Raw genomic sequence first — 128,223 nt, forward strand, 5'->3', positions numbered from 1 at the left:
ATGAAACGGAGCTCAGACGCGAAGATGGTGCCTTTGGTGGTGTTTCGGGCGTGGTGGAGAGACACTTTTACATGCTTGCCACATAATTTCGTTGTTTTGAGAAGAGCCCTGGTCTGTGCGTCCGTCATGAAACGGAGCTCAGACGCGAAGATGGTGCCTTTGGTAGTGTTTTGGGTGTAGTGGAGAGACACTTTTACATGCTTGCAACAGAATTTCTTTGTTCTGAGAAGAACCCTGGTCTGTGCGCGAATGGCTGTTTTCATCACGAGTGATCCGTTTACCGGTGCTTCAATTTTCAGGTCACATGGGCCACAGATAACCTGAATTTGCCTTGATGACCAGAAAACGTTGATCTTTCGAAACGACACATTTTCATCACAAGGTTGAACGACAACGCATGAGCCGAGAGGATCCAGAATTGACTCAGAGGACAGACGAGCGCTGGTCGTTGTCTAGCGGGGGTCAGCATCAGGGCGAGCAGGCACCGGAGTGGTCAAAGACGAACGAGGGTCGGAACCGGGGGCGTTGGACGTTAACCCTGACGAACGTTAATCCTGCAGCAGGGCGGTGACCCCCAGTTGCTGTCATTTCCTGGGTACGAACCGATTGAGAAAAGTCTTATGATTATTCTCTCACGTCCCGTTTGGTCAAACTGCACAGTCGTTTAGGGAAGATAATCCCAGACTAATTGAGCTGCACGTTTGAAAGTCTAGCATGCGGCTTATTTTACGAGCGTCTAATTGCAGATCCTTCACATGGAACGTCTGCCAATCCTGCTGCCATCTGTCAACGAATTTTCAAATTACCTCAGGATTGCAGCGTGAAACAATATACCTCTAACTGCATGGCTGCTGCCATCAGGATGATAAGATTATCATGTATTCATCGGGAATTGGTTTACAAACATAAATTGATGTTTCAACCGAGGCAATGGGCTGTATGCTATGCGATGGATACGATGATACAGTCATGATGGAAACGCGCCAAGAATTAAGAAAAGTGCACAGGGGTAAACTATTTCCGACGTCTGACGCCCACCCGAGGAAGCCAGTGTTGGGATAATAGCCTTCTTGTTCTGACCTTTGCGACCACCTGACTTCCAAAGACCCTTATAGCTGGCTGCCTCTACTATGGCGTCAGGGTATTTACACCAAATCCACTCAGGTGTTTCAAATGCCAACTGTTTGGAGTACTGGTAGCAAGCACAGAAAACAAGTGACAGACACTTTTCAGTACAGGTGGGAAGGGGGGGGGGGCTGTATATCAAAAATGAAACCACACATTGCACCTTTTTCCATCACACCTCTCCCAACTGTTTCATGTTCTGTGCGACTTCATGTCCGCAACCAGAGATGAATAAGTGCCTTTTGTGTCACCAAAGAAATTTGGGCATCCTCCATTGTCACCTGGAGCGAAATCTATCGAAAAACTTTGCAGTATTCTTTCAGACGTGCTAGGCCCCACAAAATGGACTGAAGTGAACTTAATGCGTTATACACGCCATGAACATTAAAAGTAAGTGTTCGTTTCAAGAGTTTCACTTTCCGGCCATGCCAATCCCGTGGTTAGGACGTAGGTATCAATGCACGAATGGCCGGTGCAGCAGGCAAGTAAAAGCCGACGAGCACGCTGGTTCGATTCAGACGCCTAAAATGTCGCATGTACGGAAAAGACGAGAACAGGTATTTTGGCCAGCACAGGGGTTTAATTTTCAAAAAAAGGGTAATGCACCTTTTCAAGTGAAAAGACTTTCACACCACATTCATCCAGTGGCAGGTTATCCAGGTGCGGGTCATCTTGCGCTACCCTTGCATTTCTGATACAATTAGTAGTTCGCTTTCAAATGCTAGATGACTTCGAATGACACCCTTTGTCTAATGAGAGAGGGAGCTTCCGTGCGCCCGCCCGGTCGTCGCTGGTTTGGTAAATGGGACACTGCAAAACGAAATCTCGTTTTTCCGTACATACGCTCCTCATCACGCCATTATTTGATTGCGTCATGAATAGTTTTGTAAATCAACACCCACTTGTAGTTTCGTTAGTTGCTCGTGCTCTGGCCCTTTCTCGTGGTATTCTTGCATGTTTATCCATGAGTTTAGGTCTTTACTAAAAATTACACGCTTGTAGCATTTTTCTTAAATCGTTCGATGGCAAGTCTATTTTCATAACAACATTTCCGTAACAGCTTCATCGTAAGGAAGAATGTATTCCTCCTTGTATCATGTATCACAAAATGTAATTCTTGTTAAATCTTGCATAGCCTGCCCAAAATTGGCTGAGAGCCAATTCATGAACGACACGAGTTATATTTTACTTGCCGCACGGCCAAAATTTGAAGGACGTTATGGCGTCATAGATGCCTGGGTGACCTTGAAATAGTCTGTGCTAAGTAGTCCGCACATCCTTTGCGAGCGTATAGCTCAGAAATTAAAAGGGCTTAGGTCTTAAAAGTTATGAACTGCACCGAATGGTCTTCAAAATAGCCATATCAGTTAAACAAACCTTACAATTGTGAAACACTCACTTCAAACAGCGTTCGTGGTAGTGAAAACCCTCATTTGATTGACATTCTATTTAACTTTCTCAAATTTACGCTCTTGCTTCGATCAATTTAAAAACCAATAACGAACGCGCTGGTTTTCTTCACTTTGTATTTATTATTTGAAATAGATGCAGAAGTTATTTTTCATTCTCACCGTTTATTTAAAACAATCTTTTCCAAGCCTGAAATGTTCCGGCCGGGCCGAAACACCTCAATCAAATACAACACAATCAGGTTTGAATCATGCCTGAATGCGTAATATTAGCTGTCAGCCACCTGAAGTCCGTTGGTTCCCGAAATCGAGCGCACGCACGCCAGATGGGAATGTCTTGACGATTAGATTTGTGTCAGCCTTGAACGATGCGCGACCAATGAGGTGGCAGAATTTCAGATATTTTTTCCTCGTCATGCATGCATGGATGGTCTTGAAAAGACTCGAGAAGTCTGCCTTTCAAGGACGTCATATTTTTTAACGCTGAAAAATTGGTCTTCTTTCGCACCACAATACATTGGTTTTGGTAGCTTCTCAGTATGACTGTGCCAAATTTCTCATTTAAAGGGGTGCTCCACATTTGAAGTTATTACAGCAAGCATCAGATGTGATGAAGCAAGCCCGTGATAACTATTGGCATAATTTAAGTAGAAAAGAGTGCTCTAGACAAAGCAGTTTCTCTGATTGGTAAAAATACTCCTCAATGCGTCATTCTTTGATTCAGTCATCGCACCATGCGTAACATTGATTGAGAGCCCGTTGACGCTCACTGTACCTGAAAATCGCGCTCGTGAAGGCGAAATATAAACGACTCTAAAATTACACTTCTTGGCCTTGATCGCCGCATGTCCAATGTAACGGCAGAATTTGAACGACTTTATTATGGAGTTGTGAATGTCTGGGTGATCTTTAAGAAGTCTCCAAAATAAACTGGACCTCTTCGTGGGCATGGTGGTCAGAAACTACCAGGGCTTAGGTTCTAAAAAGAGCAGGTCTGTGAACTGCACCGAATGAGCTTTAATATAGCTTTTTCGGTACAAAACGCCATTCAGGTATGAGCCGCTACCTTGAAGAAATCTAGATCTTTTGTAATGCTAATACCCGTGATCATACAATATTTTATCAAAGTTGCACCCGTGCACATACCCGTGTCCAGGTTGTTTCAAAAGGTGCCCCAATGTGGTCATTTATCCGTTGAGTCTGTGTGTTGGCAACCTTACCGAGGTCGTGACGATCTCCTATTCATTCTCGCATTTACGCCCAATCGCACGCGCAAGATCAATACATCCATCACGTATTACCTACCTACCTACCTCGGAACATATCTGAAACACACACCATCATGCATACACCCCGCAGACCCACAGCGTCGTTACCCGCCTCAAAATAGCCCCACATGACCCTTTTCACTATCATTCCGACCGAGACGTGACCCTGATGTCCTAAGGTCAACTTCAAAGTGCTCGCGGCTATGACATCAGCGCACCTGGTGGCGCTGTCGGAAACACGTGCCTGCCGCCGCCTATCCGTCGAGACGGCGAATAGGGCACGGCGCCCGCCACTCGCGGCTCAGTCGGTGTCAGGAGACGCCGCGGTGAGGTAGGCATGGTGTCCAGTCGGTGTCAGCAATCGCCGAGGTGAGGCGGGGATGACGCCGCTGTGTCGCATCCCCGCACAGCGGCGGCTGCAATTGGCCGCAGCCGCGCTGCTCGTGCTGCTCTCCACGCTGCTGCTGATGCAGGCGCCGCCCAGCCCGGTGGTGTCGGCGTCGGGCCTGCGTCAGTCGGTCCGCCTGGTACCCGAGCAGACGGCGCCGATGTTGGCGCCGCACCACCTAAGCGCGTCTTTGACGCGAGCACCGCTGGCATCGGCGCTGACGCGGGTTCCGCTGCCGACGGCGGCGTGGTCCTTAGGAGACTCACGCGCCCGGGCCGTCGAGCGGCACGGCCGAGTCGACCGCGGAAGGCGGGTTGCATGACGTGTGCGCGCGCCTGCGACGCCACGCGGTGGGCCTGGTGCCAGAAGTGCGGGTCGTGATGCGCTGGGTTTGCCGAAAGATCGGCGCCGACGTGCCCCCCGAGTTGGGTGGCGCCGGCTGCAACAAGTCGCTCGTGTACACGCCGATCGGTCGGCTCGGCAATCTAATGGGGCTGTACGCCATCGTGTACAGCTACGGCAGGATGTTCGGCGCTACCGGGTACGTGGAGGACGGCATGCGGGGCACGCTACAGAAGTACTTCCCTAGCATCTCGCTACCGCCGATGTCGAAAGTGCCGGACGCCGCCTGGGAGCTCATCACCTACCAGCAGGCTGAGGAGAAGCTCGCCTGTCCACCCGAGGATGACGGTGCCAAGCCGCGCTTCTTTCGCATTAGCAACTACCCAGACCGCAACGGCATCGACGTGTTTCACCCGTACCACGAGGAAATTGTAAAGGAGTTCACGTTTACGACCGCCATGCAGAAACAGGCACAGGAGTTCCTGCGGTATGCCAAGGGAAACCGCAGCTCTGTGACGTACATCGGATTTCACGTCCGGCGGACTGACTACGAGCAGTACATTCAGAAGCAGTATCGTGGATCGCTGCCGGACGAGGTCTACTTCAACAAGACTCTTTCCTACTACCGCGCCCGCTTTGCCGACGCGCTCTTCATCGTCTGCTCCGACGACCTGACGCACGTTGCCAAGGTGCTGAAGGGGCATGGTGACGACATCGTCATCGCAGGCAACCGCAACATCGGCGACCCGGGTCGTGACATGGCGCTGCTGTCCGCCTGCAACCACTCGATCGTGACGGTGGGCACGTACGGCTTCTGGGGCGCTTACTTGGCCGGCGGCACGGTGCTGGTGCCGGAGGCGCAGACGCACCTGTCGCGCGGCGACCGGCACACGCCGCTATTGGAAATCCAGCTGGCCGGCGCCACCAACTGGATTGCAGTAAGATGATGTCGGACGGCGGCTGACCGGCCGTTGTGAGCCCTCTGAGCGGTCCTGCCCGATGGATCCTGGCGCCCGGCCGTGGCTGCAGCTCCGGCCGTGGCCTCGGGCTTGGCAGACCGCTCCGTTACCGGCAGCTCGGCCGGGCAGCTATGTAGCAACCAGGGGACGCTGCCGCCCGCCGCGTTGAGGTCGTTGCTCTGGCGTCCGTTGGGATGACCTCACCAAATCAGCATTCCGACCGGCGCCACTGACTAGATTGCAGTCAGGTGATGCTGGACGGTGGCTGACCGGCCGCTCTGGTGACCACCTTATTGTTGTGCGAACGTGTTGGTGGACGGGGTGTGCGGGGACGTTTTTGCCTGTTTTGCTGTGCCCGCCGGTGCCTCACCATGTGGTGTCGCATGGCGGAGGGAACCAGGACGGCCGCATGCGAAAGCACATTTGTCACTCGCTGGTTGCGTGCAAATGCCCAATTACAGATAAGCTGGCCGGAGCGACCAGCAGTGATGTCCTACTACGAGCTCCTCACCAAAGTCATACGCGTGTAGTGAGTGATGCGCAACAGCAGCAGGTCTTGGAGGAGCAGCTCGGATACTATCATAATTTTGTTTTGGAGGCGTTTAGCGTTGAGGCATACGCAAAACTACGCAAACATTGGCTTTGATTTGATGGCATGCCTAGTGGGTGTTATTTGTTATCCGCTTCCAACTGTTTGTATTTATGCACTCATGCGCACATCAATATATATATATATATATATATATATATATATATATATATATATATATTAATCAATAGAATGTTACATGATATGTCCGAATTTTTAGTTCTAAAAGCTTCTCAATTGACCAAAAGACCACACATATAAAAATAGAAAAACATGCCTGACTTGAACTAGATTAACATACACGGGGAGCGGGAGGGGGGGGGGGGGAGACTACTTGCCTCCGCTGTCGGCTGGCAGAGGGAGGACAGACAAGAATATATCGGCCCCCCCCAAAAAAAAGTGGAGAGACCCCCTTTTTCGTAACACATGCCCGGCCGAGGGAAACTGACTCCCCCTACGGTTTTTCGAGCATAGGTCAAAACGCACGCATTCAGCATTACGAAATTTTCATTACCCCTTCATCTACCAATATGGCATCCTTTGTGGAAATTCGAAGCTTCGAACCACGTATATCAGTGAACTAGGTCAGATCAAAGAAGTCGACCTTTAAAAAGCTTTGACAACATATAACGTGTTTGTGGGTTAGTTATCAATATTCAAACTTGCTGTAGTAACACAAAATACAAGTACCTACGGCTCGCATTCTCAGATTTTCGAAGAATTCTGGGTCAGTGGTCTGAAGTCAGGTTAGAATCTGCTATTTTTCGTAACTAATGCAAATTTGTACGCGTTTTTGTGTAGTTTTGGTGTTTGTTTGTGAAGAAAAGAGTATAAATACACATGCACAACCATCATATTGTCATAGGACACATGACCTTGACCCAGGTCATGACCTAGCTCTACGGATACCAATTGCAAGCCACATGGTGAGCTCAAAATAGGCAGTTTTGTTCGGTATGTTTGGACGCGAAATTTGAATACTCAACTGAAAGCATATCGTGATATTAGTTTGATGCATACGAAGGTAATAATAAGTCAAGTGAGGACATGCAAGGTCGTATGAGGTTATCCAAGGTCAATGACCTATGTTGTCAGCAATGGAGAGGCCAGCTAAACGAATGCGGTGTGTGTCACCACCACCTTGTCGTGTTTGTGAGGCTGATGGCGTATAATTTTATGTACCGAGGTGCCTATTTTCAGTTTGCTACAGATACCTTGCCAAGCATCGAAAGGACTTTGTATGATGTAGACTACAGGTATGCGATCCTGAATGCCTGTAGATGTACATCGTACTAGTTTTGACCCCAGGAAAGCATGGTACTGGTTACATAGTCCCGGCTAGCACTTCATTTTCTCTTTTGAAAGGTTTAACTTTTACATGAGTTGACCTCAGATGACCTCTAAGGCAGCCAAGTATGGCATGTTCGCGTCTGGAATACTTTTGTCCCACAGCTATAAATTAAAAATAAAGTTGAAAGCACATTGGGAAAATAATTGCCCCTTGCAGGCTACTGGTAGACTAATTTTGAACGGTGACGTGATCTGACCTGACCCTTAGGGGGAACAGAAATGGTCAAAATGGATTCCCCACAATCTTAGCACTTGTTTCCGTGCCTTCAGTATCCGTCCTGAGGCGTTAACGTATTTTTAACTGCATCTACCAGAGGGGGCGTTTAACTGCATGTATCATGTATGGTATTCGGGTCAAATATAGTCAAATAAGGCCGAAGTCCACATTGGTGTCCAAAGCGCCCCCAGACATTCTCATGCAACAGCCGTAAAACTGGATGCCTGTTCTAAGCAAAATATCACTGGTGCTCATTTAAGGTCGGTGACCTTGTGTGACCTTTCAAAGGTCATGGTAACCAAAATAATACAGGTCTTCTTCGATTTTTGCATTTGAATAAGCGTCAAGCATAAGACTAGGCAGTATGATAAAGAATTGTCTACCTAGCTCGTTTTAGGCCAGTGATCTATTCTGACCTCTAATAGATCCATGGAAGATGTAAAGTGCATTTCCTGTTATCTCAAGAAATTGAAAATGAGCACCAGAAACTGCCAAAGACATCAAGTTCTAAAGCATCAAATGAGTTAGTTTTGACCTTAGTCTGACCTTCTCGCCTAACTCTAGGCCAATAGAACCTATCATCCAATTGTTGTGTTAGCTGGCAAACTTCCACAAATATATATGGTCTCGTCCAACACTCCGTTACTGCGTCAAATTGAACGATTCCCTAGAAATTGGTTTCGCTGAATCCATGGCCCGATTTTGACCTTCCCGAGGTCAGTGACGTTACAAGGTACATCTCATTTCACGATACCGAACGATCTGCTATTCAGCTGCCTACAGATTTGCAAGATTTGGCGATGCTACACCGCGCCATTCGGCAATCATTCCGGAAAACCATTCTCGGGGTCGAACTGCTCCCCGCCCGGGCACGTGTCAACCGGAGGAGACGAAAGCATCTCGACCGGCCAATGCTAGCAGGCGTAATACCAAGATGTTTATCTGTGCTGGACTTCTATGCGCATGGCCTCTGCTAGCATTGGTAACTGTGTGGTAACCAAAGACGGAACACAGTGTACTTCAGAAACGAGATAATCACTTAGAGGGACCGATCTGAATAGGGAGGGGACTGCTAGTCAAAGAGGCTATCATAAACACGAACGGTAGCCACAATGCTTCACGGAAGCTGCGACTCTGGAAAGTCGTCACAAGGTGCCCGTAAAAACTTTTACGAAATATGTCGTGCTTGGCGAAGCCGGGAAATCAATGGGCAGTGGGAAGGCAGGTCCTCGGTAGCGGCAAGAACGGCAGGATGTTAGGTAGCAGTACTCCACTCTGATCCCGTGTGCCAATGGAGGGAACGAGGGGGTGAAATTGTGAGGCTGAAGTTTCTCAGGAATATGAGGAGTGCATGTACCGTATTGTGAGAAAAGAAAGCGAATGTATGGACTAGAATGAAGGTCGATAAATTATTAAGATCAGTGGGTGCAGGCTCAGCCGCTCGAGATAGGGGAAGGAAGAACAAAGTAAAATTAGAAGTCCAACCAGTTAATGCTTGAAGTGTAAGACATAGCGACGGAAATGATGACGAGATGCTCAGCAGGCCACGTCATCACCCAACTCACGCCTGATGAATGTAACACGGGAGGAACCCTTCCCCCTCACACGAACTCCTCCAGATGTCGTTGCGGCCTTATCTTAACCTCAGTTCGACTCCTGAGCAGCAAGGTTACCTATTTGTCTCACTAGGAATGAGTCACTCTGACAACTGTACGTAGTGCTGAAAGTAGTATGGGGGTGCAGCACAAAACTGAGTGAAGTATTCCTTGCAACCCGGCCAGTGTGAATGAAAAATTAGGCACTGCTATCGTGAAATGTCACAACGGGCATCAAAGAGGAAAATGAACGTCATCACCGATATTGCAAGATTCTAAAAAAGTGTTGCAAATGTTGCAGTACTCATTTCCAGCTAAACGAAGCGCTGTAGAGCCCTAGGACCACTCACCATAGTACAAGAGCACCTAAAAGCAAAGTACAAGAGCACCTAAAAGAAGGGTTTAAAAAATGCCGAAACGTTGCGCATCATCAATCATAATCTAATGTGCGCACCCCGCTGCAATGCTACAGGTGCGCAAAGGGCGCTGACCACGATCCTAAGGCCGCACGACCAAAGGCGGGGACGCCGCTCGGAGCCAGTGTCGACACGGCCGACGGCCGGCTGGGGGCCATTATCTCTGGTCGATAGTCGCTAGTCCGTTTGCTCCGTGGACCCGACCGAACCGTGGCGGCGATCGATGAGCCACCAGACGTCACGCCGCTTCGTGATGGTCACAGATGCACAGGACACCTTCACGGACGCCGTCGCGTGCTCTGCGTGGCGCTGTGACGCGCCAAGTGTGTTCCGTGCATCGGTAAATGCAAGCCTAATCTGCTGGTCTCGCAACAACCTCAAGCGTCCTGTCATAGTTTGTATGAGTATGTACATTTTTAGAAAAAGTATGCATAAATTGGCCAATTAGAGGTGCTAATCAAAAGCATTCAAACAATAGCGTTGGTGGCCACAGAATGCACAGAACACCACATATAGTGATAGCAAATTTCAACAAGAATAGTGACGACGAACCCCAGAGGCACTTATCAGACCGCTGGCTTAGTACTCGGGCATAACGCGACCTTTGGACCGGCCCTTGATCAGCAAGAAGCAAATAACATTCATGAGATCTAATGGGGTGAGCAAGGATTCAATGCTGAACATCAATTCAGATGGACCCAGTCCACCCAGGCCGGTCACATCACCGGTCCAGGTGCTGGAGGTACTCCATGACTTCAGTCATGCCACGGGCCCCTGTCACCTGGCCTTACCCGGCGTCCGAGCGGTGCCCTCTCCGCACCCAACTCCAGGGTGGCACAATCCTAGGGCAACCACCGATTCAAGATATCCTTAGGGTGAACAAAGGGTGGCTGAGAGACGCCTTCAGCTTAATGCCCGACGCTGTGGCTGCTTTCTCTCAATTCTGCGTCGATGACTGGTACCCGGTCGTCCAGGATGGCAAAGGGAACGATAATGTTGATAGACGAAGGAACTTGCCACGGGCAAGATCTATTCACCACTCGTTGCCGACCATGACATGGGAGGGCGGGAGCAGGATTTAGAACAACTGGTGAAAACTTCTGGTGGCTTTATTCTTGCGTGCTGTCGTTACGCAGATGACCTGCCTACATTGTTGGTCACCAGTGACAAGATTTTATCGACCTGGGTCAACGCGTTGAACGCAAAAATAAATTCCTGCGAATATACTTTAAAATAAGGGCTAATCGTAAGTTACCACACCTGGATATGCTGATCCTATGACACAGAGAAGGCTTCCAGACTAGCGTGCACCGGAAAGCCTGTGCCACCAACTAAGTCGCCGCCTGCAGCTCTTACACCGGGATCCGATCCGTCGTGTCTGCCACCATGTCAGATGTCCTTTTTGTCTGCCTGCCACCTGGTCCAAATAGCTTATTCCCACTACCACAACCTTAGTGAGAGGAGCAAGCGACATCCCCAAAGGATCCTGTAGCTGGAAAACACGAGAACTATGTCCTATGCTGGATCCGTGAGCGGTGTCTCCGACGCGAAGAGGGCGTCCTGCTGGTGTTCTTGAAGCATATGTTTCTTTTAGCTTATTTTGTGGACTAGCGTTTGTACACTTGCTGGCACCATGTTGAGAGAAGAACCAAGGTTTCTCCGCGACCCTGTCACATTCGCGCCGTCTGCCGCAGCGCGAGGAGCGCATCCGTAACCAGGCCGTGGTGGGTCATACATAGCATTAGCATAACCACAGGCTGTGCTGGGTCACACCATAAGCATCATCCTATTTGTTTTCAAGAACTTCGTCGAATCTGTCACCACATGAATTTCTGAGGTGAGATAAGGCTAACTCGCACTTAATGTGTGAATGCACGGCTACACTACCCAACCGTACAATTTCAGTTCAACGGAAAGTTGGATGGCGAAAACTTAACGTGCCGCAATGCTCGGTACAACCAACGCCGCCTTCTGACCTCAATACGATCTTGAACGGAAATACGGGGACCAGCGGGGAGCACATACTTTTGGTGGATATAGGCTTTTTCGTGACATTTAGGGCTGGTGTATCAGGTTCGTGACAATAATCTCATACGCCTTTCATACATGCCACGACAGTTAAGGTCGAGTTCTACGTTAGGTGTGTCACATAATCAGGGGTGTCATATATTCTGCGGAGTTGGGACTCAGTACCGTGAACAATTCGTTTTTTCCATCCATCGCCAGAGTTTCGGGTAGAAAAAGAAACAATTGAAGTTTATGTCGCGCCACTATCTATGCCCGAATAGCTGAACGCTCATACACAAGATGTCGCGCCGTTGCATGAATACATGCACCCATGTGAAGCCGGATGATGCATCTATCATGTGATAGTAGTGAAACATCATAAATAGCAGGTGCGTAGTGGTGTGATATTCGATGCCGAAGCTGGGACGCAGCGTCTGCTAGGTTTCTAGTCAGACTCCTTTGCCATGCAGCGTACGGGCCTAACCTAGATCGACTGGTTAAGCTTATTGGCTAGACAGGTGTCTTATCCAGCCTATGGCATGTGACTGTGGAGTCATTCCACGACAAATCGACCGGAAGATAACACTGCACCTAATTTTGATTTCACAAAGATATTTATGCAGGGTGATCGTGCGGCCAAAAAACGATGCCGCAAACTTGAGAGACATGCAGCGTACAGGTAAGGAGCTAAGGGCTGATGGAAGTACGCGGTGATGGCACGAACCCCATTTTTCAGCTTGCTCTTGCGACAACAGTCCGCGGCATGACTTGTTTGAGCAGCAGGTATCAGGTGCATCAGGTAGCCAAAGACATTGTTTTTGAAGCTGGCTCCGTCTAATATTCAATGCCAGATAGGTGTGCGCAATGACCTACTTTGGCCTTTAACATCCATTTCTGAGAAACGTGGTTTCTTTTTTAAGCTGCTGTGCAATTAAACACATATTTATTGGCGTTTAGGTTAGTTAAATTAAAAAATCGTTGGGATCTCTTTCACATCGGTTCTAAGTATAATTTGAACATTGGCGGATCACGCAAGGCGGCTCGTATCGGCTGACCGGGCGCGGTCTAATCACTCCGTCGGGAACGGATGCTGCGGCCTTGAAATCATTTCTTTCAATCTGAAAACCAGTCACTTTGATGTGCTTCCAACCGGTCTTTTTTCGGAGAACAGTTGTATTTCTTTGTCCACGTAAATGCTTAACAGGCGTGATGCGCGTTTTCGCTGAGGGTCTTCCACTTGCTTGTGTGTTCATCGGGTACTATCATGATGTTGATTGCATTTGCCTGCAGTGATTCAAGTGGAAGAAATGTGCATAATTCCTTAGCACATTTTCACTCTATTTGCCGGGTTGGCAACGGAACCACCGTCGTAAATATATCGTCCACAGCTGCAGGGGACTGTTGCAAACGCAAAGGCCCAAGAAGGGACGAAGGAAACTTACAAGATGCACCCATTTGTGTCATAATTCAAAACGGCTGATGACCTCGTCGGCAGAATTACATGCACCATCAGTGGCAGTTAAGCCTATTCAACAACCGCAGTATACATTCGCCAGGGACAGGAACAGATCAACTCTTCTGAAAGTTTCCACAAAGCTGCAAAAGTAGTGCATTGCTTTACCTATTGCTGCCTCACCTAATATGAAACAGATGTGACCTCCTCAATATGTGTGACCATCCGGAGGATTTGGGCCTTAAATGTGTGTTGGACATTTTAGCAACCTTTCGTGGAAAAGGCCCATGCATCGAATGCATCGTTACACGCCTGACAGGACATTAATTCTGTAATGCCCAGAACAGGATCAAATCCCAGCATCACGTGATGCGCCGCACAACTGCACCAATCACATCGCTCATTGCTTGCCAGTTTATGAGACGATCTGCGGAGCAAAGCACGGAAGAGCACAAATGTATGCGTTCCAGTCTTGCCTTATCTGTCATGGATGAGCGGAGGAGCGTACCTACTTGTTTTACTTTTTTAATTCGTAGCATCTGACAAGAACAGGGCCATCAAGAACAACAAGTAATGAACGACGAATTAAAAACTAACGATATATGACTGCACACCATGCCGTTGAAGTGTAAATAAGATTTCACCCTTCTGGGAATACAGCCACCCTGCCGGAGCCGCGCACCGGGATGGGTCAAACGCCCCGGCCGCCCACCGTCAGCACAACAGCCACGACGCCGGACGGGGAGCACACGACCAAGCATGGACGAGAGAAATATCGCGTTTGGACGGAGGGAGGAGGGCTTTGAGGGCTCGAGTCCACCTCCCAACAATGCAGATCATTTAGCACTAAGCTTGCATCAGTAAATGAAAAGGAACACATCAAATGCCTGTGAGCCCCGTCCTATTGTTAACTTCTCTCGCTCTTGCGACCAATAAGGGGTACGGGTTGGGATCAGCGATGGAAGAAGTGACGGTTAACTCCGGCGTCTTCAGCCACAGCGGGGCACTATGGATGGATGGGAGAGTCAGGACAGGTGTACTGCCGACGTCGCCCGTATCGGCCAGCGGCTCCGTCCGTCGTTCCCATGGGCCTCCAACCTAAGGCCCCGAGGCCCTTAACGTCCTTAAGAATCCAGGGTGCCAGGGTACCTTGCACTCTCAAGTATCCCCTAAATTATTAGCCAAGCGGGATCCCACGCTCAGTAACATGTAAACGTAAAGCATTGTCACTCAGACGCGCATTAGTATGCAAGCTAACTCACGGCGATATATACCAGGTGAAAGCGTCCCGACAGCGCACTTTTCAGCAAAGATCCCTATTTGACATCGCCGGGGCCACACCTTTAACGCTGAGACGGCCACATGCTTGATAACGGCCCTAAGAGATCGCACGTATTGGAACGTTTGGTGTGTGCAATGATCCGTAACGTCAAAGTATATATGAATGAATGAAAAAATTGACAGTTATGCTTGATTTTGAAGGCATTTCAAGAAGCGAGGCGGTAATGTAGGACCCAGGAAGGGAGCTTTTCGAGGATGACCCGCCGCGTTTTGCGCCAAAGAAGCGCTTAACGTAAGGACTTATCTATGACTTCGGAAGCACTAGATGGACTCAAAACTGCGCCCTCGGGTAACCAGTTTATTTCGTGCAACACAGCTGCCGCCCTGCGGGGTACCTACTTCAAGCGAATTCATGGAACTTCTGAGCCCCAGTTGGCATTTGGATTGGGCTTCGGTTTGGCAGATCATCGGACAGAACAAAATGGTCGCATCGATGTAGCTTATGACGGTGTACCGGAGCGAGTGCGGGCATATCTCCCACCTTTCTGAATGAAATATATTTGAGGAGCAGTCAGGTATAGCAGCGCAAGAAAAGCTTGTAAGGTGCCCCAAGGTCCTCGGCAGGGGCTCCCGACCCCGAGCTGGCCAGGCACATTCACGCGGCTCCATCTAATGGGGACAGTCAAGTTAATGCACACTGGAGCCTTGTCATTCACCAGAGCTTGGCCCTGACGGGTGCTAGTTTCATAGTGCAAAAGGTTCCGCTGGCTTGCTCCACCTTCGCCTGGCAACTACCGGATAAGACTTGCTCGAGCATTAACGAAATGCAGCTTAAAAGCGCATCACATCCCACATCCATGGCCTTTTGGCTTTCAAAATGAATGCAGTGGATCAATTAACAACGATATTCCTCGTCTGACAGCAGGCTCAAGTTATAAGACTGTCGGCCGTGCAATACTATCTCGCCAACGCAGAGGAAGGATCAGATGCACTACAGCGGGTCCATGGTCTCCACCGGCGGCTTCAGCACCCGCAGTGCCGCATGGATGGTGCCAGCATCGAGCTGGAGCTTGAGGCGTCGCTAGTGGAGTGGTTAACGTGCCTACGTTAACCACTGCGAGTCTGGGAAGCCAGAGGTACGGGGTTTGATTCCCCGCGTTGCCCATCCTTCCTGCCAGGGTGAGAGGCAGGCGACGCCATACAGGCTTAGCAGCTGAGCGCGTCGTAAAGCCCCAATGACACACCACACACACGCACACGCACACGCACACGCACACGCACACGCACGCGCACGCGCACGCACACGCGCACGCACACACACACACACACACACACACACACACACACACACACACACACACACACACACACACACACACACACACACACACACACACACGCGCGCGCATATATATATATATATATATATATATATATATATATATATATATATGCAGATCATCAGTATATATATATATATATATATATATATACATGTATTTATACATCTATTATTTCCTAGCATGCACGCCTGCAATCTCAAGTGTAAAAACATCGGCGCGTGGCGTTGCAGTCTTCGTAAGCCGCGCGTTGACATCTGCAGGCATGCGGGCAATAACGACCACATATCGAAACGTCCTTTCGAAGACTTTATGAAAGGAATTCGAACCGTTCAATGCTACCTTTCGCTGTAGATTTCTTAAGAGCAGTTTTTCAGGTCGATGGTTCAGGTGAACGGACCAGCAGTTTCAACACCGCATGCGGTAAGGTCTAGATAGGCCCCGCGCCATCGACGAGAAATGTTCAACCCAACATCGTTTTCGGCATTGTATGATCAGCTTGCTACAAAACCGCACAGCCAGATAGCCTCGAAATCTTAAATGAGGATCCAAGCAGTCCTCATGACTGACCGCGGTTATTAATCCTAGCCCCGATTCACCTTTAATAATGCGGACTGGGAGGGATGTCGGTACAAACCCCCTCTGCTGACTGCAACTAAAGGAAGGTAGCCTCACACGGAAAACACCAGTGGATTTGTCTCAACGAAACCTCACGACTTGTAATAAGTTTATGCTGCTGGGTCAATAGTTGACTCCACTAGGCCAGTTCTAAGGTCAAATCTTCCTGAAAATCGAACAACCTCAGCTTTAAACCGCTTAGAAACTGTTTAACTGTGTTCCTTGTTTAAATATGAGTACAGTATTATGTAGCTGTATGTGTTTTGAGCAGCCATTTATGACGTAACAGATTGCCGGCCGCGAGCGATCCTCGGACTCGTCGGTCGCGGCCCACCGCCCTCGTCGGCCGTGAAGCGCCGTGCAGTGCTCCTAAAACACAATCGCTTTTCAAAAGCCAGAAGGGCTAGAAACACGTTTGTGGTGTTGGTGCCATTGCACAAAATACCAGAGAAACACCCTCAGAAACCCTTTGGGGGAGAAGCAGTTACCCCCCCCCCCCCCTCTATCAGGGCAGCGGGTTGGATTGGGTCTTCCACCCTTGGAACATATTGTAAAAACATAATCTGGCCAATTATCGGGTCCTGTCATTTAAATTCATAGCACTTGGGAGAGGAATAGCATCACCAGCATGATGTCATGAGCAAATTAATGTTTTTTGTATTTTCTATTATAGATTACGCGGTCAACATTTCAGATCAGCACTAGACTTACTTCGTCTTTTAGCATCCCCATATGACATACCTTGCATATACGATGCGTATTTCTAGGGTCTTCGACGATCCTAAAGCACGCAGGACGGCAATCATCATTTTAAAGTTCATGGTACTCGCGGCTGATTGTTAGGCTTTGCACACCGTATGCAAACTGCAAAGGAAGCCTTTCAAAATGTTAAAACAGCCCTGTTCCACACGTAAGTAAAATCGCTTGTATTATTAAGATATTGCATAATAGTATTAGGATCAAGACATTAATGCACCACTGTTAGCATCCTAGCCGTAAAAAATCGAATGCGTTGATTTTAACATTTATGTCTCATTGGCTCCAATAAAGCGTTCAAAGTTAATTATTCTACGCTGTGTTTTTGTGCAACTACCCCATGGAAAAACTGGAGAGGTGTAGTTTAAGTGACAAAAAACTAAAATTGTGAAACAGGAGCTTAGGAACTGAACGAATTATCATGCCAAGCTCTTCCCATGAAAGCAAACCAAAAATGGTTTGATGCATTGAGCTCTATGCATTGATGTGGCTATTTACTGTATCTTTTTTGTGAGCACAGAAGAGGCGAACATAGTTAAATGCACCAAAAAGTGCGCTGGCTGGTTGGTAATGCGCTTGAGGAAAGGAAGACTTAGACTGCAAATTGCGTAGGATGTTTACCATGATGTTTACAATGTTCCATTCAGCATGCAATGGCTGGTTTAAGAAAGCGTTTCATATTGATTACCGAACAACATCTGCACCATACGTTGAAACAGCTGATCAAAGACAGCAGTCGGGGGTTGTCATTCAACATCATCTTTTGATGGCCTCCAGGCAATGAATGAATGCAATACTGTACATTATATTCCTGTCTTATTGGTGCCAATAAAATATTTGACACCTTCTTCTACCATGCGTTTCTGTTCCACTCTGCAGTGAAAAACTGGAGAGGCTCATTTGAAATTCTTAAGACCATAAAACATTCTGCAACATGAGTATAAAAATTCGAAACAGCATTATGCTGTGCTCTTACCACGGGTGTCCATTTGTACTATTTTGTGAAGGACCTAGCCGCCCAATGTTGAGTTTGGCCCCACGTTTGCTTGGGTTCCCAATGTTTTTGGCTGAAATGCTACAAAAACACGTGGGTAAAAGATGGCCACAACGAAACAGACTACCTTATTTCATATTTCTGCGTTGTGGCGTTTCGTAGTACTCTCATGACGAAAGGTCATGAGTGCTCTCACCACCAGATACAAATTGTAACAGCTGAGCGAATAAACAATGCAATAAACTGCATATATCTAGGGCCATAAGACACGCAATGGTTTGTGAGGTCAAAATGACAAGCTCTGGAATATGGGGATGACCTAAGTCCTTCATAGCGAACACCGTCCCCGTTCCCCACAACGACAATGCGTGCCACCTCCTATGACCGCTAAAGAAGAGCGCCTTCGGCGCCCAAAGGTAGCCTTTAAAGAGCATCTTCAATTGCCAAGCGGAAGCGCTTCCAGTGTCTGCTGCGTGGATCATTTCTGCACGTCAACGGATTTTCAGTCAATGCCATGCAGGGTGTGGAAGATTCAAACACAAGTTGCGTTTTGCGCTACCTAATGCAAGAAGTTGGATATGGTTGCTTTGCATTACGGAAATAACATGCAATCAGATAACTTAAGAATAACCTCACAACTGAGTTCGTCACACAACATAAATGTGTGTGTGGAGAAAAGCAGACACTTTAAACTGACAGATAAATATGCAAAAACAGCACGAGAAACGGCCAGAATACGAGCATACAACTACAATTGGTTCAACAAATCCCTCCAGCACCGCCACGTCGCCAGTCACCTCTCGAGATATTTAAGTACTACAAGTAAGTGCTAAGGTGACAATTTCTCTCTGCTAGTTTGGCAGCCCCATAAAGTCATACAAACGTTCCATGACGCAATTAACACGCGCCCGGGTGGCCGGTTGAATACCCTTTGCTCGGGTGGGGGTCAATTTGAAACCCCGCCCTTGAGATCTCAGGAACTAAAAGGGCTGGTGACACCAAATTCACAGCGTGTTTACCTATGCGTGAACTCACTTAGGTCAAACTTTGGGGTTCGTAGGCATTTGGATCGGTCAAATAAGGCCGAACGAAGTCAAAAGCCACGCTGGTCCCCAACGGGTCCCTAGAATCTAGATAATCTATCTAGTTCTATATAAAATCTAGATCTAGTTCTAACTAAAAAGTCACTGGTGCTCATATAAGGCCATTTACCTTGTTTGACCATTTAAAGGTCATGCTGAACAAAATCATACAAGACTGTTTTGAGTTTTGCATTTGACTAAGCGATTGAGATTACACTGGGCAGTATGCTCTTAAAACAAAATGTTAACCTGAGTCATTTTAGGTCAGTGATCTATCCTGACCTTTAAGAAGCTCATGGAAGATGTACAATGCGGTTCCTGTTATCAATAAATTCGAAATAATCACCAGAAACTTCCCCATACAGCAAGCCCTAGAGTAGTAAAACACATTGGTTTTGACCTTGGTCTGACTTTCATACCTGACCCTAAGTCAATGTAAATTGTTCATTCAAATGCTGTGTTGCCTATGCAAGCATGTCGGAGATGTATGGCTTCGTCTAACACTCCGTTGTTGGGTCAGATTGAACGAATCCCTAGAAATTGCCTTCGCTGAAACCATTACCTGACTTTGGCCTGCAATAGATCAGCGACCCTACAAGGCACATCTGAATGTTTGATGCCAGACAATTTGTCATTCAATTGTCCACAGCTACGCCACGATTGGCGTGGCTAGTTCGCGTCGTTCGGAATTTATCCCGGAAAATATTTCGGGTCGACTTTATTTAACCCCCAACCAAATACATGTTAAACAATGACGCACTGAAGAACGTATTTGCTCAATAGACGGCTTGTACTATCAAGAGCAGTCTTTTCCGATTACAAATATACCAATAGCTATAAGAGAACTTATTTAGTCATATCTCATGTTTGCTTTAGTATCGTCAAATGCGAAGTATTTCCGTATACGCGCACGTACTTTTTCCAAGCATACTTTTGTCATAAAACCCTCGTTTCGGTGGCGGTTGATGGCAGGTTTCCAACATTACTATTGCCTCCCACGGCAGTATACGACTTGGCAATGAAACAATTGGCTAGTCATGCAATTGGCTAATTGATGCCGTTGTGCCTTATTTCGAAACTGCAACAGTTAACCCAGGCTGTTGTCATCCCAATGCCTCTATACGTGTTCGCACGACTCAACCGAATGATGTCACTGGAGGTGCACTTTCATGGTCTTTTACAACTTCCCTTTCGGTGAAAGTGAAGCGTTCTGTGGTTTTATGGACATTTTCAGTCTTTGTTTTATCAACTCCAGTGCCTTTTTAATTGTAAACTTATACCCTTCCATGCAGATTCCGCAGTGAATCAATGGGCCGCTATGGCGGATTGCACCACTTTTAAGCAGCTTTGCCGATAATTCAATCGATGGCTATGGGCAACGGCATGACGCTTTAACACAAAGCCTTGGCTTTAACGCAGAAGCAAGCAAGGCTTTCTAAAGCAAGGGTGGTTGACGGACCTAAGGGCGATTGAGGGCTGAATAGTGAGTGGAAATTGCATTACGCATTGAAAATATTGTTGGAAGTCCTTTTGCGAATCTTCAATCATTTCATCGCGGCGAAAGCTGGTATTTATTATGTAGTGTGTTGTAGGTGTAGTGCGGTCACTATCTCTGAAGCAGGTAAAAACGGTGGAATATTTTGAAGAGGATGTGGAGGGGGAAATGACTCGAGTTGTACCTGTGATTGTACGGTAAGGATTTGTACCTCGTTCCTCTCCATGCACCGTCAAAGAGCAGTTGCTTAATGCTCGGAAGTTCAATGCCCTGGGCACCAAAGTTGGAGGGGGAGGGTCTCCCCTCCGATCCGCCACCCACAGGAAGAACCACTGGTGCCCTGGCTCCCGGTTGGCGGTTTGTATTTAGGAAACAGCGGAGCATTGCTATTTGAATTTTAAACTCTGAATTTTCTACCATTTGTATGTGTAAAATGTCATGCCATGTATAAATTGAACCAAATACAGCGCCAGTGGCGCACGCAGAAAGAGAGAGGCTACAAGGGGCACAGGCCCTCCCCTCCTTAGGTTCCGGCCTCCGAGGGTCCAGGAGGGGCCACCGGCCGACGACCAAGGACCCTGTCGGAGGGCCTAAGGGCACGGCCAAACGGGATTTTCTTCAGGGGCCCGACCCGCGGGGACGAGCCCTCAGATGACAGTCAGCGGAGTCCTGGCACTGGCACTAGCGCTGGCACTGGCACTGGCACCTGAGTATGGCACCACCAGTGCCGTGCAGTTGTTGCCGTGCTGGTATGTGCATGAGGGCCCACTCTCAAAACGAACAGCGACCAAGCTGGGGCCCCTGCATCTATCAGCGGTCTACAGTGCTTGTCAGTCCTGTCTGAGAGTCCTGTGTTGGCAAGGGGTCCCGAGTCTACCAAGAGCAGCGTTCAATGAGGTCCGGAGACGGGCCCGCGGGCTCGCCGAAACCCACAATCAATAACCTGATCGGGGGCCACGAGGGCCCGAAGGGCTGGCTGTAGGTCACACAAAGGGTCACGGCCCGTAGAACTGCGACCTGAAACATTAGACATCGGGCTTCTCATACCGTTTGAGGATCCCTGAACATTGCAACACCAAACAGTTGGCTACGCGTCGGTCTGAACCCTGGTATCCCATTTCCCAAGGAAGTATAAGGCCGGGGCCCATGATTTGCATTGGTTTGGGTGCCTGAAACAATGATTGGGCCCCGGTGTCGGTCATAGGTCCACAGAGCGTAATAGTGGGCCATATGTCGGTAAGTGTCCCCGAGTCCGCCACGGGCTTTGTTTGAGGAGGCCGAAAAGGGGGCCAATGCCCCATCGGGACCAAAGATCAAGGGCCCGATTGGAAAGCCGAAGAGGTCATAGGGCCAGAAAGGTTCACCGTAGGTTGCAGTAAGAAAGCACCCCGCCCGTTGGGCCGTGACTTTCAAGGCCAGTCAAAGGGCCACTGCATCGGTTGGGGATCCGTGGGATCCTCTCATACTAGCGTTTGGGCGCTCAGCCCCAATTTGTGCCAGTCCAGTTCTAAAGTGATTGGAGTGGCCGGATGGGTCCATATTGAAATAGAGAGGGCTTGGGCACGCCTCTGGTGCATGTGCTGGGTATTTAACAACTAACAGATATGGCGATGGATAAAGCCGCGTGCTGTTCGGTTCTCTAACAGCCAGCCCTCCGCGTCGTGCGTTTTTCACTGTTGGAGCTTTTGTCATCCTCAGGCCTGGATTTATCACCGGGACGCTAGTATGCCCATCTGACTTTCGGCGTATGAGTCGCATGCCCAGCACCGAACTAACCGTCTGAACTGGTCTCGGGGATCGCTTGCCCACTGCACCAGGTGTGCCAGCTCCTACAGAATACGCGGGACCTGCAGCACGTCCAGACCGAGGGTGTCTTCGGCCGGCGACAACTGCGTCAATCAACTTAGCAACTCAGCCTGCATCGACTGGCCGAGGGTCGAAGGAGGGGTTTGATGTCGCCAGTACTGTCGCACTACGCTCCATCTCCCGGGAGACCTATGCCAGTCATGTCATGAACATGCCCTGTCTTCAAACAGCACGCTATCAAGGTGGATGCGTGGTTTCCAAGTTTCAGTTCGTGTGTGTGTGTGTGTGTGTGTGTGTGTGTGTGTGTGTGTGTGTGTGTGTGTGTGTGTGTGTGTGTGTGTGTGTGTTTGTGTGTGTGTATGTGTGTGTGTGTGTGTGTGTGTGTGTGTGTGTGTGTGTGTGTGTGTGTGTGTGTGTGTGTGTGTGTGTGTGTGTGTGTGTGTGTGTGTGTGTGTGTGTGTGTGCTTGTAAACCCTCCTAAGTGGGGACCGAAGTCCGCTACACTCACGCAATGTGAGGACCGTTTTCAAGGTGGGGACCAAAAATCGGTCCCTATTTTGCAAACCAATTGGAAAACGCTAATTTCGTCCAGATGTCAGTCTGGTATCAATCCCTTAGAGGTCCCGACATGGTAGGTTTTATCCCTCAAGTGTATGTTTTGTGGTCACGTGACTTAGATCGATTTACACAAATCCGCTGGAGAAGTTTCTCGCCTTTCGACTGAAATGTGTGACGGCATCGTTGAGTAGAGGTGTGCTGGTCATGTCGTGACCTTAAATAGTGCAACGTGTAGTGTTGATTCCACACGACAGAATCCATTGAATTAACTAAATGAATACATATGGTTATTTGTCTTTGCCTTAAGACGTTTAATAATGATACAACATTAACAATCATATAGTTTGGCAGGCATATATTTTTTCGTACCTGCGTTTCTAGGCAACCCATGTAAACAACGTGAGGAAAGTGTTGATCGATTCCGGCTGGTTCGTCACATTTCACCATATTTCCGGCGCACAAGTGACGTATTGAAAACGCGTTTCTATAACCTAGGTTGGACTTTGGTATCACAGCATTACTATGGGGCTTGGGGGATGTTTGCATTTTGCGTGGGTCTTTCTTTGGGTTCAGTCGTGCTGCTATTGACTGAGCATCTCTGCGTGGGGCAGGCCTTGCAGTCTGATCATGCTCACAGAGGTAAGTTTTGGGCGTAATCGGGCAGACTGGGTCTGGTTTTAAACAGTTCTTGTGTGTCATAACATTTGTATTGGCCATGTGTGCAACCGCCCAGAGTTATAAGTGCATACCCAGTAATTTTCCTTATAGTATATGGTACATTATGGTGTAATATACAGTAGTGTTCCTTTTTCTTGACACACTGCTGTTTTGATTGAAAATTGGCTATTTTGATTAATCTGCTCGTGAATTTAGCAAAGAAGTGTACAAATTGACACTGGTTTTGTTTTGTTTGATGCATAGGTTTTCCAACTGAAGCTATCATAACACAAAATGTCTACATCCAGTCAGAAAAAATAGTATGTTTCACTGGACACCTACAAGACATCCATGCTTTGATCTTCACATTGGAATGTAAAACTTGAGCCAGGCCAAATCACACTGAATCTTCAAATTATTGGCAGTGTTAAGAGATTTTTTGGCATTTGTCTACCTGAAACTGCCTTGGTGGTATCATGATTCCTGGAAACATTGGCTCTTTTACCACTGGAGTTGGTGGCACCTGTGTGCTTAACTATGAGATCTTGGATTTAGAGGGTATGTGCTGAAATTGTTTCCATGATCTCACTGCTTTGCTGTACATAATCTACCCTTACCCCAGACATCTCAAACATTATGTGTGTTTTGTGCAATCTGGGTTTATATTGCTGTCATCATCTGTTACATTTAAATTATTTTCTCTCAGAAATAACTAGTTGAACACATGTGCAATAAGATAGAACATAACAGAATTATTTTCCAACATCTATATTTTCAAAAAGCATAGTGCATTGAATGTTTGCTGATCATTTCAAATGAACACAAGCAGTGATGACATGTTTATTTTATAATTTTGACCTGTGTGCTTGAGTAATCAAATATTACTGATTGCTATGAAATAGTGTTCTGGCCTTGGTTAAAAAAAAACAACTCAAGTTTAACATGGCCATGGCTCCAGCATGCTTTTAACATGCTTTTAAAGGAATACTTGTGGTCTTGCATGCCCATTTACAACTTAGATGTAAGCATCGACTTGTAGACAGTAAAATAGGAAACTTTCCACAATCATTCCAGCTCCCACATTCTAGTGCCTGATGCCTTGCACTAAAGGTTATGGCTACAGGAGATAATGATGGCTAAGCCAAAGGATCTTGATAACCACAACCAAGCATGGGGCTAGAAATACATGTCCCAGGAGCATCAGAATATTAGTACATCTCACTACTGCATCCTAGCGCCAGATACTCCGTGCGTGGAAAGGGTTGCCCAAAGTATGATGACTAGGATGAAAGGTTTTGAAGTTCTGTGCAGAGTGTGAGGTTTCTAGGTGATTTGCTACAGGACATCAGCACTCTGGTCATTGTTCCACCGTCCGTGTGCCTCACATAAGCTGCACTACGTTTTGCGAGGAATGCTTGCGGCGGGCGTTTATGATAGGTCAAAACATGTTGAGAACCCGTGGGAGACTTAAACGTTTTTAGGGCATTGCAATTTAAAAAATGATATAGCTTACAAACAGGATCACGCTGAAATAGGTGGTCAGACACCAAGTCAGCCATGCTTAAAGTCAGTCGCCTGTGTAGATTGAATCAGCCTGCCTCCGTGGTCTAGGGGAAAGATGCTGGACTCGTAATCCAGCGGCACTGGGTACGAGTCCCGGAGTGGGCGCATTGTTTGACCCGACTGAAATGGAAAGGCCAGCTGGCAACTGGCCAACGAGGGTCAACCCAGGCCCGAGGCGGCCGTGTCGCAGCATTGTGCGGCACGTAAAACCCTCCGCATTCCTGTCTGGCAAAAGGGCGGAGGCAAAATTAGCTGCTGAACTGGACGGGACGCTTGGGTGGTGGGTTCGGGGTTCACGCAACAAGCTATGCTTAGCAGGTACTCTGAACCCGAAGTCACCCATGCAAACCATTCGGAATAAATTTAAAATATATATATATATATAATTTTGGGAGGACGCACAATACGTTCTCCCAATCACATCAGCCGATTTTCAAAGGATTGTTGGACTGTTCTTTCTTGGTAGGTCGATGTGATACACCATCTGGATGGTTTATCACCTTGAGGGCGGAGGCCAGCCCCGCCGTAGAGCCGACACCAGGACCGTCCAGGAAGGCCGCCGAGACGCCAGCCCTTCAGCCCTTCACGGAGAACCCAAGGGACCGAGTCGATGACGACAGCGATGGCGATGACTTTGCGGATATCCTGCCACGTCAGATCGTTTGACCTGTCTGCGCCCGTGGTGGTCCGCAGCGTCCCCCCCCCCCCATCCCCCACCACTTGTGGCTAACCCAACGGCCGGTGCGCACAACACCATATCGGATCTCCTAGGCAAGATGCAGAAGTCCATTCTTCAAGATCTGGACGATCACCCCAAGCATGACCCGACATGACCCAAGGCGCTGTCGGCATTCATGACTAACTGATGCGCCGCCACGCCCTCCGTCGCCCCCCCCCCCCCCCCCTGTCAGAGCCCAACTCTATGCGCAACGTCAACTAGGTTGGCGGAAAAGCGTGGCCGCCACATCCGTGTCCCCCGGCCGGAGAGGCGGGAAGCCTGTCCACTTCGTGGACGGTAGCGTGTGCTCGCTGGTCGTCCTCCGAAGACCGGAAGGAATAATCACTCGCACCAGCGGTATCTGGGACAGCGTCGTGCCGCAGCGCCGCACAGTCTGCAGGACTGCGTCGAAAGAAATTGAGTGCTGGATCGCAGAACACGTCATGTCAAGTTGAGGTCATGGAAGGGCGATTTGGGTAGTTAAGCAGTCAACGCACCATAGAAATGTTCTCATACAGGCTGTTTTCTCTCATTTCAGTGTAATGATCATTGCATGTTCATCAGATGCCTTGTCGTGGAAATATCCCGGCCTTTCAGTAAATGCCTATAGCTACAAGCTTAGGCTTAGTGGGGCCTTACTATCTGAGGCCTTTCTAGTCGTTCCAAATGCAGAGCCTGAGGCGATGGCACGCATTTAAGTGTAAATGTGCGTGGGTAAGTGTGCAAGATATCTGGTGTGTGCATGCATTGAAGAGTAGAGGTGGTGCACACAGGAACCTGCAATGTTTATCTTGGGGCGCCCAGCCGCTCCCTGCATGCCTGTACCGAGTACCGGCCGGCTCAGGCTGCTGCTGTGCTTAGGGCTGGGAAGGAGTATGATTCAACCTTGATTATTCTTCGTCTTCGTTGTGGCTATGGAAGCGGTGGTGGCTTGATGCGATGATGTGTGACGATGGTATGTGATGGTGTATTTGGTGGTTTTATGATGACGATGCGTTTGCCTGCGGACGGGAAGCTGTACGCTGTGCTAGGTGCAGTCTCCTTTTTGGCTGCATAAACCGCTTGGACAGCTTGTGAATGTTGTTTTACTGTGTTTGTGAGAAGTCCTTTGGACGGAATGTGTTATGTCTGGTTTAGGCGGAATGTGTCTAAACTTCCGTCGTTTCCTGTCCGCTAAGGTATGTTCTGTCGATCTGAATACACTTGCATGGCATGTTGAAGCTGATGATCTCGTTCATATCACCGTCCACGATTTGTAGGTCTTTGAGTGTTTAGCCGGGATTATTGTATGAGGACCACTCTACCATTGCCATAAGAAGTCAATGGCGTCCGGTACAGTGTACCATCTCATTTAAAGGCTATGTCATTAAAAGAGTACAGCCGACGGGGTTCCAAGAAATGATGGGAGATGTCAGTTGACGTAGCGCGAGACCTGTCCGCTCCAGTTCGGATCCCGTGCGTTGGGTGTTCTCGTGGGATCATCCGGGATTCCGGTTTTACGTCGTTCTTTATACAAGTTACGACATGGAATAGATTAGCAATCTAGGCACCTGTAAAATTAACATGGTTTAGGTCCCGTTGCTTTCATAACGGATATCCAGGAGCGTGTGCAATTACTAATAATGTTTAGTGGTCATAGATTTCCATCAGAGCTCTGGTTTTGCTGAATTTGTTGAGGAAAGCATTGGGCACAGGACTGACCGACCTGGGGTACGGTAAACATGAGGTTTGAATGTACTGAATGAATGCAATTGAGTCTAGGTCCGGGTCTAAATGTTCATTACCTCAATTGTTACACAACATGCCCATTCTCTCCTCATGTGGGTGCCTTAGGTACATTCATAAGAGTACATTAAGCTTCCTATGCCTTTATGCTTTCCTTTAGTATCTGAGGACTGAGTGGCAAAAGCGAGTCAGAAATTGGATATGAGATCGAAGATATTGCATCGTCCAAAATCCTTCAAGGAGGACTGCATTCCGCGGAATTTTCACCAGCATGGCGTGCTCTTTTGCAGCGATCCACGTCTTTACGGTAGAGTAAGGTGGAAGTGGGAGAAAGAGGAAGGACCGGGCATAAGATCGCTAGCTCAGCTGCGATTTGTCCGCGGCCCGAGAAGTCGAGGCCCCCAACGAAATGCGATTTTAAGGCCCTGGACCACCTGACGATCTCATGACATTGGACGGCTCTGTTGACGTCCAAACTACTTACAAAAAAGAATGCATAGAATTAATAGAAAGAAGCAAACGCAAAACATTTGTGGAAGTTTCGCTGCATTTCCATCGTTTTTATTCAATATGTGCTCGACAATGTAGGTTTTAGTGGCCTCAGCTTTCCTGCTCCAAACCTTGTTTCTCATTGTTCTTGAAAGCTAGTTGTTGAGCTACAGAAAATATAAACGTATATACAAAATAATATTATAAATATATTTCTCATCACCTCTGATATTTGGTAAGACAAAACATTTTTGCCAGAACACCAATAGCTGGGCCATTTCGATCATCACTATTTTTAACACCGCTGACAACGGTTGCTAGGATACGCATGTACGAAAAAATATATGCGTTTGGCAGGGCACATGTGTGGTACCCATCACTACTGATTGTTATGGTAGACCTTGGCCGCGAGTTGGAATGCTGTGGGAGTGTCGCGTCGCGCGGTTGCTGGATGAAACGGCGCCGGACATTGCTGCGTGTTGTTCCTGTTGGCTGTCACGATATGGTAGGTATTGATTACTGCATAATGTTGCATTGGAAGCTCTTTTTTAAGTGCATGAAGTTGCTCGTACTCAGGTGCGCAGCAGTATCAGGGATAATGCAAGTTTTTTCAACTCGATGTCGGTGCGGCAGTTTAGCGCTAAAACTTATGTAGATATGAAGGAGGAAGGGGGCAAGTGTGCTTGTTACCGTATCTGTTCTCACGCACCCCTGACTGGGAGTACACTTTTGTATTCTATCTGCTGTTTTTTTTTTTAGGTGCGTGAGGTTGCTTGTATTTAGGTGCGCAGCGTTACCAGATGCAATGCGAATCCTTCCAACTGGGTGGGCGCGTGGCAGTCGTAGCGTTGCAACCTCTGTAATTGTCGAGGGGAAGGGGGGGGGGGAGGTCAACATGCTTTTCACCTCATGTTCCCATTTACCCCTCAATGGGGGTGCACCATTCTCATCTTACCTGCATGCATTGAGTGGGGGCGTAGGCACACAAAATGAGTAGGGGTAGGCTGGGGGAGGGGGGGGGGGGGGTGCTAAAACTTGTGAACTGACGAAACCTAACCCAGAGTTCATCAACAAACAGGTTTCTCCCTGAATTTGGCACACCTTTCTTAGCTGGGGGCTGTGACCAGATTTCGGGGGGGGGGGGGCTAGAACCCCCTCCCTTCTCTAGCGGAGCAGGAAACGTGAACCCTGATATCGAGTAGTGATGGCAGGAAACCTTAAATCCTTTCAACCAGCAGATCAGCACACAGGAGGCGAACAGCCATGCTTTTTGGAAACTGCAATTACTGCGTGCTTGATCACTTCAGAATGAATGCAATTTTGAGCATCATGATCATGAAGGCATAGTGATCTGCAGGCTGATCTGCTTGTGGCCCTCCACGTCATGGAGAGCAAATGGCTTTTCCTGCCTGCTCACACTGCCTTATGTCAGAATGATTTATCTGTTAATATAACATCAAAGCTCAGCTTTTCAACCAATGCATTTCTTGCAGCCTTCCACAGCTGCCTGATGTAGTAATCTTTTGTGCCCTGGAGGTGCAATTTTTTATTTCTGTTTCCATGGGATAACACAGTGTATGCTAGGTACCTGGCCCAACTCATTAATCTATTAGAAATGTGCATATTGCATACGCTTTCCTCCCTCTATCTTCTCAATGTCAGGCAAGTCATAATTTAACCTACGCTCAGCTGGGGGCTGTAATGATTTGTGATAGTGCGATGAAAAACTGTACATTGTGTTAAATAAATTCCAAACCAAAAGCTTAAAGTGCACCTTTTGACCAATAGAGATGAGCAGGGGCGCAGCCAGAGTTTTCGTAAGGGGGGGGGGGCAGGGTCGACATGGGACACCCTGGTAATAAAATCCCCCCCCCAAAAAACGCCACATATGACCCATATGTTATTGAGGACATGTTTTGCTTTAAGAGCTCAGACCAACACGGAGCTGACTGTTCGCTGTTCTCGATCTCTGACCGAAATAGAGGGACGCGGTGTCTCAGGGGTCCCTATCGGTGCAAAAGATCATCTTACTGACGTTTGAGATCTCGGCCCTACGGGCGCGGTCCTGTCATCCCATCGGGCTCTTGATATTTGATCTCGAGAGACCTTTAGGCCCCTCTTCAGGCCCCCTCAAACATCCCTCTGACTCGGGGCCACTTGCCGCCACAGGAACCCTGTTCGACACTGGCCCCGAACCGACACAGAAGTCCCTCATTTTGCCAGGGACCCCAATCATTACAAATCGCAAGCCCCGGCCGTGTTTCTGCTTGGGAAATGGGTCTCAAGGGCTCGGACGGACATGGAGCCGACTTCGGTGTTCGTGGTCTCGGGCCGACTTAAGCACCCGCATTATCTAAGGGGGGGGGGGGGGGTCCTAAAACGGTGCAAGAGGGCCTCTGACTAGTATTTCAGGTCACGACCCTGCGGGCCGCGATTCTTTACGTGACCTACAATTAGTCTTTCGGACCCTTATGCCCTCCAAACGGGCCTTTGATCGTCGGTTCCGGTGTGCCGCTCTGGACCCTCTTCGGGCCTCATCGAAAACTTCCCTTGGTTGGCTCAGGGCCAGTGCGAGCACAGGACCCTCCGTTAGACGCTGTGGGCCCCTGACAGATACAAGGCCTTTGGGCAGTGTAAACCACTGGCCCCGACTTTGTAGCTAATTGGAAAGTGGGACTCAGGCCCATGCAGACACGGATCCGACTGTGCGGTACGAGTGGTACCTGACCGACACGTAGGCCTATATCGACTCAGGGGGTCCCCGATTGGCGCAAGGGCCTGCTGACCGTTGTTTGAGGGACCGCCTTTGCAGGTCTGAGCCACTGAATAAGACTCCGACCAGCCCTTCATGCCCTTAAACCATCCAATCGAGCCCTTGATCCTCCGACCCGGCGGGCCCTCTAGGCTCTTCGGGCCTCCTCAAACACTGCCTCTGGCTGGCACAAGTTCCTTGGCAACACAGGGCCCCTGGTAGGTCCTGTAGAGCCCTGATAAATGTAAATCGTTGGTCCCGGGTTTGTCCCTGCTTGGTAAATGGGCCTTCAGGTCCACGCCGCCGCGCAGTCGACTACGTTACTGGCGGTGTCTGACCGAAATATAGCCCCTTATCGACCCATTGGGCCCCTGATCAGTGCACAGAGCCCTCTGGCTGGCATTTGAGAGCCCGGCCCTGCAGGCCGGGGCCCCGGGATGAGACCTCTGGCTTGCTTTTCGGGCCCTTGATCGTTGGTTCCGTGGGGTCCAAAGGGCCTCTCGGAACCTAAGGGGGCACGTGCCCCTATGCCCGCTTGCCTGCGCCACTGTAGATGAGTCAGTATTGGCACTCACTGTCAAGAAGAAGAAAAACTTATAAAACTTAAGGTTACTTTGAACTGCAATTAAATCTGTACAGTGTGCGAAATTACAACATACAGATAATAGCACTGTCTACAGTAGGAAGCGGTCTACCATATGCAGTCAGGGAACAGTCTACTCTTGTCAATCAGGGGCATTCCACGCATTCATTTCATTCGTCCTTTCGGCTCTGTATGCTTTAGCCGGGGGCCCCATTTGTCATCCCGCCGTGATATTCTTGGTTGCTCAGGGGTCATTCACGATGCTTTTAGTTATCCTTCTGACACACTCGCGATGTGCATACGCTCATGGGCCCTCTAAAATGGTCTAGCGCACAGCCAAATCTCTATCACCTGCTCAGGGCTCTACGCTTTTGTCGGGGTCCCCATCTGTGAACCTGCCTTGGCACACACGGTCGTTTGGAGCCTTCCAGATTGGGTCCTAGGTACTTCCTAGTTGACTGGAGGGCCCCATGCACTTCTCGGGAGCCCGATCTTTTACCCTGCTCAGGCACACTGGATTGTTTGGGAACCCTCCGCATTGAATTTTGAATTTGCGACGTATATCACGCTTGTGCATCACATTCTTGATGCATTTCAAATGCTGGGACATGACATACTCCTTCGTAATACGTAAAACAAAAGGTCATCAGCCATCAGCAAATCACATCGACCAGCCAGCTAGCCGTAAATAAGCAAAGAATCAAGTTTGTGCTTGCTTTTAATGAAAACATTACCTGTATCATCTCGTCTGTCGCATAATTTGCTGGCGGCATATGACATATGACCACAGAATTACCCTAACGGTGGTTAACCTCTGGGTTGAATGTCTGTTCACCCCGCACCACAACTATGTCCCTATCTGCAATTTCGTTTGATAAAACAGAGATCAGACGCTGGTGGTTTTGACTGAATATGTGATGCGTTATGCGCTGTTTCAGGTGGGCTGTGGGCGGCTCTTCGATGTACCGTCCGGATAAATCTACCAGTTGCTCTAGTGCAGACACTCTACATCCTACGAACTGCTGGACAATACAGAGGACTGCTGCAGAAACAAACACGTGACACAGAGCCTTAAGTCCTTGGCACATGTGGAAACCGAGGATGACGTTCAAAGCGAAGGGACTGGCACCTCCGCCAGACAGCAGAATGGCAAACCAAGGGTGTCGTCACCTATCGTACTGCAAAAACTCATCAGCCCATTCTGACGTGTGACGAGCCATCCGTGCACGTCCACACGGCCGCCAGCGAGGCGGCGCAGATCATGGCCGCTCTACGTACGCACTAAGAACCAGATCCAGCTGACACTGTGAATACGACTGGGCAAACAACAGACTTGTCCCCGCATGCGGCACCGGTCCGGCATGATGGGGCGGAGGCAGGCGAAGAGAAATGTCCTTATGGTGGTGTGGTCTGCGCTGACCAGGATATGACCGCGGTATTGGGCGATGGCTATGGTACGTGACCATTGGTCATACATGGGTGATTGCCGTGGTACGAGCCTGGATGTGGTTGTAGCAGTTAAAAGCAGCCCTTCCACTCTTCCTGTGCCGGCGGTAGCGGTGTTTATTGATGAAAACATTTTGATAAATTGTCCACTATAAAAGTGCGGCGTACCAGCTAATGCTCTTGGTCTGTTTAGATGCTGTGCTCCAGGTTACGCGCTCGGCAGACTGCTTGCGTAGCACCATTGGCATATTCTTTGGCCCTGCTTGGCCCGCAGAGCGGTCTTGATTACAAAGAGGTGGTACCACAAGATTGTGCATGCATCCTCGCAACTTCTTCGTGTTTCGCAAGCGGGAGATGCGGAGGAAATTGAAATAAATTACCCATATATATGCATTTAACCGTATTTGTTTAATCTTGGCAAAGCTAGGGAGTCTTCTGGATCCTTACTGTTACTGACATGACTGATATCACCTACATGTTAAAATAAGTGATGCCACAGGAACGATTGCTTAGAATATCGCTCTCGTCCAGGGTGTTAGTAAGCGCAGAACGTTTCACAACATTCTGCTCGCTTAAGTCAATGGTGGATTACTGGTCTCGTAACATTAAGACCCCGGTTCGGGTCTCAGCAATGTCAATGAGGAAAGTCGAGATTTGACCCGTAGCCGTTGAGAGGCCAGCGCCGCACACACTGCGAGATATTTTCCGAAATACTCGGAGGCTTTCATCGCCAGCTACCGCATGCCCAAACGTGAGCTCTGCTTCACATCTTCTTTCACCAATGAAACCATATGTGATGAAATTAGCCGGTTCATGCATTGCGCTCGACGGCACGGGCCAACTGAATGTGCTGACCATACGCTGTCCATACTGCTGCAGAATAACAATGTATGCACACATCCTCTTGTGTCTTAGTCGCATCGCTGTTTTGTCCAGCATCGCCATGGTCCAGGATGCCGAATGGCCACATGCATGTCTAAATGTTTGCCGCGTTGGAGTGTGATATGTGCATAAGGCAATCCAACTATCCACTCAAAGATGTGAAACCAGCTGTACACGGAAAGAGATGTATGCCCTGGTGGAAATGTTTGCTCTTGTCTCCGCACAATCATTTTTGCGCTGGTCGACTAGTCTCGCGCCTGCCAAATGCCCATTGATGCGCCTGAATATCTTCTGCACGGAGGACCGCCGGCGGGAGCTCGTGTCTTCCAGGCCAGTGCGTACTCCACGGTATTCCGGCTGATGCCGGCAAGTGAACGAGGTAGATTTGCGCCGGTGACGATAGCGAGTTGTGCGTGAGGGATATTAAGAGCAACTGTGACCAGACTATGGCACAATGCGGAATATTTTGGGTGAATATAAGGTCACCTGTAACCGGGCTTTGCGCTAGTGGCATTTTCATGGCTCCAGGTCGCTGGCTTTATGCACCAGCGCGTTGCATTCGACATTAATTTCGAAAAACGCGACATGGGCCGCTTCCCGGTCGAGTGCTTGTGTCGCCATGGGTCTGACGGTGTTGGACTGACTGGGTGATTGATTGACAGTACACGTGGCTCCTTCACGCAAGAACAGATAATGCGCACCATGTACGTGCATAACCAACCAGGTTCCATTTGCCGCGAATTGTTAAAGCCAACGACAGCGAACCAATATCATCGCTCATCCTCCATATCAACCTCCATATTTTCATGCAGCTGGCCAAAAATGCAGATAAATGCGACGGCGCAAGGACCGGTCCCTAGTTCGATGAGTGTAACTGGTAATCTGGTTTTGCTGTGGGGGGAAGGCCGGGCCGAAACTCATCGGTCAGGCCCCTACAATAATGACCCCCTGTGTCGGTCGGAGACCCGCAGTGCCTAGCAGGGTGTCCTGTGTCGACAAGGGAGCCCGAGGCTGTCAGGGAAACCTGTGTTAAACATATGTGGAAACCTGTGTTGTTAACTGTCCTGTGTCAGTCACGGTCCCCAATCGCTAACGACGGGCCCTCCAGCCCAATTCTAGTCATGGGTCCGTTAAGCTGACCTTGAGTCTTGGTGCGAATTTTTAGACCACCTGAGGCGATCAAGGATCTTGTTGCGATATGGAGGGTTACTGCGTCGATTCAGGGTCGATTGCGCGGGTCAGAAGACATCCGCGTCAGATAGAGGGCCTTCGGATCGACCAGGGAACCTGTTGCTAGAATGACATCCGGAAGGCACCCTGCGCTGAGACGGAATGGACGTTAAATCGTTTTAATCGACCGGGAACGATAATGTATACCCTAGTGTTCTAGATATGGTGTCCCTCGCCCGAAAAGCAATGCGTTTCATGCGTGTTGAATTGCGTGGGACACGATGGAGTCAAAAGTGAAAAAGGTCATCCGATGTTTGCCTGAAAACGTTCATTCTTGTTCAGAATCCACGAATGAAACACAGTGCATCAACACACTTGGAGCTTTCGCACTTCCAATCTCGGGAGCAAGGACAACAGTGGCCGGGGCTGCATTTTTTGGAAAACCGACTCGCGTTGATCACTGTTTTTCCTCCTGCACTCTCGTAATCTCAGGAGCAAGAGCAGCGATGCCGCAGTTGTAGGTGTCGTAAAACTGAAGGAGTTGAACGTCGCACGTAGCACCAGGTGGCGGGCGCCGCGCACGCAACAACGACCGTCGTGAAGTGATGCTTCCAAAAGTTATTTTTTGCATTAATTCATATCGTTTCAAGACTGGACCTGACGCTGCTTTTTCTGCAATCTTGAGGCGGCCCTCTGAACGCATTAACAGTTGACGCATAACGCATTAACAGTAACAGTCTGAACGTCACCTTAACGACAACACATTGACCTGGAAGTCACGAGTTTCTGCTGGCGATCCTCCGCTCAGATGTTAAGGCGCATCAACGGACATTTGACAGACACGAGACAAGCTGAACAGGGCAAAAACAGTTCTGCCGGGAAACAGCGAACATTTTCGACAGGGCTTACATCTGTTTCTGTGTGCAGCTGCCTCAGTATATTTGAAAGGATGGTTGGATTGGCTAATGCACATATCACCTTTGTCACAACCGAGTGCGGCGATCATTTTGACATGCGAGTGGCCATTCGGCAGCCTGGACCATGGCGATGCGGGACAAAACAGCAATGTGACTTTGAAATAAGGGTATATGTGTGCACACGCTGTTCTGCAGCAGTCTCCCGACAGCGCATGGTGATCCCGTTCAGCTGGCCCGTTTTATCGAGCGCAATGCATGAACCGACTAATTTCATCACATGTGGTCTCATTGGTGAAAGACGGTGTGAGGCAGAACTCTTAAGTTGGGCACGCGGTAGCTGGTAATGAACGTCTCCGTAAAGCTTTGGCCAAAAACACGTCTACACAATTTTAAAAATAATATTAGGCAATGGGAACACCCAGAACTTTGGTTGGCATTGACCACCACATCTGGCATCGGCTACTTCATATTTCAGCTGAGCTCCTCTCCCATTCAGAGATGTTGGACTCAGAACTCAGTGGCACTGGGTGCAGAGCCCAAAGCGGGTGCATTTTTTGACTCAAATGGAATGAAAAGTTCCGATAACAACTGGCCAATGATGGTCAGTCTACGCCCAAAACGGCCGTGCCGCAGGTTGGAGAAACACGTAAAACACTCCACATTTCTCCGTATAGAAGGGCAGAGTCCAAATTATCCGTTGAACTGGACGACACGACTTTGTTGGTGGCAGCCTAAATGAAGCAATACGGGATCGTGATAATGGCCTTGCCGCAAAGCCGGTTTCACAGTGACTGATATCCACCCAAAATATTTTCGTATTTCGCAACGGTTTCATCGCATTTCTCCAAAACGTTCGACACTGCACACGCCGCCGTTATCGTCGGTGCAAATTGTCGCGCTCATTTACTGGCGCATCTACAACTACACAGTAGCAGTAAAGCACGAGTTTCTGCCGGCGGTCTTCCGCGCAAAGGTATTCAGGTGCAACAATGGACATGCCGCGGTCGTAGCTAAACGCAGCGAAAATAATTATGCTACAACAGGAAGCAGATGCAGTAGCACCAATATCCGTTGCTAAGGCAAATGGCTCTATACCTTCGAATGGCCTTCTTTGCTTAGCCTTTTTTAGATATCGCTCATGTGCAGCGAGTATTTGAGGGGCAATTCGGCAGCCCGGGCCATAGCAATACGGAACAAGAATAGCATGACTGAACCACAAGGGCGCGTGGGCACCCATTGGTGTTTTACAACAGCCTCGACAGCGATGACCAGATAATCGAAGATAGCTTGTTAGATATGAAGCCCTCTCTTGCTTGGGCTGCGGGTGATGATCTTGGTGTTTCTATTCAAGATGTATGTTGCCATCATTCTGCTTAAAGGGAGTGTTCCGCATCTATATGGGGTTCTGAACAGAAAAACCCATCTTGCAGACCTTACGGTGCTGTTCACAATCCTGCCCTTCTTAAGACCTAAGCCTCTGCAGTCTCTGAGATACATGTTCGCAAAAAGGAAAAAGCTATATGGGGGGGGAGTATTTCAAGTCACTTTGGCGTTCATGCCGTTATAAAAACGAAATTCAAATCCTGCCGTTTCATAAGCCACGCGGCGATCAAGTCCAAAAAATAAATTGTCGAGGCGTTCATATCAGGCGTTCGTGAGTGCGATTTCCAGATATTCCGGCCGCCAAATGGCGACTCTCAATCAATGTTGTGCAAATTACGACGGCGTAATCAAACCACGGCGCATTGAGCAGCGTAGCTACTTAACAGTGAATTGTGCTGTTAAGAGCAGTTCTTTCACTTCAGGTGTTCCGCAGGATTGCCAAGAGTGCCAATCATTGTAAGTGAACTTGCTTCATCTCATATCTGATGCTTGCCTCAATATTTTTAAAGATGAAACATCCCTTGAAGTGGTTGTAGTGTGACCAATGTAGGCACAACTTGGACAGTACGCTCAATCAACAGAAGTACATCTTTTTAGGAGAACACAATTAGTACAATGCTCTCCCCAGATTGCACAGGCCTGCTGGCCTGTTGTGAGGGTCGGTGCAAACATGGGTGTATGCAGGTTTCGCAGTTGCGAAGCACGAGTGAAAAGCCTTGTCGTAGAAATTCATTGTATTACGCCGTAAACGTGATGTATGGTTTTGCACGGCGTATGTTTTACATCGTCGCAAATTTTGAATCCACCTTTTCCGCGCACATCTATTTTTTTTTTACTTTGCAAAATGTAATCACCTGCATATTAATTACATACAGATTGCATGAGGAGAGGGGAACTTTCTCCCAGTGACCCCACCCTCCCCCTGGAAGACGCTCCTGGACGCGCCTTACGTCCACATAAGCGTGGTAGCAAGAAGCGTAGCCACAGCACGGCCACAGGAGGCACCGAATCATGGGTCATTAGCCATTGCCATGCCACTGGACCATGTTCAATACCAGGCGAATCCAACGCCGCCGAAGGCAGCCCACAGACTGGTTTGGGATTGCACTCAAGCCGTTTCGGCCAGAAATGACCACTGCCACGCTATGGGATTAGCTCGCAGCCACTTTGGAGTAGGATACACCTTGTGAGTTCCTGCCCCAAACGAGTTTTTTGGAATAACTTCCCAACCTTAGTGGGTCGGCAGATACGGCATTGACCGCGGTTGTAGCTCTGGATGCAGGGAACGCGTTATTTAAACGGAAATGAACATTAAAACGACGGCCCCTCGCGCACGTCGTTTGATGATCATACTAAGTAGCCCCAGGCGATGAGATACAGGAGCTGTGTCACCCGCTGGACGGCCAACACGCGTCGCCAGCGTGGGTCGATGGTCACGGTGGGCGCGCCGTGCGGGCCGCGCCAGGTATCTTGGTCATCGCCTGCGTATCGACCGGCCACGTACCCTGGTCACCGCCTGCGTATGACCGGCCAGTGACGGCATTGACGTCAACACCATTATCACCACCGCCACGCATGGCGCACCGATCAAATTTTACCCAGCTGTTTGTAAAGACTTTTAGTGAGATTGGCAGACCTCCAGAGTCTTAAATTCGATAGAGTGAAACTGATTACGGCTCTGAGTCGCACCAAAAAGTGTTGGTTCCGAAACCGACCCACTTGTGTGGCTGTTTGATATTTTGGGTCCGTTCTGTCTGTAATGCTGCCAGTTTGCACTTGTTTTGTTTGGTTGTCTGAAACTGTGTGAAAACGTGGAAACACAGAATTGGCTACAAAGAGCAACTTCAGGTTCTAGCGGTATAAAGGGTTGTTCCCCGGGGTCGTTACGAGGTCATTACTCGTTCACGGAGTCTAATGTCATTCCAGGCTAATTTAACCGATCGAATGTATACTAGCGGTTCAGATCTGTACAAAACTTGGTCTGTGAAGACATCGCAAGCATTGAGCACGATTCTGAATTTTTTACGCCCCTGCCCGCATAGGTTTCCGGTCAGAAATGGCGTCGGAAAATGTTGCAGTGACGGAGAAGCGCTAAGTAAAACGATGGTGGTATGCAGCCCCGGCACACTTTTTCAACCAGAAAGGTACATCACGTAAGTAATGCGTTGCCCAAAATAATAACATAACGAGATATTGAGTTATTGGCATCATCATTTGATTACTATGCTTTTCATCACAAAAGCCCGCTTTTCCAAGTTGGCGACAATCCGCATTCGTTTGAAACCTCGATTTTCGTAATCGCCGTTCATCGATATATCATGAAATCATGAATAAAATTAGATTAATCGCTACATACTGGCGTAGTGCGGACACGGTCATAGCATGGTGAACCGGCGCGGTCCTTGCGGCCGGCCATCCCGCGCGCTATCCAGCCCTCAACCGGCCGGCCAGGATCGCACCGATGCTATCTGCAGTTGTTGGTCCTCTCCCGTGCTGGTCCAGAAACCGACTCCAAGTTCCCACGGTCTCATTGTTTGAAAGATGATGACGTCACGGGTTTCAGCCTTTTCAAGTCCTCCACAAGGGACACTCAGCAGATACGTCAAACCTGTCCCAGTTTCGTCCGTTTTTCATCTCGTTTCGTTTTTGCCCCAGCGGCCACGCCCGACAATCAGATGAAGTACCGCTTTCGCTTAGTACTGGCTACCATTGTTAAGGAGGTACCGCGGGGCGGGATAAGAGTGGGAGAGCGCGTGCGTGCTGAAGCGTAGCATGAAGTGAGCCGTAGTCTCTAGCGATGTGCGGCACTCCTTTGCACGCGCCCCGGTAGCCGGTGAAATACCCTTTGCTCGGGTGGGTTGTTTCAATTAAACCCCTAATATTTAGAAAAACTGCAAAACCTAGGCACACTGCATAAAATTGTGTCAAAACTTGAGGTTCTTAGGCCACGAACTTGGGTCAAATGAGGTCAAATAAGGCTAAACTCAAGATTGGTGTCCCATCTTGAACCTAGATACCTGTTCTAAGCGGAAGATCACGGGCGTTCATTCAAGGTCCCTTGTTGTTCCAAGGTTCCAAGTTTGAATTTGTTTATGATTTGTAGACTAAAGGTACCAAAAATCTACAAAATGCTCTGAATTTTTACTCGAATTATCGCTAGGGACTACGCCAGACAGTACATTCCCCAAAACAAAGGTTTGGTCTGGGTCATTTTAGGTCAGTGACCTTCTCTGACTTTGAAGAAGTTTATTTAACATATCAGTTGCAGCCCCTGCTGTCAATAAATTCGAAATGACCATCAGAAACTACCGTATTAAATATCTCCCCAGTAAAAAAGTGGATTAGCTTTGACCTCGGTCCGACCTTCGCACCTCACTCGGGGTCAATGCAATTTTGTTGTTTTACTTAATCCAACCGTTTTATTGCCTGAGAAACTATCTCAGATGTATGGCTTTGTTTAACACTCCGTTGACACATCAGTTTCAGCGTATCCTCAGAAATTACCTTCGCCGACAGCCGCGGCCTACTTTGACCTGCCATAGGTCTGCGACCTTACAAGGTGTTCATTCTTGGTGTTCATTACATTTAATTGGTATACCAAAAGATCCTTTATTCATTGACCTACAGCCAAGGGTGTTTGAAACTAATGCGTCGCAACATTCGGATAGCGTCTATTTGTAATCCAAGTCGCTAGAGGGTTTTCGTCCAGAGGCTTCCACGAGTATTTAGTGGCATGTTGCTGCTTTGAAAATTTTCCTAGTATTATTGAGGCCCCGGCGAACAGGGCGTAATCGGGTGCTGTTTTTCATGGTCTTTGTCTCAAGTAAAAGGTGGTGGCAGGGGTGGTACTTGACGTTTTTTTTTTGGGGGGGGGGGTGTGCGACGAAACCATGAACCTTGTCCATCCTATAAACTACGCACAAATATTCACGAGTGTTGTCGAATATACTCTGCGGTCGTAATTTGGACTTGATATAAGGTTGGGTACCATGGCTGAGGGTGCATAGCCATGTACGGGGAGACAGCCGTTCATCGTGTCTCACCGAACCTACCATCCCGCCAAGGCCCCGGTCATCCGCTACATCCTAGCTCTGTGACTGGCATGTGTGTATTGATGTCGGGCGTACCGGGGCCACGCTATGGCCGGGGCGTAGCGAGTGGAACGCTAACATCATCGGGCTCGTATGCTGACCAATGCGCTTCTCAATATGAATGCATCGTTGTGGGGAGGCGTGACAGCGCCAGACGGCGGCGCACAAACATCCAGCGGCGACCCGGCAGCCGTGCTGCGCACGCACACCATCATGGAGCCCCCTCCCCCACACACACACCGCCAAATCATGCACAGGCGAACCAGTGCCTTGGGTCTCGCCTTCATCCGAATAAAAACGGTACATCTATATCTAGGGCAGATATTTTACAGAATCATCAATTCTGTCTACCTAGGGCAGATTTTCTAGTGGGCAAGTTATACACGGTGGAAAATCATGTCTGGAACGGCCCCTACAGTTTTCTTCAAAATTATCTCGTCGAACCATTGACCAATCCTCATCAATCTAACTAAAGGAACCCTATGGACCGTGAATATCTCAAGGTCAAACCCAATGGGAAAAATATATAACGGAATTTTTCATTTATTTACCAACAAATATATGCCGGCTTGCATGTCATGTAAAAGCATTTGTTAACCCAAATACAAGAATGCAAGCATAAATTGCTTTACTTGACTAGGCGAAAGCTATCGATGGATGCCTGCATGTGGGGCAGCCCATATGATTGCCTTTAAACTTGCCCCATCGAACCATAGGCCGAGTTCATCACTCTGGTGGAAGAAACCCAATAGACCATTAACGTCTGAGATGGTCAAAACGCTCTCTGGTCACAACTGCCTCTATATTTGATGCACAGGGCCTCCTTAACGCGCTGACTACGAAAAATCATGGATGTTGTGGTGGGGTTTTGCGTAACTTCCGAGTTACATGGCGTGGAACATGCCGGTTTGATATTGCTGGGCGTCTGGACTGCATCCAGATTTGGTATACGGTGCGCTCTCATTACGCTAATCGTCAAAGTCATAGACTTCGGAGTGAGATTTTACGTCAGTTTCGGCATACAAGACGAGTAAAATACCAGCTTGATGCTAGGGTATGTCGTTTTCCGGGCCTTTCCATGCTGGTTCCGAAAGATTCAAGTTTTTGGGGTGAAGTTTTACACAGCTTCCGACTTACAAGACAAGTAACATGCCAGTTTGGTGTTGCGGAGCGTCTCGATTGCTTTAAAAGTTGTTGTACAGGGCTTCTCAACACGCTGATTCTGAAAGTCATAAGCGTGGTAGTAAAAAATGAAACCAGGATAAGACGCATCAGTTGAGTTCTTTATCTTTAAATTCCCCCAAAAACTCATGGGCTTATGTTGGAAGTTTTAGTTTGGAAAAAAAAACGAGCAGGGCAAAACTTTTGGGTTGCTTTAGACAGCTTATGTTGCCACAAACTGGTATGCTTCTCGTCTTATTTGGTACCGTTCGTTTTCAAAATGATCTAATTCTGGAAAATAAACAAAGTGTTGATAGAGCACGCTAGAAAACACCATTTCCAGAAACATGGGAAATAAAGTTTTTGTTCTAAATGATTTGGACAGGATTGACAATAAGGTTGCCGTCTTCAGGAAAGTCTTAGATACTCATCGCTTACCATGTTACGATTCGTTGCCACTCAGCATCCGAGCAGACTGCCTGCTCGGACACCTTACCGCCTTCGGATACCTATTCCGTAGTGACAGTTAAACGTGCGGATATCACTGTGCATTGTTGACGTCTTTAGAGATAAGAGTTTAAATCTTTATAGCTCTGACTGCTTTCATCGCCCCTTTACCAACGTTGAGAATTTGGTGGAATGCAACCCTAAATCGAGGGCCATGGTGAATCGAGGGAAAGCAACAAGACAACTGTTTACAGCTCAGGGAGACGACACTCACTGGTATAGTTCAGTTCGCAGAAACTCTGATCCGATTAGTTTAAATCGCAGAAACAACAGTCGCTGCTATAGTTAAGAGCTCGGCGTGACGAAATTCAAGAGTGTAGTTTTGGGCTAAGAGTGGCGACGGTCAGTGGCGGGTGGCGAGTCAGCGGAGTCGGCATCATCTGAGGTGTACACTGTGCGACCGTCAGTGCTATGTTTTGGGCTCAGAGTGGCGACGGTCAGTGGCGGGTGGCGAGTCAGCGGAGTCGGCATCATCTGAGGTGTACACTGTGCGACCGTCAGTGCTATGTTTTGGGCTCAGAGTGGGCGACGGTGTGGCGAGTCAGCGGAGTCGGCATCATCTGAGGTGTACACTGTGCGACCGTCAGTGCTATGTTTTGGGCTAAGAGTGGCGACGGTCAGTGGCGGGTGGCGAGTCAGCGGAGTCGGCATCATCTGAGGTGTACACTGTGCGACCGTCAGTGCTATGTTTTGGGCTCAGAGTGGCGACGGTCAGTGGCGGGTGGCGAGTCAGCGGAGTCGGCATCATCTGAGGTGTACACTGTGCGACCGTCAGTGCTATGTTTTGGGCTAAGAGTGGCGACGGTCAGTGGCGGGTGGCGAGTCAGCGGAGTCGGCATCATCTGAGGTATACACTGTGCGACCGTCAGTGCCATGTTTGGAGCTCAGAGTGATGACAGTCGGAGGCATAGCTTACAGCGCAAAGTCGCGAAAGTCAGCGGTGTAGTTGAGGGCTCAGGGTGACGACAGCCAGCCAAGGTTATAGTTTAGAGCTCACGGTGACGACAGTCAGAGGAATACTTGAGAGCTCATAGGGACGTGTCAGGTCACGACAGTCAGCGGTATGGTGAAGAAAGCGGTATAGTGAAGAGCTCAGAGTGAAGAAAGTTAAGGGTATAGTTAGGGCTCAAAGTGGCGACGGTGAGTGGCGAGTGGCGAGTCAGAGGAGTCGGTGCCACCTGAGTTTTTAACTATACGGCAGTCGGAGGTGAATTCGTGAATTCGTCGGAATTCGTGACGTGAATGGGTGGAGCTGTCAGAGGAGCTGAAGGATTCATGAAGGTAAACAAACTCAAGTAAAGTCGAAAATGTTCCAGCTCACCCACTCCATAGACCACAGGGGCTCTATGTGGGTCGCTTAACGATCCGTCCAGTTGTTTGTGCCGCCGGTCAATCCGAGGTAGGGCCGCACGGTTGCCAGTAGCGCAGAGCTCGGTCGATGGCAGGCAAGCACCGTCCGAGGGCTCAGGGGCCCGCTCCGTCCAACGCCACCGGACCGCGCTCCGTCACCAGCCAGGTCACAGCACGTGTGGTGCCGCGCTAATCTGAGGAATCGGAGAATGAACTGGGTGATGCCAGGGGCAGCCACACGCACCCCCCCCCCTTCCCCCCTTCTTTAATGCATTAGGGTTAGGCGCACCTAGCACAGTACGCGCAGGCATCTTAGTAGATGTGGTATCGCGGCAGACGGACGAGCCGGGCGATGCCTTCCCCTCGCCTTCCGGTTCAACCTGGCCAACCTGAGACGAGGAGGGGGCGTGAGAGAGGATCATATGCTCACCAGCGCCCGCTTAGGGCGCCGCAGTCCCCTGACGTCAGCCGGTCAGTGCCTGCCCAGCGCCCCAGCTCACCAACACCAGCGCCTCGGGCCGTGGCCGTCGTCACGTGAGCTCGCCAGAGCCTGCAGCGGGTCTGCACTGAGCTCCGAAGCAGCGCACGGCCGCACAAGCAGCCCCGCTGGGCGCAGTGAGCGTGACCTGATCTGCAAGGCGGGTTGACCTCGATCGGGTCATCCGGGTCGTGCTAGGGAGGGTGGCGGGGGTAGGCATAGCGCCTCTCGTCCCCCATTGGGAACGCTCTGCTAAGAACACGATCGAACTGTGCAGCCAGGGAGTCGTTTCCCGGCGCTGCCACCAGGTGCACGGCTTTAGCGACGAACGTCGAGGTGGCGCCACCGTACACGGACAGCGCAGAGCTGCCGTTCAACTGGGGCAACGCAACACCACGTGGGCGGACCAACCAGCGCCCCAACCATGGGTACGCCGGACCGCAATAATACGCGGCCGGCGTCAAGCCGTCGGAGAGTCGGCGCTCTCCGCCCCTGAGTACACACAACAGGGGAGGACGCCTGGCCGCGTGCTTCACCACTTGAATCAAAATAATGCGCAACGTTATGATGCTTCGGTATGCTGGTTTGCAGCCCTCGGCTATCATGTCCATTGTGCGCCTGTGACAAGCTCGATTTATGGACAGACTATTCGTCTGTCGCGAAGGAGAATGCTCTAACAGAATGCGTCGAGCGTTCCATTCCCAACTTTGTGCCCGACATTAAAAACATATCACAAGAACATAGTTTGGTGAAAACTCAGGGCCAGTTACGTCCAATGACAGCATTGGGTAGTGCCAATGCAGCAGCATCAAGTTACAATAAGCAAAATGATTTTAATCTTTTCGAGTCCAAATCACTCTGTCAGCATTTTGGCACAGCTTTACACAACTTTCTTTTTGGTAGCCCCAGAGTGTAGCCTTAGTCCACGACTACTACAATGGACACGATTGGCGTCGTCATGGCGACGGCGGAATCTTCCGAGGGTCATCGTCAGTTGAGTAGAGGACCCACTTCTGAGCTGTTTTAACCCGCACATTGCAGGCCTGCTAGCTTGAAAATGATACTGCCACTGATATGAATGACGTCAGTATAAATGAACGTTTTAGACTAGTACAGCGGGCGGCGAAGCCATCTTACCGAGAAGCGCATTAATTGTAGTTGAAACCAGTGCTCCGCTATAGACCATGTGGTACTTTGTTCCTCAAAGCCCAAACGCACTTCGAAAAGAGTCACCGTGCTCAACCCCATAGATAAGAAATCAGTCATAGTCCGACCTTTCGTTGAATTCGCGCGACTGCGTGGCATTTTCACGCAAGTCTTGTGCTGCATCTCTATGGAGATACTTAAGCTAGGCAATGCTTCTTGCCTGGTGATTACTCTAGGAGCCTGTCACATTGCCTGGTTGATACTGTGGCCATAACAGATTAAGAGGGGTATGAGTCACGTGACTATTAGTCGTGATCCAAGGCTGAATATGTGTGGCGCCAGGAGGAGGGGATGCCACAAATTTCTTGCAAGGGACGACCAAATCCGGGGCCACTAGACAGATCCGGCAACCTATCGGAACCCTACCTAAGAATTTTCCACGGACTTAATCCACTTTCTTTAAAAAACCTTGTCGTTGGTATATGCAATTGACAAAAACGTCTTAGTCTGTTGGGCCCCCGGTGTTTTTAATCGGGGTCATTTCTAAGTCCGTTGGGATTCGCTGTTTTCGTGGGAAAAAGGCATTTTGTTTGGAGCATCTAAGGCTCCGTACCTATAACCTACCAACAGGGCCTAGTGTCAGCCATGCGGAGCCACCTGGAGCCAGATATTGTCTTCTTTGCGCCTTAAGGATTCTCCTTTGGGTTTGATGGAATGTTCTGTCTTGGTCATCCGGAACCGCCTGTCAGCATGATGAGGTCTCCCATAGTTCCAGGGGGGGGGGGGGGGGGGGTGGGAGCTGGGCAACAAAATGTATTTGATTCCGACGGTATATTACAGAGGGGGGGGGCTCTCTTCTTGCCCCCTGATGGCGACTCCCTGGCATAACGTAAACCATGATGCAATAATTTAATTGTCAAAATGCGAGCTGGAAGCCGATGCCCCTACTTCCCTCAGTGGCATTTACTGGCCCGTTGTGGTGGACTAAGCAATAATGCATGAACAAACAAACAAAAACAAATGCAGAGTGTGACGCATCGCTTAATGTCAGGGTCATGCAGAACAGTGCTCAAAATGACCTTCATTTCAGTTACGAGAACCGTCACTGATTATGCCACCAAACACCATGCAGGAGCCTGTGAGAGCCTGGTCCGTTGCGATACAGCCGGGCGTTTCAAAGAAAAAGCGTGGCCAATGCGTTAGCAATCTTGTCTACAGCACTCTGTGGACTCAAGTCACACAGCCAGAGTCCGCCAGCACAGCTGCAATCCGCTTTAACAAATTTGTGACACATATTTTTCCGTCATCCTGGGACTTCTTGGGCAGCCGACGTTTTGTGTTACGCTCTGCGCACGGACCCCTTACACTGGTGGACCCTGTACCCGCCCCCTCCCCACTCCGCCCACTGGCCTCCCAGCGCGCACGTGACATCACTCCCATCTCTGCCGAAGAAACAATGGCCCGGGCGTGTCCAGGGCGCGGCCGCGGGCGTAAGGCGACCCCGTATCAGCGGGGCCGTAAGGCGGCAGCCGGAGGAGTCGGCGGCGGTATATACGGCCCGGGGGCGGCGGCCGCGCCCCTCAGACGCACGCCGCGAGGCCTACGGAGGAGCGCCGACGAGCGAGAACGCTGCGAGGGGAGCTGCGGCCGGCTCCGGACCGTGGCTAGGCCGCCGACCGAAGCGAGCTGCGACCGGTTCCGAACCGACGCCAGGCCATCCGCCGAGGGGAGCTGCGACAGGCTCCGGACCGTGGCTAGGCCGCCGACCGAGGCGAGCTGCGACCGGCTCCGAACCGACGCCAGGCTATCCGCCGAGGGGAGCTGCGACAGGCTCCGAACCGACGTCAGGCCGCCGAACAAGGGAACAACTCTAGGGTGCATCGTTTCCCGTAGTCCGTCAGAAGAGCTGTCAACGCCTCATTGAGCTCGCCGGAGAAGCGTTGGGACGGCTGCCTCGTCCGGAGGAGTGGTGGCCACCTGTTCCACCAGAGGGGAGGGAGCTGCAGGACCGTAGCGGGACGGTGGAGCCGCCCCACTTGCCAAGAGCCGCAGCTGCAAACGGCGATTGGCTGATCAGTGCGGCTGGCTTGACGGCGGAGCGATGCGGCTGACTAGGCACACCGCTCTTTTTCTCGTGGCCACTGGGTGAGTTGCACGCCTAAGACCGTTTGCGTGTTGCAGGAAAGACAGCAATGGTCGCGTGAGATGCACTGCTGCTGGATAATCGAATTGCGAGGTACGCGGCTTTAGGACGCCAGCATGTGATTCATGACTATAATTAGCATAAGTCACTTGAAAGGGCACTGGTGTTTTCGCCGCAGCGTGCTTTAAGCGCGTTCATGGATGCATCGATATCAAAACATAGTGGGGCCATATAATGAACTGCCCGCGAGTCAACGATCGATAATGGCACATTTCGTGACGCGTCGGACAAACCCCAATGATCATTCGCTTTTGCCGACAATCATTTGAACCTACCAGGGTCGCGGCGGTGCTCGGCTCGGAGAGGGACACGGAGACACAACTGCAGGAGGCGTTCACTCGTCTCACCGACACCACTGTCTACGACCGCAATGTGCGGCCGTTCCCCGTTGAGGACCAGCCGGTGGACGTATACACGCGCATGTACGTCTACTTCCTCAGCAACATCGACGCGCAGTCCTCGGTGAGAGAACCTTGGTGGCGTGTCCAGTCCCGGGTGTCTTATGGGCTGTGTCCGGTCCTGACTTGGTGGCGTGTCCAGTCCTGGGTGTCTTATGGGCTGTGTCCGGTCCTGACTTGGTGGCGTGTCCAGTCCCGGGTGTCTTATTGGCTGTGTCCGGTCCTGACTTGGTGGCGTGTCCAGTCCCGGGTGTCTTATTGGCTGTGTCCGGTCCTGACTTGGTGGCGTGTCCAGTCCCGGGGGTCTTATTGGCTGTGTCCGGTCCTGACTTGGTGGCGTGTCCAGTCCCGGGTGTCTTATTCTGGGCTGCGTCCGGTCCTGAGTGTTAATTGCGCTGTGCCCAGCCTTGAGTGTCTTACTCTGTGTTGTGCCCAGGCTTGAGTGTCTTACTCTGTGTTGTGCCCAGGCTTGAGTGTCCTACTCTGTGTTGTACCCAGCCTGCAATGTCGTTTTCTGTGTAATGTCCAGTCCTGAATGTCTTATTCTACGTTGCGCCCAGGCCTGCTTGTTTTACCTCAGTCGGGTCCAGCCCTCCACTCCATGTGTAGTCCCCAGTGAGCGACACTTTGTTGTGTCAAGTTTTTTGCTGGCGATTCTGCCTGGTACCCAATCCCCTGTGGGGCATTTCTTGTCGTTCCCAGACCTTGATGGTTTGCTGTGAGTAGTGTCGCGAGGTGAACCAATCAGGGTCACAGGCGAGTTAGCCTGTGTCGCGACCTGAGTGATGTATCCCATGTTGTGCTCATCCCCGTGGTCTATCCTGTGCCGTGTTGAGGCCTCAGCTACCTAGCCTGTGTAGTGTCCGGTCTTCAGTGTGTGGTTGTGTCGCGTTCAGACTCCGGTGATGTCTTACGCTCCGTGTTGAGGCCTCAGCTATCTGACCTGTGTAGTGTCTGGTCTTCAGTGTGTGGTTGTGTCGCGTTCAGACTCCGGTGATGTCTTACGCTCCGTGTTGAGGCCTCAGCTATCTGACCTGTGTAGTGTCTGGTCTTCAGCGTGTGGTTGTGTCGCGTTCAACGCCGGTGATGTCTACGCTCCGTATTGAGGGCCTCAGCTATCTGACCTGTGTAGTGTCGGGTCTTCAGCGTGTGGTTGTGTCGCGTTCAGACTCCGGTGATGTCTTACGCTCCGTGTTGAGGCCTCGAGCTATCGACCTGTGTAGTGTCTGGTCTTCAGTGTGTGGTTGTGTCGCGTTCAGACTCCGGTGATGTCTTACGCTCCGTATTGAGGCCTCAGCTATCGACTGGTGTAGTGTCTGGTCTTCAGCGTGTGGTTGTGTCGCGTTCAGACTCCGGTGATGTCTTACGCTCCGTGTTGAGGCCTCAGCTATCTGACCTGTGTAGTGTCTGGTCTTCAGCGTGTGGTTGTGTCGCGTTCAGACTCCGGTGATGTCTTACGCTCCGTATTGAGGCCTCAGCTATCTGACCTGTGTAGTGTCTGGTCTCCAGCGTGTGGCTGTGTTGCGCTCAGACCCCGGTGGTGTCTTACGTTCCGTATTGAGGCCTCAGCTACCTGACCTGTATAGTGTCCGGTCTTCAGTGTGTGGCTGTGTTGCGTTCAGACTCCGGTGGTGTCTTACGTTCCGTATTGAGGCCTCAGCTATCTGACCTGTGTAGTGTCCGGTCTTCAGTGTGTGGCTGTGTCGCGTTCAGACTCCGGTGATGTCTTACGTTCCGTATTGAGGCCTCAGCTACCTGACCTGTATAGTGTCCGGTCTTCAGCGTGTGGCTGTGTTGCGCTCAGACCCCGGTGGCGTCTTGCGCTCCGTGTTGAGGCGTCGGCTCCCTGACCTGTGTCGTGTCAGGTCTTTAGTATGTGGCTGTGTCGCGTTCAGACCCCGGCGTCTTACGGTCCGTGTTCGGTATGCGTCGTTACTTCCCGTTCTCAGTGAGCTATTCTGTGCGCCGCCCGTTGAGTTGGCGTCGGTGACTCAGCCTGTGTCGTGTTGAGTCTTCCGTGATTTAGTATGCATCATGTTCAGTCGTCGGTGAGTCGTTATGTATCGTATTCAGTCGTCGGTGGGCCAGTCTGTGTCGTGTCCAGTTATTGGTGAGCCAGTCTCCGTCGTGCTCAGTCCTCGGTGAGTCAGTATGTATCATGTTCAATCCTCGGTGAGTCAGTCTTTGTCGTGTTCAGCTCTCGGTGAGCCAGTATGTATTATATGCTGTCCCCGGTGAGTCGGTCTGTACTATGTCCAGTCCTCAGCGTGTCAGTATGTGCCATGCCCAGTCCTCGCTGACTTAATCTGCGTCGTTTCCAATCTCGGTGAGTCAGTCTATGTCGTGTTCAGCTTTTGGTGAGTCAGTATGTGTCTTGTCCAGTCCTCGGTGAGTCAGTATGTATCATGCCCAGTTCTTGGTTATTCAGTCTGTATCGTAACCAATGCTCGATGAGTCGGTCTGCGCTGTGTTCAGTCCCCGATGTAGTGGGCTGGGTGTTCGGTTCAGATGCAACCATTTACTCAGGTTATGGAATTTGAGGGAGCAGATTTAGCCGCATGTTTAGATACGTATGTTCTACAAATAGCATATTGAAGCAACGAAGGTGATCGTCGTATACAAAACTTAGTTGCTTCCTGTATTTTCAAGTTTCCGGATAGCTTCTAATAAATTTTCGGTTTCCAGATATCTGGTGAATGTTGAATGAGTACGGCTATCGATATTACCACGCATCGTTCAATTCAATGACCACAACGCACCCCGTAAGGTACTGTTTATGCTCTGTTGTCGGCAGGAATTCTTTGTGCAGTTACTGGTGCGTCAGAGGTGGAACGACCCACGGCTGAAGTATAACGTGTCCAACCGCTGCCTCCACGGGGAGGAGTGGCACAAGGTGAGCGGCCGGGCGCCCAACCCACGGTCCCGGACTGCCGGTTCCATCACGTCCCTCGACCGGTGGGGAGGGCAGCGGAACGGCGCCCGAGATGCGAAGACACGTGACGTGCTTTTTAACAGTTGAGTCGCTGACAGTGAACGCCGCGCAACGTATAGGTTCCAAGGGAATCGCCCCAGGAGCGGATGTGTTCTGGACATCCGCACGGCTCGACACTACCGTGGGCGCTGACGCGGCGTGGCGGAACCGTTGTCATGTAACGATGCCAGATGCAATACAATACGCACGGCCGGTGTGCCGTAGTTGATCATAAATGGTCGAATCTCTTGGTCGGCTCACAAACGTAATGGTGGAAGCATGCCACGGTATCCAAGGCAACAGTCAACAGAGCACGAGAACCCTTTATTCAAGTTGTTTGTCTCAGCCCTTAAATCGTCTAATCAGCCTTTAGTCTAATAACAAAAATGAGTGGCGCCACTGCAGCAGCCATCAAGACATGACAAGGAGATGCATTTTACTCATTTTCGAGTCTAACTTACGCTGTCAACGCTTTGTAACAACACTACGCTTCTTCCCTGCAGTTGTCGCGAGCACCGTCGTCATGACGAGTGCAGAATCTGTTGAGGGCCGTTGTCAGCTGTTAGGTAGTTTTTTATTCGCACGGCGGGTGGCAAGGGCCAGTTATCGAAAAGCGCATTGGCTGAAGTTTGAAATGGGGCGTCAGTACAACAAATGTGATGCTTCGTTTCCCAAAGCTAAAGTGCGCTTCGAAACATCCACTGTAGAAAACGCCTTAGGGGATAAAGCAAAGCCATATCATATGCTTCGTTAAATTCGCGGCATAATAGCTTCATGTTCTTTATCTGTTTTTTTGTAAACAGTGTTTCAAGTTTTTGTAGCATTAATTACCGCAAACATTAAAAAATGCACGTTAAAAAGGCAATGCATACTCAATGTGTTATTTTCATAGTGGTAAGCAGGAAGTCCAATTATATTTGTTCTGCCTTACTCCAAATATAAATTATGAGCTATTCAGAGGATTTTAAGAATAGTGACAATGCTGATCCAATCATACGCATCTGATGTAACAAAATGAAAAATACAAACCGGTGGCATACTCCCTTAAAGCCGTAAAACTCAGAATCCCAATCTGAGAATTGTGCATTGCAGTAACATGTTTAGTTCCACTGGATTCTATGGAAAAGGGAATTCTCTCTGCGTCGTCTTTATGTTTATGCCTGTGTTTTATGTTTTATGTTTATGCCATGTTTGTGCCTGTGAAGTGCTTTCATCCATAGTTGGTTTGTCACCTGCACTACTCTCAGAATCGAACGTCTTTTTGACAAGTTGTATACTCATGGAGTGATTGTGCTATGTTTACTTACAGATAACCTCATGCCCCCCCCCCCCCCCCACCCACCTTCCACCACATCCATCACAAATACAAATAAACGCTAACGCCGGTCACTAGTAAGCGTAACGCATAGTAGAGCATGCTACAACACCCATTCGCAGAGGCTTAACATTAAGCCGTTGAATTTAACATTAAATGGTGATGCATGAAAATAATTTCTCTCAGAAACATTCGTGTCTACTACCTGTTTTGATATTCTTATCCTGGGCTTATTATGAGGCTGTGATGAAAGCATTTAGGACGAAATAGCTGCATTACAAGCCTCGTGAACAGCCAAGAACTGCTTAAAAACATTGATATAAGGTGCACGCAAAAGGGCTGGCAAGCATCGTACCTAAATGCCTTTCATTTATGGTGTGGAAGGAGGCTCTGTTTGGAAAAGAGCTTCTGCTCCTACGCCGAGTGGCGGCTGCTTTGTCTTCCACCATCACACACACCGATGCCTCTTGCCACCTTGCCACCTTGCCCTCGAGGCCGACACAGCAGAAGACGTGTCATCGCCTTCTATGTGGCCCCGCTCTCCACTAACGTCGTCCGCTGCCTGAAGCGTTCCAGCGCCAGCACGGTCCCAACGTGGCGGCGGCTTGGCCGTTCCGCCTCGTTTGGTCGGTCCACCGGACTCAATAGCGATCGGGATGTGGTGCGAAAACGCCGCCGTTTTGGCGCTCGCTGTGCGGAGGCGAAAAACTCAAGGAACCGTAGAGCTCTCAGCAGAGGTGCATCAACATCGAATCTGAGGAGGCAAGCTGCAAAGACCTGCTACGTTTGTTAGCTGAAGCCCCGACTTGATGAAGGCATTTTTTACTGTTCTGTGATGACGATGGGCCTGTTGAGTCTTCTCGCATCCACAGGTTCCCCCCCCCCCCCCCTCTCCACCCCGTGAGGTGGAATGCCGTTTTCTCCTGATTGCCAAGCGTTTTGAATATCTGCAAATGAAGACTAAGTTAAGTCAGAGCATATACTCATCCATATAAAAATATTTCCTTAAGGTCCTGCAAAGTTTGGATTGATACCAATTATCATTCGTACCACACATAAACGACTTCGGCCTGGTTTACCTCAAAATGCATGACGGGATCGTCTTGACCAAGTTACGGGGCTTGACCCACCGTTTATTTGATCTTGATTGTCCTTATACAGATGCATATCATGCATCATTCGATACCTGTTATTTAATGTCAGAGTAGCGCTAACCTATGTGAATGGACTTAACATTTGGTATGATCTAGTTTTCAGCCTAAAATGACCGTTGTAAACATAGCGGGCGTCAGTGATGTTTACGTCATCACGTGGGTAACCGCTCAGTACATTTAGAGCCACCGTGTACGAGGAAACTTGCTTCAAATACAGTTAAGGACGCATCCTGCGTAAAGAATGGCTAAGCACCGACTTTTCATATTTTTGCCAAGAAGACCCTGCAAAATCCGGTCTTGCACAGTTCAAACTGTGTGACCCGATGAACCAAGAAATTCTAAGCATCAGGTCAAGTGACGACGGTTATTTCTAGTTAAGTAGGGCGGTGCGAGAGGCACCGCGTCCCATCGAACAGCTCGGCAGATGGCCTTTGAAACGAATGCTGGTGACCGTTGCACGGTGCCCCGTATTGGGTAGGCGGCGGGCGAGGGCGTGTGACCCGGGCGGCGCGGCGCCAGCAGGGCCGGCCGCCGCCTGGTCACGGTCTCACGTCGGCCATACATGGGGCCGACTCGGAGCGTCCGGGGTGGGGCCGCCGGCGCCGCTCCACGCGCCCAGCGCCCCTGCGGCTGAGGCGCCCAACCATACGGCCTGCAGCAAGGCCGGGCAGGCACCATATCCGTCTCCCGTTCAAAGTGCAGTTTCGAAGTGGAGCATTGGAAGCTAGTAATGTCCCCATCAGAACGCATGCTATCTTTTTGGTCTGCCCGGCGAATCATAATTGCAAACACGTTAATCGCATAATTGCAAATCACAGGAATTGATAGCGTCGAAGGAGATGCATTTTCAGGCGTTGTTCGGTCACAGCACCTACATATGTTCATGTGCAATCATGAGGATGTCGTATTTGATCTCAAGTGATTTCGGGTCATTATGTATGACCTACTATTATGACTATGATGCCTTATTCTCGCAATACCCAAAATCACTCCTGTTTATTGCCAATTATGCACATTATGCCTGCATTTCGTATTTGGTTGGTTTTGGCTAGTGTTTTGTGGAACATTATGTCATAACTTACATTATATTGCATTTATAATATTATATATATATATATATATATATATATATATATATATATCTAAGCATATGTCATTACTTGCTTTTAGCATTGCGGACATTTCTAACGATCATGGTTGTAACCACCGGGGGGCCAAGGAGCCACTATCCCCCCATTTCCCCTAAAAGGTCTGTTGTCCCCTCCAACTTTGCCCGCAGAATGCAGGATTTTACGCTTTCCCATTTAGCATGTTATTTTCAGGGCAGGTTGTCCGTCCGATTCTAGTTGGGCCTCCAATCTTGATACGTCCTACCCGATCTTAGAGTCGTGGTTGCATCCATGGTGGCGAGTATAATTGTGTGCAACAATCAGTTACAGAGAAGAACAATGACACTTTGCAGCGATTGCCGGAGCCATAATCCGGTCCGTCAATACGTGATATACATGCTTTGCCATTGCCGTGGGTGGTGCAGTTAGCATATAAAAAACAATTCTGTGCAACGGTCCTATTTGGCCGCAGACGCGCATGTGGGTACCCACTACCTACTTGGTGAACCAGAAGGACGCCCAGATTATTGACGTCAGCACAACCAACACGTTCGTGTCCGTCTGTCCGGATGGCGGTGTCCACTTCAGCTTCAGGTACCCGGCAGACGTCTTCCCTGATGCTCGTGGCCAGTGTGTTGCCTTTGTTTGTCCAGATATTTGTGATGTCAGTCTGATACATATGCAGTTGCGATAAGCTTGTCACTGCGCTCTTCTGAGACGACTGGTCTGCCAAGCGCATACATGTCCCTGCAGGCATGTGCAGCTTTGTTTGCTAACATGCGGATGTATACGGATTTGTCTCGTTTGCTACGCGAACAGAGTAGTTCAGTGAATGTCAGTAAATTGCCTTGCGTTGCTTCCTTCAAGGCTTGCGATTTGCTCCATCTAATTTGCTGAGCGTTTTACAGAGTGAAAACAACTTTGTTCTGCGACATGTATTTGAAAAAGTTCCCGTTCGACAATCAAGTATGCCAGGTTCTGCTGGAGAGTTGTACGTATTTTTTTTCTCAACTTTAACAGATTACAACTTTAACAGATTTAACAGAACTTAAACTTATTATTCCATAACTAAGTCTTCGTCAGGACATGTTATGCCTGCTATATTTTTCCCTGGCCAGTGATGTCAGTGATATTTGATGTGTGTGATAGTGATGTCAGATTGTTGTTGCAAGTTTGTTTGTGCTGTGCACGCGCACCATTTGGTTCCGCCTATTTTGAGGTGTTATTTAGCATCTTGGAGGCATCATACATGGGCCAGTAAGGTACGAATGGATCGATGAATTTACACCTTGTTCGTGAGTAATGTTTCGCCGCCTCACCAAGTCTCCTGCGTTTTCAGGGCTGCACACCACCCAAGATCTCGTCATGACATGGGAGAGTGACACACCGATTTCAAGCAACCCCATCGCCCTGGCGGAGTACGAATTGACCTCCTACCGTGTCTCCAACTCATCCTTCCACTTCCCCAAGAGCTCCACCTTCAACGAGGTCCAATGGCGGACGGAACGAGATGGTGAGCGACAAATTTATGGTGGGGATGTAAGGCGTCGTAAACGTGTGTGCCCGCACGATCAACCCAACCAGTTGCCCAACCGATTATCTCAGCAATTCACTTCACTCCCACAGCGTGGGGTAGATAGCTCCCACAGGGTGTGGAAGTGTTTTATGTTTATGTCATGAAAATTGGCCCCATAACCCTGGTTACTATGACGCCATGCGGCATATGAGACGAATTATGCAGTTGCTGAGCGTGTACTCAACCTAATAACGCACGAGATACATTATACGTATTATACACATCACGTCCCCGACGCTTGCAGGAGAGAACACGAATTGCTCGACCCTTGCGTTTTGTCTGATCGACCCTCACGACCAAATTGCTTGCATCCCATCCCACCGTTATTCATTTCTTCTCTTTGGTATCTAAGTCATGAGCTAACCTTATCACTTGTAACAACCGTCACAAGAAGAGACCTTGCGGCAGATATGCTTGCAAGCCGAATGATAATAACTGTTAAGCGTCGCCACACTTATCCTTCCACAACGGCTTGTTTGGCCCGGCACCTTAGCTATAACGGCAACCAGACCACACCGCATTACTTACTGAGCTCTGGCACCGCAGCGGCACAACTCTCCTGATGTGATAAGGATAGGGATATGATATGATAGGATAGGATAGGATGGAATAGAATAGGATAAGAGTCTAACCCGTCCGTCTGCCGGCAGTGGCCACCTACAGTCGCCTGATCCTGAACTTCTACATGTCCAGGGAGCCCGGCTACTACCTCCTGGACTATTACATTCCCAGCGGCCTCCTCGTCATCGTCTCCTGGGTGTCGTTCTGGCTCAGTCCTGAAGCGGCACCCGCCAGGGTCACACTAGGTCAGCGCGCTGCCTCTCTTGTTCACACGCCACACACTCTGCATCCAGTGTCCTCGGAAAATGATGACGCTGCGTCCGAGCACTTTTATCGCCGTCCCGCAAGTCTCCGTCCGAGAGCATTGGTGAAGACGGAGTATAACGGGTGAAGCCAGTCGGTTGCTGACTACTAAGAATAAAGGAAGAAACGGCGCTTGCTTTGTTAGATGACGCAGCCTGCATACTGTGCACGACTATTGTAAAAGCACGATCAGATATTGCTGGGATAACTGGAAGTGATGCATTTGTGGATACACTGCGCTGTTTCATCACTACGTTACAGGCACCAGCACGATGCTAACGTTCATCACCCTGTCCAACTCCATCAAGAATTCGCTGCCGAAAGTGTCCTACACGAAGTTTGTCGACATCTGGCTGTTCATCTGTACCACTTTTATTTTCCTGTCGTTGGTGGAGTTTGCATTCGTAAACACCATTCACAGGCGCAGGTACAGTGCAGGCGCCTTCTGTCCGATTGGCGCGGCAGGCCACTGACGGCTCAGATCGGCTGCTCAAGCTGTTCTCTGCATTGTCTGTGCTTGATAACCTAAGAAGTATTAGTATTCACATGCAGTTGCATAAAATTAAACAGCATTAGCGTGCACGTTGCCACTGAGCATCGCCGCGCAGCTGTTACGCAGCTGTTACGCAGCTGTCGCAGTTACGCATGTTACGCAGCTGTCGCGCTTAACGCAGCCAGTCGACCCTGGATCTTTCATTAGGAAGACTTTAAAGATCAAACAGCGATGTACGGAACAAAAACATCCAGCATTAAGTATTTTATTTTTCCTCTCAAAACTCCGAGCTCAAACTAACCTCATGCATCAACGTCATGCATCCTCAACCTCAACGTCATGCATCCTCACAGGAAAAACGTCGCTCTAAAGAAGGTGACCACCAAGCACGTGCTGAAGTCGACCCTGAGTCCCAGCGCGTCACGAAACAACCTGAGCAAGTACGGCCCTGCGGCGCACCCCCGGCTCTCCAGCTCGTGCAGCACTCTGGACAAGCTCGGTCACACCAACATGGCCATGTCGCAGGGCTCGCTGCTCGTACCGCCGTCACCGAAGTCCCCGAACACTCCCAGCGTGTTCTTCGTCGGTGTGGAGGAGGTCAGCGGCGAGTTTGACGTCGGCTAGGTTTACAGACGTGGGGTTCGGAAAGGCGCTCGGGTACGCTCAAGGATACTAAAAACAATCTTCGGTGGTCGGTGAGGACGCTTGGTAGAGTCGGTCCACATAAGTGAGTGAGATGTTGCATCACTGAGAGAAGTGAGCAAGTAATTGTTGTCAAATATTCCTGACTGTGTGTAAGCAACATGAGACAAACGTGAGTTGGGCCTTAGCACCTACCTTTTACGTTCGCAAGACATAATTACAGCATGCAATGATAGAAGAGTCTATTTGTTTTCGATTACAGCCATGCTATGAAATTATGATACGTGACCAACATGACCATGAAATGGCTGGCATGCCGTACAAACTGACGCTTGCGTCCGGCGCAGTTGAACAACAACAAAAACATTAGACAATACACCAACCACCGTTCTTGTACGCCTCTTCAGGACATTAGCGAGTCAGGCCAGGCAGGAACGAATGAGAACAGCAACTACCTGACGGTGAGATCGTTGGACTCCTACATCGGCCCCGACAACGCCAACTCGACGGTCACCTCTGAGAGCGAGCTGGGCCAGACACTGGGGCCACAGGTAAGCCATAGTTATGAGCAAGGTAGCCGGTGTTGTACTACCCCGATCACACGTGGTCTATGCTGATCCCACCACACCCGGCGGTTTTCTTCAGTGGTATACAGTCATCGCTTGTTGGCTGGTTACAGTTGTAGGTCTCTTTAACTTGTTTTTGTGAATTCACGCCCGAAACTTCCAGCGCTAGTGCATAAGCCTGGTCCGCGTACCAAGGATCGCATCGTGGAATTTCGGCATGCATGTGATTATGATGATTGTCCTCCAAAAGAGCTGCTCACTTTTAGCTTTTTGCCTATTTTCTTCTCGCCTTCGATTTTTAAACATGAACAGTCATGTCCGTAGGTGCTGTAATGTACTTCAAACTTGAGCCGGGCACAGCTGTAACAGACAGGAGCCATTAATCACGCCGCGCACCTGTCCGGTGTGAGGCCTGCAGCGACATCACGCCCCATCCACCCTGTATCCACCCGCCGACGCGACCCAGACCCTGCGTGTCGTACGAGCGCGAGCCCACTCGACCGGCCCGCGGACGAGCGTCGCGTTTCAGGCAAGGAGCCTGGGCCAGAAGCCGATCCAACAAAGACGAGCGTCGTGTTCCAGGCACGGAGTCTGGGTCAGGAGCAGACCCATCACAGATGAGCGTGGTGTTCCAGGCACGGTGCCTGGGTTAGGAGCAGACCCATCACAGACGAGCGTCGTGTTCCAGGCGCGGAGCCTGGGTCAGGAGCCGATCCAACAAAGACGAGCGTCGGTGTTCCCGCGCCCCTTCATCGAGATGACGCCACCACAGATCGCCAAGTGGATCGACATCCGCAGCCGCTGGCTCTTCCCTCTCTGCTTTCTGGGCACTAACATCGTCTACTGGATCTTCATCGCATTCTAACTGAGATATAGCGGACGAAAAATGGCGTATGGTAGGTAGGAAAGAGGCGAGTCGTTCTGTCTGGCCAACGTGCAGAGTTGAAGAAGCAAGTTCGCACTCACGGCTAAGGGCAAATGATCATTTGCTTAAATTTCCAATCCCCTCCCACTCACGGCTTCTGCGAGAGAGGGACAATCGCTTAACATATCCACTAGTTTAAGGCGGTGGGCCAAACTTTTGCCTTATAGGTCATGGAGAGCGATATTTTAGAGCTGCTGTCTTTCATGAGATTGCCGACACGAGCGAGGTCGGCATGCCGGGCGTCAGCTGACGGTGACTCCTCTGTCTGTACTCTTGTCCTTCACGTCTGACGTACACCACTCGCTTTACGATCGCGGAATGATGAGGTGTGCCCCATATCGGTGTGGGCTGCAAGTGCCGCGGCAATCCGCCGGCGTCGGGAGGGAGTGGCGCCCATAAACCGGACGCGCGACCCGCAGCCTCGCACGATAACAGATTTATTGACAGCGCGGCGACGCCGTCGATGGCCAATTCGTCAGGCGGACAATAACTGTCGAAGTCGCCGACAGGCGGGTGGGAGTCCCGCGGCGCTATCGCCACGTGACAGGACGCCCGCGGGTCTGGCTCGACCGCACCCGCCGAGTGCTGACTCAATGTCAACGCCAGTCAGTGCCGATTGCGAGAGGTACGCTTGCGAGCAGTTGCAGCGAGCGTGGCCTTCCCATGGGTCGACTTCCGGAGAGGCTAAGTGCATGGAGGCGCTAAGTCGCCACACAGTATCGCACCGCAGCCCGGCGATGACTTGATGTTGGTGCAGAAGGAGCGTCGATGTAGATGAGTTGACCTCGTGGGGAAGGTCACGGCGCCCATGGGAGAGCATTGTTCAAATAAGATGTCGCCCCAGAGTTTATCATAGTTCTTGGGCAGGACATCTGAGCCCCTGGCGGAGCAAATCACATGTACGATGCACATCAGGTGGGTTCTATTAAGCCGCCATCCTTGCTGCAAGTGTTGTGTCGGGTTGCCAGGGTCGATATCAGCTTGTACGATGTGTTGTGATATCCTGTGCGCATTGACGCGACCGCGTAAGATTGCACGTTCCCGCATTCAGTTAAGAACAAGGCTAGTGCCAGTAGGCTGGCGCAGTTACGAGCTTGAAGGACAGACATCGCTGATTCCGAATCAATATGTTGGTATGTGCGCAGATTGGTGGGTAGGGATATGGTGGTAGCAAGGCGATCAGCAGCTGGCGCCACATTACGGTGTGTTATCCACTTATAACGTCCTCGCCCCCCTGGCCAAACGGCGACACGCGGCAGGTCAGAATAACCGGACCGTTTCTGCAAACGTGATTGATCAGTCAGCTCAGTATTGGACATCGAGCTGCGTCCGCCAGCCATAGTGGTGAGCAGATAACTGTGAGATCGCGTGCGGTTTCAGCTGCCCAGCGCCCCGTTGCATGTTGGCATCAAATACACATGCCTGACGTGGCTATCAGTCATATCTCCCTGTCCTGAACATGCGCGGATGCCACCATTCTCAGATCTCACGGCATCCAAACGTTGAAGTAGGCCACCAACAAGCACGCAGCTTTATACTTCGTCGTAGTGGTCAGAGTAGTGCCCGCCAACTTAAGCCCTCATTGCCAGGGTTTCATCGGTGATTTGCCCGACTCACAGTAGCTCAAGATGCATCGCTGCAAGGACAATTCAGTGGGCATGCGTGTGCCATATACGGTTGAAACCCAGAGAATAGAAGAATAATAAATTGAAAGTAATCACCCATAATGAGCTTATGACCGGTTTTGTCCCGACGATTGCCAAGTGACATAATTATGACGTACTTGGAAATATCGAGATGAAGCGTTTTATAATTTGGCGCTTAATGCTTTCATAGAATAATAAAAGAAGTGGGTACGTAGCCTCATGTATTGCATAGTTCCCTCAGCGACCGACAAGACAGCGCTACCGTCCTACAAGCGGCTAAAACAGTACCTGATTAGCCATTCCCGATGCAGCAGCTGTTCTGACCACGGCACTACTAAACGTGCCAACAGATCAAACCTACACGTTGGATGGGAGGCTTCCCATATCTGTTTGAGAGTTGCAGGCCAAATACAAGCTGCGAGGTTAAGAAGTGGCGGCACGAGTCTCAACGATAGTGGCAGCACAGGAGCGTCTACCAGTGAGCGCTGCCGGCCTGTAAGACAGATCACGTTCAGCCCGCACACAGTGAACACGCTCGCCAACGACAGCAGCTAGTCCGCGTCGTCAGATTTCAGGCGTGGTTACCACCGGACGGGTGACATTTCGCGGTTTGGGTGCAAGCCATTGTGAAAACAAAAGACTGGGACCGCAATGGCTTCCTGAGTGACGATAACCAAACCGACAAAGCTGACGATAACCAAACCACGATTGCAGCTGACCACGAGAATCAGCATAGAGCGAGATTGAAGGAGCAAAGCACGACGATCCACAGGGAAGGAAAGCATCACAATCCAATGAGAGCCAACTCCCAAGACGGACCATTTGTACTGCCACGCACATGCAAGGGGACAGGCGGGTCTCGCGCCCTGCATTTCGTCACGTCTGAGCCGCCAACCAACAATCCAGACCGAACGTAAGGGGCAGCAGCGAGGACGGCGACACCGCGGTCAACGCTGACACCCTGAACAGAACCGCGGACGGCAGGCCGCGCCATAAACTCGTCAGTGCCATAGTGCGGCTTCACAAGAGGGTGCGCCAGTCGGCGTCTGCCAAAAGCCGGGCCAATCACAACCGGGACTAGAAGCACAACCGGACTATGCGGTCGCTATCTAATCACACATCTAGGCAACGTATTCTGTACCAGTCTGTTTCTGATGACGTGGACATCGGACGCCGCTGACGCCAGTCCAGTAGCGACGTCGGTACGGCACGCTAGCAGGGCGGAGTCCACACAGACTAAGACGCAGTCGTCGGCACTGCCCGCCCGCCGTCCCGTCCCTAGGTAAAGACGGTCACGGGGACCTTGCAAACCATCGTTTTCGCAACGCAGAGTCAACCACCATAAAGTGGTGGTTCATTACGGCGAAAGCTACGTCAAGCCATTCCGTGAAGCGTCATATGTGCTGCTATGACGTAAGAGCAAACGAAGCCGACCACAATAAGTCCGCCTAATCCACCAACAGCCGGTACACGCCCCGGCGGCGGGAAGTGCACGATAGAATCGCGCAGATCTATCAGCCGCGGACATATCCAAGCAAAAGTTCTTCGAAAGGGACTGGTCGCACGTGTGCTCACACGCTACAGGAGGCCACATAGCTATCGACGACACAAAGACTGTGCTGTTTTCTACAATGGTGTTTTGCGGCGATGTCTATTGCAACAGCAAGTGCATAGACCTTCCGTTCGCAGAGCCCTTTAGACCGAATTACGAAGCCCTGGTTGCAACAAACGCCTGGCCGCGTTACCGCATTCCCGCGTCATACCATAGCTGCCCCGTCGCCACCTCAATTTCCCAGTTAATCCCGCAACAATCCACAATAACAAACCCGGCCTCCCGAGCCCGCCCCGCCCCAGCTACCAAGCCCGGCCTCCCGAACCCGTCCCGCCCTAGCAAACAAGCCCGGCCTCCCGAGCCCGCCCCGTCCCAGCCCAAAACAGCCCACGGACAGCACACAAAGGCGCCGATTGCATTAAGCTATTGCACTGCAGCGTGGCCGGCACGGCACGGGCCAGCTGGTCATGAGCAGCCCGTTTTCCTCTGGTGTCGCCCGGCGCGCGGGCTGAGATCAGGGCTCAGAGGGCGGCGCGGGCCCGCGCCAGCGACGCCGCCGCCTCCGCCATCTCGCGGATCGATTCGGAGGCCGCGATGGTCTGAGTGGACAGGTACTGCTCGCTGTTGTGCTGCGTCTGGTCCAGGAAGTATCTGACGGCGGAGGGCGGGGGAGTGTCGGAAACAGGGCGACGGGAACACCGAAACGGCGGGCACCTTTCCCAGAAACGCTAGAAGGGCTGGGCAGCCAAGTCGTTTATTAGGCAATGGACAAAGGCGTGGCATTCAGGGGAAACCGCGTGGCACTGAGCGAGATTTATGACCGTGAAACAGCACAGCGGACATGTGCATGCTTTGTGGACACGAATGGCCATTTACAGTCTCGTGATGATTATGATTTGGGGGCAATGGGTGCATCGACTGCACGAAGTCATCCAGCGCCTCACAGCGCACATGCAATCACATCTCGCGCACAGTCGTGACTTGCATGCAGCAGCAAACTCGATGAAAGGCAACAGCTCGAAAGGCTAAATCACACATTCACGCTCATATCAGTCACCAGACCAGCGACAACCAGCACCTGTCATGCACGGCGGTACGGAAAACTTCCAGCCAGCGTCGACTTACCTCCGACCAGCCAGGCCCCACCACAGCATCAACCGTTCCGGCAGCCAGCCACGTGTGACGCTGCCACCTCCCTCCCCTCCTGACCACCGCCGCAGCGGCACAGTCGGTGGGCTGCCTCGCCAGCTCCGGCCCGGCGCCGCCGGCTCACCTGTAGTTGACCATGATGCCGCAGGAGTTGGTGAGGCCGCGCGGCGTCAGGTCGGCCCGCCAGTTGAGCCGCCACATCACCGCCCCGTTCCGCAGGTGGAAGTTGGCTGCGGCGCGATGCGACGCCGTCAGCGACACGCGCTTGGCACGGCGACCGACCGGGAATGCGGACGACACGCCGAGCGAGTCGCGCCGCTCGAATGTGGTATATCAAGGCCAAGTGGGAAGCCCGTCATAATGTGCCGGCCAACGTCAGCACCTGGCAGTGATCAGCAAAACGACAACCGCACCGCAACGCTTTTGCTAGTGCAAACATTCTAACGCATTTCATTCGTCCATCACCACGCTACACAGCCCAGCACGCCTTCGCACCGTACTTCAACGCATCTCGCACAACCCGTCGTGCCCCGACAGCTCTACCAGGGGCTTCCCGTGAGCGCCGTCGGGGTCTCGCTCACCGACGCTGTCGAGCGCCGAGCCGCGTCGCTTCTCGCGGTACAGGTAACGCGCGCAGAGGCGCATCAACGGCGGCCGCAGTAGCTCGCATAGCTGACCGTCCTCCTCGAGCCAGCCGCACGAGCCGACCAGGCGCCGCAGCTGGCGCAGCGCGTCCGCCGGCCCGTCCGCCTCCGCCAGCTGAGCCAGCTCGGCCCACTCTTCCGGCTTCAGCAACTCGCATTGGCCTGACGGGGAGACAGGGTCAGTCGGCGGGCGTAGGAGGAGATGAGGTCAGTCGACGGACGTGGGAGGAGACAAGGTCAGTCGGCGGGCGTGGGAGGAGATGAGGTCAGTCGACGGACGTGGGAGGAGACAGGGTCAGTCGGCGAGCGTGCGGGGAGACGGGCTCAGTCAGCGGGCGTGGGAACAGACAGGGTCAGTCGACGGACGTGGGAGGAGACAAGGTCAGTCGGTGGGCGTGGGGGGGGGGGGACAGGCTCAGTCGGTGGGCGTGGGAGGACATGAGGCCAGTCGGCAGACATAGGAGGAGACAAGGTCAGTCGGCGGGCGTGGGCGGAGACAGGGTCAGTCAGCGGGCGTGGGAACACACAGGGTCAGTCGGCGGGCGTGGGAACAGACAGGGTCAGTCGGCGGGCATCGGAGGAGACAGGGTAAGCCGGCGGGCGTGGGAGGAGACAGGGTCAGTCAGCGGGTGTGGGAGGAGACAGGGTCAGTCAGCGGGTGTGGGAGGAGATGAGGTCAGTCGACGGACGTGGGAGGAGATGAGGTCAGTCGACGGACGTGGGAGGAGACAAGGTCAGTCGGCGAGCGTGGGAGGAGATGAAGTCAGTCGACGGACGTGGGAACAGACAAGGTCAGTCGGCGGGCGTGGGAGGAGATGAGGTCAGTCGACGGACGTGGGAGGAGACAAGGTCAGTCGGCGGGCGTGGGAGGAGATGAGGTCAGTCGACGGACGTGGGAGGAGACAAGGTCAGTCGGCGGGCGTGGGAGGAGATGAGGTCAGTCGACGGACGTGGGAGGAGACAGGGTCAGTCGACGGGCGTGGGAGGAGATGAGGTCAGTCGACGGACGTGGGAACAGACAAGGTCAGTCGGCGGGCGTGGGAGGAGATGAAGTCAGTCGACGGACGTGGGAGGAGACAAGGTGAGTCGGCGGGCGTGGGAGGAGATGAGGTCAGTCGACGGACGTGGGAGGAGACAGGGTCAGTCGGCGGGCGTGGGAGGAGATGAGGTCAGTCGACGGACGTGGGAGGAGACAGGGTTAGTCGGCGGGCGTGGGAGGAGATGAGGTCGGTCGACGGACGTGGGAGGAGACAAGGTCAGTCGGCGGGCGTGGGAGGAGATGAGGTCGGTCGACGGACGTGGGAGGAGACAGGGTTAGTCGGCGGGCGTAGGAGGAGATGACGTCAGTTGACGGACGTGGGGGGAGACAGGGTCAGTCGGCGGGCGTGGGAGGAGATGAGGTCAATCGACGGACGTGGGAGGAGACAGGGTCAGTCGGCGGGCGTGGGAGGAGATGAGGTCGGTCGACGGACGTGGGAGGAGACGAGGTCAGTCGATGGGCGTGGGAGGAGATGAGGTCAGTCGACGGACGTGGGAACAGACAAGGTCAGTCGGCGGGCGTGGGAGGAGATGAGGTCAGTCGACGGACGTGGGAGGAGACAAGGTCAGTCGGCGGGCGTGGGAGGAGATGAGGTCAGTCGACGGACGTGGGAGGAGACAGGGTCAGTCGGCGAGCGTGGGAGGAGACAGTGTCAGTCGACGGACGTGGGAGGAGATAGGGTTAGTCGGCGGGCGTGGGAGGAGATGAGGTCGGTCGACGGACGTGGGAGGAGACAAGGTCAGTCGGCGGTCGTGGGAGGAGATGAGGTCAGTCGACGGACGTGGGAGGAGACAGGGTCAGTCGACGGGCGTGGGAGGAGATGAGGTCAGTCGACGGACGTGGGAACAGACAAGGTCAGTCGGCGGGCGTGGGAGGAGATGAGGTCAGTCGGCGGACGTGGGAGCAGACAAGGTCAGTCGGCGGGCGTGGGAGGAGATGAGGTCAGTCGACGGACGTGGGAGGAGACAGGGTCAGTCGGCGGGCGTGGGAGGAGATGAGGTCAGTCGACGGACGTGGGAGGAGACAGGGTCAGTCGGCGGGCGTGGGAGGAGATGAGGTCAGTCGACGGACGTGGGAGGAGACAGGGTCAGTCGGCGGGAGTGGGTCAGACGCCAGCGAAGGCAGCAGGAGCACTGGATTGGTAATTCAAATCACCAAAACAGAGCATTCAGTTTCTAGGATATTTGGCCTCGAAGTCCTAAGTCTAGCGAGACTAACAGCACGACTGCATCCATCAAGCGTCGTTCAGACCTTCTGAAATGCACAATTACATGCCATTATGCATGTCAGCTATTGTCTTAACGGTCTGTAACCAATAAATATGTGCAAATATAAGCCAGGTGAATATAGTTATGCAATATTGGAGAGAGCATTTGGCCAGTTTTCCACATTTCAATGGCAGGCAAATATATACCTTACAAAGCTTGTCAGCAAACCAGCAAGACCCCTCATTCCTTCAACAATAGCACGCAATGACTTACCTATAAGCATGAGTATCCGGATCAAGTCCCTTTGGGGGGGGGGGGGGGTAGGGTAATGTTTAACAAACCCGTCGAAATATCCTTGGGCCTCAAATCCCACCACAAGTGGAATGCCAGCAGCCGACGGCCGTGCGGACGAGTGTGCCTGGACGGCAGTCTGTGGACCCACCCCGCTCGGCCTTGTTGATCTCGGTAGTGAGCCAGCTCTTGAACCCGGGGATCGGTGACAGGCTGGAGAACTGGCTCAGGTGCGGGTACTCGGCCAGCAGCTCGCGCACTACACGCTTGATCAGGTAGTTGCCCAGCTCGATGCCCTGAGGGGACGGGTGTGGGTCAGGCTGGCGTCGACCAGGACCAATTACCCGTTCAGCTCCGTTAATAACAAGACACACAAGAACAATTTACCCACCAGCATTCTGGAACGATCGAACATTAACAAAAGCGGAGCGTGTTTTTCTGTAGTGAAAAGTCGTCACTAGCGTATTGTTTGCGTAGGCGTACATTTTCATGCATCGTCGTTTTGCACGCCACCCGTCCGGGACCGGAGGGGCTTCGCGCGCAGAGCGTGTGAAAGTGAACCAGCCGGCCATGGTGGAGGCCTCCCCCCGCGAACAAACACGTCCATCAGGCCGAGAGATGACTGCAGCTCGGCTCGACGATCCGACCGATCAGCTCACGTCCCCAAAACAACGCCAGGCAAGGTGCCGCGCGGCTCGACGCTGAACCCGCGTGAAGCGATGGACTGGTGTGTCGCTGTGTGAGTGGTTGTTTCCTCGTTTTCTTTGTGTGTCAATACAGATCACGGTTTGCATTGTAATGGTTTAGCGATGAAGCGAGGCTGGATGAGGTTGGCTCGGGCGGCGAGGGGACACTCGGCCCGGTGTTGGGTCGGTGCTGTGTCCGGGGCCCTGGATGCATGCTTGGGCGCAGCGGCCCGCTCGTTGACCCGTCCCGTAGCTGTCTGGAATTGCCGGTGGAGGAGGCCATGTAGAGGCACTGCGGCTTGTCTGGGCACTCGCCTGGCCGCCGTCGCGGCCAGACGCGGCGCACGGGTTGCGCCGACATGTCTCCGGAGGTCTCCGCCGGCAATGGTGGTAGAATGTGGGTTGGGTGGACGGTTCACCTTATCTTGTTCCCTTAGTTTTTTATAGCTCGAGGTGGCTGGACCCTCACGGGTTCGACCCAGCGCGCATGCTTGGCTTCTCTCACGACCACGCCGCCTTCCCACCATTCGTTGTTGATCGCTTTGCCCTGGACCGACGGACTGCATAGTCTCGTGGGACTTTCGCACAGACCTAGGTTCGTTTTCCCGCCAACTGGGCGTTTGGTATTCCGTTCCCGTTGTCGCTGGTGTGGGTGCGTTTTTTGTTGTTGTTTTTATAAGACGCCGAATTCCTGCCGGGGCACGGCCAGCGCGCGTGCGCGACCCGCTCACAATCGCGCTGCCCTTTTGCCATCCGTTTTGATCGCCTTGCCGGGTCAATGGACGGGATGGTCTCACCGGACGTCCGCACATGCCTACACCCGCTTGCCGTTCAGTTGGTTGCTTGCATTCCGCCTCTCCCCTCGATCCGTCGCGGGACGCCGAGCTCTTACCAAGCTCCGCCCGGTGCGCCTGCTCACACTTCATGTGCATGCTGCCCCTTCCTTCGCTTTATCACTCGTCCGTCCCGACAAATCAGCTGGTTCAGTTAGGTATCCGCGCGTGGGTGACTTCGATTCCTCTTTTTGTGTTCTGCTTTGTTTCGTTTCCTTTGTCGTTGTCCTCCCCTTTATTCATGTTCTTCTCTTTTTTCCGCTCGCCTCGCTGTTAAATAGGTTAGCGCGGTCTAGCTCCGCTCAGCGCACGCGCTGGACGGATTCCCTCAGCGAGCGCGTATATTGCCCGTCTTCTACATTCCTCCCCCGTTTCGCTAGGTCTGGATCGCTCTCTGACCGAGCGATGCACGATGTTTGGTTGGCGAGGGCCCATCTCGTCTGAGAGGGATCCGATACGGGCGCCGGAAGCTCGGCGTAGGGGAGAACGGCGTCGAATTTTCCGAACCGGACATGATCCAGGATGACAGGATGCCAGCTAGAGGTCGAAGGGAGGCCGCCTGCCGGGCTGTTGAGGCATAGCGGTGAGGTACGCCGAGCCCGCTACATCTCGAGGGATCGCCCGCAGTTATGCGAGATCAGGGAAGGTTGCTCGCGGGGCGTCGTCCGGGACAGCGTTCGGAAGGAGACACATACGCCATCTGTCAGCCGACACGGGCAATCGCGGCAGAGGGCAGCACCCAGCGGTGCGCGATGGCGGCGCAGGCACCCGCGACCCTCCGGTAGATGGCGGTATCTTGCGGTGTGGATGGACGGAGCGGTCCACTGCTCGCGGCCCGCCGGCAAGTGAGCAGCCGGCGTGGCTACAAGGACGAGAAACCAGACGACCGTAGTCCTGCTTCTACGCAGATAGACGCTTGTGGGTAGCGCGGCTCAAGGCACAGCTTCGCTTTTTTCGGAGACGGCTGACTCGTTTTTGTTTCCCACTTGACCCCAGGCGTGACGGCATAAAGAGGCATTGGTCACGATGTGACCCAGAACCCGTGGAGACCGCCCGGGATGCTTGATTGTGCGTGGCGGTAGCGGAGTCTATCCGTGGTGTCTCCGCCTTGGAAGAGGACGGGATTCAGTCTGCTGTCTTCCGACGTGGTGTACGCCGGGCCTTATGAACGATTAGTGACGGGATATTATAGAGATCCCGCCACCGAAGCTCATAGGGAAGGCGACGAGGAATCAGGTCGCCGGACAGGCCGGTCAGGCCGAGTCTCCAGAGCGCACCGGCCGAGGAGACCGTAAGGCGTGGACGCAGGTCGCGCCGGGCGCTCGTCGTCTGCCGAGGGGCTCCACCGTCCCATAGTCTACCCCCAGGCCTCTGATGGGCGCGCCGTGGGGTGGTGCCTCGCAAAGCCTGTTCCGGTGGGCGGGAGGCGAGAGTGCAGAAGTGCCGGAAGCGACGCCTCCGTATTGGACGAGGCGCTGCCTAGGGCGCATGCGCGGCAGCGGGGAGCTGCAAGCGGTGGGTGTGGCCGTGGGAATGGTGGGCCGCCCATCATGGACGGAACGTGGGGAGCGTCGTCCAAACAGGGAGCCGTCACCCTGGAGGTCAGGCGGGGGAACGAGTCGCCGTCGAGCTTCGGACACCCGGTGTTGGCCCAGCAGCTACGTCGGTGCCAAGCTGACAAATTAACGTGATACACTTTAAACAGCGCTTAAACGTGTCTTTATGGCAAGATCGAAATGTGATAAATGAATTTAACTTAAAGAGGACCCACGCAGACGAGGCAATTATAATGCCAAGACGCAGGAAATAAGAAGGGGGTCCCACTCGTGTGCAAGCCAAGGGATGAATGGGATGATGTGGGCGGCAGAGGATGAGAATGCTTGGAGTGAGTGTGGTGTGGCGCCGAGTGCACGGAGTCTGCGTGGATTAGTTGAGGCCGGGAGGTCCCTGGGCCATTACCCAGAGGGCTCTTGTCAATATAATTCGCCAGTGCGTGGGACCCTTGCCAGTTGGGCGTATTCGAACGCATGCGGTTCCGTTCTCGCCCCGTTTAAATATTATCGCAAGATAAAGGGTGGAGGTGGGGTACCGTGGTTAAGGGCCGCATAGCCACGGGCGGGGAGACAGCCGTTCATGGTGCCTGACCGGACCCACCATCCCGCCAATGCCCCGGTCACCCGCTTCATCCTAGCTCTGTGGCTCACATGAGTGTGCGTTGATGTCGGGTGTACCGGAGCCACAACGTGCCGAGTCGTGCGCTAACATCATCGGGCTCGTATGCTGACCAATGGGCTCCTCATTACAAATTCGCACTTGTGGGGAGGCGCGACAGCGGCAGCCGGCGGCGCATATCCAGCGGCGGCCAGGCAGCTGCGCACGTCGCCCATCGCAGAACCCCCCCCCCCCCCCCCACACACACACACATTTGTTATTAACGACACCCTTAGCGGAGCAGTCGGTAACGTCACATGTGCCGATTCGATATAAACTCATACACGGTTATAAGCAGCTTGTCAAACACATGTGCAAAAGAAAATAACATTTACAGGCTATTTGTAGCCTCATATACCTTACAAGCAATTTTAAGTCACCGATTCGGCTAATCATGCGAATAGGGCATGGTCCATAACAGTATATGAGTATACTGAACAACATGTTGATATATCACAGTAATTACGTAAGCTGTCCAGTGCCTTAGCGAGGAACATTATTCACATAGATAAGACAGTAGTATTAGCCTCTGCTATTGTTAAGATAAGGCAGTAGAATTAACCTCTGCTCTTCTGCTATTGTTTCGATAAAGACATGCTACGGAAATATCAACCGAACTATATCTCCATTCTCCTGGTTTTTCCGAGGAATAATGCTAATACTACTGTCTCATCTATCAGACTACTATACTGGCATCGCCACACCATTTTCACACGCGACAGCGGGGCCATTGTTAGTTGCTGAACGCATAAACCTTATACTAATTCTCGAAATGAATTCGCCTCCACTACAAAACGCAACATCTGTTCTTGAAGCCACAGCCACGGGTTATCTCAATAGCATCGTAATCATAGCCTGACCTGCAGGCCCTTCTGCGTGGACGATATAGAGTAGAAGATGGCGGATGTGATCTGCGCAGGGTCCTCATCATTGAGCAGCATGTCCTCCGCTCCCCCCTGCAGGTACTCCGACACTGCGAGAGCGCGACGCCACAGAAAGCACGTCATCGCACACCAGGCGCGCCGGCGTACTCACGAGGCGCCGGACATGCACACTGACGCCATAAACCACGTCGAGCCCACAAAAAACCAATGGGTTAAAAACGCATTTCGCAACAAGCGCCACAAGCTGTCTGTTCGACGCACCGGCAAGGAACTGGCCAGGACACGTCGTCTCGTACGCATGTGCGCAGCGTCACAATTTCACTTTCTTGCGACCCGCCGTTTGCCCTAAGCATGGGTCCAAACGACAACAAATAGACAGACGCATCATTTTACTTAGTAGTTAACAGATACGAATGGAAGAAAAAGTAGAATATGTTAAAATGGCGTATTCTATGCTGTATCTTATCAAAATAACCGTTAAGCTCAGCCCTGTGTTGAATTTTAGAGTATCAATGGTTATCAGCGTGTAACAGATTGATAAATGACAAGCGACCGAAATATGTTCACTTCGTAGTTTCCCAGGGGTTTTACCTGAGCTTGAGGCTGGATAGTGGGGTTATCTAAACAAGTGCATGACGTACGTTTAGCAAGGACTACTTATTATATTTTTCAAACAAAAACGCAACATATTTCATGGCTATTACCACCCATCGTCAAAAAAGCGAAATGTCGCAGGATTTCAAAAGCAAGCACCACAAACGCCCACTAGCCCACACAAACACGCATACGGCGGGTCAACGCGCAGCTGGAGAAAGTGCAGAGGCCGAGAAATAGTAATAAAGTGCCTGAGAGCCACTCGGCGGGTGGTGTTTCAGAGCTGACTGAAAAGTCGGCGCAGGAAGTGGCGGCAGATCAGGCGGCAGCTCGTTATACTGGGCAGCCGCCCGCGACCAAGGGCACTGCTGCCCCATCTCGGCCGTGGACCGGGCGACATACAAGTCACCATCCAGTGGGGTGCTGTTCTGTTGAGTCCCTGCTGCGGTGTGGATGTCGATGGCCAGGGTCTCCGGTTCCCCTGTGCGACACACCCTGTGTAGCAGTGTGAGCGCCTGGTACCTCACCAAACACTCAACTGAAAGCCGTCCCAAATTCTGGGGCAGGCCAAATCGGTGATATATTTTTGTGTTAAAAAATAGCATGGACTGCGTAGCTCTAATTTGGAAGGGGGGATATTCTGGACATGCCATGCGTACTGGTACCGGATCGTTCATCATCAAAGATCATCGGATCTTTAAAAAATTAACCGCATCGCCCTGATCGGTGATAAGGCAGGGGGTGGGGGCAGAGTGCTTCAGATGCGATAAGCCGGCAGAATGTCGTCACGGCGTGCGATCGCAAACTAAACCAAGACGTCCTACTTTTAAGCAGGGAACGAGATGGTGATTTGCGAAGATAAACTGGGAGGTTTCACGCACCACTTGCTGACCGCCCAATGACGTGCGCTGAGTTCAAACCTCCGTGCATGTAATTGGGCGGTCACCAAGATTTGTCTTTTCAGACAAAACTTGTCTGCGCTGGCTTTAGGACCGTTAAGTCCAAACCAATCATCATGGGAAGCCAGAGCACATCATATCTATCTGAAGGTGCTCTTGAAGACAAATCTCAAGCCGCTGGCCAAAATGAGGACGTTGTTCGCGTACCAGTCCACCACCGCGTCATCTGTAAGGAAGCTAAGATCGCTCAAAGGACGCAGAAATAGGGGCTCCAGGGCGGAAGCCTGAAAGACCCCGATATGACTAGGAGGCTTCAGATATTGTTCTGGCTTCCATGCTTTCGGTTATGCCGACACTCTGGGTTCGGTTTTAAAGGTGGGCTGAAATCCAAGGAGTCTATGCCATGAGCACAAAGTTTCCTTTGGAGTGTTGGGAGTGGGCCCATCATACCAAAGCACTGACTGGGTTGAGGAGACACCGCAACCAAATATATTCGGTCACTGGCCGAAAGAAAATGGTCAAAAATGGAGGCATTCATAGATATAAGTCTTCGCGAAGTCCACGCGACATTAATTCCCAATCACCAACACCGCTGTCTCACCACACTGCATCTCTCCTGCCAGGGGCACATACCCTTCAGTAGCCACCCTCCCCCTTCGCCCGTGCTCCCCACTCACATGAGAAGCGGCGCGGTTTGCGCACGATATCCTGGATGGAGCTGGAGATGTCGGGCGTAAGAGCCGTGTGCAGCACCACCACCGGCTCCGACGGCATGGCGTTGTGCGTGAACACGAAGCAGCGCCGGTACGGGCCGACGCGCCGCTTCAGGTCGGTCCAGTTGCGCACCGGGTGCACGGCCTCGTACTCGGACACCTGTGGCCGGCGCGGCGTGTCACGGCCAGCCGCCACCGCGCGCCCCGGGCGCAGGAGAGCGGCCACGCACACCTCCCGGTCGACTCACGACGTTGGCCCCATGACTCGTGGTGCCAGATGAACAATGGGCACTCGCTCGACTTAACCCGTCCACGGCCATAACTCTCCACGCGTGCAGACGTTGCTTCAGATCAAGCCCAGCTCGAGAGCGCTGGCGGGAAAATTGACCTCAAGCTGGCCATTCACAACCGGGGTGGTGCCTCCCTTTCAACACCGACAACACACTTCACGAGTGCCCTGCTGGTTTGACCTGCACCGCACGAGCCGCCGCGGGCCGAGCCAGGGCGCACCTTCTCCAGCATACCGCAGGGCGACTGCCATGTGATACGCTCCAACTGGAGGAAGCCGACCGAGAACCAGAGCGCGATGAGCTCCTTCAGCGCCGAGCCGAGCGAACGCAGCAGGGCGGCGGCCGGGTCGGACGCGTCGGTGGCGCTGAGCACGCGCTGCGGCAGCCGGGGTGAGCGTGACCGGACGGCCACAGCAAAGCAGACACGTCACGCCCGGGTGAGGATGACGAGAAGGTCACGGCCAGGCAGACAGGTCGCGCCCGGGTGAGGATGACCAGAAGGCTACAGACTCATACTTCAAAGACAGGGCTACTAAAACAGAAAACAGATTACAAATAACTTGGAGAGTCTCGTGAGGGCGTTGACTACCATTACTTCTTCGAGCATGACGAGAATGACACGGGCTGATAGACCACAGGCAAGGCTACCGGAACAGCAAACGGATTACGAATAAGTTGGAGAGAGTCCCGTGAGGACATTATGATATGTTAAGGGACAAGCAGCGAGAAGGCACAAAGCAGAAGTGAATCATATGAAGAAACGTACAGTCATTTCTTCGATGCCAAACAATGTTTTCGTGCTCTTCGACATGTATAATTACAATGGCTTTATCGTATAATAGGCCAGGTTGCACCAAAGACCTAGGACCAGTCAGTTCTGAAAGCCTGTGACGAAACCAGGATCAGTCAGTTCGGAAAGCTTACGACGAAATCCGTGTTAGAGCATTTCATGACAAGTCATGCACACAACGACAGCAGAACGTTCCTAAGCAACGTAACGTTCAGAAGACGCTTGATGCGCGTGAGTAAAGCTATTATCCACCCACACCAGAGGCGTGAAACTGGTGGTTGACCTCACCAGCAGGTGTGCTCGCATGTCCACCAGAAACTTGACGCCACCCTCGGTGCGCCCGAGCTGCTTGAAGATCCACACGTAGTCGGGCTGAAGCAGAGCGGCCAGCGCTTCCTCCCTCTTCAACTGTTGAGCCCCCTCCTACGGCGCAGAGCGGCGCGCTGTCTACACCGGGACTGAGCTGCGCACGCCAACAGCGCATAACCTGGAGCGCCCAATCTCTGGCGTATCACCGCATTACAACCAATGCTACCAAATCTACCAGGGGACAAGCAGGACATGCTAGTGACCCGCCACAAAAGGCCTTGGCATGGCATGGTGACATGGGAAGCCCTATGGCGACGCTTGGATAACGTGCCGTCTCGCCTTTTCTTGTGAACTATCTCGCCTTTTCCTGCAATGTCCTAGGAAAACAATGTTAAGTAGCTGACATCATCGGAAAATCTATCTGTAGCAAGAGAACAGTACGACTACAGGCCAACTAATTAACACCAACACATACCTCTTACCACTGCACCTACTTCCGACAGGTGCAATACGCCATGTGGGCCCACTCCACGATACACACTAGCACTTCAGACTCCAGTGCTCTCTCCAACCTCCGCTCCACGCCTTTCCCCTTCCATACCCTCCCCCACACCTGCGTCGACCAGTGCAAGTCTCACCTGCATGCCGGACAGTTCGCTGGCGGCAGACGCCACCTTGGCGTGGTCGACGCCGTGCTCATCGGCCAGGATACGGAAGAAGTGCTGATGGTCTGCCGGCGCCGCCTCGCTGTATGCCACCACCACGTGCCGCGTCAGCACCTGGGGACGACCCCAGCCGGCTCAGACGGGGCGAGAGCGACGCGGCAGGGAGGGGAAAGGGACGAAATGGCGCGTACTAGGCTGGACACCAATGCAGGAAACCCCTTTCAGGGTTTATCCAGTCAGGAGATTAATAGCAATGGCGGTTCTACAGGTGTTTGGACGATAAAAAGCTCTCGGGCCTCACCATGATGTGTTACTTGTGGTTATGAGTGCCACACGTCAGTGTCACAATGTTGGGCCACTTGGGTGGCAAGAACGTCGATGTTTTGTCATGCTAACGCGCCAGCTTAAGTTCCCTGCCTGTCACTCCTCTTGCTCAAGATCGGCCAGTCGGCATCGGACCGAGCGGCGGTCAACCCGAATTTAGGCGCATTGGGCTTGGCACATCGGTCGGGCAGGTCAGATGTCAGGGCTCCGGGTCAAGGGCCCACGGATTAGCAGCCTATGAATTGTGGGAATATTCACAGGACACCAAGAATGTTCTATTCTGCGTGACGGCACGTAGAATCTTTGCCAGGCATGCTCACAACGCGACTCATTTTTGGTTGCACCTTCGTAGCTGTCGTGACAATATCTACACATGCCAATTCCCAAGAATTTCAGTTGCAGGTACTTCGAGTGTCCCTAAGAATGGAAACTACAAATCATGTTCATTGTAGCATACAACACAACTTTTCCATCACTTGTGGTCCTTCCTGGACACGCAAAGTTACGTCTTTATAGTTCAATATGTTGCACCCCTTCTGTCCCACTCCGATCGAGGTGCAGAAAAAGATTTTGCGCGTCCGGCGAAGATGATATGTGACGCCACGAAAATATTTCCCGTCCGAGTCACGGCGAACGCAGGCTGTGCGTGCGCCGTCCACCCGAGCCCGAATACGGAAGCACCAATTTATATTTACCTCCCGCACACCCCGCTGGATGAATTTTGGAATATGGCCACATCTGCATGAAGGGTGAATGTGCAGGAGATACTGAATGTGCCAGGGAACGAAAATATGCTTGACGTTCAGAGATATGTTAATTTGAGCTGGGGCCGCCTAACAGCTGTCCTTGAGATAGCTGACAAATTACGCTACGAGCACCCAAGAATTAAGACAAATACTCCATGAGTCACCCTAGAATTGTCAAAACAAACAATTGGCACGGACACATTTAAAGTATACCACTCTGCCTTCTGTGACACACCGACGCCAGTCACCACACCGCTACAGATGCCCGGTAAAGCTCGCGCTCACGCTGGCCGCCGCATACCTCGACTGTATGCGGTGCCTTAGCCTCGTTCCTAGCCTCCACCAGGTCGCGCAAGGCCTTGCGCAGGTACATCACCATGGCCGACTGCGGGGGCGCGGCCGCCTCAGACCGCTGTGGCGTCGCCTCGCGCTCCGGCTCAGCGGCGACCGGCACCTCGGCCGGCGTCAACACGATGGCCGGCGCGGCCGGTGGCTCGTCGGCGCCGGCGTTCGTAGCGATCCCGCGTCCCGACCACTGACGCATCGGCGACTCGCTGAAGAGCAGCAGGTTCTCGCTGGAGGGCGAGGCGAGGTGCTGGCAGTCGGTCGGCACGCCAGACGCCGCCGGCACAGCCATGTCAGGCGAGCGGCAGGCCGCCATGAAAAAATGGCGGCCAGGGGCGAGCCGAGGCGTCCCCAATAGCAGCTGGACAGCTCGTGAGCCAGGCACAATCATGCCAGGGAGGGCAAACTCTGAAACAAGCCAGGTTGGCTGTCTGATACTGTGATGGAAAAATGCATGCAGCAGGAGAGCTGCAGTTGGACACTTGGAGCCATATGCATTCTCGACACACTCCCTGAGTCTTGTTGTTGTTGTTGTTGATTTGGAGTTCTAGGGCTCACCAGCTACTGTGGTCATTTTGCACCCATATCTTCCTTGAGTGACCAGTGGTACTATTGTCTATATATTTGTCATGTTACCATCATGAAGGGTCAAGTCAACTGAGCCACACATGCTTGCCATTGCAAAACAGCAATGCCACTTATGAAAAATATTTATGGTATGAACTAAAATAGGCCATGCCGAGCAAAGCAAACAGCTTATTTCTGTTATCACAGCTCCCACAATAAGAATGAAACCAAAGGTATAGGTATGCAAAATAAACCACACTTTGTTGTTTCAGCAACTACTGGAACTATATCTTAAATTTAAACTGCACCCAACAAGGCTTATTGAACAAGACATGCGGGAAAACATAATGCTTTCTGATGGTTTTAGCTGATATAAGTAATAAATCCTCCTTTATTTTCATATATGTTATCTAACAGCAGAGGCTGCACCTTGTTCAAACATTATTATTCTTTGGTCATTCTTTACATGTATTCCTGTAAGTTATAATCTTGACTTATACCCTCTATCATGGGGCTAGGACCTCTAATGGCGCAAAATGACACTGACATGCCCAACCATGAGTTCTAAATGGATATCAAAACTATGAAAGTCCACAGCAAGTTACTTTCATCATGGCAACAGCCAAAGGCACAACTACAAAATGGGGACAACCATCTCCTTTAAGGACCCAGTTATTCACATGCATCTCTCTGAGGTTTTTAGGTAAGACCATGATCTCCATGTCAGCTCTCCATCCCAATTCCTGCCTCTACACAATGCAGCTATGCGTAGGGGCATGCAACAATGCTAGAAAAGCAATAAACATGCAAATATATCTATGAATATGCAATGGTTCTGAACTGTTTTCACTCCCCCTCTGCAACAGCACTTGTTGCTCAGCATCGTCGCTTTGGATGTCATCTATTTTTATCCCATTTTCTACGAAGTAATCAACACTGTCAGTGTTAGTGTTCTGCACCATTCATGACAAATAATACTTGCATCTAAAATGCTCAGTATTACTAACGGAATAACAATGTAAGATGATTACAAACCAAAGTCAAGATAAGAAATAAATGCGTACCTTCTCACCAAATAACTACCAACCCTACCAACAGATCAAAACAACCCAATTCCAGGAAGGAGCTATGTTCGGCAAGTAAGAACGATATCACACATTCACATTCGCGTGTCACATTCGATCTACTTACCGATTGTAATGAAATTTGGCTCACAGATGGAGCTAATTATACCACCGATGAATATACAACTACGAAGTACGACACCCAAAAGAAAGGAGTTATTTAATATCAAGAAGTTCAAGGTCGTCCAAGATCATTGCTTAGTGAACATTCCTGGACTCGGCAGATTTCGACCCAATTTGGCTTGTTGATAAAACAACGCATTCAAGTCAATAACTACACATTTCCCCGATGTGACATTTGAAACCACGCAGGTAAAAACCATAGAAGTTCAAGGTCACTCAAAATGGGACTATTTTGATTGCTTTAAAATTTGGTATAAGCAGTCACATCGTATCGCTCCACGTGGCCTCCTAATATTAGGTTGTGACATTCAAACGTTCGTCTTTCAGAGGCATTCAAATGTTGGAAAAGACGGCCTCGCACGCGTTAACATATATACATTGCACGTCAGTAAAATAGCAGAGAGACTCCTTCGATCACTTTGAATTTCTGCTAAAATGTGTACCATGTACGTATGCAGTTTTTCTCCAAGTGGCAGCTTGCGACATTTGAATTTACACATTCCATAGGCTCTCAAACAATAGGATATATGACATATCTCTAAAACGAGTCATACGGCATCGAAATATGCAACCAATACTAATGAATGCTGAACAATGCATCTCCTATGACGTAATTAGCCGCTTCTTCCCATATGATGCACTGTATGACGGCACGGCATGCAAAATGTGACGTATAAATCAAAAATGTCACATTCGATGTCGATCCTCACACATCCGCGTACTCCTCTGATTGCTTTGAAATTTGCAGCAAATAATCACCGTACATGTCCAGAGGTATTTAAATCTTGGAACTGACAGCTTTGCACGTGTTAACATATATACATTTCACGCCAGTCCAAATGGCAAAGAGACTCCTTCGATCACCTTGAAATTTGGCACAAATGTGTACCATGCACCTATACAGTTTTTCACCGGGTGGCAATTTGTGACATTCCCATGCACGCATTCCAGAGGCTCCCAAACAATGGGATATACGACATATCTCTAAAATGACACAAACAGCGTTGTGATATGCCACCAAGACCAAGGAATGCTGAACAATGCATCTCCTTTGAGGTAATTGGCCGTTGCCTCTCATGTGATGTGCCAGATGACGGTACGTCATGCCAAATGTGACATACAAATAAAAAATGACATTCGATGTCGGTTTTCACACGTTCGCGGACTCCTCCGATCGCTTTGAAATTCGCAACAAATAATCATCTTACGCGGTTCATATATAACATCATATTTGGTGGCTAGGTGTTGCCTAGCAGCGTTCTGAGGGTGCGCGGGAGGTGGTTTGCCAGCAGATGACTCCTGACAAAGGGGCGTCTGCGAACAAGAGCAGAAAATCCGCCCAATAAGTGTTATAAATGCACGTAATCTGGCCACAACAAGTTTTGCAGGCTGGTGGTGCAGAGATATTGGACAGGTGGCTGTGTATGAAACGTGCATTTCAATCACATTTCACATTTCAAGCGCACCAGGATCCGCTAAGCTCTGCTTGTCTTCCTGACATTACGTCGCCTATGGTTAGAATATGAGTTTGATTTCATGCATGTCGCTGGCATGCAAAATATCCCACTGATTCTACAAATGCGTCCGTCCAGGTGGCTCAGTTGGTTAGAGCGCCTGCCTTCCGACCCACCCACCCGTGGCGGGGTGGGTTCGAGTCGCTTTAGGGCGCTCGCTATTTGCCCTTGACAGGTATGGCCTGCGGCCGGTGGCAGCGGTCGCGCTAAAGGTCAGTTGACGTCAGATGGCAGGACGGACCGTGCCGAGCATTGCGGCACGTTAAGCTTTCGCCACCAAATTCTGCCGTTGACATGGAATTGCGCGATCGGATGGTAGGGGTCAGGGCTCGCACAACAAGCACTGCTTAGCGTGAGCTCTGATCCCGGAAATCCATCCATTCAAAGGGCTCGGATAAAATCTTAAAAAAGCCAAACGAACCGAACCTTAGATACAAAAGAGCATCTAGTGTCAGACACGGTGCCTGGGAGGAGAGCTCTGAAGAAAGACGCCTTGGTTTGTAAGGGCATCGGCGAAGACACTTCCCGCGATGCCACAATGCCCTGGTATCCATGGAAAAGACATGTTTTTCGGCAGGTAACGGGAGCAATGTTATGGATGTCATACACTCCGTGGTGAATGCCTCTTGAAGCCAAGCGTTTGAATGCCAGACTACAATATTTAGTGGCTAGCTGGAGCCATGTAATGATAATGTTTGTACCAAATTTCAAAGCAATCAGAGCATTCCACGAATGTGTGAAAACCGACATTCAGTGTGACATTTTTTATTTGTACGTCACATTTTGCATGTCGTACCGTCATGTGGCACATCATATGGGAAGAGGCATCTAATTACATAATAGAAAATGCATTGTTCAGCAGTCTTCGGTCTTGGTGGCATAATACGACGCTGGATGTCTCGCTTTAGAGATACGTCATATATCCTATTGTTTGAGAGATTCTGGAATACGTAAATTCAAACGTCACAAATTACCACTTGGTGAAAAACTGTATACGAACATGGTACACATTCTTTGCAGAATTTGAAGGTGATCACAGGAGTCTGTCGTGCATTTAGTTGACATACAATATGTATATGTTAACACGTACGAAGCTGTCATTTTCAAGGTTTGAATGCCTCTGGAAGGCGAACGCTTGAAGGTCATACTATACTATTTGGTTGCTAGGTGAAAACATGCAAAGTGATTATTTATGGCGAATTTCAAAGCAATCAGAGAAGTCCATGAGTGTGTAAAAACTGACATCGAATTTGACATTTTTGTTTTGTACGTCACATTTTGCATGCCATACCGTAATATGGCACTTGACATGAAAGGCAGCGGCTAATTACATCATAGGAAATGCATTGTTCAGCATTCCTTGGTCTTGATGGCATATTGCGACGTTGGATGTCTCGTTTTAGAGCTGTGTCATATACCCTATTGTTTGAGAGCTTCTCGAATGCCCAAATTTAAACATCACAAATTGCCACTGAGGAAAAAACTGTATACGTACATGGTGCATATCTTTGCCGAATTTCCAGGTGATCGAAGGAGTCTCTTATCCATTTAACTGCCACCAAATATGTATATGTTAATACGTGCAAAGCTGCCATTTCTAATATTTGAATGTCTCTGGAAGAGGAACGTTTGGATGTCATATTATAATGTTTGGTGGCTAGGTGGAACCTTGCAAGGTGATTATTTGTGGCAACTTTCAAAGCAATCAGAGGAGTCCGCGAATGTGTGAAAACCGACATTAAATGTGACATTTTTTCTTGTACGTTACATTTCGCATGGCGTACCGTCATATGACACATCCTGTGAGAGGCAACGGCTAATTACATCATATGAGACGCATTGTTCAGCATTCCTTGGTCTTGCTGGTATATTATGACGCTGGATGTCTCGTCTTAGAGATATGTCATATATCCTGCTGTTTGAGAGCCTCTCAAATGTGTAAATTTAAATGTCACAAATTGCCACTTGGTGAAAAACTGTATACGTACATGGTGCACATCTTTGCCTAATTTCAAGGTGATCGAAATAGCTTCTTGTGCAGTTAGTTGACATATAATGTGTATATGTTAACACGTGCTTCCTGTTCTTAAAAAGGGGGCGGGCGGGCTCAAGCCCCTTAAGTTGGGCTTCAGTCCATGAACTTTGAAAAGAGAATGATTAAGTCGGGGAGAGAGTCGCTCTTTGCTGTATTTTGCGGCACTTTTCCTCATTTCTACGGCTTAGCCCCTAACTTGCTCTGTGAAACTACACCACGTGAAATCAAACAAGAGAAACACTGAGGCAAGACGTCTGTAGAAACAAACATCTTCCAAATAAAATGCGCTGGTGAGAGTGAATTAACCGAGTTAGAAATAATCATTTTGACCTGACAACTCACAATTCATTACTTGAATGATAAATTGTTTCAAATATACACAAGCATGTACAAAGGCAGCTAATCTTTGTTATTTTGTTCGCCCCTTGCGTCTGAATTATAGACATTGACATCGTAAGTCGGCTGGACTGAAAATGGCATAAGATAAACCTGAAGATGACCCATGGTTAATTGATGCTGAACAGCAGGGCTCCGTTCTCCATAGGAAAATGGTTGCCAGGCGCTCCGCCACTTTGGATGCGTATTGAATTTTCCAGAACTCATAAAGACCAGTGGTCAACAAATCCATAATCGCCGCGTCCACCGTTCACAGCACCCAGAAACCGTCCAATATCCCTGGACAGAGGAGAATCATAAAGTCCAGGCTCGCAGCGTCCAGTGTTCGTAAAGTCCAGTGTTCATAAAGTCAAGTGTGCGTGAGACGGCGAGTGACGCCACGCGGTACAGTGCTGCCCAATTAAGCCCTGTGCATGGATATGGACAACGTTTTGTTTGAGCATACAAACTTCATCGCGTCAGAACGCCCTCCGCAGCAGGCGCATTCAAGAATTCAAAACTTTGATCACTGGTTCGTGGCGTCGGAAATAGCTGGTTACTCGGTAGTAGCTGCACGGTAATGGTGGAAAGCACTTGTCGGGGTGCCTGCTGTTTGGTACTGTGGCTGTGGATATCATTTTCCGCGGTATTTGTTTTCGTTATTTACTGTCTGTGTTGGGGATGTTTCGCAACTCATTTTTTGAAGGAACTGATGACTGATGTGTAAGGCTGACTGCTTTGGTATCTGCTCCAGGTAGGCGCGGATATAAATCTCCAGCTTCTGGCATGCTAAGCTATATTGTTAGTGATTTAATTTGGCTGTTTCAATCCCTCCCCCCAATTGCAAATTCTTTCACACGCTCCTGCAAGCGCATGCTTGCAAGCATCTAGTAGACCAAAGGCGTTTAACCAAAATAGGGCATATTAATCACAGGAGCATATAGGCATAAAGCCATCCAAATTTCCTACATCGCTAGACCATGTTCGGTAAGAATACATGGCGGCTATAGTCCCCAGGGGAGGTAGCAGTCGTCGATAACAACAACGGCCACTAAAGATGTGTCAACATCATAAATAGCAATCTTGACAGGGACACGCCGACGTCGTGGATATCAACGACAGCGGAGGGTAGAAGAACCGGAGTCGGAGTCAAAGGGAACAAGGGGAGAGGAGCCAACTACGTCGTGAATATCAACGAGAGCTGAGGGTAGAAGGACCGGAGTGGCAGTCAAAGGGAGCGGAGGGAAAGCAACCAGCTACGTCGTAAATACCAACGAGAGCCGGCTTATCTTCCCGGGCGCCGCCCGGACCACCACTGACCAACCGCCGATGCCGACCCCCGGCGTGACCTGCTCCCCGGCCTGTGATTGACCGGGTAACGTGACCACGAAGCTTCGAGAAGAGACGCGAGAATAAAAGGTCTCCTTACAATAGAAAGGCAGCCGCTGCTGAGATTCGAACCCATCACGAAATGCGTACATCCTCACGATGCAGGCGCACAAAACCCCTGTGTCACCAGGACGATGATCACGTCGGCAGGACAGAGGGCAAATAATCATGTACACAGCAGTATTGTCAAGATCAGTTCGATCGTCAAATACCACAGTGTCTAAATAAGGTGGCTGGCATTTTTATGAGCATAGGAATTTAGGCGGCAAGCAATGCTGAATAGTAAGATATACAATCAACTGATGGTATTGCTCGTCCCCAAATAAGATGAAGGGAGGCTGGGGGGGGGGGGGGGGGGGTTGTTCAGTTCCGGTGACGATTTGAATTGTGACAGCCTCCAGAAGATAAAGCTTCCTCCCCACTTATTAAACACGTCTGCGCCATTGTCTTAGAGAACACTGGCAAACGATATATATATATATATATATATATATATATATACACATTTATTCATTTGCATAATGTATATATATATATATATATATATATATGTCTATACATACACACACACTCATAGTATTTTTGCAGCTTTAGGTTGATGAATCAACCACAGATTACAAATCATACCCAAAGTTATAGCTCATAAGCTAAATTTATATCAATGACGCGTTTTTTAAACATAAAAAGTTTCCAAGAACACACTTTTGAAAATATAACAAAAAACATAATGATTCAGAATTTTGGCACTTCTGCTAGTGCTCAGAAATTGTGTTATATGGTGCAAAGAGGTCATAACCAAGGTATGGGTGCCTATGAATTATCGTCCGTCAATTAGGCCGGATCCACAATGTTGCAAAAGCTGCAGAAAGAAACCCCTTGCAAAATCTTATGCCTATGGGTTGGAAAAATATAACTCTCGGCTTTCGGGTGGATTTTAATTCCGCGACTCCTGAGATGCTGATGTCAGGATTAGCTTGCATATTCTAGCATCCACCTTTTTTCCTTCAGTCTCTGGACATGTTTCAATGTCGAGTGTGGTGTCGGAGTATGCTATAGAGTATGAGTATTACTATCGGAGTACGTGTATCACTGTCAGAATATGAGTGTCCATATCAGAGTATGAGTAACATTATCAGAGTGTAAACGTTACTATCAGACATGGTGAAACACCATCATGTGTAGTATATCGGACACGATTCTGCACCTATGTCCCCTGTACAGTGACGATGCAAACAAAGGAATGAGCTGCAAGCGTCAGATTGAAGAACATATTTTACGATGGCAGCGCCTTATGTTCTTGAGCTTGTATCCACAGCTGTGATCATTCGTTCCCATACCCTGTCATCTTCGTTCGTTCATTGCTAAGTTGGTTTGCGGTTGTGCGCTCGTTGATGCTTGCATTTAGTTGTCTAAGGCTCGGCTACGGCTGCGACTCTACGGCACGCTCAGGTGTCGATGGCATGCAGCGTCGCTTGCTTTTTTTTATCCCGGGAGGAAGGGCAGACACTGCGAGTAATCGAATCGAATCCCGTATCCCTGGACTTTTTAGACGTGTTCGGCTTATCCACTCCACTGTCGACACTCCCATGTATTCAGCTGTGATAGAGCCAACATACGTTTTATTGTCACATGTGCTGGACAGAACTACTGAGCAACACATATTGAGCACAACACACCATTTGGTGGTCCTCACTGTTCGAGCTGCAACAAGCAGAGTATCCGGGAAAGAAGACCAGCCCGCAGAGAGTTTTCTTTCCCTGCCCCGCCAGCAATTCACTGTTATCCGTGTAATACGTTCTTCGCCAGCCAAGCTCCCTCCAGAGACGCCCATCCGTTCCCTGCCAGCCTAACTCCGTCATAACCCCTATTGGCTTCTCCTTCAACCGAGCTCCCTGTAGGACCACCCTTCTGCTTTCTGCGAACCCAGCTTCCGCCACAAACACTCACCTGGCCGTCGCCAACGCAGCTTCCCCATACTAAACCCATCCCGCTCCCCGTCAGCCGTGCTCCCCCATAAAACACCCTAGGTCAGTCATTAGCCCACCTCCATCATGCCGCACCCGCCGGGTCCTCGCCAGCCCGGCTCCCTTGTTCGAAAACCACCTGTTCCCTGGAAGCCGAGGTCCCTCGACCGCACCCACCGCTGCGATGAGGACTTGTGCCGGTCGACCTGTGTGCGTCCCAACGCTGCATCAAGCATGCATTTTGTCGGCCAATTTTGTGTGTCATACATTTGCAGCTGATTCGGGTTACACCCAGAAGCGGATAGAAGTATTACAACATGGGGCTGAGTGGCAAAGCTGCAATTTACATCGCAACTCTGTTTGGTATGAAAAATGAGTGCATCGTATATGCTCAAGATCCTGCTTTCGCCACGAATTTGAGGTGTCTTGTAGCGGTGCAGTTCTGGCCGTCAGATATGTAATATGAAAATGCCAAATATGACGTCGGCTTAAATAGTCTATGAAGTTTAAGAAAGAAAGGAAGTTTGTCCCACTCTTGGGACTCCCCAAGGACGCCACCGAAGTTGCCTGGCCACTTGTAGAGGCTGTTCGGACCCTCAGTTTTCGATGGAGACCTGGCCCGTCAAAATCGGTACCCATATGGTCCGATTTGCCGGTAAAATAGTTCAAACTGAACGTGTAAATGTGATTTTTGCCACAGCGATCATCGCTGCAGTTTTTTTTCTTTCTTTTTACGTTCCGTCACTTACGTCACCGTACAATGACGCATATTCCACAAACCCGGTTCGCTCAAAAGTACATGAGGGGTACTTTTGGCTTTGGGTGAACATCGGCACTGATGTACAGTGCCCGACGTGATTCGACGACCGACATCCTCAGCGTGACATCGTGGTTGACCGCGAAACGCGCTCATGTTTACTCTCTGAAGCATATGTAAGAGGGTGCTCAGATTTCTTTGGGGTTTTGAACTGAAATAGCCATCCTAAAGATCATTCTGTGTAGTTAACAGCCCCGTCCATATTAAGGCCTAAGCCCCTCTAGTCTTTGAACTGCATGCCCGCAAATATAAGGAGCCTTTTTCGGGGAGAGTATTTCAATATCACCTTGGTATTCGTGACGTCAGAAAAAAAGTCACTCATCCCTGCCATTCCATAAACTTACATTACTTACTCTGTCAGATAATAATTTGAAATACAGCATCACCCGACCGATGCGTTTGTCGTGAGTGGATGTGAAGGGAACTGGAATGAAGGAGAACGAGAGTTGAAGAGACCAAAATAGTCCTCGTCGCCTGGTACACGAATACTTAGTGTTAAACTGTGGGCCTATTTTGAGGATCAGGTAGAACCGTGATGACGATGCGCTGCATGGCATGCAGAGTGAGAGCTGTGTACACCAGAAGTGAGGCTTCTATCGCAATGAGAGGACCCGTCGAGAGACTTGGTTTGATCAGGTGCGCTTGGCACGAACGCCTCAGACAAGCACAAACGATACATCTGTCTTTGTCTCGCACCTCCAGCTCAATAAGGGGTCAGACAGACGTTATCTCTTTGAGACGTCACGTTTAAGACAGAGTTACCAGGAGAGAAGGGAAGAGGTTGCCAAGGATCACAGTGCGTGACAGTGGGGGAGGGATGGCTGAAAGCGGCCGTGAATGCGTAACGTAAGTTGTGGACCGTCCGGGAACACCTGAAAACCATCTGAGCCGGAGAACACACCGTGGCCGACCTGGATGAATGAGCAAGAGTGTGGTGCTGGACGCTAGTGCTGTCGTCTGTGGGGCAGCTGTCAGACCGATTGGGGAAGGAACGCAAGACGGCGTATCGGTGACCATAAATCAATCATAGGGAGCCGGCTGGGCGGTGTATCGGCGACAATTAACCCTGCCACCGGCTAAGGTTGGCAGCGAGGAGTAGGCTAACTTGCGGTGTAGCGCACGAGCTGGGGAGCTGTTGGGAATCCATAGGTTTAACGGATGGAGGGTGTCTGATGGCTGCACTGAAACGCTGTCTGTTAACAGAGGGTGGTCACGCATCAGCTCACGAATGTAAACAATGTGTCGACGGGAGTGTTTCGGACAGATGCGAACTGAAGTTAGCATGTGTCGAACAAAATAGGCTGAGTTTGCGGAACTTTTAGGTATACATAATTAAATCCTCGCCCGGCATATTGGGTGCTCCGGTCTTTCTAGTCGGTGCCTTCTCTTGGGTTTGCGGGGGTTCCTGTGTTTGTAATAGGGCCAAGGGTGGATCATTTCAGGCCTGCTGTCGACCAATAGTGCGTGATGTTGACTGTCTTAAGCCTCTTACAGGTCAGATGTTTCCTCCTGCGTGCCTTAACCCTCGCCCTGGTAGGATGGGAGGATCATACAACCCCCCTATGGTCTTTGAGGATGCCTCTCCAACATGTTGAGCGATTACGTTCAAGTTTTCAGTAACCCGTGAGACATCCATTTGCATGTTTTAACATCAAAATCCTGTTCTCAGATTTCTGGTTTTGGAGCAGTTGCGGTTTTGGGCAGGGGCGGATCTAGCCTGGAGTTGTTGTTTCGTTTTGTTTTTTTCTGTTTTTTTTGGGGGGGGGGGGCAACCGTTCATCGCCAGCTGGCTGGTGTGGGATCCGAGGTCCAGTGCATGGTGTCTCTCGCGAGTACCTAGTACGGACACCTTTCAAGCGCCAAAATGCTTTTGAATCTTCTATATACAGTATGCATGTTTACAAAGCTCGTAACATAAAATATTACATTCAAGAGTCAGCAGAAATATTTGCTACCGCACCATCAAAGTCAAAACAGACGGTAAGTAGACGAAACTTTTATGAAGTTCTGGGAATTTTTTTTGGGGGGGGGCGCTAAAACATACTTTTAGAGTTTTTTGCGGGGGCCATGGTCCCATGCCCCCCCCCCCCTGGAAACGCCTATGGTTTTTGGGGAAAAGCTGCACGGCGATATACGGCCGACGCGTGCGACGGGCAGCAACCAACGACGCCGTGGAACGCGCGCGGCGGACCGACATTGTCACATTGACGTAGCGAGATGCCATAACTGTATGCTCAAAACACAAAAAGACACCATTGTGCTCAAAATGGAACAAGAAACAAAGTTTTGTGGCGCCGCAAATACCTTCATTGTATGTAGAATGCTGCTGCAGCGGAAAAAGTGTTATTCTCTGGAAAGGATGACCTTAGACCTGCCATAATAGGCTCAATTGTTAAACCAACAGCAACAGCTAGTTTAAAAAAAAAACTAGCACCAGTCGCGAGAAGCCTGTTGAGACTAAACCAATGGTGTTTCTGCCAATTCTGATAGCAAACGGAAGGAAGCTTGCATACCTCTCCCATCAGTCTACGTTAGAAAAACGGTGAATCAGGGCGAAGATTATGGACCATTCTTTCGATTTGATGAAAATGCATACAAGACTCGAGAGCAACGTGGACACGCGCATGGTCCGCCAATGACGTCGGCAACGATCCTCTCGTATTAAGCCCACTTGCCGAGGGCATATTTTCAGCAAAGTCGCTCCAGTACCCGGGGCCGTATTGCTAGCAGAACATATTACACACATGCCAGTTCAAGACCCTGAACAAACCGACTGTCCGAAGAAGCGTTAGTCGTGTAAAATATCTCGTCTCAGGAATTCATGGAAGCAACCGCAATACCAGCAGCTTTCTATTCCATAAACGTAGAATAACTGTGCGTTTATGGTGTCACTAGCAATAATACGCTTTCACGTTAACCAGTGCTGGATGCCACAGTTACAGCGGAGCGGCAGATGATCTCCCGTTAAGGAACCATCCTAGCCGATTGTAAGTATTGGTGGTAACCCATGGTAAGGTTTGAGGCTCAGACCTCGTAGAATTTAGTCCGGAGGAATTTCAAAGCATCTGACTCCCTCGCCAGATGATATGGGGTGGGTGATAACTTTCTTGTTTACAACTGCCCTCCCCAACCCTTCGCTGCGTCGGACGGGGAGGCCGTCCCCAACCCTTCGCTGCGCAGGCCGCCGTGCCCGGAACGGTCGCGTCGGTTTCCGTGCGTTGGCCAAGCGCTATGAACAGCAAGGACTGACCGCATGCACCAGGAATCTTTTTGGGGTTAACGTTTTGTTTGTTGCCCGGTCAGCTCCTGTTGAATCGGAGCACGAAGACCTAACATTCGACTCTTTTCTAAATTGGAGACCGATTCGCAACAAATGTTGAGTAAACGCGGTCATTGGGTCTTTAAAAATCGATTAATTTTGCTACCTTAAACATTTTGTGTGATGTTTAGCAACCCTGCGAGAAGATCAACACGTCTTATGTGTTCATAATGCAGTTGAGTACCAAACGTTTGAGAGGGTAAACACATTATGTGTTCATATTCGTCCCACTACATCACGGATATTTCCATTACATCTCAGCTTGTAGTGCTTCAATTTCATTTGGTGTCTGTTGTTTTTCTTTGACTGCAAATGAGTTGGGAATAAAAATTCCTGAGATTAGAAGTTTAGCAATGGTGTCATCTCAGAGAGCACATCAAGCAAAGGTAAAGAGTTTAATAACACTTTAATAACACTTTTAAGGAAAAGTTACGGAGCCATGTAAATCACGCTACCAGATTCGTGTGTTGGGTTGTGTTTTACCACAGAGCCAACGACTGCTATATTGCCGAGACGCCCTAATAAAAAAACACTTTATTAGTCGCAGTCCCATAGACTTAACATTGGCTTTGCTTTTGAAAGCATAATTGTCAGTGACGGCTCGCTGAACTTTGGAGCTAATACAAAGTTTTGACCATGGCTGTAACGGTCGGTGCAAGTTGCTTATTCCCTATGAGCTATCTGTGGGTGCCGAAAGTGCATTGGTAGACGCATCTGGTGAACTCCGGTGCTTCTGGGGAAACCAGAGATACGGGGTTCGAGTCGCTGCGGCGCCCGCCCTTTCTGCCAGGGTAAGAGGCATGTGACGCCGTATGGCCTCAGCAGCTAAGTGAGTCTTAAAGCAGCAGTGACTGACGACAACGACCTGTAACCTATATTAATGTACATACAAGTGTGATGATTTTGTTTCCAGTTGAAGCCATAACTGTACCATTTTTGATAACCTTTTACACAACTCTAACTTTACTATCCAACTTTAATCAACGGCTAACTTTGTCAGTCTATGGATCAACACGTTGAGAAAGAAACGGCAATTGGCAAACAGTGCTGAGCAGCGCGTCCAAATATGCGTTAAGTACATGTCGACGAGTGGCAAGCAAAGCAGATTTTAAAGTTGCTTGCTTTTTTGGTGAAGCTGCTTACAATGCTGCTTGTTAGTTAACTCGATTTTTAAACAAGATGACCACTTGTGGTTCATCGTACCTAAAAAGGTGCAAGCAATATCTACGTTATGTAAGAAACACAACAAAAAATTAAATCGGATCACATAGTAATGTCGAACTGAAGGTACGGAGATGATCCTGTCAGACATCATTTTCCTGAAATACGCGACTAAAAAATGGCATGCGTCGGAGTCCCATTGACTTATTTAGATGTTAAAAACTTAAGATGAAATATTTGGAATACGTGTTTCTGCAATCAACTGGTTGGTTTTAAAAGCATTTAAAACTTCCAAGAGTATAGAAAAGAAAACGAAAAAAGAAATTTCCTATCGTAATATAACAATTTTATCCAATTTTTGCTATGTTCATTTTCGCGCATGAATGTCTAAAATTGGCCCGTTTGTGGTACCGTGCTAGTTTGACCCAACCTAGCTTGAAACGTCGACGTACCAATTAAATTTCACAACCGGCTTCCTGCAGCCTGTCAAAATTTGTGGCAAATAATTTACGGAAATGGAAAATCAACGCATTTTTAAAGCTGCATGGTACATTTTGATATAAAATGATGAGGTGTTCTTAAGCTCATAACTCGGCTCCCTTACAAGATGGAATGACGCAAATGGTTTCGATCAAAGGACAATACAGAGCGCAATCGTGTGTAGGAAACATGACTAGAAGCGCTAGATGACTCGCCTTATAATATTCAAACAACCATAAAACACGTTAAAGATACCTCCAAGAGCTATGAGTAATGTTAGGTACGAAATCCATCACAACAAGGAATGTGAGTGTATTTTCGTGCTTAACGTCTTGTCACACAATGTCATGACCGTAACATGGTGGGTAAATTTCCGGAAATATAACTCTGATCGTCTAATTCGATCTCCAGCCACCGTTGGGATAATATTTGTTGCTTGACCAATAGGCCAATTTCCATCTCATTTTTCGGAGAGAGATTGTGCAAGAAACGGCACATCATTCCACACTGAGCGTGCATGAGTGACCGGGATCGTAAAATATTTTGTTTTAGAATAACCGCTGGCGATAACCATATTGTACGTGAGTGATGTGTTTTGAGGGGATTGTCGGTGTCTGATTTTAGAAGCCAACACAAAGGTGGTGAATTTATGTGAATCTGTCGGCGGTGAATTAATTCTCGCTCGGAAAGTCGACGCGGTAGATTCATCCTCAATTACAAAAGCCCCTTCATGTTACATCCGTTTAAGCCATGGTCATGAAATTTAAAAAAGGTACCAGTTCGATCCATTACGATTGCTACGTTTAGGGGACGGGAATCAGCAGGACGATTTTGTCTGATCTCCGTTCATGCGTGCATAGGTTACCGTTGGAGCGTAATGATGAACCTTAATTTAAGTTAGTGCGGGAAGAATGATGGTCAACGGATCTTCCCGTGGTAGAACATAGATAATGCAAGACTTTAAAAGCAGTGTGGAAATTTTAAAATTTTCAAATAATTCAATTTTGGACCGAGCTACAGCCAAAAGCCGACTATTATGTAGCGCTATTGGAAAACGTTTCCTTCATGCTTTACATAGGTATCAAAGCCTGGATGCTTATAACCGGCGCTCCGATATGCACATTATTGGTTGCAGTGTACTCGGCCCAGTGTGATGAAAACGGCGTTTGACGTTGATATCATAACATTGGAGGTGGGTGACCGATCCTTGATCTTTACAAGCGCCAGACATGCACTGTGATCTAATTTGACGCCGCAGACGCCGCAGACGCCGCAGCGTAATAACGTTGGCTTGCTTTGAACATAAGGAATCTTATAGATCCACATACGGACACAGACAGGGAGGGGTGGAACCAGGCATAAGGGGCACTTGGCCCCTTCGGTCCCTCGGGATCCAGATGTTCGCTCAGGACTGACAATCAACGGCCCGATTACAGAGCACACAGGGCCGAAGGGCTGACCGGAGATCTCCAGTCCGAAGGACCGGAGCCCTCTGATGTCAATCAAACTGTCTCTGGTGGTGAAAGGGGCCCATCTGAGAAAAGACCTTCACTTCCGTCGAGATCACCAACAATCGGCCCTTTGTCGGACTGAGACCCATTTTCCAGGCATGGACACTGTCTGGGCCCACGAATGGCATTCAAAGGACCTCGCAAGTTGCATTGGTTGCGGTTCTCTTGTCTGACACGATGTCCTCTGATCACAGTGCATACGTAAAAATAAATTTTGTGCTGCTCGAGTCGGCCAGAGGCCCATTTGGTATCCATCACGGCCCATCACGTGCCTTCTCCGTTGGTTCGGACCCTCTGAGAACGACAGAAGATTAAAAGCAGTGAAATGGTGCATCATGACTAACGAGACAGTTTAAGGGCTCCGATTCTCACAGGAGGCCTCAGTAATAACCGGGAGCTCTCTACTCCGCTTCGACCAGTGGCTCGTTGAGTGGAACTGGGTCCCCTGTGCAAATTATTTGACTCCCTACGACCGTATGTGATCTTCCTGCATCAGTGAGAGCCACTGCCTCTATCCGGGTGCAGCTGCCCCGCTGAGAAGACAGGCCGCGTCGGGGAGGGGACCGGTATACAATACATTCCCTGAGGGCCTCGGAATGGATCAAGGGGCCCCGATTCCCACGTCGCAAGATGGAAGCTGGTGAATACCTTGCGCTGGGATGGAAAGGTTCTTGAGCCACTAACCGGAAAAAGTAATACCCCTCCCCCTGGTGTACTACCATCTACTAGCGTAGTGCAGTGTGCTATGCACCAGTATATCTACCACCCCAGTGTTCTATCCACGTTCTCCTCCGTCCCGCATATCCGAGGGTCTGTTAAGTTTGTAAAATTCCTTGATGTCCTCTATGAGCGCGAAAGCCGGAGGAAGCGGATTATAAGATGAATGAAATTAGGTGAATTCCGGTAAACCTTTGAGGATTTTCATCAGGGGCCTTTATTGCGCTGTGTTCTCCCTTTTCGACTTACCAAGACTCTCCTCCTACACCACATTATTCTCCAACGCTTCTCTTGTTCTCCTAGACTTTTCCTGAAAACATTCCTTCTTCTTTATAGTTCCACACAGCCCCAAACTTCGTTGTGCTTTCTAAAAGGTCTCGAAAACTCCACATCTGTTTCCATTGTGTAGTTTCCGATGTCGCCTTCTTTCAGAAACAACGTAGATACACATCGAAGCACAATGCACCATGCGTCACAGCATTTATTAGTGACTCAATGGTTCATATAGAATGTCGCATAACCCATGCCTGCAACAAAGTACACTTTAACGAGCACACACAAGTTGCATCTCTGAGTTGACTGTACACGGTACACCACATTTTTCTGAACAGGAAACATACCAACAAACTTGACCTGGCGGAGGAGATCGCTATGCCATGCTAGAGCTCCCAGCATCGTACCTGAGACAAATAGGCGGTTACGTAGCACATATGCTCCGCGACGGTTTTTGATGCACAGCATCGGAGCCAGTGCAGTCACAATGACTTGGCTACAGAACATCAACGCTGGATACCCAGAGGTGTACCGCAGTTTAAGATCAGTTAGTTTTTCGAAGGAGGCGGACACCTGCTACATCTTCTCCCGCTGCGCGTGTGGGCTTCCCGAAACAGACATTGGAATTTGCAGACCGTAAGAATTCTAAGCTTTGTCAAGAAGTGATCTGGCAGTGTTTACGCAGCCCTTAATCGTGATACCACGAAGGTGACGCGCCGAAGACGGTGAAACTACGTCGAAGCTGGTGACACGGTGCTGTTATTGACGACATCAGCGCCGGATCTGTAAGCACGACGACGAAGCCGGCCACGACGGAGCCCGTGAACGGAGGAACCTGTTGACCTGAAAAACATTCAAATGCATATGAAATTCTAAGAGTGAAAACAGGGAGCCCTAACAGAACGGCACGCTCAGCAGACAAAGCCAAGGTAAACTTGAGTTCACTTTAGGTGAAACTGGGAAATTCCCTCCACTGTCTACACTACAAATCATTTCACACCTCCAAATGATTCCTAAACGGATGGCTTTGCCCGTCCATAACATACGGTAGAAAAGGTTTTGATTGCCCACATTTTTTCGCACTTTGCGAACCCTGGCAATATTGGAGTAAAAAAATGTTGCAGCTTGTACCGTCGTGACAAACACAAGATTCTCAACCATGGTCTGCCCTGTTCTACAGCAAGGCCGCTCACACCACACAAAACTCCCTACCCTAGGTTACCATTAGACGTCACGTGAGGCAAAATTCGTGTTGAAATAAAACGCCTTGGTACACCCGTTTGATATAAATAGGGCGGAAAATAGAAGTAATAAATACCTCAAACATACTCGTCCAAATCCATGACACGTGACCGGAGAAGCGGAACAATTGCATTAGATGAATTGACCTGACCTGACATGATCTTAGTCTGAACCGCTATGACCTTAGCATGAACTGACATGACCTTAGCCTGAAATGACATGACCTTATCCGGAACTGACATGACTTCAAAATTCAGTGCCGAAAAAGCATAAACAACAAATCACAAAATCTAGTTTTTAACTCTGTGATATGATCCTAACGGACAAGGATGCGTTCGTTCATTTCACCTAGTTACGCAGGTCTACGGTCAATATTGTTGGTGTAATTGTTCTGATATTTGTTTTAAAATGCTGGTTTCAGTTGATCTGAGGTCACTGAAGACTTCAATGATTTTTAAGGTGACCTGCACTGCCTGTAGCGTCGTCAAGCATGTTATATATGTCACATCAATGCCTGGGTGCAGTTGCACAGGATGACCACTGTTTGAATTTTTTAATTAAACGATTTGATTCTTAGATATCATAAACACAACGTACTGTTGGCGCTGGAATGTTAGGGGCTCCGTATTTCGGACATCAATTTAGAACGAACCACCTGGTATGACTGCACTTTTTGCTAGCGTGCGTTTCAGACCATGTGACATTTTTTCTTAGTTAAAACACAAAGTAATGGAGCGTTCCATTCACTCATCATGCTAGTAACAACGCTGAAAAAATTCATTGTAGGTAAAGGCCACCGTGATGCATGCTCTGACGTCAGATACATAGTCAGGACGTTCTCCTGGCGCAAAAGCTAGATATCAGAAGCGACGGGACAGGATGGGACAAACAAAAAAGCAGAACACACGGTAGTGCATGACAGATGACACGGCAGGACAGAAGACTTGGGCGGGGGGAGGGGAGGGTTAAAAGTCCAAGGATCGAGTACAGAGGGCGGAAAGCGGAGAACAAAAACAAGACGACCAGAATAAAACAACAGAAAACAGATGAACACGAAGCCCGCCCGCCTTGGCCAGCCCACACTTTTATGTTCTGTTCAAGACAAACAGGACAGGACAGGACAGGACAGACCCGGCCATGACAGGCTCGGCTTAATGGGAGTGTTTCACCTTCGCCCAATGATGGTGCCTCATGGCCTCCCCGAAAGATGTTGGAAACTGGCAGGCTATGGCTACGGCAGACACGGCATGGAAAAGGTCTAGTCAAGCTGCACTAAATGGGTGTGATTAAATGTGGATGAGCGTAATATTGGACAGATCAATCAGGTCATATCCATCTAATTAGAGTGCCTAGCTGTCTCCTCATATGTAATGAGCTAAAATTGCTAAAACAATGCAGAGGATGGCGTCATATGGGTTCGGAAAGCCTTACCAGAGGATTAAAAATAGTGAACACCGCCAGGTGTGACCTGGGACGTCGTTTTCGTCACTTGGCTTTTACAACGCACTCAGATGCTGAGGCTATGTGGCGTCCCCTGCCTCCCATCCTGGCAGGAAGAGTGGACACCGCGAAGAATCCAACCCCGTACCTCTGGCTTCCTAGATGAGCAGTCCTACACTGTCGGTACCCATACGATATGGCATGCCAGATCAAAGCAGGAAAAGCTGTTGTTGCATGGACCCACCCAGCGATATTAGGAAACTTTCATAGCTTTAACACCATTCAGTGTCACATCGGAACAGCTTCAAAAAGCAAAGCCGTTTACAAAAATCATAGTTCGACCTAGCTTGGCCTTGGTGAAGACACGTGACAAAAAAACTAGAACGATTTCGATGCACAACAGTGATATTGATATGCGATTCAAGGGTCAAAGGTCATCGCCATTGTCACTGGCTCGACATCCGCACCAGGACATAAACACTGCCATCTGGTTCATTGGCTATTCATCCACTCAAAAAAGTACCGTTTACATGGATGGTCGAAGGTGCTACCAACTTAGACTGGAAGGATAATCTGACCAAGGACCTCTCATTTGCGTGAACATAGGCAAAACCGACCCTACGTCTGTTTGAAAGCCGGTAGTCCAAGCTTAGATGTTTCAGATCGAGGTGCAATTGTGTGGACGAAGTGCGTTTTTGAGACAGATGGTCGCAGTGGTGCAGCTGCTTTGCGGGTGATAGCTGGAGAGCGTCAGGGCTTGTGCGGAGATCGTGGCCGGATAGATGTGTGAAAAGATGGACCTCGCCAGATTACCCACCAAACGGCGTCGAATGGTGCATATTTCTGTTAGTAGATGTTTTGTGCCTATCAGTCTCACAGGCTCGGAGCATGCAGTTGCCTGCAAACTTTGATTTTTGTTTCGGGCTTTTTTCCGGTTCCTGCTCTGACCCAAGGTCACCATCTTTTGGAAAGGATAGACCGTCAGTAAAACTTATCTGCACACAAATTTTTTGTAAGTTGGGGCACTTATGATGACCTCTGACCTGGCACAAGGACATTGCCTTCTGGACAGAATGGCTATCGACCATGGCGCATCGATTGGTAAGATGGAGGACTGGAGGACAGATGGAGCTTTGGCCACTGTTCCAACAAGACGGGTTGCGCGGTCAGATGACTGGTGTACGGTAGCTAAAGCTCCGGACACCACTTCGACAAGACAGGCCATGTCGTTCGGTCGCTTGTGGATAACTGGGGCTCCCAATACCCTAGCAAGCTTTGGACACCTCTGCATGTCCGCAGGTCTGGCTCCTTTACCTCCGGAAAACAAAGCAACATAATACCGCATCAGGCAACAACCAATTAAAAAAGTCTAGCCTGTCAGGGAACACAGAAAGTAAGCTACTGTAGCTGTAGGTTCCCCACAAAAAGGTATATCAAATAACATCGTGCCCAGAACGACCGCGGCAATACCAGCGATAACGACCCACAGAGTAAGACGAACCGAATGGATGTGGCCCTCAACCAACGTTCAACGTTAAAGAAAATGCGGTAAGTCTTGTCCTGGCGACCTTGACGTTGGAAGGGCTGTAACTTCTCTGATACAGCGTACCGGTCCAAGATTTGGTATCGATTGTAGTCAGGTCAATATCTACCCGTACGCGGAATTTGGAAAGAATTGAAGGAGTCGCCATCATTATTGGGATTTTTAATCTTGCTCTATCTCCGGTAATAGGGCGTACCGGTCGAAGATTTTATGCTAATTATGCTCAGAAAAATACGCCACAAGTATTAAGAAATTTTCAGTTCAATGTAAGGAGTCCGCTGAATATCGAATATGAAGCTGAGTCAAGGATGAAGAAAATGTTTTCCATGCCACATATATGGCATACCTTAGCAGCCTTTGCATTTAAAAAGCTATAACTTTTTTGATACAGCATATCGATCCAAAAGTTTGTGCGTATCGTAATCAGAAGGCTAATATGTATAAACACCGATTTTGGAAAGGATTGAAGGAGTCCGCACTGTTTATGGTGATCTTACATATTGTGATGTCTCCGGTAATAGGGCGAACCGGTCCGAGATTTTGTGCTCATTGTGGTCAGGAGATTAAGCTGCATCTGTATGCTAATTCATAGGCAAATTTAAAAAGTCTGCTGAATATCGAATATGAAACTGAGTCAAGCGTGATAAACAACACGCCCTCGAGCCTAGTTAATACGGATCTTTGCTAAGAGGGGAACGCAGTTTAGTACCGATTCGTACTAAAAGTGGCGGCGTTTAGTACGCGAAGACGCTAAACAGAGCAGCCCGGTAATCCAGGGCTGAACAGAGGAAATGAGGCTGTTTAGAGGCGAAGGTCGTGAATTTCTTTTCGTTCGATGGGAGTAGAAAACCTTCGCCATTTTGGGATCTCAATTCCCATTTGAATGCGAGTTGCTCCTAGGACGCGGCGAACTTGGTTGGTTGGTGGTCAGTGGGGGGCATTGTGGAAGCGGTTAGGGAACGTGCCTGGAAAAACTCTCACGCGTAATTTACAGAAGAGTGTTATCTACCGGCTGAGTATGATATTGATATATCCTGGACTACAGGGCCTTGGGAAAGATATCGTCATCCGGGTAGTGCAAAGAATGGGATACTAGTCTCGAGATGTCGTTAGCACCAGACTTGGGTTTGACCCGAATGCATTGAGTCAGCTCCGGACTCGCTCACAGATTATGGAATCCGACTTAGCTCGTGACTCAGTTGTTCCATTTTTCATTTGACTGAGTTCAGACTATAACATTGAAGTACTTAACTCATGACTCATGCAGGATGCAAAATGAATTATCGGATCTCTGGCTCATTTATATATGAATATATATATATATATATATATATATATGTATGTATATATATATACACATACGTTGTGTAGCTATATATATATATATATATATATATATATATATATATAAATGAATATCTACCTCTGGTGTCTGGCTGAAATTTAGCAGTCTTCAGAGCTTAGGATGAACAACATTGGCTTTTCTGTTAAGGAATTGTGATAATACTGCTTTGCTGATCGTGCAAGAAGTTTGCATGCTGCATGGTGTTAATTTTCACACCGAAATGAGATGTGAACTTGCCTAGGGCGCACCATTTTTCTTGTGCTGTCAATTTGACCCCAGCCATATGACTCACTGATGCAACGTTGTGGAAAATAATCAGTCCATGACTCAGTACATGAAAAGTTTGACAAACGTGATTCAGGTCATGTCCCATACCAGCACTTTCCTAGTGAACAGATGCAGCATATAAAAAATTTGATTAATTCTTGATTTGTTTTTCTAATTTAATTCCAAATTGATTAACTCATAAGCAGATTCACAACTCAGCTTGATTTAAACACAGGTCTGGCTAGCATGTTTATATGTGTGAAATCTTGCATTTTAGTAGTGGTTACCAGGTTACGGTGATCACGTCAGGCAACCTGGCATTATTTTGGAATGTTGATTGTGTTGTTGAAAAAGATTTGGTGTATCGCGTTTAACATTTCAACTAGATGTGATTTGAGTCATACGCTGACATCCTAGATGTGAACTAATCCTTAGAATGTGCATGTTAGTGGTGTATATATATATATATATATATATATATATATATAATATATACATATACATATATATCCCAGTTTCTGACTGATATTTTGAAAATGTAAGCTGTATTTCTGGATATTGCCACTTCTATTTCGGTCATCATTATCTTTGTGGGTATTGCCTCATCAATTTCAGCCACGAATACAACCTTGGTAGAAATTATCAGCTCATGATTAAGCTCATGACGTTTGTGAAGAATGTGATTAGCCCATGACTTAGAATACCATTTTTTTTTCCAGTGAAGTGACTCAGGTTACACATCCCCCTTAAATCCTTATAGAGTCAGGCAGGCAGAGTCAGGCAGACAGATAGGTTCTAGAGAGGGATATGTATATGTATATATATATATATATATATATATATATATATATATATATTCTCATTCCGGTCTGTGGTCAGTGCAACAACATAGCTTGCGTAATACTCCAGGAGCGGGAAAGAGGAAAAAGCCGCCAAAACGTGGTGAAAATCCCATCCTCCGAACTTATGCCACTGATCAATACGAAACCTTCAGAATTTGGAGCCGTTTAGTCAATAGCTTGTCCTTCCCAGGACATGGTGACTTTGGGATAGGTCAGAGGTCACCAAAAATTTCCGAAAGTGAACGAATCGACCTGAAAACGTCCTCATCGTTAAGCGTACGGAACAGGTTACTACAAAGCTTTCACTTGATGATGCGCCATTGTTGGAATCCTCTCCTTTTTTAAACATGGTGACAGTTGGTCAGGTCAAACGTCATCAAAAAACGTCCGATATCTCCAATATTGGCTGTGGACGCCTCCATGCTCCGAGCCTATGTGACCGATCGGCACGAACCCTGTACCAACCGATGCGCTATGGTCGATAGCCTATAGCCATAGCCATAGCCAGAGGTTAGCATCAGACTTGGGTTTGACCCAAATGTCTTGAGTCAGCTCCGGACTGGGTCACAGTCCTGAGTCCCCAATAACGCGATCGTTCCCTCGCCCATGCTTGGTCACATCGTCCCCGCTCCGAGGTTCTGGTTGTCGCGCTGGCGGCTGGTGGCCGGTGGTGGTTTGGCCCGTTCCGTTGCGAAGGTGTGCCCCCCCCCCCCTCCCCCGTGTCCTGACAAGTTGGCGCGTGGGGAGGACGGCTCCTGGAAGTGTTTTGGTTGGCGTGCTAGACGCACCAGTGAGTGCTCGTTGTGCAATATCATTTCCGTTCCATGCACTGTGCTGCCGCGTGGCAGGACTCTTTTTTATTGATTTGATGTTTTTGGTACGACCGGTACTCTCGCAGGGTCGTGCCTGTTGCATGGAGGGCGAAAATCCCTCCAATATCGTGCATCCTTCCCCATCCAGTCGCGTGGAAAGAGTCCCTCCTATAGAAGAATGAACCTCAATTACATAAAGTCGGTTCTCGTCATTGTGTAGAGCGTCATATAAGGCTTAGTTGTGTGTGGGTAAGAAATCTCCCTCCCCTTAATCAAAAAACGCTCTAGACGAGACCCTGGGCCCGTATGGCGTTTTTCTTGTGCAACAATACATTTGCGATATCTCATCGCCTTTGGCTTCTAATGTGTTGCTTGAAATATACGAACGATATGTTGTTTGTGTTTTCAGTTTGCGTCCCTTTTTGCGTATTTTTTTCCGGCAGGTAGGATAAATTTCGCTGTTGCGGATTTCGATGGGAGCGGGATGGGCATCACTTCAGCCCTTCGTTAGCTGGGAAGGTGCTCTGCTGTTGAACCGCTGAGCTGCTGCTGAGAACGCAGCTGCCCTGCTCTGGATGACTGCTTGAGGAGTGCTGCTGGCCGCCCGGAAGCATTATGTGTGCCAGCAAGCTAGCGCAATAATCAGGGGCTTCCGTCAAAGTCAACTGGTGCTTCTCCAGAATCATCATGTTTAGGGAAGTAGGCATTGTACCATATGGCTCAAAATGTTCAGTTCGTACTTCACGAGCAGTTCTGCCAAAATCTACGGCGATGAGTTCCTTGCCGCGGTTATTGGTAATTCCACAAGATAAACATGGCAGATACAAACTCCACTTTATTTCTCTGAGCACTTTCGCGGACAACAGGAGCAAACCAAGTTTTCAAATTGTGTTATAAAAAGGAAATGACAGCACTTTTCAAACTGGGCTGGCAGTGTGCCAGGAATCTGCTGTTTTATTCTTCATTGCAGACATTTTTATCAAGTGCAGCTATCAATCCTTCACTGCTTTCGTTACCATCAGCCACAATCTATCCATTGCGGGGGCAAATAGCGAATGTCTAAAGCGACCCAAACTCACCCTTTAATGAGCGAAGTGGATCGGAAACCAACCGCTCTAGGACAAGAAATTACTACCGAGATAATATCGTATTCTCATATAGACCGATGTCAGCTACCGTGCTCCGATATGTCTGATAATGACAATGATAAGCTTGTTAACATCGTCTTGGTGACATGAAATACAACACTTAACTTCTTTCTCATGAAATATAAGCAATTCCAGTGATTAACCTCATAAATGGCACCAATGATGTTTCGATGTCGTTATTGTGACCGCAGCAAGAGACAGGTCGGCAAGTAAGACAAGTAAGTCAAGACAAGTAAGACAAGTCGGCTTTCAGGCAAGCGCTCTATGCACATGGCCTCACGCAAACGTTTCCCATACAAGTACATCGAGAAAGTGCATGTGTAGTGCATTTCTGCGTCGCTGTTCGGCATAGCTGCTTTCGTTATTATCAACCTCGGGAAATGATCTAACATGAAATCAGTTCTTTCTAGTAGTAAACTGTGTACATGAAAAGTAATCCTCACTCAGACCGCGTAGCAATGATTTCAGGAACCAAATATCGCCATTTTCAGGGGCCATCCTGCGCAGCACACCGCGCTGCGGTGTCTCCCGCAACGAAACGATATAGGTATCTGGAAAATGGATTCCGCTGGAGAGGCTGCGACGACGGCACGGAACACCATGCTGGCGACTGCGACAACGGCAATGCATAGCATTTGTTGAATGGTTAAGTGATTACTGCATTGAGCATGATAACAGAAAAGTGTATGTTTTGTGCAATGGTCCTGTTGCCGAGGTAATTTCGGTGATAGCTTGCGAATAATCTCCTAAAAAGTAAAATAGTGCGGGACTCTGGGCATGGTGTCAACAATCTGCACTTGTGTGGCAGCCAGGTGGCGGCAACCGACAGGCACGTGATGCGCAGTCAGCGGGTCACAGCATCAACCGCGGGGCGGTCTGTCGCTAGCCAATGCTATGGCGGTGTGAAGCATGTGTGTCCTATGCGTTTCGGCATAGGGAAAGTTCCTCCCTCCCATTGTTGCGGAGGCACGAATGCCACAGTCCGATACGGGGTATCACTGACTTCAGCTTGTTGGCGCTCAGCGAGTCCCAGTGGTGCGCCGCCATCGCTCCTGCATAAGAGACGACGCTACGGCGTACGTGTCCTAAGTTGGTTGTGGTATTACAGGAATGCGTGTCCCAGTCGTAGCTCAATTTGTTGCCGCGTCAGCAAGACCTTTTCCTTACATCCCCGCGGACTTGGGATGCAACACAGAAGGCCGTTTTTCCTGATCCATCCAGCGGGGTAAGACACGTCTAAATGTCCTGGACCAGTAGATTCGACGTGGAGAAGCCACGAACAGTCAGGAGGCTGCTCATGGTGTCGGAAAGAGGCAAATGAAGATCGCTAGCGTCAACTTTTATAACAGAGTTGTGATGATGGCTTTAAGCTCGGAAGGCCGACCGACCGACGCGTGTGTAGCCCGCGTAAATGGCCGTGTTATATAGCCACATACAACAGTGCATCTTATATCTGCATCCGTCGTAACACAATTCGTATAAGTCGTCAAATATCCGTCAAAGAAGGCAATATGCTTTAAGGCTGCGTTTTCAAGTTCCACCGCGATTATGTGTTGTTTTCGTGTTTGGTAAGGAGACGTCCACTTTGGAGCAATCCACGGCTTTAGATCTGATGACACCTCGTAAGCTGAAGCCGTCACATTGTCGTGACCGTTGGAGTTGCCTTCGTAAGCCGCATAAAAATACTGGTTCGTAGATGGAATAATCTGGGAACTGCGCTAGCTTGCACGTGCAGCGCAGTTCCAGCATCTGCCTTCGCAATGCTAGTGGGGCCTATCATGACCAGAATCCACGACCAGAAGACTATCATGTGAATGCTCGTGACTATACCTGATATTCGCCTGCGGTTTCCGCAACACAGACAAACCTATTCCACGGGACCGGCGATTGATTGTGGGACGCGACCGGTGATTCCTGCGCCTTGCATCAATTGTCGCCTTTGAATAATGGTAGGACGCACCGCCGTTGTATTAAACAACATCGCATCGTTTCGAACAAAGAAAAACGATCGGTAGCGGCCAAATCAATTCTCCTGGCTCGCGCATACAGGACGCTACAACCTATACCACGTGATCTATTTCACATGACTGAATATGAAAGGTTTGGACGTTAGGGCATCCAGACCGTCTGTGCTGTATTCATGAGAATGCGTGAATACAGCAGAAGTTTCATGTGAATGCTTCACAATGCTAATGGGGGCTTGTGCGCTTCTACCAGGCAAGGACGATGTTACCATTTTCTACGATTACATGGACGATTTTAAACAATCGTCGCGGAGGTTTTTATGTGCACTCAGTATGCTACCCGTCGGTCACATCGTATACCTACTAATTTTCTTGGAGAGGGTACGTTGGTTGCAGGGCTGTTCGTTACAGGAGGATGCCCAGCGTCATTGCAGGTACTTGTTTCAAGTTTGACATTGCGAGACATCAGTGAACCCGAACGTCCCGATCTAAAGGTCTAAAATATTTTCACGAGCGAGTTCACATGAGGTCTTGCCTAACATATTGGTGTTGCTATGTTCACTAATTTTTAGTATCTCAGGGGGTTGATCGGCTACCAGAGGGCATCTTATTCAAGCTGCCACCAGAGCGTGTTTGAAAAAGATGTCAGCGAATTTTTTGTCTCGAAACGTATCACGACAAAGTGGAAAGTGTGACCGTTTATTGAACATGAATACAGCACACCCACCTACTAACAACAAAAAAGCGTGCGTCACAACTTCGGGCCCTCTTTGCAGTTCATCAGCTTGTCACCGGAACATCAATACTCTCCACTTGAAGCGCTAAAAATGAAAAATAAAAACGTCATTCTTAAACAAAAGCCTTGATCTAAATCCAGGCCTAGACTTGTTGGAAGTGGCCAAATCCAGGACATCAGGCGGGAGAGAGTGGGCTTACAGGAAGCACGACCCCTCTGTCTGTCCTTGATAACTTCAGAACCGCTTTCGCAAACAAAATCAGAGTTGAATGGTGTCGAGAGCGAGCCATTTAACGATTTTGACGGCAGGAAAGTTTTGGGCCAGACCAAGTCATGCGAATAAAAAACCACACAAGGTCACATCAGGTCACGATTTATTAATTGCTATGTTCCGGGACGCGGAAATTTAAATTATCAAACAATGTCAGCCGCTACCCATAGATTGCAATGTGTCAGAATGATATGAGCGTTGAGCGTGGTCCAATGGCCATGGAACTGAATGTTCCCCTGCATTGGTCTCATGATGCATTTAGCGATGTTGAGCCGCCTCCATCACGACAAATGTATAGCCCAAACGCACACCGGCATGCAGGACAGAAACACAAGCGTCTGACAGCGCACGGCAACATTTGTGCAGCCTATCGTAATGACGTGACAACAATGTCTCATTCAGGCCTGTCTTTTTTGGCCCTCACATTGCGTCCAATTGACCACTAGAAAATTATGCCGAGATAAGTAGCACTGCTGCGAACCGTGAGATGCCAATTGAGGAGAAGCGGAGCGGAGATAATTCTAACCCCAGCGCAACCGGTCCCGACTTACAGAGTGAACGATACGACAGTCAACGGACAACGCAATATGCGACCAGGAAGTCGCAGAGCACACAATGACCTTGACGTCTGGCCTTCCACGCTAGCTGTCTGCATACTGTGCGCTTCCATTGTCAAGGGGTCTAGGCCAACCGGCCACCGTGCAGTAACAAGGCTACATCGGCGAGCAGATAATGAATCGATCTGTCGCCGGCTCGGGTCGATGTTCAGGCGGCCCAGCCGGGTGAAGGCGCATCCTGGCGGCGACACGCTGGGTTGTCGCACCCACGCTGGTGAGCGACTAGTTCTGGGTGCGCCGATTTTACCACCCGCGAGAATGACAAACGGCAATTCAGCCACCAGCCATTATCGACGTGGGGAGCAGTCAGAGTAGGTGTTGCCACTAGCAACCAATGGCGCAGGCAGGGGGACAAGGGACACGTGCTCTCTCATTAGGTTCCGGGGGGGGGGGGGCCTCAGGGGTCTCTCCGGACTGACGATTAAAGGCCCACTGGCAGATCTGAGAGGCTGACCAGAGGTCATATCCAAGGGCCCAGCCCGCTGGGCCAAACACTTCAATGCCAGCCAGAGGACCTTTGCGCCGATCGGGGGCCACTTGAGCAAGGGCATATAAGTCTGTAAGACACTCCCAATACCGCAAAGCCTAATTCTTGTCGGCATGGCCTCAGGGCCCATTTCTCAAGAGAGGACGAAGTCGGGGCAAGCGATTTACATTGGTGGGGCCCTCGCATTTGTCATGGGTCCTCAGTGTCTAATAGAGGGCCTTGTTTTGGCGCGGGACAGAATCGGCCGGGACAGTGTTCGAGGAAGCCCGAAGAAGGTGTGGAGGGCTCACTGGGACCGACGATCAAGGGCCGATTGGAGGGTATAAGGACTTAAAGACTTGCCGTTGTCTTATTCAGGAGCCACGCGTGCTGGGGTGAGCCCTCATGTGGCAGTCAGAGGGCCCTTTGCACCAATTGAGGACCCCTACATGTCGATATGGGCCTGAGGGTCCACCCAGCGGCTGTCACGGGCCCAAAGCACCTGACAGGGGCGCTGTGTTGGCAAAGGATCCTGAGTCAACCAAGGGCAGTGTTTGATGAGGGCCCAATTGGAGGGCACAAGGGAGCCTGAAAGGACTGGATCCAGGTCGCACAAAAGATCCCCGGCCGTGACCTGAGGCATCAGTGAGCCTCTTGCCATGATCGAAAACCCATTGAAACAATGCGGCGAGCGTCTATGTCGGCCAGAGACCACCAATACTGAACAATTCACTACCTGTCGGTCTGAGCTCTGGGGTTCACTTCCCAAGCAGGAAAAAGGCCTGAACCCACGATTTGCATTGGTGTGGGTCCCCGAAACAATGATTGGGGCCCTGTTCGTCAGACCCCACAGTACATAACAGGGGAAAAGGATATGTGTTAACAAGTGGCTATAAGTACTTTATGAGTTATGCTTGAAGAGGCCTAAAGAGGAGTCTAAGGGCTCTTCGGGACCAAAGACCGAGGGCCGATAGGAAGGATAAAGGGCCCGAAGGAGCGGCCATAGGTTATGTTCAGAACACCCCAGTAGGGCTGTGACCTCAGACACCAGTCAGAGGGCGTCTTTTTGGGCCAGGGACCACTGACACCGAACAGCCAAGCTAGTGAATCTTTCACCAAGCTGGTGAAGCTTGTAGACTGCACTCAACAGCCAACCCTTCGCCGACGGCCGTGCCATTATACCCGTCGCTTGCTCCGCCATCTTTCCGAGTTTCGGCTACACAAATGGTTAGCAGAAATTGCACCCTTCCCAGTACTCACAATTCAAATGGACAAACTCAAAAACGCGATTTCATATTCAAGTCTCAGGGACTACACTCAACCCTGGGATAGCCACCCAGAACACAGAGCACCTGCAGCCCAACATCTCAGAGGCCAACACATGACTCAACACTAGCGAGCGCCTCAAGACCTTAACAACCGAGATCCCTACCGCAGCGGCAGAAGGGACCGTATCTCAGGCTTTGGGTCGCACATACCCGCAATACCTACCGGCTGCTAGCGTCATCTGTGGAGCTTATGGTTAACTACAGTCTCCACTAATTGCCAACAGTGTATATTGTTAACTGTCGGAAATGCCTGACACACACACACACACACACACACACACACACACACACACACACACACACACACACACACACACACACACACACATATATATATATATATATATATATATATATATATATATATATATATATATATATACATGTAGCAAGCTATTTCCTTTGTACATGTTGATGTCATGCAATTGAAAGATGCCTTGGTGATGATTTCCACCTTTTACATTGTATTATGAGTTGGCATTACACATGAGAATGTTGACATGGATTGCGGGGTGACCTTGCAATACATTATACTGTTCTTGTGGTTTCATGGGGTTTTCTGGCACATTGACTACAATGGTCATTTTCAGCCCAGCATTATGCATTTCATTTTCATCAAACTTAAAAAACACCAAATATCCCAATAACCCATGCATCACAACCAAAATCACCTCAGAAGCTAAAGATGTTACCTTACCTCCGTCACCACACAATTTGGGTAATTCTTGGTGCAGCTCTGAAATCAAGCAAAGCCCAGTGAATTGTTACAAATTGTTGGTGCGAAACATCAGGCATTCACCGGTCACTGCTGTATGTGTATACTTAACTTAGCACAACTATCGCACAAATCTCTGGAACATGTGTGGTGATAATTTTGGTATCAACTTATTCACTTATTGTTGTGAAAAATGTATTATGAGATTCACCCTATAAACTTTGACCGGGGAAGAATAAGAGGCCGGGTAATTAAAATCCCACCCAAAAGAGAAGTACTTTTGGCTTATCTAACACACTCCCCAGAAACTCCTCCTCACACCAAATTTAGACCAGTGACATACCTGGTGAGAACGAGATGCCTAAACAAAGCATAAGCATCCCATTCTAGGACTTTTCACCCAAAATTGATACAAATTATCACATTTTCCATTGTTGGCCTAAACAATTCCCCAATACCAATAAAGAATTCTTACATTTTGCACATTACTCCCAAACTACCACCAGCATTTGATACAGCATTCAATATGCTGCATTAAGGACATTGCCAAGAGGGATCACAAAACAGCAGACATTAAGCATGGTACTCTTCTGGAAAACAGCACCCAAGCAATGGATGTTACAACAGTCATCATTATGTCCCAATATCAAAAGGACAATGAAAGATAAAATTCAGTTTGCTATGCCCTGTGCAGCAGTCTGTCAGCTTGTTATGTGATGTGGAGCAGTCTGTAAGCTTGTTATGCCAATTGGAGCAGTCTGTCAGCTTATTGCAGAGGTTGAAAGAGGTTATGCAAACCTGGAGAGGTCTGGCATCTACATGGCCATTAATGTTCTATTACCTTAAGTTGTCCTATTACATTCATAGTTAATATAAAATAGCAAGCAAGGGGCATAAATAAATTGGGGCAGGGGCCAATTAAGCAAAGGCAATGGCTTTGCCTGCCATCCCGAACAATGAGTCTCTCTTCAGCTTGAGTTTTTCCACAAAAAGGAGTAGGGTGAGGGTGGAGGGCTAGTCAGCAAGCTGAACTAAAACCACCATCTAAACATGACATTTGATGTGGCAGATCTTACTTGCATGGTCAACATACAAGCCTCACTGTATAATCACAGCGTGATACATTAACTATTTCACACATTAAGTGTTAAGATACAGAAGTGGTTGCGCGCATTATCTGTTGCGATAATCCACCCCACTCCCTGCTTCATGTGGACTCGAAATTGGGGGGTCATATCTCCGGATGAAAGCAATTTTAAGTCTACGAACATGCTGTCTTTAAATTCTAACATCCAGGAAGCACATTCATGTGGCCGAAACACGGGGGAAAATCAGGCCTGGGGAGCACATCAGCTCAACGTTTTCAGCTGAGCTCCTAATCGATTTTCGGAAGTGACATCCCTAGCGTCTTACACGGCTAAAACTTACCTTCAACTTACCGATCTTCTTAACCACCTCGGACAATACGGGCACTGTCCGAACGTGACAGCAGGGGCTCCGGAGTACCAGCGAGTGGTCTGAGCCCCGTTCTTGGTGACCAAATGGAGGCCCATTCCTTACTTCGAGTAAGCCAAGGCGATGGATGACGTTGTTACCGACTTACCTATGACGTCATGCCCAAGCCCGTTCCTTACTTGGCTGAGAGGCAAAGGCCGCGTTTCATTTCAACTACTGTGTTATTGGTAGACGAACACAAGTCCCGCCCACTGGGATGCTAGGCTGTTTCATACCAGCTACTGACTACTGGAGAGCGTTACATTAGCTGCGCAGTTGTGACCATCAAATTTGGGAAGAAAAATAAGTTTGTGAGTGGGCGGCAGCGCGACCGCGGTCAAAAAGCTGTTAGATGAAGGTATAAGTAACGGGAAAGATCTTGTGTGCTTGTCATCCATACCTCAAAAACATACACGGGAATGGAAGCATTTACGTTTGACGAATTACAGAGAGAAATTGCCCCAGTGGCTCCATTAGGCGACGACCCACTTGAAGTCGTCCATTACCGCGATCTCGATGGGTGAGTTGCATCAGACATGATAAATGATAATGCTAGGGGTGCAGTTTCGGAAAATGCTTTCCCACTTTACATCAAACTTGAGGGGAGATGAAGCCCAAGTTGGGGGTGGGTGGGCTGACCCCCCCCCCTCCCCCAGCTGAATAGGAACTGCACCCTTGAATTAGGATTTGATCAACTCTAAGCCATGCATTTTTACTGCTCTGGACAAGCTTGCATGATAACATTGGGTGATGAGAATGTCCATTGGCTTTTGCCTAAAATATTGAACATCGTGTTTTTGTTGGTGATACCTTCCTGATGCTTTCCTGGCATGTGTCTGCAGACCATACCTGTTCCTGCTGGTGTTAATTTTCCAATCTAATAATACTCCACATGTCGCAGGGAAGTTTGGGACCGAAGGAGATTGGAAAAAATGAAGACTTTTATGAAAAAAACAGTGCCACTACTAACGGACGAGCAGTACGCCGAACAGTTCAGATTGAAGAAGGGCACGGTCGGGAGGATTGTTGGACTCCTGGGGGAAAGGGATGAGAATCCCTCTGGACAGGGGAGGGAACCTTATCCCAGATAGAAACAAGTACTCCTCACTCTTTGGTACCTGGGAAGCATCATCAGCTTCAGAAAAGTGGCAATGCTCTTTGGTTTGGCAACATGCACTGCTTGGAGGTTTGTGGATGAAGTTATTGAAGACCTGGTCACAATGAGGGATTTGTTCATCAACATACCTGCTTTGGAAAGCATGGCACAAGTGATGGAGGGGTTCAGGTCGCTGAAGGGGGTCCCCAATATGTGTGGTGCTCTGGATGGGTGGCATGTAGGAATACTACAGCCTCATAATCATCCTGAGGCATACATCAACAGAAAGGGCTTCTTCTCAGTTAATATGATGGCCCTCTGTGATTCATCCCACAAGTTCATGGACATCTGTGTGGGGTGGCCAGGGTCAGTTCATGACTCACGTATGTTTAGAAAGAGTACCCTGGGTAAGAGGCTGGCAGACCCCATCACTAGACATGCAATCCTGCCACAAAATGGTTTCATTGTTGGTGATTCTGCTTTTGAACTACAGAGTTGGCTCATGACACCATTTCGGGAAAATCAACTGGCAGAAAATAGGAAAAAGAAAAAGAAGTACAACTATCTGATCTCAAGCACACGTGTGGTTGTGGAGAAAACCTTTGGCATTCTGAAGGCAAGATTTCGGCGTCTCTCCTGTGTGGAAGCTCAGTCAGTTCAGAAAGTTGCGAAGCTCATAGTGGCAGCCTGTGTACTTCACAACATTTCACTTCAGGAGCATGACTTTTGGAAGGAGGATGGTGAAAATGAGGTCACTGAAGGCGTATATGCCGATGAAGAGATGCGACTGAGAGCTGGAGTACTGCGGGAGCATACAAATCCGGTACTCGTTGAACCATCCGCTGTTGTGGTGCGCAAAGAGCTAGTGGAAAGGCTTTGGGTGCTGTAGCAAGGCTGGTGGTGCTGCTGGATGATCACTGGCTGTGTTGCAGTGTCTATGGTATTTTCGTTGTGGTGTTCGCTGTAGGTCAGCATGATGTAGATTTTGCAATGCTGTGGAGGTCTGAAGGGCAGTGAACAAAGTGTTTTTTGCTGGCAGGAAATACAACATTTTTGTGATCTATGTGCATTCCAAAAGTCCTTACAGCAGTGACTGAAACTGCTTCCAAGCGAAATGTTACAATGAGAACAGGAGTCATCCAGAGACAGGTTATCATCAAGACACAAGCTTTAAAAAATAATGTCTCGCTAAATCCCTAGTAGCCCCCACATTAACTAAAAGATCCAAAGCACTAATGCCATGTCGCCTACCCCGCGCGCCGCCATGTTTGTGGATGCCCCGCCGACTACCGAGATGTTAAAAGGTTTTGCCAGTCCAGTAGTCGACAAGTGTGACGTCACACCCTTCACGTCACGAATCCATCATGGCCGCCCGACCAATCATAGAACAGGATTTCGACTATTGGTAGTACGATAGTTAAAATGAAACGCGCTCAAAGTAAGTGCGGCAACTCGTGGTAATTTCCTTAGCAACGCATAGCAACGCCTACGACGCATTTGCGGATGGGGTAGGGTGGATCAGGGCCCTTTAACAACAGGGCCCCGTTCTTCACGGGGAAATACTGCCAGATGCTCCACCTTTTCAAGTAATAACCTACGACTTTCCACAGCTACGTCATCTACGTCACGGAGAACACTTCAAGTAACTCCTAAACATGGCGACTAGTGAAATCAGCTGTTTTCTAACAAACGCATTTGACGCGCAGCAGAGTTGATATTGGCGAGTCGTGACAGTCAAATGCACTTTGATGTACACATGTACAAATAGTTCAGGTGTATTTCTCACAACAGCTGCCTATATCATGACGACCTACCTTAACGAGAATATCATAGGCAGAGAACGGCAGATCATCGCCCTGAACTCCGAAAGACGTTACATTACTTCGAGCGTTGCTCGAGCGTAACCACATACAATCGATCATCCTACGGACACCAAGTTTAACAGGCACTGGTATCTTAACGCCTTATGCCAGCTAAGATCATCGTGCATGTACATTGAGGTCGTCCATATATTTTGTTACGGATGAGCGAGTTTTGGCGCGTTTAGTTGCAAGCAGAGATACAGCTTTGCTCGGAGCACATGTGCAAGGAGAATTCTCATGGGACGATTCCCATGAAGAAGAGTTCTACATTCAGACGTACAGACACAGAACAACATCCATGGAAGCATGTGACGTCAGGTTATGCAGCATATTTACACTCCCAAACGTGCAAGGTATAGATAAACTTTCCCACAATCATACTGTCCAGACAAACTACTTATGTCACAGGATCAAGAAAGTGACTAACACAATGGTGCACTCGCCGACGTAGCGGTTCTGGCCCTGCCAAAGCGCCAACGTCGCCTAAACAAAACAGAGAATTATGTACACGACGTGGTTCCAGGACATGATGACGAAGATTTCAAATCGCAGTTTCGTATCTCGCACACGTTTTTCGTCTCAAAATCTCTAGGCAAAGCTGGCTCCTTACTATGACAATCATGGCCGGCGCAGAGGCAACCAGAAGGGTCCGTTGGAAGATGCGATGCCTGCGCTGCAATATTTTGCCGACCCAGTACCCCAACACTCCGATAGCGACAAGTTTGGAACTTCAAAATCTGGGTCACACTATCATCTAACAACATTTCGCAAGTATGTTGCTGCCGCGCGCGGTGACGTCATCGCGTGGCCAATAGGAGCGCGGCTACATGAAACCATCGCAGGCTTTGCAGCGTGCGCCGGCTTCCCGGGTGTGGTTGCAGCAATGGACAGGTCCGTTCTCTTCATGTATGCACCCAGCTAGGAGATAGCAGCTGCTCATAATACCCACAAGCATCGCTAAAAAAGGGGCTGTGCGTCTTATAGAAAATGCGCATCCTCCACAAAGCTCGGAGCCAATCTTTAAACGATGCAAAATTTTGAAACTAACGGATATTGCGAAATCCCAAATGTTAATTGTGATGCACAAATTTACAACTTTACAGCTCCCTGCATCGTTCGATTCAATTTACAAGCTCTACGAATCAAATGACATGGATATGAGGTGAGCAAAACATTCAGACCAATCTTTCTCTAATCGTAATTATAGACTATTTACAGCATCTTGCCTTGGTCCTATGCTGTGGAACGACATTATGGTTTCATATTTTCCAGGAATAACTGATATCTCTGTATCAAAAACCATCGTTAAGAACATCATCCGCAAGCATTTCGCGAATACATAACAACGTAACCAACATATTTGAAGACATCGTAATCCTCTTCGCTGCACATATCCAGCGCACTTTATATTTGACCTCCTTCATGCTCCATAATCAATTTCTGATATAGTTAAAGTCATGCACATATACCCAAATTCACGGCGCTGGCTCTGGGAGTTCTCCCAGCAACAAGCTCTGCTTGCCTGGGCGGACTCCCTGGACATCCGGCTCAAAACCCAACACGAAAATGACCAGGTAATTGCCCCCTCCGACTTGTTTGACTGTATAACCCTTACTAACACGGTGAATTGACTGGTTGTAGCTTATTGCCCGGTTATACCGGGCTGTCATTAGCTGACTTAGCCTAATGACTACTTTAAGACTTTTCATCTATTATTTTTCCCTGCCTATTACATAACACATTTCCTTCCGGTCTGCACCACCTCTTCGCATGCTTTTTTACCTTTGTTTCGTCTTCCTAGCTGGGAGTGCCGCGACTTGATTTTATATTTTCTGGTGTTAACGTACAGTTTACTGCGTCGCTGGGATTGAGGGGGGGGGGGGGAGCACTCCTGGTTACCTGTTCTTGGGTAATAGCATAGAAAAAACTAATAGATCTACTGGCTGCTTGTGATGACCGCGGTGCACTCACTGATGTACTTGCAGGGTTCCGCGATCCGCCCACGATTCTCGTGTTTTTTTTCGGAGAAGGTCCTCTCTGCTGCGACCTCAGGGAGTATCAACGGCAGCTTCTCCCATCTAGCGCACACCTCATCGAGGACAGGAGCTTCCCCTTTCCCCGGAGATCATCACCCCTTCCCGAGATAATGATCGCCTCAGCCACACTCAGCGCCACTTCTACAGACGATACAAACAAAACACGTTTCAAAATTGAACGTGCTGTCAACATGCTGAAAAACAAACTGCAGTAAATAAAACACGGGCAATGTGGCTGAGATTATCACTGCATTGATCATTGCACCATGCATGCACCATGAGGATGGGGCAGGGGATGACATAGCACCTGCAGAGCCCTATGGGGCAGATCCTGTGGAACAGATCGACATAAGTGCGCTGTTGCTTTTTAGCACACGGAACCTGCAAGTGCAGTGCATGGGCATCACAACGGATCGACATAGGTGCGCCGTTGCTTTCTAGCATACAAAACCTGCAAGTGCAGTGCATGGGCATCACGAAGCGACAGCACATGGCTCACCACCTCATGGCAAAGATGATGATGCATGTAGCTTGCTCCAATTAAATGTTGTGATGTGACAATTTAGAAAGACAAAAGCAGGTCGGACAGAACAGCCAGTTCATTATATTCACATCAGCGCAAACACACTTTGGGAAACAGACAGTTAAGGGGCAGCAGGGGGTGCCTTTGGAGAGAACATAGACTGAAAAGCTTGGAGACTCTCCACATCTAGAAAGACAACAACTTGTGTACACCCGGTTCCTGGGATTACTTTGTGCAACATACGGTATCACAATTTCATTATTTGATTGCCTAGTGCATGTCAAATCTCATCCACAGGTGTTAACATTTGGCACATAAAATTTTAAGAATTGAGTGTTCACTGCCTTCCATAATTGACCATTTAGGTTACATCATAAGGGCAAAACTTCGCTCAAACAATGCTTAAATACGAGATGATGACGTCTATGACATGCATCAACTTTTTACGACTCATCCACCTTGTCAAACACAGCAGACAAAGCCATGGCCAAAGTGGATGTTTCTTTGGCAAAGTATGCACATAAAATGGCCACTTAAGCCCAAAATTATGCATATGACCTTTATCATCAATAAAAATGTCACCCATGACAATTTTATGCTCCTGTCTTATACTTACACAGGCTTCAATACCACGAGCAATTAATTCGTGAAATTAATGCCACATATGTGTCACCTATTAATAGGGTATGCTGAAATAAATACCAGTGCCTAATCTGTTAACATAAATCTTTGGTAATGTCACCATGACACACTGTTCAGCATCAGGGTTCCAAAACTCCACCATCCCCACGTTGTTCAGTCAGGAATGCAGTGAAGGAGCAGGTCAGCGAAGAACTGCCATAGAAAATAAGTGCAACCATATCAATAATGTGATTTTCATGCAGCATAACAATCATGCTTACAGGTCACACAAGTGTAAGGTTGCTTGCTCAACCTCTACCAACCCACGCCTGTGCAGTCTGGAAATTCAAACTAATCAATCAGACCTAACAAACAAATCAGCTTGCAGTACAGGAATACTTTCAATGATGCAATGCAGTAGCACCTGGGCATAGAAGCTAAGTAGCAATGCATGTGTGTGCATTTGCGATCGAATCACCAAGCAGGCAACGATGGCCGACACATCAGTGTACCTAGTGTACCAGGCCAGATATGCCGTCACCTGCAACCCCTGACAAACTATTATTAAGGGAAAGCAAATAATAAGTCCGACTAATGCATTTTTCAACAAACAGTAGTACACCACTCTGTGGGAATAGCGTAGCCTATAAATGGCAGATCTAAGTGGCTCGAGGAAACCCTCCACATCCACCCTACCCCATCCGGACATGCGTCGTGGGCGTTGCTATGTGTTGCTATGTAAATAACCACGAGTTACCGCACTTGCTTCGCCTCTCGGCCAAGTGAGGAATGGGCTTGGGCCGTGACGTCATAGGTAAATCGGTAGCTACGCCATCCATCGACTGGGCTTACTTGAACTAAGGATTGGGCTTCCACTTGGTCATCAAGAACGGGTCTCAGGTTGGGCGGCAGGATATATACCAAAAGATACTAGGTTTGAGACAATGCTGCCCTCGGAGCACCCATATACCAATTTTAATCAATAAAAGTACTAGTGATGGAATTTTAACACACTTTTGATATGTTGCAACCACTGCCAAAGCATTAACACGCGATATCACGTAATTTAAAAAGGCACCCAGCAATGTTTTACTAGTGACTAAAAACTGGGAATTTTACAGTTTTTGCGCCGTAGAGACGTTAAACAACAACACTCGCAACTTGGGTGAGCCACCTCGATGCGTTTTTGTGAGACTGCTCCACTAATGTTATATAGCCAATAAATGAATCGCGCCGTTAACAACTATGAAATAAACAAACTCATTTAACGACCCTCCCAACACTTTCTTTACTTTTTCTGGAAAAAGCCTGTGAAGACATATTTGCTGCACGAATAGGAAAGGAACAAAACCGGGATGTTCATTTATGTGCCGGAGCATGGGCGCCTCCCATGACCTGACTACGGAATATTTCCTTTAGCATTTCATGTTACTGTGATGTTTGGATCCCCGCTCTAAGATCTAGGCAATGTCTATATGCAACACAACGAAAAGGTGACAACTTCAGGTTCCAATTGAACTCCTCACTATCATACCTTAACTTTGAATTTTAACATTGGCAAGAATCTAAAAAAGTTATCTACCATCATGCCAGTGAGCTCATCCACATTACATGTTTACATATTTTGAAGGTGTTAAACTTGAAAGAATGGGAAGATACTGTCCGGTTCCCCATTGCAAGACAGGAGACGAGAAAAGCGTGAGGCCACCCAATGTTATTGTTCACTCTTTACCAAATGACAAAAAAGCAGCCGAAGGCTGGATCAAGGCTGTTAAGAGGGATAACATCATTACCTACAAAAGCACTGGAGTTTGCTCCCTTCACTTTTCTCCGGGTGATTATGTACGTGATCTGAAGTATGAGCTGTTCAACCTGTGGAAGAACCCTATGGAAAACCCCTCAAGACGTCTCAAAGTGGGGGCAAGACCTTTCCAGAACCTTGGGAGAGAGATACAGAAGGAGCAAGATTAACATTTGTGTTTGTAGGTTTTATTGCAATACCTGCACCAGCAATCTGTTTTGTTACGTGTCTGGACTCGGCCGCAGGCCGCACGCGGTAGTGGCGGTCTCTGGCGGCCTCCGGCAGGAGAGAGCGCATTTCGCAGCGCTCTCCGCGCACAGCCAAACCTATTCCATGGAATGGGCGAATGGTCCTGGGGTGTGGCCGGTGGTTTTTGCCCCTTCCATTAACTGTTAGCCTTTTGAACGATGGTAGCACTGCCGTTGTATTATACAGCATTACATTGTATCGAAGAGTGGAACACCATCTCGCTCTTTCCATTCATCAACGAAGGGCGCCAATCCCACGTGTATTCGTGCCATGGGTGCCGAGATGTGGCACAAAACGCGCAAACCCGTGGAAGAGAACAAAATCCACCAGTGAACCCATGCCACGTGATACGTGTAACTGCACCATTTCACATGGTACACCGTCATTCCTCTGTCGCTGCAACCCCACCAGTGTCTAGATTTTGGTGCGAGATGGCATAATCGGTCGGAGGCAATGAATCACCTCAGCCAATCGCTTGACTAGACGGCCGTTTAACCTTGAAACAACATTCGGCGTCAGCCGGGACACCGGGCGGCGCCGTTCCGTCGCGGCGCAAAAAGCTGCCGTGCAACCCACTAATCTTGGCTCATTTGCGGGCGACAAGTGTAAAAAATGCCATCAACAAAAGTGTGGCATGGAGAATAAGTCGACCAATACGCTGATGTGGTTTTCAACGCCAGACTATGAATACTTTTGACGGTAGCGGCTGTTATATTAGGCGCCGGCATCTGGCAAATTGTCCTGCAATTTACAGCGCAACGGTGCGTTGCAAAAATTCGCTATGCAACTGAAAGTGTAGCCGCATCAATTGTGAATGTCGGGAAACAAAATCCACGCTTGTACACCCACGGCGACCGCCGACACGAATCGGCCGACACGCTGATGTAGTTTTCAACTCTAGATCACGCATAGTTTTGACGGTAGCGACTTGTATTCAGTTCCGGTTTTGAAAACTCGGCCGTTGCAACTTGTAATCGGGTTTGCAACGCAACGGTGCGTTCGACAAACTCGCCATACCCACTGAAAATGTGGCCGCTTGAATTGTTAATGTAACTTGTCAACACTAAAATTGTTAAACGCTTACAACGTTTAGATTGTTAACGTGAAACAGCGTCAAAAACGGTCGATTTCACCTTGTCAACGCGTGTACACGTGCCACGTGTCACGCGGCGGAAAAACTTACCAGATTACGATTGCCCATTTTGTGCTCTATCGCACTGCGCAAGCTGCATGTCGCTGCGACCCTTGGTTGCCGAGATACGTCTCCGGTAAGCGAAGCGTGTCGGGCCGTCGGTCGGAATCGCTTATTTACCGTCGCCTGTGTTAAAACTATGGGGGTTTTGCGCTCGTGTTTCGCGCAACACGCGCTCATTTTTGCGAAATACAGAATTTTGACGCGACTTTGTCCCGCGCCGCAAGCGGGCCTTGGTCGTGTGCAAATTTCATGAAAAAATTCCTGACCGTTTAGCCTTCAGATGATCTAACTCAAATGTGCGGACACACGCACACACACTGTTCCTTTAGTGATATAGAAGAAAAAAGAAGAAGAAGATACCTTTCATGATTTGTGTATGGAAGGTTTGTGTGGAAATGAGTGTGATTTGATGTCCCTAACTCCCATGCTTGTTATGTTATTATGATGTATGATTGGAACTACCCTTGTTGAGCTTGTTGTTGGTTCACAAGTCAAATAATGCAAGGTATTTGAATTGTTTGAAATGCAAAGAATGGTCCACTTAATTCGCAAATGATTTTTGCTGAATGTCTTTTCGTAACAATAAAATATTTTGACTTGTTTAATCCATGTCTGGCACCAGCAAAGCAGTTCACAATGGTATGTTACAGGCCATGCTTTGCTTGTCTCCTGTCTGCCCCGAAAGAAAGGCAGGACACTGTCTTGGAGTCCATGGAAGGGCATGCTTCTGGTGTCAAGCCTGCTTTTGAACAGGTCCAGGCTGCTGAGCAGGAAAGGTAAGGCACATGCGATGTTCAGAGCGATGTGCAACTCTGGAAAACTCCTGTGTGACAAAATGTGCAACAAAGCTGGAAAGGTACCAACAAACTTTGTGTGAACTGAGCATGCCAACTTAGCAAGGCAAATATTTACAGGATCAGGATGGCCATCATGTTAAAAACCCATTTAAAGAAACCAATCATGCCGCTGGATGCCTGGTAAATATCCCCGCCTGCCGCTCTGTTATAACCAATGGTATGTGACAATAGCAATTACAAAGAAGGTATGGTAAAGAGCATTGCATGAATGCACCTATATCTTTTGAAAATAGTAAATTAGTCCATTTCTCGGCTTGAGGATATCTTCAGATTTTTTTGGCTGATAATGCTAATGCTCATATTGTATTTTGCTTGCTCCCAATCATCCTTGTCCACTGTCTTTATTTTGCGCTTCTGGTGCCAGTAATTGTAATGCTGACCAAACATTTCCCTCCTCAGGAGGAGTACCATGCGCATGTGTCCATAATGATCTGTCCAAAAGCCTGCAAATGATCTTTTATGCCTCTCCTTTATGCCTTTAAGTCCCGTTTAGTCCACTACCTGGTCCATCCTGTCCCGATCCCAACGAGCTGGCCAGGCTTCCGACTTAACGGACTCTCTGAACTGCAAGACGGAAGAGGTCGAGGTCAAGTGCTTGGAGGTGGCAGCCCACTACCGAGCCAAACTAAAGGTCCTTTTTACTGACCAGCAGGTAACGTTATATTTTCCTCTATGCCTTGATTCCTGTCGCCTCATGGCCTAAGTTTGTTAACGATATGTGAGTCACATCCTGCCCACATCCTGTTCGAATATGATGTGTTAAATCGCGCAACGAATGGCCTTTAACTGGCCTCTGTTCTCACATGAGCACACATTTAGCGATTTCTTTATCCCTAATGCCAGCGTTTGATGGCAGTGAAGCTGTTTTTGACTTCTGTTGCCGACTTACAGGCGGAAACGTATCATAACTTGTCTCATATTTACTTGTTATTGCAGACCGACGTGCTGCTGGATTCAGCTCGCCCTCGGCCGTGGGACGACTACTCAGTCCTGAAGGCGCTGTTTTACCGCACCCGGCTGTCGCGCAGCCAATATGAGTTTTTGCAGGACGTCGGGTTCCTCTGCCCTCGCTAACAACGCTGAGGACGAAGATGCGGAACTTTACTGTAAAGCAGGGTGACACTGATTTTGTCCCGGACGTGCTGCGGAATTACCTTCAGAACAAGCCCGACCGCGAGCGCCCTTGCATCCTGATGTTTGACGAGATGAAGGTCTGCTCTGCAGCAGATTTAGTGATGCGTGCCATTCGGAAATGCCGGAAACCGGACACGTCACGAAGTACCCTGTGCCGTGTTACGTCTGAGCGCAGTCATAGCTTTTGAAAAGGAAGGCTGAAGGGTTTAGAGCTCTCCTGGGGTTCACATCATAGAAAACATGCATGCATCCATGTATTTGGTCGCTGCGTGCTCATTTCACTTTTTAAAAAATGTCTGCCCCTTTCCTGTTGGTGGAATTAACAGCTATCAGATGTTTTATTTGCAGATAAGCGGCATCATCGACTATGACAGTGCTGCCAACCAGATCCTGGGGCCGCACAACTACCTGCAGCATGCTATGGTCCGATCGATCACCGGCGATTGGAGGTTACCTTTGTTCTTCGCTTTTGACACGGAATTGACAACAGATATTCTGGAAGAGCTGGTAGTTAAGGTAGAGGCAGCTGGCGCCCAAGTTGTCGCGGTGGTTTCGGACCTCGGAGGGTCAAATCGTGGCCTGTGGACGGCGCTCGGGATCTCCTGCGACAGCAGCACACGTTTCCGCAACCCGGCTGACAGGAGCCGGTAAGTATAGTCGCTCGCCGACAAGTTGGTGCCAGCTTCGTTGCGCTAGTTGGTCTGAGTTGCGTTAAATGGTGGCAGAATGTAAGGGCCCTGTCAAACCCAAGTACAGAAGCTAATACAGAAGTGTCTGATGGCGAAATTCTGTCCTGTAAAATTCTGTCCAGTGTTGTAGTTCCGTAGCCATGTTGGGCCATGTTGTGTTCTATGATGAGCTGTGTGATAATTTCCTATGATGAAGTATGGTTCGGCAATGCGCACCCTTTGAAAGAATTGATACCTGCTCGACTTCGTCGCGTGTCGCCGGTAACCGCATATACGTGTGACGAATGTAAGCTTGCGGACAAGAATCTCGAGCACTACTCATATTATCAATAATTCAGTGTCCTGGAATTGCCGACTTTGAGTGTAAAGCAACACCCTATGAGGAGGAATTTTTCACCCCTTTTCCCCATATGTTATGTGAATTTTTCACTCCCGCCTGACATCTTCTAATCGCACGTGCCAAACCATTATTTCCTTTTCTGAGGTTTTCAGATGTCACACAAAACCGAGCTCACTTGAAACCACCAAGCATAAACGAGGCTTCACAGAACCTGGACACCTATGGCCATGTCCTGCCTCACCTACATCTGAATCATGTCTATGTATGCACAGAGTAAGGGCGCCAGGTACCTCCAAGCCCAAGAACCCCAGCGACTCCAGCAGCTTGCACGTATTAAGTTTGGTTTGTTTACAAAATGCATCACAATCAGCAACTGTGTGCCAAATGCAAGGTTTTCACGCACCCACCACTCTTTTTTTGTCTCACCACCACACCACGAAAGCAGAGCCTAGTGCAAACACCAGCAAGGCCTGGTAGAGAATTTTACTCCAGGTATTTATTTTTTCCCGGGGAAACTTGACCACTGAATTGCATCACTCCCGAAATGCAGGAGTGATAAAGTCAAGAAATGTCTTCTAAGTTAAATTCACAATATGAATATCACCATTTGAGCACTCATGTTAACAGCTTTTAAGTCAAATCAGCTTATTACAAAATTTTGCCAGAAAAGTATCAGTCTTTATATTTATTTAACTACTTTTGTTTCTCTTGGGATCATACGAGTGTGATACCACTTTATTCTTCCTTCCTTTTCGACTGCCTTTAGGGGTACCATCTGCTGCTTAAAATGTTGACCAATTTCTCTGCAAGGTGCTACAACTGTAAGCTTGTACGTATTTCATACATAGCTTGGATTAATTCGCCAGCCGCCCAAACATGTTTGAGATGCACCCAAGAGTGAACAATTCACAGGGAATGAAGGAGACAATCTGAAGCACGGAACTTAGTTTTACCACCATTCTTGCCCCGTTAAACCCTAGGTTAATCGTTTTCTTTGTTCATGACGGTGCTCAATGATGATAAATATAAGCCTTTCGAGTGTTGAACTCACCAGGCCACCTGACAAGGCTGTCCTAATGTTGTCAAACAGGGCTTTGGGACAGACGTGACGCTGCTAATACAGAAGTGTCTGATGGCGAAATTCTGTCCTCTAGAGATGTTTATCATGCACACCGCCTACTTGTTTCGCAGGCTCGTAGGCTCGTGGGCATGATTTATATCTATATTTTTTTTGGGGGGGGGGGAGTGGGATGACTCTGTCTGCCAGCAGACCATGCAAAAGGTACTGACTTTTTGTTTTGGAGGAGCAGGAAGAAGCCAGTACGTCTCCTGTGGACCAAGTAATTGCTTACGTTACCTGCTTTCAACACATGATTGGTAACCAGAGTTGGCCATTTTCTGTTTTAAATCCATCGAGTTTTGTCATAAGATAAATTATGACGCCACAAGGCACGCAATAGGCTCATTTTGTTCCGAATTCTTGATTATTTGCCCCAAATTTCTTGAAGTGGTACCTCACGGCTGCTTTAATCAGATGTTTTCTATAATTGTCATGGTTTGCTGACTGGTAAATGACTGTACTGTATCTATGCACTATATTTTTAATACAGGGATACTCTAAGCTGCATAACAATCATAATATGAGTTAAATATTAGTATGCGACAAATAGTCACACCATCCCATTTCAAATGTGGTGCCCACATCTCAAACTTTATCATTAAATATGAATAAACAAGCCTAAATAGATGTTTTTGCTGCAGTTGAAAAGGCAAGCAGAAATACTGGCATGGTCATCTAAAAGTTATGTTACTTTTGAAGAAGAGAGATTGTTTTGTGGAGCATACCCATTATCAGTGTACTAAAATTGCCAACTTTGGGTGTAAAGCATCACCCTATGAGGGGGAATTTTCATTCCTTTTCCCCATATTTTATGTGAATTTTTCACTCCTGGGACACCTATGCTATGTCCTGCCTCACCTACATCTGAATCATGTCTATGTATGCACAGAGCAAGAGCGCCAGGTACCTCCAAGCCCAAGTGCCCCAGCGACCCCAGCCGCTTGCACGCATTAAGTTTGGTTTGTTTACAAAATGTATCACAATCTGCAGCTGTGCGCCAAGTGCAAGGTTTTCACGCACCCCCTATTTTTTTGGTCTCACCGCCGCACCACGGAAGCAGAGCCTAGTGCAAACACCAGCGAGGCCTGGTAGAGAATTTTACTCCACGTACTTCTTTTTTTCCCGAGGGAACTTGACCACTAAATGCATCACTCCCGAAATGCACGAGTGAAAAGTTCAAGAAATGTCTTTTAGATTATGCTTACAAGATGAATATAACCATTTGAGTACTTCTATTAACAGATTTTAAGTCAAATCAGCTTATTACAAAATTTTGCGAGAAAGGTACCAGTCTTTATATTTATTTAGGTACTTTTGTTTTCTTCATAACATACCAGTGTGATACCACTTTGTTCTTCCTTCCTTTTCGATTGCCTTAGAGGTACCATCTGCTGCTTAAAATGTTGACCGATTTCTCTGCAAGATGCTCCAACTGCAAGCTTGTACGTATTTCATACATAAATTGGATAAGTTTGCCAGCCGCCCAAACATGTTCGATATGCGCCCAAGTGTGAACAATTCACAGGGAATGAAGGAGACAATTTGAAGCACGGAACTTATTTGTACCGCCATTTTTGCCCTCTTAAACCTTCGGTTAACTGTTTTTTACCAGCAGATGGTACCTCTCAAGGCAAGAGGTACCATCTGCTGCTTAAAATGTTGACCGATTTCTCTGCAAGATGCTCCAACTGCAAGCTTGTACGTATTTCATACATAAATTGGATAAGTTCGCCAGCCGCCCAAACATGTTCGATGTGCAGCCAAGCGTTAACAATCCACAGGGAGTGACGGAGACAATGTGAAGCACGGAACTTATTTTTACCGCCATTTTTGCCCTCTTCAACCTTAAGTTAACTTTTTTTTTTGGTTCGTGGCGGTGCTCAATGGGGATAAATCCAAGCTTTTCGAGTGTCTGACTTACCAGGCTCAAGGCACCAGGCTACCTGGCAAGGCTTAAAATAGCCTTACCTCTGCCTCTGTATGGCAGCATTAGAATATGCTGTCATATGGAGCCTTGGGTCAGACCTGACGCAGCTAATACAGAAGTGTTTGATGGCGAAATTCTGCCTTGTGAAGATGTTTGTCATGCGCACCTCTTACTTGTTACGCAGTTTAATCCCGAAGGTTGGTGGGCAAGATTGATATTTATATTTGGGGGGCGACTGGGATGACTCTGTCTGCCATCAGACCATGCAAAAGGTACTGACTTTTTGTTTTTGGGGGAGCAGGAAGAAGCCGGTAAGTCTCCTGTGGACCAAGTAATTGCTCACCTTGCCTGCCTTCAACACATGATTGGTAACCAGAGTTAGCCATTTCCTGCTTTAATGCATCGAGTTTTCCCATAAGACAAATTATGATGCCACAAGGCATGCAGTGGGCTTATTTTGTTCCATATTCTTGGTTACTTGCCCAAATTTCTTGAAGTGGCCCCTCATGGCTGCTTTAAAACCAGATGTTTTCTATAGTTGTTATGGTTTGCTGACTGGCGAATGACTGTACGGTATATATGCACGATATTTTTAACACAGGGATACTCTAAGCTGCAATAGCAATTATAATATGAGTTAAATATTGCTATGTAACAAGTAGTCAGACCACCCCATTTAAAAAGATGAAGCCAACCATCTCAGACTTTGTCATCAAATGTGAATAAGCAAGCCCAAATGGATTTAAGATAATGGATAAATGGAAGGTGTTTTAATTTGTGTGTTGCCAACATTGTCTGATGTCAACAAGCACGCACAAATGAAGTGAATAAAAATGCAAGTTAAAACCAGCCAAAAACTAGCTTTGAATATCTTATATATAAGTTGGTTATGTATTGCATATGTACATATGCATATGTATAAAAGAGAGAGAGAGATAGAGAGAGAGAGAGAGAGAGATAGAGAGAGAGAGAGAGAGAGAGAGAGAGAGAGAGAGAGAGAGAGAGAGAGAGAGAGATAGAGAGAGAGAGAGAGAAGAGAGAGAGAGAGAGAGAGAGAGAGAGAGAGAGAGAGAA

At 49.2% G+C, this 128,223-nt stretch overlaps 2 protein-coding genes and 2 long non-coding RNA genes across 8 annotated transcripts; 2 read left to right on the forward strand and 2 right to left on the reverse strand.

Moving 5' to 3' along the window:
* The first annotated feature begins 28,617 nt into the window (after positions 1-28,617).
* Positions 28,618-33,376, forward strand: LOC119101019 (uncharacterized). The gene is made up of 2 exons (XR_005094493.1): positions 28,618-28,705; positions 32,474-33,376. It is a non-coding gene; the product is annotated as an uncharacterized LOC119101019 (long non-coding RNA).
* Positions 33,377-47,659: 14,283 nt separating this feature from the next.
* LOC119100990 (pH-sensitive chloride channel 2) lies at positions 47,660-62,077 on the forward strand. Its single transcript, XM_037224223.1, has 11 exons — positions 47,660-48,211; positions 48,548-48,731; positions 51,462-51,560; positions 55,689-55,810; positions 56,125-56,207; positions 56,556-56,729; positions 57,443-57,598; positions 57,918-58,083; positions 58,503-58,746; positions 59,199-59,342; positions 60,046-62,077. Exons 1-11 carry the CDS (start codon positions 48,168-48,170, stop codon positions 60,220-60,222), a joined length of 1,593 nt encoding a protein of 530 aa, XP_037080118.1. The 5' UTR covers positions 47,660-48,167; the 3' UTR covers positions 60,223-62,077.
* A 1,757-nt stretch (positions 62,078-63,834) lies between these two features.
* Positions 63,835-80,109, reverse strand: LOC119099968 (malonyl-CoA decarboxylase, mitochondrial). 5 transcript variants are annotated; one of them, XM_037223083.1, is made up of 11 exons: positions 79,859-80,109; positions 78,057-78,508; positions 76,659-76,799; positions 76,000-76,134; positions 75,142-75,297; positions 74,596-74,791; positions 72,402-72,514; positions 67,963-68,107; positions 65,211-65,435; positions 64,754-64,859; positions 63,835-64,131 (listed from the first exon to the last, which is right to left on the reverse strand). In XM_037223083.1, exons 2-11 carry the CDS (start codon positions 78,489-78,491, stop codon positions 64,002-64,004), a joined length of 1,782 nt encoding a protein of 593 aa, XP_037078978.1. In that variant the 5' UTR covers positions 78,492-78,508; positions 79,859-80,109; the 3' UTR covers positions 63,835-64,001. The 5 variants fall into 5 exon arrangements, with proteins under 5 accessions (XP_037078978.1, XP_037078979.1, XP_037078976.1 ...); XM_037223084.1 differs by lacking the exon at positions 79,859-80,109 and adding an exon at positions 79,732-79,830; XM_037223081.1 differs by lacking the exon at positions 79,859-80,109 and adding an exon at positions 79,509-79,681.
* Positions 80,110-95,596: 15,487 nt separating this feature from the next.
* On the reverse strand, positions 95,597-111,746 carry LOC119100921 (uncharacterized). Its single transcript, XR_005094480.1, has 3 exons — positions 111,634-111,746; positions 110,188-110,226; positions 95,597-96,312 (listed from the first exon to the last, which is right to left on the reverse strand). It is a non-coding gene; the product is annotated as an uncharacterized LOC119100921 (long non-coding RNA).
* Between the last annotated feature and the right edge of the window lie 16,477 nt (positions 111,747-128,223).

This window comes from Pollicipes pollicipes, unplaced genomic scaffold (genome assembly GCF_011947565.3).
Source record: "Pollicipes pollicipes isolate AB1234 unplaced genomic scaffold, Ppol_2.1 Scaffold_4881;HRSCAF=5763_pilon_pilon_pilon, whole genome shotgun sequence".
Lineage (NCBI taxonomy): Eukaryota > Metazoa > Arthropoda > Thecostraca > Pollicipedomorpha > Pollicipedidae > Pollicipes > Pollicipes pollicipes.

Excerpts from the sequence above, each read along its gene's own strand:
- LOC119099968 (XM_037223081.1), bottom strand. The coding sequence starts at position 79,629 with ATGGTGCAGAACACTAACACTGACAGTGTTGATTACTTCGTAGAAAAT. Across the intron at positions 78,509-79,508 it reads GCAGAGGGGGAGTGAAAACA|AGTTTGCCCTCCCTGGCATG; the intron begins GTTCAGAACCAT and ends GGCTTGTTTCAG. Across the intron at positions 75,298-75,999 it reads ACATGCGAGCACACCTGCTG|CGCGTGCTCAGCGCCACCGA; the intron begins GTGAGGTCAACC and ends CGGCTGCCGCAG.
- LOC119100990 (XM_037224223.1), top strand. The coding sequence starts at position 48,168 with ATGCGGCTGACTAGGCACACCGCTCTTTTTCTCGTGGCCACTGG. Across the intron at positions 51,561-55,688 it reads ACGGGGAGGAGTGGCACAAG|ACGCGCATGTGGGTACCCAC; the intron begins GTGAGCGGCCGG and ends ATTTGGCCGCAG. Across the intron at positions 58,747-59,198 it reads TCTTCGTCGGTGTGGAGGAG|GACATTAGCGAGTCAGGCCA; the intron begins GTCAGCGGCGAG and ends ACGCCTCTTCAG.